This window comes from Anser cygnoides, chromosome 38, assembly GCF_040182565.1.
Source record: "Anser cygnoides isolate HZ-2024a breed goose chromosome 38, Taihu_goose_T2T_genome, whole genome shotgun sequence".
Classification (NCBI taxonomy): Eukaryota; Metazoa; Chordata; class Aves; order Anseriformes; family Anatidae; genus Anser; species Anser cygnoides.
Window position 1 is genome coordinate 363,763 of NC_089910.1, and position 111,783 is coordinate 475,545.

Consider the following 111,783-nt stretch of genomic DNA (forward strand, 5'->3'; position numbering starts at 1 on the left):
CAGTGCCCAGAGCTGGTGGTGATGCTCTGCAGAGTGAGGGGCCCAGTTTAAAACCATTTCCTCTTGTCCTGTCAATTATGGCCTGAGGAAAAAGTTGTTCTCCATCTTTTTTATAAGCCCCCTTTAAGCACTGAAAAGCTTCAGTGAGGTCACCCCAGAGCCTTCTATTCTCCAGGCTGAACAGCCCCAGCTCTCTCAGCCTTTCTTCACAGGAGATGTGTTCCAGCCCTCTGATCAGCTATGCGGCCCTCCTCTGGACCTGCTCTAACAGATCAACATCCTTCTTGTGCTAGAGACCCCACACTCCAAATGAGGCCTCACAAGGGCAGACCAGAGGGGCACAATCACCTCCCTTGACCTGCTGACCACTCCTCTGTTGATGCAGCCCAGGGTGCATTTTGCCTCCTGGGCTGCAAGTGCACACTGCTGGCTCATGTCAAACTTTTTGTCCACCAGAACCTACAAGTCCTTCTCAGCAGGGCTGCTCTCAATGAGTTCTTCTCCCAGTCTGTACTCCTGTCTGGGATTGCCCCAGCCCGGTACACTTAGACTTGTTGAACATCATTAGCTTCACATGGGTGCATTTCTCAAGCTGTCCAGGTCCCTTTGGACAGCATCCCTTCCTTCTGCTCTATCAACTGCACCACTCAGCTTGGTATCATCTGCAAACTTGTTGAGGGTGCACGTAATCCCACTGTCTATGTCAATGATAAAAATATTAAACAGTACTGGTCCCAAGACAGGCCCCCGAGGGAAACCACTCATCACTGACCTCCATCTGGACATAAAGCCATTGAGAGCAATTTCATAGAGCAATGTCCTCCCCCTCAAGATAAAACAATTTCTTCAACCTCTTCCTGACCTCAGATTTGGAAGAAGAACCCAACGTCCAGGCACCAGCAGTGAGGAAATCCCCTTTTATTAATGAGATGTGACAGAGCTGTACCATAACACTAGACTCATACGCAAGCATCTCTGGATACGACAGAGTGGGTTCAGGCCTCTGCAGAAGTGGAGTGAATGCAGGTATTTCTGGACAAACAAGATCATCACAGACAAAAAGCTCAAAGACCAGAAGTTTCCTGAGACCAATTGGAACTCCCTTGTGAAGAGACATGGGAGTCACTGTCCATGGGAGTGTTCAAGGAAACGTTGGACCTGGTGCTTAGGGACAAGGTTTAGTGTGTGTCATTGGTAGTAGGGCAATGGTTGGACCAGATGATCTTGGAGGTCTTTTCCAACCTTAATGCTTCTATGGGCAGCTTATTGCCGCTGAAGGACTACTGCCTGAGTAAGCTTTGTCAGTGCATCTTTGAGCTCCTTGTTCCTCATGCTATAGATGAGGGGGTTCACTGCTGGAGGCACCACTGAGTACAGAACTGTCACCACCAGGTCAAGGGATGGGGAGGAGATGGAAGGGGGTTTCAGGTAGACAAACATGGCAGTGCAGGAAAAGATGGAGATAACAACCAAGTGAGGAAGGCATGTGGAAAAGGCTTTGTGCCGGCCCGGCTCAGAGGGCATCCTCAGCACTGATCTGATGATCTCCACGTAGGAGAAAAGAATGAAAACAAAACACCCTGAGGCTAAAGACAAGCTAATCACAACAAGCCCAGCTTCTCTGAGGTAAGCATCTGAGCAGGAAAGCTTGAGGATCTGGGGAATTTCACAGAAGAACTGGTCCAGGGCATTGCCTTGGCAGAGGGGGAGGGAAAAGGTATTGGAAGTGTGCAGGACAGCATTGAGAAAGCCACTGCCCCAGGCAGCTGCTGCCATGTTGACACAAGTCCTGCTGGTCATTATTGTCCTGTAGTGCAGGGGTTTGCAGATGGCAACATAGCGGTCATAGGCCATGATCGTGAGAAGACAATACTCTCCTCCAATCAAGAAGAAAAAGAAAAGGACCTGGGCGGCACATCCAGAGTAGGAGATGGCTGTGGTGTCCCAGAGGGAATTGGCCATGGCTTTGGGGACAGTGGTGGTAATAGTGCCCAGGTCGAGGAGGGCGAGGTTGAGGAGGAAGAAGTACATGGGGGTGTGGAGGCGGTGGTCGCAGGCTATGGCTGTGAGGATGAGGCCGTTGCCCAGGAGGGCAGCCAGGTAGATGCCCAGGAAGAGCCCGAAGTGCAGGAGCTGCAGCTCGCGCGTGTCTGCGAATGGCAGGAGGAGGAACTCGTTGGGGAAGCTGCTGTTGGACATTTGTTGCCTCAGGGCATGGTTGCCTGTCCAAGGAGGGAAATACAGTCAGGACAGGGTCTCTGAACAAAATCCACTCTGTTTCTCACAGACTCCTTGAACACTCACTTTCATTCTCCCCAGGTCGGATGGCGTACTTCCTGCTCCCAGGCTGGCACTCTGACCTGTGCTAGGTGAGTGCACTCTAAGAAAAACAATTCTCTGCTTGGGGGATCCTTCACAGGATGCTGAGTGCCAACATCTGATCCTCAGTTTACCCCCACCCTGTTGCCCCAAACAGCTGACATACCCAATGGCCCCAGCATAAGAGAAAGAGCAACACAGAGAGGTGGAGGGAAAAGGACAAGTGCTATGACCGAGAGACGGGAGGGACAGATGAGCAAGCAGAAAGGGGTCACCCTGCCCAGCCATGCCTGCTGCCTGCCAGGCAGCACCATGGCAGAGCAGCGGCTCTCAGCCCTTTGCCGGGCAGTGGGACAGGGCACATAACTGGAGAGGCAGACCTTCCTTCCTCTGGGGCTCTGGCTATCCAGGAGGCAGCTCCTGCCCAGGACCCCCCAGCCCAGAGGGCAGAGGCTCTGCTGGGTGGGAGAGGAGAGCTGAGGGGGGTTGCTCAGGGACACCACCTGCACTGCAAGGGATGGCAGGAGGTGCCTGTCTATCCTCTGCAGCAGGGTTTCCCTTTGCAGTTCCCTTTCTTCCTGACCATTTCTGCTGTCTGCAGGAGTCTTTTCCAGGAGCTGCTTCTCTGTCCCCACGTCTGTGCCCTGCCAGTGCTCACACACCGCGTCCCATCTGGTATGCTCAGCTCTGCCCTGCACCCTCTCAGTGTGTGCAGGTGCTGAAGAGCAGGTCACACAAGCCCTGATGAAACTTGGAAGGTGATGCTGCTGCTGCCTTCTGAAGGCTTGTGGTGCTGAAGGCAATTTCTGAGGTTCTTCTTAAAATTTGGGGTGACAGAAACTCAAAATCTTCTCTAGTCTGTACAGCTCTGTTTCCATTCCTATCCTGATGAACCAAAGAAAGCAGAAAGCAGAGCTTCAGGAAAGCCCAGACCGCAGCAAGCAGCTTTAGCCTCGACCTTCCTTCTGAAGAGTCCCATCTGACAAGGTCTGGGGGGGGTTGTGGAGCTGTGAGCAGCCTGACCCAGGCAGCAGCCTCTGGGCACCAGCAGGACCCTGCTCTGCCCTGACTGGGGGGCTCCTTCCACTGACAGTTTCTTGCTGCATTGCCCTGGGCAGCTCCCTGGGCAGGCTGAGTGCTGAGCCTGGCAGGCGGCAGAGGCCCTGCCCCGGCACACAGCCCCTGGGGCACAGCAGGGACCCTGCTCTGCACCACAGCCCTGGGCACCCCTGCCCGCACCCCAGCTGCACAGCCTGTACCCAGCCCCTCCAGGAGGAACCATTGTGTCCTCTCCCTCTGACAGCTGTGGCACATAATCCCTGCTCTGGACCTTGTTCTCCTCTTATCCAAAGAAGCTCTGTGAGTCCTCCTGAAAGATGCCATAGGCTGTGGGATTTGCCAGCAAATCTGGAGATGGCACCAGGAACAACAGCTGTGCTGCCCTGCAGCCAGAGACTTACCCTGTTCAGGGCTGGGAAGATTTCTCCAACACTGAGCTCTCAGCAGCCACCCTCCACACTGCCTTTAACATCTCCCTCCCTTCTCTCAGCCGCCCTTGTCCCCTGCAGGCAGTGCCCCCAGCCCTGCTGCGCTGTGCAGAGGAGCTGCTCCTGGGCAGAGCTGTGTCTCTGCAGCGCTGCCCGCTTGCCAGGAGCTCCCATTGGTCCCAGGAGCCCGGCCCAGCTCAGCAGCACAGGGAGCTCTTGACAAGTCCTTCGGCCTCCAGGGGAACCGACTTTGAATCAGACTGATGCGATCACTGTTCTTCCTTCTGTCAGCTAGAGACAGACGCCTGTTTCCAGTGCTATCTTTTCTCCTATATCACAGTAGGAGTTCCTTATGGGAATCATCTTTTCCTGTCCTTTTATCAGTTAGGACCCCCACAAATTGACACAGGTGTATTCCATTTCTTTCAAGCACTTGTTAATATTCAGGAGAAGGAATTTTTTCACAGCAAATGAAATCCCTCTGTCTACACAGACTACACAACCAATTGTTGGCCAGAAGGCTCATAGAAATATAGAAGTTATGGGGTTGGAAGGGACCTTAAGGTCTAATTCCAGTCACTGTGAAAGGGGCAGAGTCACCTCCCGCTAGACCAGTTCGCTCAAGGTCCCATCCAACCTTACCTTGGACACTACCAGGGATGAGGCAACCACCACTTCTCTGGGCAACCTGTTCCAGGGCCTCACCACCCGCTGCATGAAGAATTTTTTCCTTAGATCTGATCTAAATCTACTCTCTTCTAGCTTAAAAGCACTGCCCCTTGTCCTATCACTACACTCCCTGATACAGTCTCTCCACATCTTTCTCCTATGTCTCTCCTCCTCTTCTGTTAAGAATGGGGAGGGAGAGAGCTTCTGGGTGGTGCTTGGCTACCTCCTGGGGATAAAGCACAACACAGCCAGGGACACAAACCTGATCAACAAGTGATAAAGGAGGCAGTGAGGGAGCCAGACCTGGTCAGTCACACTGCCTGGTGAGAGCATGAGAGAGAGACAAAATGTTTCTTCCAGCAAGGTTATCTGACCAGGAACCTTGTCGGTTGGGAGACCAAGGGAAAGGGGGAATACTGGTAATAGGGGATGTCCTATGAGGAGAGGTTGAGGACACTTTGGGTTGTCTTGTCTGGAGAAAAGAAGGCTGAGGGGCGACCTCATTGCTCTCAGCAACTTCCTCAGGAGGGCAAGTGGAAAGGGAGGTGATGATCTTTTCTCCCTGGTAACTGATCACAGAACATGTGGGAATGGAACATAGCTGCGTCAGGGGATATTCAGAGTGGACAGCAGGACATATTTTCTGTACTGTGAGGGTGGTCAAACACTGGAACAGGCTTCCTTGAGACCCGGTTTTTGTTCCAGGCCTGTCAACGTTCAAGAAGCATTTGGACATTGCCCTCATTAATATGCTGTAACTTTTGTTTAGCCCTGAAGAGGTCAGGCAGTTGGACTAGACAATCGTTGAAGGTCCCTTCTAACTCTTCTGCTCTGTTCTGCTCTGTTCTGCTCTGTTCTGCTCTCTTCTCTTCTCTTCTCTTCTCTTCTCTTCTCTTCTCTTCTCTTCTCTTCTCTTCTCTTCTCTTCTCTTCTCTTCTCTTCTCTTCTCTTCTCTTCTCTTCTCTTCTCTTCTCTTCTCTTCTCTTCTCTTCTCTTCTTTCTCTTCTCTCTCTTTTCTCTTCTCTTCTCTTCCTACACACATGGGCAGTTCCCATTTATGTACTGGAAGGCTACAATAATTTCTCATGGAGTCTTGTCTTCTTGATACCTAGCAATCCCAATTCTCTCAGCCAGTCTTCACAGGAGGTGTATTTGGTGTGCATGGCATGCTTTTGGTAGTGGGGTGGTGGGCCCTGGTTGTTGTTTCAGGCCTGTCAGTGTTCAAGAAGCATTTGGACATTGTCCTCATTAATATGCTGTAACTTTTCTTTAGTCCTGAAGAGATCAGGTAGCTGGAATAGATGATCTTTGAACATCTCTTCCAACTGAGCTATTCTGTTCTAGTCTAGCCTTGTCTAGTCTAGTCACTACACATGTGGGTAGGCCCCATTTACGTATTGGAAGGCCACAATAATGTCTCCTGGAGTCTTCTTTTCTTCAGGCTAATCCCAACTCTCTCAGCCGCTCTTCACAGGACATGTATTTGGTGTGCATGGCATGCTTTTGGTAGTCAGGTGGTAGGCTGCAGGGGGTGCTGGATGGTGAGGAACATCAATTTGAACACTTTGGGTTAGCTCTTCTGGCTGTGTCCCATCACAATGTCCTGCACACCTCCAACATACATGGCGTTGGGGGCAGTATGAGAAACATAAACATTTCATGCTGTGCAGACACACTCCATGACTGTTTATAAACCCTCTCAAAGCCAGTTTCCCCTGCACTAAAACACTTCTGCCCTGGAGAACCCCTGTGCAACAGCTGTCTTGAAGAGAGTTTGTTCTGTTTTCATCTTTCCTTTAACATGTGACCAAGTCTTGGAAGACAGAAGATGCTCCAAAAGACTTTGTCTGGAAGGCAAAGTTGAGGCTGAGCTGAGAAATAAGTAAAAAATATTCATTTATTGAGTTATTTAAACAACACTGAAAAAAATGCATTTTTCTTTTATAGATGGTGTGGGGAATGTTAGGAAATATGGCATTTGCCTTTGCAAGTAATGCTTCTTGGAGCTAGGAGGGACATTCTGCTACTCACCAGGGCTGATCCAAGATGACCAAGAGTGGCCGTGCAAGGACATCAGCCAGCTCCCTCTGCTGTCTTGGGTAAATCCCATCAGGTCCAATAGACCTGTGTATCCCATTTGGTCAAGTGTGCCCTGACCTGACCCACTCCCACCAAGTGTACATCTTCCTTGCCCCAGACTTTACCCCCGTTCTCTGTGACCTGGGATTCCCAAAGGCCAGACTTGCCAGTACTGACTGAGGTGAAGAAGGAAGTCAGCACTTCAGCCTTTTCCCTGTCCTGTGTCAACAGATCTTGGTCCTCATTCAGCAGTGAGTCCATATTCCCGAACCTTCCTTTTGCCACCTATGTACTTCTAGAAGCCCTTCTTACTGCCTTAGACATCCTTGGCCAAATTCCATTAGAGTCGGGCTTTGGCTCTCTGATATTCCTCCTTACATGCTCAGACAAGGCCTCTGTAATCCTCCCAGGTTATCTGTTCTTGTTTCGACCATCTCTATGCTTCTTTTCTGTGTTGGAGTTTGGCCAGAATCTTCCAGTTCATCCATGCAGGTCTCTTGCCATTTTTGCCTGACTTTGTCTTTCTTGGGATGGACTGCTCTTGATGTTGGAGGAGGTGACCCTGGAATATTAACAAGCTTTCTGAGACTGCTCTTCTCTCCAGGGCCTTATCCCACAGTGTTCTTCCAAGCAGATTGTTGAATAGGCCAAAGACTGCTCTCCTGAAGACCAGAGTTGTGAGCTTGCTTTTTCTGAGCCACGCGGTCCTCCCACAGGATCAACTCCACCATCTCCTGGTCACTGCAGGGAACATTGTTGACTCTTCCTGAACTTACCATGAACCACAACCCCCAGATCCCTTTCTGCAGGGTTATGCTCCATCCACATGTCCTCCAGTCTATACGTACATCCAGAAATACACTGTTTCAGGTGCAGAATCTGGCATTAGTTCTTGTTAATTTTTATATGGTAGGCAACTGACCAGCGTTCAAATCTATCAAGATGCCTCTGTAAGGCCCCTATACCGTCAAAAGAATTGATGGAGCTTCCTAATTTAGTAGATGTAGGGCACTCCACTCATGTGCCTATGCTCTCAAACACTTATATTTTTCTCTCCTCCATTCTTTACTTATCCCTTGATGTATCTGTCAAGGAACAGACCAACCATTTTCAGAGTGTGCCTCTCAGCAGTACCTTGAGACTCTTGGAGAGCTGCATAACCTCCACCAATGGCCCTCAGGGGCTGCAGAGATAGACTGAAAGCAAACCTATTTCTTCCCAGGGTGATTTCTTCCCTGGCCTGGCAGATGAGGGCAGAAGAATTTTCTTCCCACTGTCCATCCCAGTTCTGTTTCTCACTGTCATTGCAGAGAGCATTAAGTTTTAGGCATGGTCTGAGGTGTAACATTTCAAAGATGTACCAACGCCCTCAGCCAGGAGTTGGACCAGGACAAGCTGGAGCCTGTGATTTCTGTCATCCATGGAGTCACTGCCAAGGCATGGTGGGACAGGACATGCAGTTATGGGACACTTCAGTGGATGGATACAGACTTCAGGACAGACAGGCTGGAATGATCCAGAGTTGGATTTCCTCACTGAAGCTGCTTGGATATATGGAGCTCCTCTATGTGACCTGTGAAACGTTCCGTGAGCCCTTGTGGGTGCCAATCAGAGAGGGGGTCACTAAGGGTGCAATCATAATGGGAAAAAAAAGACCCTGCAGCCAGGGTGAGGAAGTAGACATAGTCATTGTTAAGCACCCCAAAGAAGTCTCTGGATGTATGAGTCTGGGTCTCCCTGAGGGCTTTTTAACATCCCTGCCATTTTCCAGAAGGGGAACAGAGCTGAGTGCAAACAGTCCAGGTAGTTTCTAGAGCGTCTTGGGACAGCATCTTGGTCCAGCTGTCAGATGGGCCAACAGAGGTAATACAAACCTGGATCTGATACCTGCATGCCAGAAAGAGCTGGTCAGGGATGTGAAGATCCGTGTCAGCCCTGACTGTCATGACCCTGAAATTGTGGGGTCCCAGATCCCAAGGAGTGTGAGGAAGGAAATAAAAGACTTTGAGTGGGGATCCCAGGTGAGCAGCCCACAAGTGCAGAACAGTGGTTGGACACCTCACGAGTTCTGTGCAGGGCTGAGGAGGCAACGAGGCCCTGGGGCTGGTGTCCTCTCGTGGTCTTTGGTGGAAGAGATGGCAGCCCTAGATAGCTGAGAGGACAAGGACCTCAGTTCTGTTGGTGGAGATCTCAGCCACACCAGAGCCCTCAGCTATTCCCACCACAAGCTGTCCAATGCTTTTGCATGTCTGTGCTTGTTTCTCTGCAGGTAACTCCTATGTCACTTCAGAATAAGTGATAATACACCTTTTAGAAAGTACAGTCCCTAAATTACCTCTTCTCCATTAATTTTCTCCCACTTTTGGGGAGGAGAGAGAGATGTTATAGGGGAGGTTTATATGATTTAGCCCACTGCCACCGGACAGCTCCCAGGTTAGTGACAAGGTGCAAAGGAAGGAAACATTTTTAGGCAGTATACACTGACAAAATGCAAATACCTATATAACCAATCTCTAAAGTCCTAATGACTGCTAACTTGGACAACCTCTGTCACTTCAAATGTCAAATGGAATTTGCATTTGAACAACTCACTGCTCTTCTCAATCTCCTGTAATTACCATAATTAACTCAGAATGATATTCATCAATTGAGTCCTTGTGATCTCTTGCCTCAGCTTGGGAAAACGTGATTCCTGCCAGTCACCGTCTGGGTGTCCTGCCTAAAACTGAAAGAGGACAAGGTGATTTTTTGATGCAACTTCTCCTGACAGGAGAAATGACACTGCTGGAAGTAAGTGTAGCTCCCCAGGTGTGGGAAGAAACATAAGGGATTGCTTCAGTGAGTTTCAAAGCCGATTCCCCTGGAGGCCTGGGGACTTGTCAAGAGCTCCTTGTGCTGCTGAGCTGGGCCAGGCTCCTGGGCCCAATGGATAAGCAAGCGGGCAATCCTGGCAAGCGGGCAGCGCTGCAGAGAGACAGCTCTGCCCAGGAGCAGCTCCTCTGCACAGCGCAGCAGGGCTGGGGGCACTGCGTGCAGGGGACAAGGGCGGCTGGGAGAAGGGAGGGAGATGTTAAAGGCAGTGTGGAGGGGGGCTGCTGAGAGCTCGGTGTTGGAGAAATCTTCCCAGCCCTGAACAGGGTAAGTGTCTGTGTAAGGGTAAGGCAGATGCAGTATCCTACAGGTTCTTTTACAGCTGCCACTTCCCATGGCTTGTAGGACATGTCACAGTGTCTGTCCTGGCTTCTCTAGTGTAGAGGATGGGGATGATTCCTGGGTCAATGATTATCTGCCTGATTAACTGTCAGAGGGACAGGACATGAGGGTTTCTTCTCACAGGGCCAGCTGCAGGCTGTGCAGCCGGGGTGCAGGCAGGGGTGCCCAGGGCTGTGGTGCAGAACAGGGTCCCTGCTGTGCCTCAGGGACTCTGTGCAGGGGCAGGGCCTCTGTTGCATGCCAGGATCAGCACTCAGCCTGCACAGGGAGCTGCCCAGGGCATTGCAGGGAGAAGCTGTGGGTGGAAGGAGCCCCCTCAGCAGGGCAGGGCAGGTCTTGCTGGTGCCCAGAGGCTTCTGCCTAGGGCAGGCTGCTCACAGGTCCATGGCACCCCCAGACCATGTCAGAGGGGACTCTTCAAAAGGAAGGTCAAGGCTTTCCTGAAGTTGTGCTTTCACCTTTCTTTGGTTTATCAGGATTGGAATGGAAATAGATCTGTACAGAGTAGAGAAGGTTTTATGTCACCCCGAATTTTATGAGGAACCTCAGAAAGTGCCTTCTGCACCCACAAGCCTTTAGAAGGCAGCAGCATCACCTTCCCAGTTTTGTCATGGCATATGTGACCTGCTCTTAAGCACTTGCACACACTGTAAGGGTGCAGGACAAATCTGAGCACATAGCAGATGGGATGGGTTCTGGGAGCACTGGCAGGGCACAGACGTGGGGACAGAGAAGCAGCTCCTGGCAGGGATGGCTGCATGCAGCAGAGATCAGCATGGAGGGAGGGAACTGCAAAGGGAAAGCCTGCTGCAGAGGATAGACTGGCACCCTGCCTGTCTCCTAGCCTCTGCCCTCTGGGCTGGGGGTTCCTGGGCAGGAGCTGCCTCCTGGGTAGCCAGAGCCCCAGAAGAAGGCAGATCTTCCTTTCCTGTTATGTGCCTTGTCCTACTGCCCAGCAAAGGGCTGACAGCCGCTGCTCTGCCATGGTGCTGCCTGGCAGGCAGCAGGCACGGCTGGGCAGGGTGACCCCTTTCTGCTTGCTCATCTGTCCCTCCCGTCTCTTGGTCATCCTGCTTGTCCTTTTCCCTCCACCTGTTTCAGTCTTTCTCTTATGCTGGGGCTCTTGGGTATGTCAGCTCCTTGGAGTGATGGGGAGGAATTCAGCTGAGGATCAGGCACTGGTGCTCAGCATCCTGCAGAGGAGGTGTCTGCAGGGGAACAAGGTGCCAAAGGGCCTTTCTAACCTGTGGAGCTCCCGGCAGGGCAGTCAGCAGTTTCAGCTGCAGAGTCAGGCACTAACCTTGTGGCTTCTACCCCAGCCATGTGGCCATGGGGCTGTGGTGTCCCAGCACTCCTGGGTGCAGATACTGACAAGCTCTTCAGTGTTCAGAGGGGTTTTACCTGAGAGATCCTGAAAATCGGACCTGGCCCCTGCATCCCCCTCTGCTCCCAGATACCACAGAATTAGAGCATGACCTACTCCTCGGGAGTCTATGGGCAGAGGTCCTGCCCCTCATGGCGTACTCAGACAGCAGAAAGCAGAGCTCCCAGCAGAGAACTGCAGCAAGGTCCTGCTAAATAGGACAGAGGATAGGCGTGTTGTGGGGGAGAGTCTATGAGAAACAGCTTTGGTTTTGCGCAGAGAAATCCGTTCTAACTCTTCACCGTCTTTTTCTCTTGGGACAGTTGTCAGGGCCCAGAGAGAAAATGTCCAACAGCAGCTTCCCCACAGAATTCCTCCTCCAGTCATTCGCAGACACACGCAAGCTGCAGCTCCTGCACTTCGGGCTCTTCCTGGGCATCTACCTGGCTGCCCTCCTGGGCAACGGCCTCATCCTCATAGCCGTAGCCTGCGACCACCGCCTCCACACCCCCATGTACTTCTTCCTCCTCAACCTCGCCCTCCTCGACCTGGGCTCCATCTCCACCATTCTCCCCAAGCCCATGGTCAACTCTCTGTGGGACACCAGGACCATCTCCTACTTGGGATGTGCTGCACAAGTCTTTCTGCTAGTTTTTTTACTTGGAGGCGAGTATTTACTTCTCATTGTCATGGCCTATGACCGCTATGTTGCCATCTGCAAACCCCTGCACTACGGGACCCTCATAGGTGGTAGAAGTTGTGTCAAAATGGCAGCATCTGCCTGGGGCAGTGGCTTTCTCAATGCCGTGGTACACACTGCCAATACCTTTTCCCTCCCCCTCTGCCAAGGCAATGCCCTGGACCAGTTCTTCTGTGAAATTCCCCAGATCCTCAAGCTCTGCTGCTCTGATGCCTATCTCAGGGAATTTGGCCTTGTTGGGTTTTCAGCGTGTTTACTCTTTGCATGTTTTGTTTTCCTTGTGCTGTCCTACGTGCAGATCTTCAGGACTGTGCTGAGGATCCCCTCGGAGCAGGGCCGCCACAAAGCTTTTTCCACATGCCTCCCTCACCTGGCCGTTGTCTCCCTGTTTATCAGCACTATCATGTTTGCCTACTTGAAGCCCCCTTCCACCTCTTCCCCATCCCTGAACGTGGTGGTGACAGTTTTGTACTCGGTGGTGCCTCCAGCTGTGAACCCCCTCATCTACAGCATGAGGAACCAGGAGATCAAAGGGGCACTGAAGGAACTGATCCTACTGGTGGTAATTAAGAAAGAATAAGCTGTCTGTCTTTCTTCACAAGAAATCTCCAATTGATCACAGACAAATGTTGTGCTTTGGAGTATTCTGTCATTGGTAACCATGGTTGTACACAAGTGCTTGCATTCATTCTACTTCTGCAGGGACACGAACACAGTCAGACTCACTCAGAGTCCTTCTGTAACTGTGCCTATTGTCACATGACAGGTGGCCTTCTGTGTTTCTTCTATTCATTTAAAAAGGATTTTTTTTTTCAGTGCAGAGCCCTGGCATCAAAGCAGAGCATTTTCCCTATGCCTCCAGCACCTCATTTTTTCCTCCCTGAAGGTCCTCTCCATCTGGTTCCCATCATCAGATTGGGTGCTGGCAGTTCTGTACTCGGTGGTGTCTCTGACATTGAACTCCCTCATCTGCAGTATGAGGAACTACGAGTTCCGGGAAGCACCAAGAAATTGACCACAAGGAACCTTGTACCATCAACAAGAACTTTCTTCCTCTTCTATGCACAGATCTCAGAGTTTGTCTTTTCCTGTAGATAATCGTACTAACGTGTTATTCTTTAGGTTTACACCACTTCTCTTGAGGCTTCATCCAATCATCTCTGAACCTGTCACAAATGCTTTGAATGCTGTACAAGACCTGACCTCCCTACTAGCATCTCTGGAAAAAAACAGTATCCTGAATGCACTGCCAGTGTCTCCTGGGGCAGTGAAGAAATGAGGCAAGGGAGGCAGGAGACCATTGTCTGAGTCAGGAGGTCATAATCAAACTAAAGCACAGAAAGGAAAAGCAATGGCAGTGGAGGTAGGGACAAACAAATTGGAAAGTTTATAGGGATATGGCCCAGGAGTTTAGGGATGGGATCAGGAAAGCCAAGGCACAGCTGGAGGGAAACTTGGCTAGGGATGCAAAGAATAACAAGAAGGGTTTCTGCAGATACATAAGGCAGCAAAGAAATTGTATCCTCCATAAAAAGCGTCACAGGGGACCTGACTAAAACTGACATGGAAAAGGCTGAGGTACTCAACACCATTTTGGACTTTCTCACCAGCCCATTCCACACCTCCCAAGTCACAAAATGTCAAGGGAGGGACGGGGGAGATGAAGTCCACTCACTGCAGAGAGAGAACAGGTTTGAAACTACCTGAGGAACCTGAGGGTGCAAACTCCATGAGACACAATCAGGTGCATGCCAGGGTTCTGAGGGAACGGGCAGATGAAGTTCCTAAGCCACTATCCATCATTTTGGAAAAGTTGTTAGGGTCAGGTGCTGTCCCCAGAAGTCTGAAAATATAACACCTATTTTTTAAATGGCTAAAAATGACAACCCAGGGACCTACAGACTGGTCAGCCTCACCTCTGTGCCTGGGAAGATGTTGGAGCAGAACCTCCTGGAAAGCATGCTAAGGTTCATGGAAGACAGGGAGGGGATCTGAGATAGCCAAAAGTGCAGTTGATACAGAAAAGGGAAGGGACGCCATGCAGAGGAACCTAGACAGCCTTGAGGAGTGGGCTCATGTGAACCTCCTGCAGTTCAACAAGGCCAAGCACAAGGTCCTGCTCCTGGGTCAGGACATTCCCCAGCATCAATGCAGATTGGGTGATGACTGGTTTGAGAGCAGACCTGCAGAGAAGCACTTGGGGATATTAGTAGACGGAAACCTGGATATGAGCTGGCAATGTTCACTTGCAGCCCAGAAAGCCAATCGTATCCTGGACGGCATCATAATACCATAGGTGGCAGGTCTAGGGAAGTGATTCTCCTCCTCTTCTCCACGTGTGAGACCCCACCTGCATCCTGCTTTAGGGCCCTAGTGTAAGAAAGAAGTAGACTTATGATAGAAGGTCGCAAAAATTATCACAGGACTGGAATAACCTGTCCTATCAAGAAAGCTTATGAGAGCTGGAGTTCTTCAGAGTAGAGAAGAAAGGCCTCTGAGGAGACCTTACTGAGGCCTTCCAATACATAAAGGGAATGGAATGTTGTGGATAGATGCTTTAACAGGATGTATAGTGACAGGACAAGAGGTAACATTTTCAAACTACCAGAGGGTAGATTTTGATCTCCTATAAGGTAGACATTCTTTACTGTGATGGTAGATGGATACAGGACAAGGTTGCCTGCAGAAGTTGAGGATGCCCCCTCCCTTAAAGCATTGAAGCTCAACTTGGATGGGGCTCTGAGCAACTTCCACTACTGGAAGAGAAGGTACCCCTTCCCATGTCAGGGGAAGATGGAATTAGATGCTCATAGAATGATTGAATCATAGAATGGTTTGGCTTGGAAGGCACCTTAAATATCATCCAGTTCCAACTCCCCTGCCATTAAAAGGGACACCTCTTACCAGACCAGATTGCTCAAAACCCCACACAACCTAGCCTTGAACACCTCCTGGAATGGGGCATCCACAGCTTCTCTACACAACATGTTCCAGTGTCCCAGCATCCTCAGAGTAAATAATTTCTTCCTTATACTTAATCTAACCATACTCTCTTTTAGGTTAAAGCCATTACTCCTTGTCCTGTTACTACACTCCCTGACAAAGAGTCTCTCCCCAGCTTTTCTGTAGTCCCCCTTTAGGTACTGAAAGGCTGATAGAAGGTCTCCCCAGAGCCTTCCCTTCTGCAAGCTGAACAACCACAACTCTCTCAGCCTGTCTTCATAGGAGAGGTCCTTGAGCCCTGTGATCATCTTTGTGGCCCTCCTCTGGACTCATTCTAATATTCCCACTTCCTTCTTTTGCTGGGGGCCCCAGAGCTGAACAAAGCACTCTGGGTGGGGTCTCATGAAAACAGAGTAGAGGGGGAGAATCTCCTCCCCTGCCCTGCTGGCCATGCTTCTTTTGATGTAGCCCAGGATATGGTTGGCTTTCTGGACTGCAAGCACACACTGCCGGCTCATGATGAGATTTGCATCCACCAGCACCTCCACCTTCTTCTCCTCAGGCCTGCTTTCAATCCATTCTCTGCCCAGCCTGTATTTGTCCTTGGGATTGCCCCACACCACATGTGGGACCATGAACTTTTCCTGGTTGAACTCCATGAGGTTTGCACAGGCCCATGTCTCAAGCCTGTCAAGGTACTTCTGGATGGCTTCCCTTCTCCCCCCGTCGTGTCAACTGCACCGCACTGCTTGGTGTCATCGGCAAACCTGACGAGGGCGCACTCGATCCCACTGTCCATGTAACCAACAAAGATGGTAAACAGTGCTGGTCCCAATACTTACCCCTGAGGAATACCACTCTTTACTGATCTCCAGTTTGTTGTTGATACAGTGACTGCAACTGTTTGAGTATGATCATCCAGCCAATTCCTTACCCGGTGAGTGGTCCGCCCATCAAATCCATGTCTCTCCAATTTAGAGATGAGAATATCATGGGGGCCATTGTCAAATGCATTGTACAAGTTCAGGTAGATGATGTCAGTTGCTCTTCCCCTATCTACCAATGCTGTAACCTTATTGTAGAAGACCACCAGATTTGTCAGGCATGATATGCCCTTAGTGAAGACATGTTGGCTGTCACCAATCACCTTCTCATTTTCTCTGTGTATGATCTTTCCTGGAGTGCTGCAAAGGATGGCTATAAGCTCTTCAGAAGGGACAGGCAACAACAGAGGGGCAGTGGTGTGGCTCTTCATATTAGAGAGTGTTTCGATGTTGTAGAGCTCAGGGCTGGGCTCAGAGACTTTCTTCTCCGAGACTGCAGAGTCACAGGTTCACTGCGAATACCTGGCTTTAGTTCTTTCCCTGTGGCTGAGCCCACAGTGAGAGGTCACTCACTTTCAGAGGGGCTGCGGTCATTGCCCAAGCCAGGCTCTCCTATCCCTGGAAGTACCCTGGGCTCTGCAGGTAGCTCCAGATTCCCCTCCTGAAGGACATCATCTACGGGTCACATGTGGGAACAGCCCTGGCTATGTAATGCAGTGACCATTCTCTGTCTTTGCAGTCAGCAGACACCCATGGGTGAGTCTTAAATCTAGCCCTTGGTCTCTGACAGGTCACAGTGCAACAATGAGCCATTCCCTTCTGAACCAAAACAGGGACAGACACTTGTGGGGAGCAGTTCTTTGGGCCTATTCTTGGCACTGGCTTGGGTAGGAAATTCCAGCCTTCAGGCAGTGCACACAAGTTGTCCTGTTTATTACAAAAGTGTTGCGAGAGTCTTCACTGACTTACAGCTACTTGTACGTGTATAAAGCATTTGTATGAGACGGAGCAGTTTCACTCATTCAGTGCAGTAGGAGGAATCCAAAGATTTATGTGGGAATGCAAGAAGCAAAAGCAGTCAAAATGACAATAAGGAAAAAACAATTTTATTAATACTGACAAAAACAAAGAAGCAAAAAATGTGTTGGAATCGGATGCACAATTTTCACTTCTGGAGAGTGAAAAAGACTTTACGAGTACTGAAAAACATCCCCCAAAGCAGTTTACTAACAGCATCCTTGAGCTCCTTGTTCCTCATGCTGTAGATGAGGGGGTTCACTGCTGGAGGCACCACTGAGTAGAGAACTGCCAGCAAAAGGTCAAGGGATGAGGAGGACATGGAGAGGGGCTTCAGATAGGCAAACATGATATTGCTGATGAACAGGGAGACAACGGCCAGGTGAGGGAGGCATGTGGAAAAGGCTTTGTTTTGTCCCTGCTGTGAGGGCATCCTCAGCACTGCCCTGAAGATCTGCACATAGGACAGCAACAGAAAAGCAAAACATACAGTACCTGAACAAAAGCAGAAGATGAGGAATGCAACTTCTCTGAGGTAGGCATCAGAGCAGGAGAGCTTGAGGATCTGGGGAATTTCACAGAAGAACTGGTCCAGGGCATTGCCTTGGCAGAGGGGGAAGGAAAAAGTATTGGCAGTGTGCAGCACAGCATAGAGAAAAGTACTGCCCCAGACAGCTGCTGCCATGTTGACACAAGTTCTGCTGTCCATTATTGTCCTGTAGTGCAGGGGTTTGCAGATGGCAACGTAGCGGTCATAGGCCATGATGGTGAGAAGGTAAAACTCTGCTGTGACAAACGTGACAAACATAAAGACCTGAGTAACACAGCCAATGAAGGAAATGGCCCTGGTGTCCCACAGGGAATTGGCCATGGCTTTGGGGACAGTGGTGGAGATGGAACCCAGGTCGAGAAGGGCGAGGTTGAGGAGGAAGAAGTACATGGGGGTGTGGAGGCGGTGGTTGCAGGCTACGGCTGTGAGGATGAGGCCGTTGCCCAGAAGGGCAGCCAGGTAGATGCCCAGGAAGAGCCCGAAGTGCAGGAGCTGCAGTTCACGTGTATCTGTGAATGGCAGGAGGAGGAACTCTTTGGGGAAGGTGCTGTTGCACATTTGCAGCCTCTTCACATATTTGACTCTCCATGGAGGAAAAGACAGATATATGTTAGAGAGATTTCTCTGAGAAAAACCCACTCCTTGTCTCAGAGGAATCACAGGAAATCACCGTTCCCTGAGTTGAATGAGTCAGCTCATTCTCCAGCTCACTCAACTGAATGACAGCGTGCCTGACTCAAAATGGACCTTGGGAATCTTGTTCCCATGAAGACACCCTTGAAGGGATATGGGGATGAAAGCAGTCTCTGTCAGAACAGAAGATTACACCCACCTGCATACCAGACAGAGTAGGAGAACCTCTCTTGTGGAGTCCATTCTGAGATACCCTGGGAGTGCTCTGGAGCTGTGAGCAGCCTGCCCCAGGCAGCAGCCTCTGGGCATCAGCAAGACCCTGCCCTGCCCTGCCCTGATTGGGGGGGGGGGCTCGTTCCACCCACAGCTTCTCCCCGCAGTGCCCTGGGAAGCTCCCCGGGCAGGCTGAGTGCTGAGCCTGGCAGGCAGCAGAGGCCCTGCCCCTGCACAGAGTCCCTGAGGCACAGCAGGGACCCTGTTCTGCACCACAGCCCTGGGCACCCCTGCCTGCACCCCAGCTGCACAGCCTGCAGCTGGCCCTGTGAGAAGAAACCCTCATGTCCTGTCCCTCTGACAGTTAATCAGGCAGATAATCATAATCCCAATTTTTGAATGTCCCAGCACCCATTGCTTTCAGTGTAGTCTTCAACAGTCCATTGTATCGTTCAACTTTTCCAGAGGCTGGTGCATGATAGGGGATGTGATACACCCACTCAATACCATGTTCTTTGGCCCAAGTGTCTATAAGGTTGTTTCGGAAATGAGTCCCGTTGTCCGACTCAATTCTCTCTGGGGTGCCATGTCGCCATAGGACTTGCTTTTCAAGGCCCAGGATAGTGTTCCGGGTGGTGGCATGGGGCACCGGATATGTTTCCAGCCATCCGGTGGTTGCTTCCACCATTGTAAGTACGTGGCGCTTGCCGTTGCGGGTTTGAGGGAGTGTGATGTAATCAATCTGCCAGGCCTCTCCATATTTATATTTCAGCCATCGTCCTCCATACCAAAGAGGTTTTGACCGTTTGGCTTGCTTGATTGCAGCACATGTTTCACAATCATGAATAACCTGTGCTATAGTGTCCATGGTCAGGTCCACCCCTCGATCACGAGCCCATCTGTATGTTGCATCTCTACCTTGATGGCCTGAGGTGTCATGGGCCCATTGGGTTATAAATAATTCACCTTTATGTTGCCAGTCCAGGTCCACCTGAGCCACTTCAGTCTTAGCAGCCTGATCCACCTGCTGGTTGTTTTGATGTTCTTCAGTAGCCTGATTCTTGGGCACATGAGCATCTACATGGCGTACCTTTACAACCAGGTTCTCTACCCGGGCAGCAATATCTTGCCACAATGCCGCAGCCCAGATGGGCTTGCCCCTGTGCTGCCAGTTGTTCTGCTTCCATTGTTGTAACCACCCCCACAGGGCATTTGCTACCATCCATGAATCAGTATAGAGATAGAGAACTGGCCACTTTTCTTGTTCAGCAATATCTAAAGCCAGCTGAATGGCTTTCACTTCTGCAAACTGACTTGATTCACCTTCTCTCTCAGCAGCTTCTGCAACTCGTCGTGTAGGACTCCATACAGCAGCTTTCCATCTCTGATGCTTTCCCACAATACGACAGGACCAATAAGTGAACAGGGCATATTTCTTCTCATTTTCCGGTAGCTTGTTGTACAGTGGGGCTTCTTCAGCACGAACCACCTCCTCCTCTGATGATATCCCAAAGTATTTGCCTTCTGGCCAGTCCATAATCACCTCCAAGATTCCTGGGCGACTGGGGTTTCCTATTCGAGCCCGCTGAGTAATCAGTGCAACCCACTTGCTCCATGTAGCATCAGTTGCATGATGTGTAGAGGGGACCCTTCCTTTGAACATCCAGCCTAGTACCGGCAGTCGGGGTGCCAGGAGGAGCTACGCTTCAGCACCGACCACTTCCGAAGCAGATCGAACTCCTTCATATGCTGCCAATATCTCCTTTTCAGTTGGAGTATAGCGGGCCTCAGATCCTCTGTATCCCCGACTCCAAAACCCCAGGGGTCGACCTCGAGTTTCCCCAGGTTCTTTCTGCCAGAGGCTCCAGGTGGGACCATTCTCCCCGGCTGCGGTGTAGAGCACATTCTTTACATCTGGTCCTGTTCGGACTGGCCCGAGGGCTACTGCATGAACTATTTCCTGCTTAATTTGTTCAAAGGCTTGTCGTTGCTCAGGGCCCCATTCAAAAGCATTCTTCTTACGGGTTACTTGGTAGAGCGGGTTTACAATCAGACTGTAATTTGGAATATGCATTCTCCAAAACCCCACGACACCTAGGAAAGTTTGTGTTTCTTTTTTGCTAGTTGGTGGAGACATAGCTGTTATTTTGTTGATCACATCCATTGGGATTTGACGACGTCCATCTTGCCATTTTATTCCTAAAAACTGGATCTCTCGTGCAGGTCCTTTAACTTTATTCTGTTTTATGGCAAAACCGGCCTTCAGAAGGATTTGGGCTGTTTTCTTCCCTTTCTCGAAAACTTCTTCTGCAGTGTCACCCCACACAATGATGTCATCGATGTACTGCAGGTGTTCAGGAGTTTCCCCTGCTCCAGCACAGACTGGATCAGTCCATGGCAAATGGTAGGGCTGTGTTTCCACCCCTGGGGCAGCCGATTCCAAGTATATTGGACTCCCCTCCAAGTGAAAGCAAACTGTGGCCTGCACTGTGCTGCTAGAGGGATGGAGAAAAATGCATTAGCGATATCAGTTGTGGCATACCACTTGGCTGCCTTTGATTCCAGTTCATACTGGAGTTCTAGCATGTCCGGCACTGCAGCACTCAGTGGTGGCGTGACTTCGTTCAGGCCACGATAGTCCACTGTTAGTCTCCACTCACCATTAGACTTTCGCACTGGCCATATGGGACTATTAAAAGGTGAATGAGTCTTGCTGATCACTCCTTGGCTCTCCAGTTGATGAATTAGCTTATGGATGGGACTCAGGGAGTCTCGGTTGGTGCGATATTGCCGCCGGTGCACAGTTGTGGTAGCGATCGGCACTTGCTGTTCTTCAACCCTCAGCAACCCCACAACAGAAGGGTTCTCTGAGAGACCAGGCAAGGTAGACAACTGTTTAATGTCCTCTGTCTCCAAGGCAGCTATGCCAAAAGCCCAGCAGAACCCTTTTGGGTCCTTGAAATATCCTCTTCTAAGATAGTCTATGCCAAGGATGCACGGAGCATCTGGGCCAGTCACAATACGGTGCTTTTGCCACTCATTACCGGTTAGACTCACTTCAGCCTCCAATACAGTTAACTGCTGGGATCCCCCCGTCACACCATAAATACAGATGGGCTCTGGCCCTTTATAGCTTGATGGCATTAGAGTACATTGTGCACCGGTGTCTACCAAAGCCTTCCTTATACTTCTGTGCGTCTGACGTGCCAGGCCATCGAATCCACACAGTCCAATAAACTCGATTGTCCCTTTCCTCCCCCTGGCTGGAGGCAGGGCCCCTCTAGTCCTGGTCAGAATCTTCGTTTCTGTGTTTAAAGGACTGCCTGCTGGAAGTTGGAGCAGCAAACTTTTCAGAGAACTCCTTTTTCCCAATTGTTTTCCTTTGCAATTCACGTACCCGTGCCTCTAGGGTCGCAGTAGATTTTCCATCCCATTTTCTCATGTCCTCTCGATGGTCACGTAGGTAAAACCACAGGGTGGCACGGTGTGTGTGCCCACCATATTGTCTTCCTTGCATAGATGAACGTTTACCCCTAATAGCTGAGACACTGGTTTGTACAGGTGGGGAGGAAAATAATCTCTCTTCAAGTTGGTGGATCTTTTCAGAAAGTTTCTCCAAAGTATTGTCTTTTAGCTGGTGGCCACTGGTTCGTTCAGGTGGAGGGGAAGATAATCTTTCTTCAAGTTGGTGGATCTTTTCAGAAAGTTTCTCCAAAGCATTCTCTTTTAGCTGGTGGACACTGGTTTGTTCAGGTGGAGGGGAAGATAAATTCTCTTTAAGTTGGTGGACCTCTTCAGAGAGTTTCTCCACAGCCGAGACACAGGCCTGTAGGGAAGAGGAGAGATTTCCTTCGTACTGCCGGAGTATTTTAGTCACTTCATTCACTGGGGGATTCTCCTCCTCTTTCCAGGTTAGTATTGCCAATGAGCTGGCATATGATGATGGTGCACTCTGTACAAACTTCCGCCACATGGGTGTTGTACACCAGACTGCATCTGGATCTGCGGATGTTTGTGCGTCATCTAGGTCCTTATAAATTACTTCCCGTATGGCCAATTCCCTCAGGTACTGAATTCCCTTCTCCATGGTGGTCCATTTGCCTGGTAGACATACAAGTTCTTCCTTGAAGGGATACCTTTCCTGCACAGCTGACAGGAGACGCCTCCAGAGGCTGCGAGATCGTGCTCCATCTCCAATTGCTTTGTCAATGCACGCGTCCCTAGCAAGGGATCCCAGCCGCCTGGCTTCCTTGCCCTCTAATTCCACATAATTGGCGCCGGTGTCCCAGCACCGGAGCAGCCAGGTGACAAGCTGTTCACCTATACAGCGACCAAAATCTTTTCGCACATCTCGTAGCTCACGCTGGTATAGAGTCCGGGTATTTACTGTTGATTTTTCGCCATCCCCATCCTCATCTTCAGTCTCCTGCACCTTTGATGGCCCAGCCTCGTCTTCACTATGCCCAGACTTAGCAGAAGACTGTCTGCGTTCTAAACGACCTGAGCCTCTATACCATTTTTTCACCTTGTCTACAGGGGCAACTTGCACTGCTACAGCTCGTTTCTCTGACCCAGACACAGGGTCTGCCACAGGGGTTGGAATACCCTCTGCGGGGTCAACTTGCACTGCTACAGCTCGTTTCTCTGACCCAGACACAGGAGTGGGAGCAGCTGCAGGAGCTGGAGCTGCTGCAGGGGCTGGAGTGGCTGCGGGAGCTGGAGCGGCTGCAGGAGCTGGAGCGGCTGTAGGAGCTGGAGCTGGAGCAGCTGCAGGGGCTGGAGCAGCTGCAGGAGCTGGAGCTGGAGCGGCTGCAGGAGCTGGAACTGGAGCGGCTGCAGGAGCTGGAACTGGAGCGGCTGCAGGAGCTGGAGCGGCTGCAGGAGCTGGAACTGGAGCAGCTGCAGGAGCTGGAACTGGAACGGCTGCAGGAGCGGGAGCTAGGTTGATAGTAGCATCAATTGCAGCTCGATAGGCACAAGCCAGACCCCAGCACGCTACAGTGATTTGTGTCACTTTGGAACTGCCAGAGTCATGACACCTTTTTTTCAAGCATTCTGCCAGCTTTTTAGGATTTTGCAGTTGTTCAGGGGTGAATGTCCAAAACACTGGAGGTGACCACTGCTCTAGAAACCTGCCCATATCCTCCCACACTCCCTGCCACTCGCAACTATCCCGCCTCAAGACAGATCTCCGGATGAGATTCCTAAGTAGTTGTTTAACCCTCAACAAAACCTGAAGCGCATTCAGGAGACATAACAACAAGAGCAGGCTGGTCTGAGTATCCCAAGGATATTCAACATCTCGGAGAACCACCGTAACTAGCTCGGGGGATAAGAGGGTGGTGAAGGAGAAAGGGAGAGTGAACAGGTAGGGAAACCTGTCTTCCCCTGTCCCCTTCACAGATTGGCTCCCTAACGAAAACAGGCAATAGGTGTAATTGCTAATAGTTTCCGAGATATGGTTTCCAAAGTATAGAGTCGACGTCAGTGCTGAGTACAAATACCAGGTTAGAGTCGTGACCAGATATTTCATCATTTCATAAGCCATTGTTACACCGCACAGTACCATAACAATCTTAAACCAGGGCCCGGAAAGGATAAACAGTGCAACAGGGAGCACATACAGAAAGTAACGCACCATAAAACTCAATTTGGAATACAGGTACAGCAGACTGGAGAGTAAGGCAATCAACATCGTGACTAGCAACTATTAAGCAGGTCCACTACTTATACCAAATTTAGTTTAACACACTCTGGTCAAATTTGTCAATATCTCAACCCTTCGAGCCCCACGTTGGGCGCCAAAAAGGGCTGTTGTGGTTTAACCCGGCTGGCAGCTAAACACCACACAGCCCTTCGCTCACCCTCCCCCCTCCCTCTCTGGGATGGGGGAGAGAAACAGGAAAGTGAAGCCGGTGAGTTGAGATAAAGACAGTTTATTAAGACAGGAATATAATAATAACAATAATAATAATAATAATAATAATGTTAATAGTATTAATAATAATAATGTGTAAGAAAACAAGTGATGCACAATGCAATTGCTCACCACCCGCTGACCGATGCCCAGCCTATCCCCGAGCAGCCGGCCCCCCACCCCGGCCAGCCACCCCTATATATTGTTTAGCATGACGTCAGATGGTATGGAATACCCCTTTGGCCAGTTTGGGTCAGCTGTCCTGGGTCTGTCCCCTCCCAGCTCCTGCTACACCCCCAGCCTGCTCGCTGGCAGGACAGAGCGAGAAGCTGAAAAGTCCTTGGCCTGGTGTAAACACTGCTCTGCAACAATTAAAACATCAGCATGTTATCAGCACTCTTCTCATCCTAATCCAAAACATAGCACCCTACCAGCTACTATGAGGGAAAATTAACTCTGTCCTAACTGGAAACAGGACAGCTGGCAAGAAGAGAAGGCCCCAACAGCCCTGACATTTTTGTCCCCTTGGATAGAGCTTCTGAGGAGATGAGATATAGTCATTGCAAGGGGGCTCATTGCTTTCTTGAGACCCTGTGCAGAGGCAGGGAGGTGTCATACCATTGTTCTCCTGGCATCACACTGCCCACCACATCCCAGAGACCCCCAGGAAAAGCCCTGAGCCAGAAATGGGCATGCAGGATCTCCCCTCCCAGTGGCTGGAGTCAGGACCGGGCCCTTTTACTTCACCACAACAAACCCAGAGTTTTCTCAGCACAGTGCTTTGCCTATCTGTAAGCATGGCCTCCAATTATCTGCCCTAACAAGTCCCTGAGGAGAATCTCTTGGTAACGGCCCTCAGTGGGGCCCATTAATACTCCAAGTCACTTCAACTTTTCCTTCTGACTTTACTTTCTCAAACGATTGCATCATTCTCCTCTCAGTACCTGAGGTTCACAGGCTGAGCACGAAAATTCACCATGGAATTCATGAAAATGCAGAAACACTTAAGGAAACATATGTCTCCCATAGTTTTATTCAGGTCTTCAAGACTTGGACAGCTAATTGGAGAGCTTTCATGGTGTAGTTAAGGAGGAAGATTTCAAAAAGCACCTAATAAAAATCTTTTCTCATTTTAAAGGGTGGATTTCGTTGCATTTCAGTTTTGAGAATCTTTCTTCAATTGATATTAATCCAGGGCTTCTCCTATGGAGATGTCCATAGGGAGGAAAAGCAGACTCTTGAGGTCTGACAGTGCATGGACAACCTTGCTCCTCACCACCCCAACCCTGACATTTCTCTCATTGCCACCTGGCACTTGCATCACTTTGCCTTACACCAGACTTCTGCACTGAAATCTGCAGCTGGATGTTACCGCCCCTTTGCACCAGCTCCCACCTGCTTTCCTCAGAGACCTGGCTGCACACAGACACAGAAGGGTTTTTCCTTATTTTAAAACAAACAACAAGAAAACATGCAGCAATTTTCCAAACAGCAAACAAGGTCCTCATCTTGAATGTCTCCAGTGAGGTTTACCTTCCCAAAAGGATGACTGTAAATTAAGTATTTTATCCTGATTGATAGGAAATTATAAGTATTAAGATAAGTATTATTCCGTATGATCCTAATTCAATGATAAATGATGAGGAGCTTGCTACAGAAACAATTAGGCAGACTGCTAATAGATGGGCAAGCTTGAACTCAATGAAGCTCAAAGCAGCAACTGGGTCAGTGAGAGTGGTCTGAAAGATCAAAGGGTAAGGGGAGGGCAAACCAGGAGAACCATGGGAAGTGCATAGGTCCAGACAGGCAGCTGGAAAGGGGACATTCAACAGGGATTGTTTATTCGAGATGGGTGGAAGTACCTGGAAGATGAGGGAGTACACCATGATGGACAAAGCAATGACAATGCAAGTACAGGTGAACATCAGTATTTCTTCTCCTGTGATGAATATAGATCCTGAAAATTCACCTGAAGAAGGATGTAGGTCACTGGTGAAGGAACTGTCTTTTTGTGCCATCACCAACGCGGATTACAAAAACACTTCCACACATAACGGTAATATGTCCTACCCCATCTTTGTTGTTCTGTGGGGCAGGGGAGAGGGAGCTGACAGCCAAGGGACGCATGTGGGTGTGGAAGGTGGGGCTCATCAGAGACAAGGAGTCAAGTGTGGGGGAGGGCAGGAGAAGCAGCCCAAGGGGTGGTGCTGCTTGTGAGCACATATTTGTGCCAGCAGCCTGAGTGGGCAGCAGCTGTGTGAACGTGAGGGAAGGCCAGGGAGCTCATGCCAAGAGCGCTCCTGCCAGCAGAGACAAGGCCGGGGCTGAGGGCAAGGGGAGAGGCAGGCTCAGGGCAGGGGGCTGCAAGGGCCCTCAGCAGATGTGCTGGCTGGCATGCACTGGGAGGTCCTGGCGTGCATCAGAGAGCAGCAAGGAGGGCGCTGGAGAGTACCAGGGCGAGATGGGTGGCAGAGCCCCATGCAGGAGCTGGCTGGGGGTCCCCTCGTCTGCAGCCACTGCATGGAGTGTGGCAGGAGGAGGGCAGGCAAGACTTGTGGCCACAGTGCAGAGCATTGGGCCTGGACTCTCCGTGATCGCCTTGCAGGTCCTGGCGGCTGCGGTGAGGGGACGAATGCCCTGGGCCCCCTTCATGCTCTGCCCAGGCTAGCAAGGGCCCAGAGCGGCCTCCTCTCCCCTGCCCCTGCAGCTCTGGGCTCCCTTCCCCAGCCCTGGCTCTGCAGCACCAAGCCCTGCTGGGAGCCCTCCCCTGCATGCTCCCACCGCTCCCTGACGCTGCTGTTGCCCTCTGCCGGGCACTGCCCAACCCAGCCCAGCCCCTGCCCACCCCTCCCCACCTCCCTGCCTTCTCCCCAACCCAGCCCAGCCGAGCCCAGCAGCCCAGCAGCCCAGGCTGGGCTGGCCCCAGGGCAGTGCCCACCGCAGGCTGCTGCAGGGCTCTGGGCCCGGCCACCACAGTCCCAGCCCCTTGCAAGACACCGCAGCTGCTGGGACAAAGGCGGCTCTGGGCCTCCCCAGCAGCCCCCAGGCTGGGGCCAGCTACAGCTCAGGAAATAGAGGTACATGAGGCTGCATTCTGCCCCACTGAGTAGTGAGGGGCAGCCCCTGGGGTCTTGGCCCTTAGCCCCTCCTCCGTGCTGGAGTTGCTCCCCCTGCTGCAGAGGAGATGGGAAGAGACAGGCCATGAGACCAGTGAATATCTCATGGCTTCTTTATTGACTTTCTCTGCACAGGAAGATTGGTTCTTAAAGTACCGTAGATGATTGGGTCAAAACAAAAATCAACAGGTAGGAGGATAAGAAGAAACTTCTTTAAATAAAAATAATACTATCACATGTTGGAAAAAGTAATAATAAAGACAATTTCAAAATATTTTTCTAACATTTTGTGAGAAACCTTGTTACTACTGTTAACATGATGGGCATATTACCAATGCTGAAGAAGCACGTATGCAAATAATTTCCTTACTGCATTCTTCAGTTCCTGGTTCCTCATGCTATAGATGAGGGGGTTCACTGCTGGAGGCACCACCGAGTACAGAAATGACACCAGCAGGTCCATGGATGGGGAGGAGATAGAGGGTGGCTTCAGGTAGGCAAAGAAGCCAGTGCTCACAAAGAGGGAGACCACGGCCAGGTGAGGGAGGCACATGGAAAAGGCTTTGTGCCGGCCCTGCTCAGAGGGCATCCTCAGCACGGCCTTGAAGATTTGCACATAGGACACCACAATGAAAACAAAACAACCAAATGTTAAAGAAAGACTAAAGACGAGTAGCCCAACTTCCCTGAGGTAGGCATGTGAACAAGTGAGCTTGAGGATCTGGGGGATTTCACAGAAGAACTGGTCGACTGCATTGCCTTGGCAGAGGGGCAGGGAAAATGTATTGGCCGTGTGCAGGACAGCATTGAGAAAGCCACTGCCCCAGGCAGCTGCTGCCATCTGGGCACAAGCTCTGCTGCCCAGGAGGCTCCCGTAGTGCAGGGGCTTGCAGATGGCTACGTAGCGGTCGTAGGCCATGACAGTGAGGAGGGAATACTCTGCTCCAAGCAAGAAGAATAAAAAGAAGACCTGGGCAGCACATCCTCGACAGGAGATTGCCCTGTTGTCCCAGAGGGAATTGGCCATGGCTTTGGGGACAGTGGTGGAGATGGAGCCCAGGTCGAGGAGGGCGAGGTTGAGGAGGAAGAAGTACATGGGGGTATGGAGGCGGTGGTTGCAGGCTACAGCTGTGAGGATGAGGCCGTTACCCAGGAGGGCAAACAGGTAGATGCCCAGGAAGAGCCCGAAGTGCAGGAGCTGCAGCTCGCGTGTGTCTGCAAATGGCAGGAGGAGGAACTCACTTACTGAGCTGATGTTGGGCATGGGGTCCTTCCCAACGAGGAAGAAACATAAATCAAGTCAACATACCTGGAAAAAAAAAAAAAAACAAAAGCTTTAATAAAGAAGAAGACATACCTGAGAAAAACTAGTTCCATTTCTCATATAACCCTCCTGAAAACAATTTTCCCCTTTCAGGCAGATATTTAGCAGGTTGCTTTCATGAGCTCTGCTTGATGTTGCCTGAGGGTGTCCCTGGGAGCAGGGATTCTGCTGTGGGCAATGCAGGAATCAGTCTTGCCCCACAGCCAGAGGTAAAGTGGAACATGGGGTAATCTCAGATTCAATCACCTGATAATAAAGAACATTTCCATATTGCTACTCATAATTCACCCAACTGCACGGCAGGGCTGTGAGGATTTATTCTTTTGTTTTCTGTCTAGCTGCCCACCCTATCCTGAGGACTTTTTCTAAGACATAAATCCTGGGCATTTCAAGTGAAACCTTGTGGATCCTCAGACACAAGGGGATGGAGCCTTCAATGCAGCATCCCTCAGAGAGAACAGGCAAAGCTGGTCTCATTTGACCTGTGCTGGCAACACTTTGTGGTGCAGGACAATTGCACTCAGAGGTTCATAGAGGCACAGATTCATAGAATATCCTGACATGGAAAGGACCCACAAGGATAACCAAATCCCAGCCCTGAATCGGTACATGAACACCCAAAAACTGGTCCATATGCCTGAGGGGGTTGTCCAAATGTTTGTTGAATTCTGGCAACCTCAGTGCTGTGACCACTTCCCTGTGGTGCCTGTTCCAGTGCCTACAAAACCATGACAATGGTGGGAGTAAAGGAATCCAGGTTCAAAGGGCACATCTCCAGACCCCGCACCCTGTCCCTGTACCCCCCTACCAGCCAAGCACACCGAGGGCTCACTCCATGTGCATCTGAAAGCCCCATCCCCTGCCAGCCTGGAAACAAGAACAGCAGCAGCACGGCCAGGTGGAGAAGCCAGGAGGAATGCCAGCGTGCTGCTGCCACAGGAGGCAAGGCCAAGGTGGGACAGACACTCAGCAGACCCTCCTCTGCTGCAGCTCTGCCTGCAGAGGAGGCAGCTCCTGCTGGGGACACCGGAGGCTTGAGGGCAGAGGCTCTGCTGGTGGGAGAGGAGATCAAGGGGTGTCCCAGGGAAGGCACCTGCCCTGCAGGGGATGGCAGGGAGGTGCCTGAGCCCTCCCTTGCACAGCATTTCTGGCAGTAGCTCCCTCTCACCACCTGCCCATGTCCCTGCTGCGTGCCCATGTCCCTGCTGGGAGCTGGTTCTGTGTCCCCATTTATCCTCTCTGTCCATACTCACAGACCCCATCCCTGCCTCCCCTCCACTGCAGGAATCTGAAAGCTACAGAATGCAGCCATACCCTTCAAGTAGCCCCTGCCTTGGTGTTCCTTTTGAACAAATCAGATCATAAATTCCATTCTCTGCAGCATCTTCCACTCTCTGCTGGAGTAACAGAGAGAACTATCCAGAAGATGATATCAGGCATCAGATATGCCAGCTGTAGGAGACCTCTCTGGGAACCGCATGTGCATTGCCCTCATGCCAGAGACTCATGGTGCCAACAGCCTGTAGATCTGTCCTGCCACAAGCTGCCCTCTGTTGTTGCGCTCCTCACTGCCTCCAAGCCCTCTCTCCTTCTCTCCTCTCCCTGTGCCACCTGTGGTCAGAGCCCCCAGCCCTGCTGCGCTGTGCAGAGGAGCTGCTCCTGGGCAGAGCTGTCTCTCTGCAGTGCTGCCCGCTTGCCAGGAGCTCCCCTTGGTCCCAGGAGCCCGGCCCAGCTCAGCAGCACAGCACCTCACCATAACATCACTCGTTGGGCTCCCTCGAGGTGTCCCCAAGGCCTCAGGGCTGACAGCTCCTGAAGGCAGCAGGGTCTCTCCTGGGGTGTGGTGTTTGAAGCAGACTGAAGTCATCACCGACTGCTCCTCTCTGAACATGGGAGAGACGCATTTTAGAAGTGTGATTTGTGCTGTTAGAGTCTGGTTGTCAAGCATGTTGTGCTTTAACCTGGCAGGCACCTCAGCACCACACAGCTCACCCTCACGCCCCAAAAGCTCACATGTTGAGATAAGGACAGTTTGATAGGACAGAAAAAGAAGAGAGAATAATGATGATGATGATAATAATATGTACAAAGCGAGGATGCACAATGCAATTGCTCACCACCGTGCTGAACGATGCCCAGCCCGTGCCTCTGCAGTGGCCCCCTTGACCATGGCCAGCCTGCATCAGGATCCAGTGTGCCAGTCTCTTATTTTTTTTTCAGTGCAAAATCATATTTCAGAAGGATTTGGTACATGTTCTTCCCTTTCTCAAGAACAGCCTCTGCTTTCTAACCCCACATAATGATGCCATCAACGTACTGCTGCTGTTCAGGAGTTTCCCCCAGTTCCAGGGCGGTCTGAATCAGTCCATGGCAAATGGTAGGGCTGTGTTTCCACCCCGGGGAGTTGATTTCAGGTGGACTGGACTCCCCTCCAAATTAAAGCAAACTGTGGCCTGCATGCTGCTGGCAAAGGAATGGAGAAAAATGCTTTAGGGATATTAACTGTGGCATAGCAGTAGGCTGCCTTTGACTCCAGTTTGTATCGAACGGGGAGGGAGATATCATCAGGGATGCAGGGGATAAGGTACGGGATGACATGCCATCCCACTCATGCCAGCTGAACACCAGAGCCGGCAAAGGATGCCCAGAGCCTAGAGAGGGAACAGAGCTTAACAGGAGAGCTACCGTAGGCCCACATGGAAGAGTTAAAGTTGTCCCATCCAGAAACGCAGACACACTGGGAGCCCAACTCAAATGTCTCTATGTAAATGCACGCAGCATGGGAAATAACCAAGGGGAACTGGAGGTGTGTGTGCGGTTGCAGGGTTATGATCTCATTGCAATGACTGAGACATGGCGGGACATCTCCCATGACCGGAATGTGGCCATGGACAGCTTTGTGATTTTCGTGAGGACAGGCCAGGAAGGCGAGGTGGTGGAGTTGCTCTTTATGTCAGTGAGCAACTGGAATGTATGCAGCTCTGCCTAGGTGGGGACAAAGTGCAAGTCGAGAGCCTATGGGTGAGGATCAAAGGGCAGGCCAACAGGGGTGACAGTGTGGTGGGTGTTTACTACAGGCCACCGGATCAGGAAGAGGAAGTGGATGAGGCCTTCTGTAGGCAGCTGCAAGTTGCCTCACGTTCTCAGGCCCTGCTTCTTATGGGGAACTTTAACCACCCAGATATTTGCTGGGGAGACAACACAGCTCAGAACAAACGGTCCAGGTGGTTGTTGAAGACCATGGCAGATAACTTCTTGATGCAGGAAGAAAGCAAGCCAACAAGGAGAAGGGCACTGCTGGACCTGGCACTAACAAACAGAGATGGTCTAGTTGGAAACATGAAGGTTGAGGGCAGTCTCAGCTGCAGTGATCGTGGGATGTTGGAGTCCAAGATCCTGCGAGGAGGAATCAGGGCAAAAGGAGGACTGCAACCCTGGATTTCAGGAGAGTTAACTTTGACCTCTTCAGGGACCTAATTGGAAGAATCCCCTGGGCCAGGGCCCGAGAGGGGAAGGTAGTCCAGGAGAGCTGGCTAATATATACAAGCACCACTTCCTCCAACCTCAGGGTTGGTACATCCTTACAATAAAGAAGTCGAGCAAGGGATCAGGAGAACTGCATGGATGGACAAGGAGCTCTTGGGAAAACTTAAACAGAAGAAGAAAATGTACATGATGTGGAAGAAGGAACAGACGACTTGGGTGGAATTTAGGAACATTGTCAGAGAATGCAGGGATGCAATGAGGAAGGCCAAAGCCCAGTGAGAATTACACTTAGTGAGAGACATCAAGGATAACAGGAAGGGCTTCTTCAAATACATCAGCAGCAAAAGGAAGACTGAGGAAAATGTGAGTGCTCAGCTAAAGGAGGTGGGTACCTTGGTGATGGCGGATACAGAGAAGGCGGAGTTACTGAATGCCTTCATTGCTTTGGTCTTCACTGCTAAGGCTAGAACCCAAGCACTACTGAGCCTGGAAACAAGAGGGAAAACCTGGAGGGAAGAAGACTTTCCTCATGTTGAAGGGGATTGGCTTATAGGTTATTTAGGCAAGGTAGACACCCAGAAATCTGTGGGTCCCCATGGGATGCACCTGAGGGTGCTGAGGGAACTGGCAGGCGTTATTGCTAAGCCACTCTCTATCATTTTCAAAATGTCTTGGAGAACAGGAGAGGTGCCTGAGGACTGGAAGAAAGCCAACATTACTCCAGTCTTCAAGGAGGGCAAGAAGGAAGACCCAGGCAACTACAGGCCGGTCATCCTCACCTCCACCCCTGGAAAAGTGATGGAGCAGCTCATCCCTGAGGCCATCTCTAAGCACATGGAGGAAAAGAAGGCAATCAGAAGCAGTCACCATGGATTCATCAAGGGGAAGTTGTGTTTAACCCACCTGGTAGCCTTCTACAATGAGATGACTGGATGGATGGATGAGGGGAGAGCAGTGGATGTTGTCTACCTTGACTTCAGCAGGGCTTTTGACACTGTCTCCCATAACATCCTCCTGGGCAAGCTCCAGAACTGTGGGATCCATGAGTGCACAGTGGGGTGGATCAAGAACTGGCTGGATGGCAGAGCTCTGTGTTGTGCTCAACAGTGTCAAGTCTAGTTGGAGGTCTGTGGCTCGTGGTGTCTCCCAGGGGTCAGTACTGGGTCCAGTGCCATTCAACTTATTCATCAATGATCTAGATGAAGGGACGGAGTGCACCCTAAGCAAGTTTGTGGATAATACAAAGCTTGTCAAGGTGGCTGACACATCAGAAGCCTGTGCGGCCACTCACAAGGACCTGGACAGGCTGGAGAGTTGGGCAGAGAGGAACCTCACAAGGTTCAACCAGGGCAAGTGCAGGGTCCTGCACCTGGGGAGGAACATCCCCGGGCACCAGTACAGGTTGGGGGCTGACCTGCTCGAGGGCAGCTCTGCAGAGGGGGACCTGGGTGTCATGGTGAAGTTAACCATGAGCCAGCAATGTGCCCTTGTGGCCAAGAAGGCCAATGGGATCCTAGCCTGCATCAGGAGGAGATGGACAGCAGTTCGAAAGAGGTGATCCTCCCCTTCTGCTCAGCCCTGGTGAGGCCACACTTGGAGTACTGTGTCCAGTTCTGGGCTCCCCAGTACAAGAGGGACATAGAACTTCTAGAGAGGGTCCAGTGTAGAGCCACAAAGATGATTAAGGTATTGGAGCATCTGTCCTGTGAGGAAAAACTAAGCAAGCTGGGTCTGTTTAGCCAAGAGAAGAGGAGACTGAGAGGGGATCTTATCAGCCTTTATAAATACTTGAGGGGACAGTGTAAAGTGGATGGAGCCAAACTCTTCTCAGTGGTGGTGAGTGATAGGACAAGGGGTAATGGGTATAAATTGAATGACAGGAGATTTCATTGTCATATGAGGAAGAAATTCTTTACAGTTTGGGTGACAGAGCACTGGAATAGACTACCCAGAGAGGCTGTGGAGTCTCCTTCTTTGGAGATATTCAAAATCCACCTGGATGCAATCCTGTGTAACATGCTCTAGGTGAGCCTGCTTGAGTAGGGGGGTTGGACTAGATGATCTCTGGAGGGCCCTTCCAACCACAACCATTCTGTGATTCTGCAAAATAAGTAAAAAGATGTTGTGTTGTTGTTCTTCTCGGGTTGTAAGAAGTCTTCATTTTCAGAATTTTGTAGCTTGTCTAGAAGATTTATGATTGTTTTCATAGGTCTGGGACATGTCCCAGCAAGATGAGGATGTTCCTTCTATGCAAATAGAAATTTATATAGATATTTCCAAAAATGCATGTCCTTCCAATAACATAAATTGAGGTACTATATCCCCCAAACATATTTATCTTGGCATATTTCAGATCTACGTTTCATATTTAAATGGATTTGAGAGCAATAAAGTCTTTAGAGGTTGAACAGATCCTGCCTTTACTTCTTTGCCATTGGGCTACAGCTGCTAGCAGTTTCCTCATATCGTCTCTGTTTATGACCCAGAGAAATCTGACACCACAAATGTCACTCAAATGTCACTCTGGCACCTCCAATGTCACCAGGGGTCTGCATCTGAACATCTCCCTCCTGCCTTCCACCTCCATTAAATGTGCTGGGAGCTGAGACACGCAGCAGACATGCAGATGTCTGGTTTGTGCCCACCTGAACAAACGCAAGAGGAATCCCAACTCCTGTGGGCTTGTGTGAGGCATGGGAGAGGCAGCTAATACCCCTTCTAGCCTGTGGACTGCAAACAAAGAATGAGATGCCTTGGTTGACTCAGATGAAAAACTTCCCTCGTCAGGGGGAAGGCAGATCCCTCCCTGTCCTTGCCTGGGTGTTCTGCCTAAAACCAGGACATGGAAAGGTGATTCTTGGACCTCACACTTTTTCTGATATGAGGAACGACAGTGCTGGAAATGAGTTTTCTTCCCTAGTGGAGGGAAGGAACATCAGTGATTACTTCAGTCTGTTTCAAAGTCGATTCCCCTGGAGGCCCAGGGACTTGTCAAGAGCTCCCTGTGCTGCTGAGCTGGGCCGGGATCCTGGGACCAAGGGGAGCTCCTGGCAAGCGGGCAGCGCTGCAGAGAGACAGCTCTGCCCACGAGCAGCTCCTCTGCACAGCGCAGCAGGGCTGGGGGCACTGCCTGCAGGGGACAAGGGCGGCTGAGAGAAGGGAGGGAGATGTTAAAGGCAGTGTGGGGGGAGGCTGCTGAGAGCTCAGTGTTGGAGAAATCTTCCCAGCCCTGAACAGGGTAAGTGTCTGGCTGCAGGGCAATACAGCTGTTGATCCTGGTGCCATCTCCAGATTTGCTGGCAAATCCCACAGCCTATGGGATCTTTCAGGAGGACTCAGGAGGAGTTTTTTTGGATAACAGAAGAATGACAAGCTCTAGATTACCTGGGGGTAATCTAATCTAATCTAATCGAATTTGGGCAGGGATTACCTGCCCAAACTGTCAGAGGGACAGGACATGAGGGTTCCTTCTCACAGGGCCAGCTCCAGGCTGTGCAGCCGGGGTGCAGGCAGGGGTGCCCAGGGCTGTGGTGCAGAGCAGGGTCCCTGCTGTGCCCCAGGGGCTGTGTGCAGGGGCAGGGCCTCTGCCGCCTGCCAGGCTCAGCACCCAACCTGCCCGGGGAGCTGCCCAGGGAGATGCAGGAAGAAGCTGTGGGTGGAAGGAACCCTCCTGGCAGGGCAGGGCAGGGAAGGGCAGTGCAGATTCCTGCTGGTGCCCAGCGGCTGGTACCTGTTGCAGCCTGCTCACAGCTTCACAGCACCCCTGTGACATGTCAGAAGGGAATCTTCAAGAGGAAGGTCACAGAAAGGGATTCTTGAAGTGAGTTGTTCTGTGCTTTGAGTTTTCTCATGCAAATGCTCCTGAAAAGTACCCTGGGACCAGAGGTCTTCAGGGCAGAGCTGAGCGTATAATGTGTCGGACTGGGTCTGTGAGCACTGGCAGAGAGGAGATGCTCCCAGGCAGCAGAGACCTGGCAGGGATGGAAAGGGAACTGCTGCCCGAAACACCAAGGGAGGGGGGAATTAAGTCACCCCCTGCCCTGCCTGCAGTGCAGGCACCTTCTCTGCAGCAACCCCCTGCTCTCCTCTGCCACCCAGAAAAGCTTCTGCCCTGAAGGCCGGTGGGTTCTCAGAACTGGTGGCAGACCAACTGCAGGGAGGAGAAATGCCCCAGTGCCATCTGTCTGTCCCTGTCCTGCCTCCCTTGGCAGGAGCACTGGGACAGTTCACCATATTTCCCCATCTGTCCTTGCCGTCTTTGTCCTCATTAAACCCCTGTGGGGTCTGGGCCCTGCAGTGTGTGGGGCTGGCAATGAGCTGGCCCACCCTGCAGGACACCCCATCTTCAGGACATCTCTCTCTTTCCCCGGGTGGTCCTGCTGGGCTGCAGGCTGCCGTCCACAAGGGCACAGCTCCCCCAAGGCAGCTTTGCTATCTAGGAGCCCGATGCAGAAGACAGCTCACTGCTAAGGTGATGGAAATGCTGCTGGATGGTGTCTGTGGGCATCTGCAATGAGCCCTCTGTGTCTTTGGCTGGGAGGGGAGAGCTGAGGTCCTCCTCAGGTACACCGACATGGGGCGGGGAGTTGTTGATTCGCACTTTCAGACTGGATTCCTCTGCTCTCAGCAGTGTCCAGGTTCTCCTCAGGGGAACATCTGGGTGTAATCATCCTCCCATCCTCAAAGAGCTGCCAGCACAGGGCACCTGAGCCTGGGACTGATGGACAGACTGGCTGTCCACCCTCGGCACTAAGAGACAGTCCCTTTGCCTCTCAGGACCCACAAGATTCCACTTTGATCACAGCAGATAGATTTATTTATTTATTTATTTATTTATTTATTTATTTATTTTTCCATAAAAGGACTCCTCATGTGTGGTGGGGCCACTAGAATAAGTCCAACAAAACAAAATTCTCACAGCTCTGCTCTGCAGCCAGGTTAACCTGGAGCAACAATGTTGAAACAATCTTCATTATAACAAGTGGATTAATTGAGGATCCCCCTGTGTTGCTCTTTACCAGTTGCTGTAGGGCAGGACTTGCTCTTCTGGAATCAAGAGCAGAGTCCTTGCTGTACTGTCAGTCTCAGCTTTATACAAACCAGAGCTCAAGGAAAAGGGAGCTGCACAAAGGTTTTCCTGAAAGGACACAGGTGTTGTGGTGGGTTTCTGTGAGAAATGGAGTAGGTTTGCTCAGAGAAATCTACCCTGTATTTCTCCACTTTGGACAGGCCTTTGTTCCCAGAAGAAGCAAATGTCCAACAGCAGCTTCCCCACAGAGTTCCTCCTCCTGCCATTCGCAGCCACCCGCGAGCTGCAGCTCCTGCACTTCGGGCTCTTTCTGGGCATCTACCTGGCTGCCCTCCTGGGCAACGGCCTCATCCTCACAGCCGTAGCCTGCGACCACCGCCTCCACACCCCCATGTACTTCTTCCTCCTCAACCTCGCCCTCCTCGACCTGGGCTCCATCTCAACCATTGTCCCCAAAGCCATGGCCATTGCTTTGTGGGACACAAGGACCATCTCCTACTCAGGATGTGCTGCCCAGGTCTTTTTTCTCTTCTTCTTGCTTGGAGCAGACTATTCCCTTCTCACCATCATGGCCTATGACCGCTATGTTGCCATCTGCAAACCCCTGCACTATGGGACAATAATGGACGGCAGAACTTGTGTCAACCTGGCAGCAGCTACCTGGGGCAGTACTTTTCTCTATGCTGTGCTGCACACTGCCAATACCTTTTCCCTCCCCCTCTGCCAAGGCAATGCCCTGGACCAGTTCTTCTGTGAAATCCCCCAGATCCTCAGGCTCTCCTGCTCAGATGCCTACCTCAGAGAATTTGGGGTAATTGCGGTTAGTCTTTCTTTAGCTTTTGGGTGTTTTGTTTTCATTGTGCTGTCCTATGTGCAGACCTTTAGGGCTGTGCTGAAGATGACCTCTGAGCAGGGCCGGCGCAAAGCCTTTTCCATGTGCCTCCCTCACCTGGCCGTGGTCTCCCTGTTCATCACCACTGGCACAGTTGCCTACCTGAGGCCCCCCTCCATCTCCTCCTCATCCCTGGATCTGGTGGTGGCAGTTCTGTATTCAGTGGTGCCTCCAACACTGAACACCCTCATCTACAGCATGAGGAACCAGGAGCTGAAGGATTCCCTGAAGAAACTGATTCTGTTGGCAGTACTTCAGCAGGACTAAGCCACCCATATTTATTCACTTTGTTGTTGTTGTTGTTGGTTGGTTGGTTGTTTTCTCAGGCAACTCTTGTGCTTTGGACATTTTTCTCTGACTACCCTGTTTGAACATGAATGTCTGGATTTGTCTCTCTCCTCCAGAAGTACAAACCCAGTCCCTCTGTCCCAGAAGCCATCTTTAAATGTACTTATGTCAGAGCTGTACTCCTTTTTCACCTCTCTGGAATAAAAGGGGATGTCTTCAGTGCTGTGTCTGAACTTTGAGATCTTTTTCCTTCTTCTGGAGTCATGAATACTCTCAAGAAATTGCACCCTAAAAGGGCCTGCTGTTAAGCTTGTGTTCTCCATGTGCGGATGAGATCATTGGGTGATTTGCTAGAGAATGTGGGCTGGACTCAGCCCTCACTTGTGGGTGCCCAGAGCCACTGGAGATGGGAATGGTCAGGACATATCTGCTTGGGACTGCCCAGCATGTGACAGGGCTCGTGTCAGATGCTGATGTCCCACTGCCTCCTGCCCAGGAGAGCACAGAAGAGCACAGGGATTAGGGCCTAGGATCTGATCCAATATGGGGAGAACACGGCCCATGGTGTGCTCACACTCCATGTTGCATCCTGCCCCCAGCATGTTTGCACTCCCCAGTGTGAACACCCTCAGTGTGCACACTCACCCCATGAGGTGCACACACCGTAGCTATGAGTCCAGGCTCAACAAGAGGCTCTGCTCCATGGGCTCCAGGACTCAAACTAGCATGGTGTCCCACAGAAAAATTCTCAGTAAAGCTGTTGGTCATTACAGAATCACCCAATAGTGAGGACTGGAAGAGTCGAGTCCAAGCTCTTCCCCTTCGAGCATCATTTGCTGGAGCAGGATTTCCAGGACTGCATCTACACATCTTCTGAGTATCTCCAAGGAAGGAGACTCCAAAACCTCTGTGAGTGGCCAGTTTCAGTGATCTGTACTGCTGCTTGGGGTTATTCCTCTCTAGGTGCAGGACCCTGCACTTGCCCTTGTTGACCTTCATGAGGTTCCTCTCAGCCCAACCCCTTGAGGTCCCTCTGAATGGCAGCACAGGCCTCTGGGGTATCACCTGCTCCTCCCAGCTTGATGTCGTCAGCAGACTTGCTGAGGGTGCCCTCCGTTCCATTGTCCACATCTCTGATAAAATTATATAAAATCAATAAATTGAACAACACTGGACCCAGTACTGACCCCTGGGGAACAGTACAGGCCACCAGCTACGTTCTGCACCACTGCGCATAACACTCTGTCCTGGTTTTAGTTGGGATAATTTTCCTCCTAGTAGCTGTTAGGGTGCTGTGTTTTGGATTAGGATGAGAAGAGCGCTGATAACATGCTGATGTTTTAATTGTTGCAGAGCAGTGTTTACACCAGGCCAAGGACTTTTCGGCTTCTCGCTCTGTCCTGCCAGCGAGCAGGCTGGGGGTGCAGCAGGAGCTGGGAGGGGACAGACCCAGGACAGCTGACCCAAACTGGCCAAAGGGGTATTCCATACCATCTGACGTCATGCTAAACAATATATAGGGGTGGCTGGCCGGGGTGGGGGGCCGGCTGCTCGGGGATAGGCTGGGCATCGGTCAGCGGGTGGTGAGCAATTGCATTGTGCATCACTTGTTTGTACACATTATTATTATTATTATTGTTGTTGTTGTTGTTGTTATTATTATTATTATTTTCCTTTCTTTCCTGTCCTAATAAACTGCCTTTAGCTCAACCCACAGGTTTTCATTTCTTTCTAATTCTCTCTCCCCATCCCAGAGAGGGAGGGAGGGCTGTGAGCGAATGGCTGTGTGGTGCTTAGCTGCTGGCCGGGTTAAACCATAACAGCTACATAAAATACAGCGAGATGACACATCAACAGCATTCCAGGAAGTTTGGCCTTGCCTCACATCATGGACACCAAATCAGAGAATTTGGACTCAAAGGTCAATATGTAAGTTGCTACTCTACTTTTGCCCTCATTTCAAAACCTCTTAGGTAGCAGCAGAAGAACAGTTTTGACCAGATAAGTAAGGAGAATCACAGAAGAACGTTGGGATAACTCCTGGATATCAACACTTGGAGAAGCTCGGCCTACTCCAGGAAGGTGTCACCCAAGAATTTGAATAGAAAAATCACAGAGAGAGACTCCGGACTCAGAAAACTAGATTGGTTAAAAGGGCCGGTATGGATTGGAACTATGTCAGGGTGGAGTTATCATAAAAAATCATTAAAAAAAAAAAAATCCTAAAAATACAGAACCAAATGTAATGGGGGTACCTCCCGGGAGGCACCCACCTCGATCTGTACATCGTATGAATTGCTAATAAATAAGAACGAAGGAGAGTCAATCTGATCTACTGAAAAGGCAATTCCAGGGTCGAACCAAAAAATATTGGAGGTGGCAGAAGCATAATTCCTTCAACACAAGCTGGCAGCAATGTGGTTCCTTCAACACGAGGTGGCAGCAGCACAATTCCTTCAATACAGGTGGCAGTAGCGTGATTCCTTCAGCTGCTGCCCTTGTCTCACTCCCAGAAGGTCATCGAGGTGCTGGAACATGTCCAAAGAAAGGCAACGAAGCTGGTGAAGGGTCTGGAGATCAAGTCTGATGAGGAGGCTGAGAGAGCTGGGGTTGTTTAGCTTGGAGAAAAGAATCATAGAGTCATAGAGTCATAGAATCATAGAATCATAGAATATCCCGAGTTGGAAGGGACCCATAAGGATCATCAAGTCCAACTCCTGGCACCACACAGGTCTGCCCAAAAGTTTAGACCATGTGACTAAGTGCACAGTCCAATCGCTTCTTAAATTCAGACAGGCTTGGTGCAGTGACTACTTCCCTGGGGAGCCTGTTCCAGTGTGCGACCGCCCTCTCGGTGAAGAACCTCTTCCTGATGTCCAGCCTAAACTTCCCCAGCCTCAGCTTCACACCATTCCCATGGGTCCTGTCACTGGTGATAACAGAGAATAGGTCACCTGCCTCTCCGCTCCCCCTCGCGAGGAAGTTGTAGACTGCGATGAGGTCCCCCCTCAGCCTCCTCTTCTCCAGGCTGAACAGGCCAAGTGACCTCAGCCGCTCCTCATATGTCTTCCCCTCTAGGCCCTTCACCATCTTCGTCGCCCTCCTCTGGACACTCTCCAGCAGTTTAATGTCCTTTTTGTACTGTGGTGCCCAGAACTGCACACAGTACTCGAGGTGAGGCCGCACCAGCGCAGAGTAGAGCGGGACAATCACTTCCCTCGACCGACTAGCAATGCTGTGCTTGATGCACCCCAGGATACGGTTGGCCCTCCTGGCTGCCAGGGCACACTGCTGGCTCATATTCAACTCGCTGTCAACCACAACCCCCAGATCCCTCTCTGCAGGGCTGCTCTCCAGCGTCTCATCACCCAGTGTGTACGCATAGCCAGGGTTGTCCCCTCCCAGGTGCAGGACCAGGCACTTGCTTTTGTTAAACTTCATGTGGTTGGTGATCTGGGCCCAGCTCTCCAATCTGTCCAGATGTCTCTTCAAGGCCTTTCCACCCTCATCCAAGTCCACAACTCCTCCAAGTTTAGTGTCGCCGGCAAATTTGCTCAGAACACCTTCTAGTCCTACATCCAAATCATTTCTAAAAACATTGAAGAGGACTGGCCCTAAAATGGAGCCTTGAGGGACCCCACTAGTGACCATCCGCCAGCCAGATGTGGCCCCATTTACCACAACCCTTTGAGCCCTGCCCGTCAGCCAATCGCTCACCCATTGTGTGATGTTTGTGCTTAGCCGTATGCTGGGCATTTTGCCCAGTAGGATCCTAAAAATTTCTACAGTGTTTCTGCCCGGTTTCGAACTGGGGACCTTTCGCATGTGGGGCGAACGTGATAACCACTACACTACAGAAACTGTCCTGTCAATCTTTCTTTCCCTGTCTGCTCAAGACCATCTTGTACTTTACAACTGCCTTAAAGGAGGTTTCAGTGAGCTGGGGATTGGGTTCTTCTCCCAAGCACCAAGTGATAAGACAAGAGGAAATGGCCTCAACTTGCACCGGGGAGGTTTAGATTGGTTATTAGGAGAAATTGCTTCACTGAAAGGGTGGTGCAGCGTTGGAATGGGCTGCCCGGGGAATAGTTGAGTCACCATCCCTGGAGGTGTTTAAGAAACGTGTAGATGTAGAGCTTAGTGACAAGGTTTAGTGCTAGGTTAAGGGTTGGACCACATGATCTTAGAGGTCTTTTCCAACCTCAGTCATTCAATGATTCTGTGGTTCAGCTGCACAGAGTTGTGCTGGAGAGCTGATCATGATGCAATATGGTATGGAAAATCCCTTTGGACAGTGGGGGTCAGCTGTCCTGCTTCTGTCCCCAGATCCGAAGCACAGCATCACACCAGCTACTGGGAAGGAAAATAACTCTATCCCAGCCAAAACTAGAAAAATATCTACCCCTTATTCCATAATATCTATGTCACTCTCAGGTCTCACTCTTCCCAATACAGTTACTCATTCTCTTCCTCATAAGTTACTCATCCGTTGATATGCACACACAGATATCATTGCCCTAATCTATGGGTTGACCCATGGATGATTCTGGACAGTAGATGTCCCATAGATGATTCTGGATCATTTCATGCTGAAACCAGCTCTGGTTCCATCACCGCTGCACATGTCCATTTCTGTCCAACATTATTCTCTAATTAACCTGGGTGACTCTTACCGTCATGCCACTGATGTGACATAGAGCAATCATAGGAGTGATGACATTCGGTATTATACAGTAATTAACATCAGCCCATTAACTCATGGGCTATCCCCGCCCAACATTAAATCCCCTTGAGGTACGCATCGGACCGCCCCATTCCTCTGCATCACCCACCCAAATGGGTTTGCCTTTGCCTGAGGCAGCAACATCCCAGACTCTTCCCCAGCATGTTTTTTACGTGCACGACAGGGACTTTATCCCCTTCTACAGCACGTAATGGGTTTGATTGGGCAGGTCCAGCTCGGTTGGCAGATCCCCTAGTGTTGACAAACCAGGTGGCCTTTGCCAGATGTGTATCCCAATTTTTGAACGTCCCAGCACCTTCAAGGTAGTCTTTAACAATCCAATGCATCCCTCGATTTTCCCTGGGGTTACGATATACCCACTCAATACCATGCTCTTTGACCCCAGTGTCTATAAGGTTGTTTGGGAAATGAGCCCCATCATCTGACTCAATTCTTTCTGGGGTGCCATGGCACCTTAAGACTTGCTTTATGAGGCCCAGGATAGAATTCCCGGGGGTGAAATGGGGCACAGGACATGCTTCCAGCCACCCGGTGGTTGCTTCCACCACTGTAGGCACGTGGTGGGTTTGTGGGAAGGGGATAAAACCAACCCTCCAGGCCTCCCCTGTTATTGTTAATATCTCCCTGGGGATATTAATGGGGTCTGAGTGGGGAAATTGGGGTTCTGGGTGGGAACTGGGGGCTCTGGGGATACTTGGGGGGGGGGAGATGGGTGTCCTGGAAAAGTAACAGGGAGCTTTGGGGTTCCCTGGGGATACTGGGGGTTTCTGGGGTAATGGGAGGAGTTTAGGGAATGGATCTTGGGGTGGTCCCAGGGGGTTCTGGGGATATCGGGCGGGGTCTGAGAGGGGAAGTGGGCATTCTGGTGTGGAAAAGTGGGAGTTCTGGGGGGAAAATGGAGGGCTTGGAGGATAGTGGGGGTAGATTTGGAGGGAAATGGAGGGTCCCAGGGATACTGGGGTGGGAAATGAGGTCCTGATGAGGTCCAGGGAGATGCTTGGGGTGGGGGGAGGGGGTCTGGGGATATGGGGAAGGGAGAGGTCTGAGGAGGGGAAATGGGGGATCGGGAGAAATGGAAGGCTCTGGGAGGCCCTGAGGGACTCCTGGGGGTGCTCTAGGGGATATTGAGGGAGTCTGAAGGGAATATGGGATCTGGGGGGTAAATGAGGGCACTGAAGGGGATTATAGAAGATTCTTGGGGGGACTGAGGATAATGAGATGTTTCCAGAGGGTAAATGGGTCATTCTGAGGGGTCCTGGAAATATTAGGAGGGTCTGGAGGAGCCTGAGGTTTCCTGGGTGCTCCCTCTTCATCCCATCCTTTGCTCAAAATCTTTGATTTTCCCCCCATTTTGCAGCCAGGCTCTGCCATGGTGGCGAGGAGCCCTTGGGGATATTGGGGACCCCCCCACGTGCTTCCTGAATGTGCCTTACCCCCCCCCCAAATGTCCTCCCCAAAATTCACACACACACATGTGGCCATACCAAGGGACAAGCAGAGCAGGGGGATCTTTGCTTTATTGCCCCCCCCCCCCCCTTACAATAGAGGCTTCAGCGCCCCAGGGCAGTGGCACCTTGGGGGAACTGCCCCCCAAGCCCTGCTTTAGGGGAGAAAAAAAGCACTTTTTGGGTCCTTTGAGATGAGAACACATGCTTTGGGTTGAGAAAAGCCAGTTTGGGGTTTTTGCAGCAGTTTGTGGTGAGAAAAGCAGGTTTCGGGTCACTCTGGAGGGGAACAGACAGTTTGGGGTGAGAAAAGCTGTTCTTGGGTCTGCTCGGAGAGGAAGCTCTCACTTTGTGGGGGGAAATGCCCTTCTTGGGATCCCTAACCCTAAAACCTAATGATAAACCCTAACCCTAACCCTAATCCTAACTCTAACTCTAAACCTAGACCTAACCTTAACCATAGCCCTAACCCTAACCCTAATCCTAACCCTAACCCTAACCCTAACCCTAACCCTAACCCTAACCCTAACCCTAACCCTAACCCTAACCCTAACCCTAACCCTAACCCTAACCCTAAGCCTAACCAAAGCCCTAACCCTAACCCTAACACGAACCCTAACACGAACCCTAACCCTAAAACCTAACCATAATCCTAACCCTAACCCTAACCCTAACCCTAGCCCTAGCCCCTAACCCTAACCCCTAACCCTAACCCTAACCCTAACCCCCTAACCCTCTAACCCTAACGCCCTAACCCTAACCCTAACCCTAACCCTAACCCCCTAACCCTAACCCTAACCCTAACCCTAACCCTAACCCTAACCCTAACCCTAACCCTAATCCAATATGGCCTCCCGGAAATCCAGTGCCCAAGAACTACATTTCCCAGCACTCCATGGAAAATGGAGCCTCGCAGCGTGCCGTAGGGCGCCATTGTTTGCTCTGTTACATTCCCGGTTCTGTTTTGTGTTTATGGAGGTTTTCCCCCCGTTTTGGGGGTTTCCCCTCAATTTCGGGTTTCCACCTCTCCATTTCAGGGTTCTTCCCCACAATTTTGGGGTTCCTTCCCCTAATTTGGTGCTTCGCCCCCCCAGTTTTGGGGTTCCCCCTCCATTTTGGGGATTCCCCCCCCCCCAATTCCAAGCCCCCCACAATTTTGGGGTCCCCCACCATCTATTTTTGGCCTGCCACCCTAATATTAAGGTTCTTTTCCCTAATGTTGGGGTTCTCACCACATTTTTGAGGTTCTTTCCCTTAACTCGGGGCTTCGCCCCCCGAGATCTGGGGCTTTAACCCCAATTTTGGAGTCCCCCACCCTCCTTTTTTGGGTTTCCCCCTAATATTAAGAGTTCTTCCGCCCAATTTTGGGGGATCCCACAATTTTGAGGTTCCTTCCCCTAACTTGGGGCTTCAACCCTTCTATTTTGGGGGGGCTCCCACCCTCTTATTTTGGCCTTCCGCCCTAATAGTAGGCCTAACCCCTAAGAACCCTGACCCCTAACCCTACGGCACCCACGGATCTAACCCTAACCCCTACCCCTAAAAACCCTACCCCTAAAAACCCTTACAGCCCTAACCCGATAAAATTTGCCACACTAAACCCCTGAAGACCTACGCCTAAAACCCCTAACCCTAAAAATTAAGACCCTCTAAACCCTAACCCAAAAAATTAAGACTCTCAAGGCCCTAACCCTGGAGACCCTAACCTTAAAAAAAAAAAAAAATTAAGACCTTAAAACCCTAACCCTAAATACCTGACCATAAATAAAACCCTAAGACCCTAACCCTAAAAACCCTATCAACACTAAAACCCCAAGAAACTCTAAAACCCTAACACACTAACCCCCAAACCCTAACCCTTATAACTCCAACCCTAACGACCTTAAAATCCTAACCCTAAACCCTGGAAACCCTAACCCTGAAACCCAACCCTAGTGCCTTAGCCCTGAAACCTTAAAACCCTAACACCTTGTTAGAAGCACTCTGTAACCAATAACATAGGCTCAGGCAAGGATCTCAGCGAGGTAGCATTTTTATTCACGATTGCAATGGCAGGCGTCCCACAAGCCACCTACTAGTTCCATAACACAGCTTATATAATTTTTTTTTCACTCTCGGTGACCAGGACCCTCCCCAGTTTCCCCATTGACTGGGTAATCCAGGTTCACAATCTATCCGGTGCTTCACAGAAAATACACAGCTGCTGGCCTGTTACAAGTCAATTTTCTTTTTTTCTTGACTGTTTTCCTCTTTGAGGTGGTAATGTTTCTTACACCGCGATTTCCACCCAATTGCTCTAAGGATTCTGGTTGTCTGCATTTTACAAGATTGTCTGGTAAGCTTTCTTATCACTGCAAGCATATCTCAATACCACCTTCCTTCCCTCTAAACGATGTAACTCTGTGCAAAAACATTTTTATTCCCACAACCTTGATCCCCTTACCCTAAAATCCTTATTCCCTTTAACCCTAACAACTCTAACCACAACCCTAACCTTCATATCAACCCCCCAACGCTAGTGACACTGACTAATGATCCAAACCCCAAACTGCCCCTGACCCCAAACAACCAACAAAGAAAGAGACACAAAGCTGAAAACTACAAAAAAGGCAAAACCCTGGATAGAGACCCAAAATCACAAACACGCGACCAAAATGCTACAGAAAGGGCAGAAGAGACACCGTCCACAAGGGCACAGCTCCCCCAAGGCAGCTTTGCTGTCTAGGAGCCCGATGCAGAAGACAGCTCACTGCTAAGGTGATGGAAATGCTGCTGGATGGTGTCTGTGGGCATCTGCAATGAGCCCTCTGTGTCTTTGGCTGGGAGGGGAGAGCTGAGGTCCTCCTCAGGTACACTGACATGGGGCGGGGAGTTCTGATTCGCACTTTCAGACTGGATTCGTCTGCTCTCAGCAGTGTCCAGGTTCTCCTCAGGGGAACATCTGGGTGTAATCATCCTCCCATCCTCAAAGAGCTGCCAGCACAGGGCACCTGAGCCTGGGACTGATGGACAGACTGGCTGTCCACCCTCGGCACTAAGAGACAGTCCCTTTGCCTCTCAGGACCCACAAGATTTCACTTTGATCACAGCAGATAGATTTATTTATTTTTTTATTTATTTATTATTTATCTATTTATTTATTTATTTATTTTTCCATAAAAGGACTCCTCATGTGTGGTGGGGGCCACTAGAATAAGTCCAACAAAACAAAATTCTCACAGCTGTGCTCTGCAGCCAGGTTAACCAGGAGACACAATGTTGAAACAATCTTCATTATAACAAGTGGATTAATTGAGGATCCCCCTGTGTTGCTCTTTACCAGTTGCTGTAGGGCAGGACTTGCTCTTCTGGAATCCAGAGCAGAGTCCTTGCTGTACTGTCAGTCTCAGCTTTATACAAACCAGAGCTCAAGGAAAAGGGAGCAGCACAAAGGTTTTCCTGAAAGGACACAGGTGTTGTGGTGGGTTTCTGTGAGAAATGGAGTAGGTTTGCTCAGAGAAATCTACCCTGTGTTTCTCCACCTCGAACAGGCCTTTGTTCCCAGAAGAAGCAAATGTCCAACAGCAGCTTCCCCACCAAGTTCCTCCTCCTGCCATTCGCAGACACGCGCGAGCTGCAGCTCCTGCACTTCGGGCTCTTCCTGGGCATCTACCTGGCTGCCCTCCTGGGCAACGGCCTCATCCTCACAGCCGTAGCCTGCGACCACCGCCTCCACACCCCCATGTACTTCTTCCTCCTCAACCTCGCCCTCCTCGACCTGGGCTCCATCTCAACCATTGTCCCCAAAGCCATGGCCATTGCTTTGTGGGACACAAGGACCATCTCCTACTCAGGATGTGCTGCCCAGGTCTTTTTTCTCTTCTTCTTGCTTGGAGCAGAATATTCCCTTCTCACTGTCATGGCTTATGACCGCTATGTTGCTATCTGCAAGCCCCTGCACTACGGGACCTTTCTGAGCAGTAGAGCTTGTATGAAAATAGCAGCAGCTGCCTGGGGCGGTAGTTTTTTCTATTCCATGCTACACACTGCCAATACCTTTTCCATACCACTGTGCCAAGGCAATGCCCTGGACCAGTTCTTCTGTGAAATCCCCCAGATTCTCAGGCTCTCCTGCTCAGATGCCTACCTCAGGGAACTTTGGGTAATTGTGGTTAGTCTTTGTTTAGCTTTTGGGTGTTTTGTTTTCATTGTGCTGTCCTATGTGCAGACCTTTAGGGCTGTGCTGAAGATGACTTCTGAGCAGGGCCGGCACAAAGCCTTTTCCATGTGCCTCCCTCACCTGGTCGTGGTCTCCCTGTTCATCAACACTGGCACAGTTGCCTACCTGAGGCCCCCCTCCATCTCCTCGTCATCCCTGGATCTGGTGGTGGCAGTTCTGTATTCGGTGGTGCCTCCAGAAGTGAACCCCCTCATCTACAGCATGAGGAACCAGGAGCTGAAGGATTCCCTGAAGAAACTGATTCTGTTGGCAGTACTTCAGCAGGACTAAGCCACCCATATTTATTCACTTTGTTGTTGTTGTTGTTGGTTGGTTGGTTGTTTTCTCAGGCAACTCTTGTGCTTTGGACATTTTTCGCTGACTACCCTGTTTGAACATGAATGTCTGGATTTGTCTCTCTCCTCCAGAGGTACAAACCCAGTCCCTCTGTCCCAGAAGCCATCTTTAAATGTACTTATGTCAGAGCTGTACTCCTTTTTCACCTCTCTGGAATAAAAGGGGATGTCTTCAGTGCTGTGTCTGAAGTTTGAGATCTTTTGCCTTCTTCTGGAGTCATGAATACTCTCAAGAAATTGCACCCTAAAAGGGCCTGCTGTTAAGCTTGTGTTCTCCATGTGTGGATGAGATCATCGGCTGATTTGCTAGAGAATGTGGGCTGGACTCAGCCCTCACTTGTGGGTGCCCAGAGCCACTGGAGATGGGAATGGTCAGGACATATCTGCTTGGGACTGTCCAGCATGTGACAGGGCTCGTGTCAGATGATGATGTCCCACTGCCCCCTGCCCAGGAGGGCACAGGGATTATTCACAGACAGCCTGTTTCTAGCGGTGGGCAGCAAATGCAGCTTCAGAATGCCACGTGGAGTCACCCAAAGGGCTAAGTGGAAAACTACCTGGGCTAGTTAGGGTTCTGTAGTCCCATGAGAGGCAGCAGAGACACAGAGACTGCAGGGAAGGGAACCTGAGGAATGACTCATGTCCCCTTCAATGAAGAACCATAGCCGGGATCTAAGGACACACCTGAACACGGCCTGAGCCACTTGAAATTCCCTGTGATTGCCCTGAACTCCTACAACAGCCACAGGTCCCTGTGGAGGGGGGTACATATGTACAATGACCCTCATCTGTCTGGGTTTGCTTCCCACCCCGACCCCCAGGCACCACAACCCACTCACTCCACACAACACCACCAGCAGCAGGGCCCTGTGGGGAGTTCAGGGAGGGGGCCACGAACAGCCAGCCAGGCCAGCACAGATTCACTCACACGGGGAACAGCTCTCTGGGGAGCACGGATGCCCCTGGAGAAGGGCAGGGCACTCTGGGTGTGGTGCAGGAATGGATGAGAAAGAAAGGCCTGCTTCTGGCTGCACCAGCTCAGGGCAGGCTGCTCTGTGTGAGAAGCCCAGGGCCCAGACCCTTGTGTTGTCCTGCAGAGTTCCTGGCACAAAGAGGCTGCAGGCGGTCAGGAACTGGGATATGCTGTACAGGAGAACAGGGGCACGGGAGGAATTCTCAACTTGCATGGAGGATGACATGAGCAAGAGAAACCTCTTCTTAAGAAGAAAGCAAGTCTGCCCTCACAACCTCCTTCACACAACCGTGCTGTCCCTCTGAGTGCTGGGTGGTGGTAAGTTTTCCAGTGGGATCAGAGAAGAGAAAACAAAGTGACAGCAAACAGGTTCAGGGCTCATGTCAGATGCTGATGTCCCACTGCCTCCTGCCCAGGAGAGCACAGGAGAGCACAGGGATTAGGGCCTAGGATCTGATCCAACATGGGGAGAACACGGCCCATGGTGTGCTCACACTCCATGTTGCACCCTGCCCCCAGCGTGTTTACACTCCCCAGTGTGAACACCCTCAGTGTGCACACTCACCCCATGAGGTGCACACACCGTAGCTATGAGTCCAGGCTCAACAAGAGGCTCTGCTCCATGGGCTCCAGGACTCAAACTAGCATGGTGTCCCACAGAAAAATTCTCAGTAAAGCTGTTGGTCATTACAGAATCACCCAATAGTGAGGACTGGAAGTGTCCAGTCCAAGCCCTTCCCCTTCAAGCATCATTAGCTGGAGCAGGATTTCCAGGACTGCATCTACACATCTTCTGAGTATCTCCAAGGACGGAGACTCCGAAACCTCTGTGAGTGGCCAGTTTCAGTGATCTGTACTGGTGCTTTGGGTTATTCCTCTCTAGGTGCAGGACCCTGCACTTGCCCTTGTTGACCTTCATGAGGTTCCTCTCAGCCCAACCCTCCTGCCTCTTGAGGTCCCTCTGAATGGCAGCACAGACCTCTGGGGTATCACCTGCTCCTCCCAGCTTGATGTCGTCAGCAGACTTGCTGAGGGCGCCCTCCGTTCCATTGTCCACATCTCTGATAAAATTATATACAATCAATAAATTGAACAACACTGGACCCAGTACTGACCCCTGGGGAACACTACAGGCCACCAGCTAGATTCTGCACCACTGAGCATAACACTCTGTCCTGGTTTCGGTTGGGATAATTTTCCTCCTAGTAGCTGTTAGGGTGCTGTGTTTTGGATTAGGATGAGAAGAGCGCTGATAACATGCTGATGTTTTAATTGTTGCAGAGCAGTGCTTACACTAAGCCAAAGACTTTTCAGCTTCTCGCTCTGTCCTGCCAGCGAGCAGGATAGGGGTGCAGCAGGAGCTGGGAGGGGACAGACCCAGGACAGCTGACCCAAACTGGCCAAAGGGGTATTCTATAACATCTGACGTCATGGTAAACAATATATAGGGGTGGCTGGCCGGGGTGGGGGGCCGGCTGCTCGGGGATAGGCTGGGCATCGGTCAGCGGGTGGTGAGCAATTGCATTGTGCATCACTTGTTTGTACACATTATTATTATTGTTGTTGTTGTTGTTGTTATTATTATTATTATTTTCCTTTCTTTCCTGTCCTAATAAACTGCCTTTAGCTCAACCCACAGGTTTTCATTTCTTTCTAATTCTCTCTCCCTATCCCAGAGAGGGAGGGAGGGCTGTGAGCGAATGGCTGTGTGGTGCTTAGCTGCTGGCCGGGTTAAACCATAACAGCTACATAAAATACAGCGAGATGACACATCAACAGCATTCCAGGAAGTTTGGCCCTGCCTCACATCATGGACACCAAATCAGAGAATTTGGACTCAAAGGTCAATATGTAAGTTGCTACTCTACTTTTGCCCTCATTTCAAAACCTCTTAGGTAGCAGCAGAAGAACAGTTTTGACCAGATAAGTAAGGAGAATCATAGAAGAACGATGGGATAACTCCTGGATATCAACACCTGGAGAAGTTCGGCCTACTCCAGGAAGGTGTCACCCAAGAATTTGAATGGAAAAATCACAGAGAGAGACTCCAGACTCAGAAAACTAGATTGGTTAAAAGGGCCTGTATGGATTGGAAATATGTCAGGGTGGAGTTATGATAAAAAATCATTAAAAAAAAAAAATCATAAAAATACAGAGCCAAATGTAACGGGGGTACCTCCCGGAAGGCACCCACCTCGAGCTGTACATCGTATGAATTGCTAATAAATAAGAACGAAGGAGAGTCAATCTGATCTACTGAAAAGGCAATTCCAGGGTCGAACCAAAAAATATTGGAGGTGGCAGAAGCATAATTCCTTCAACACAAGGTGGCAGCAGCGTAATTCCTTCAACACAAGGTGGCAGCAATGTGGTTCCTTCAACACGAGGTGGCAGCAGCACAATTCCTTCAATACAGGTGGCAGCAGCGTGATTCCTTCAGCTGCTGCCCTTGTCTCACTCCCAGAAGGTCATCGAGGTGCTGGAACATGTCCAAAGAAAGGCAACGAAGCTGGTGAAGGGTCTGGAGATCAAGTCTGATGAGGAGGCTGAGAGAGCTGGGGTTGTTTAGCTTGGAGAAAAGAATCATAGAGTCATAGAGTCATAGAATCATAGAATCATAGAATATCCCGAGCTGGAAGGGACCCATAAGGATCATCAAGTCCAACTCCTGGCACCACACAGGTCTGCCCAAAAGTTTAGACCATGTGACTAAGTGCACAGTCCAATCGCTTCTTAAATTCAGACAGGCTTGGTGCAGTGACCACTTCCCTGGGGAGCCTATTCCAGTGTGCGACCGCCCTCTCGGTGAAGAACCTCTTCCTGATGTCCAGCCTAAACTTCCCCAGCCTCAGCTTCACACCATTCCCATGGGTCCTGTCACTGGTGATAACAGAGAATAGGTCACCTGCCTCTCCACTCCCCCTCGCGAGGAAGTTGTAGACTGCGATGAGGTCCCCCCTCAGCCTCCTCTTCTCCACGCTGAACAGGCCCAGTGACCTCAGCCGCTCCTCATATGTCTTCCCCTCTAGGCCCTTCACCATCTTCGTCGCCCTCCTCTGGACACTCTCCAGCAGTTTAATGTCCTTTTTGTACTGTGGTGCCCAGAACTGCACACAGTACTCGAGGTGAGGCCGCACCAGCGCAGAGTAGAGCGGGACAATCACTTCCCTCGACCGACTAGCAATGCTGTGCTTGATGCACCCCAGGATACGGTTGGCCCTCCTGGCTGCCAGGGCACACTGCTGGCTCATATTCAACTCGCTGTCAACCACAACCCCCAGATCCCTCTCTGCAGGGCTGCTCTCCAGCGTCTCATCACCCAGTGTGTACGCATAGCCAGGGTTGTCACCTCCCAGGTGCAGGACCCAGCACTTGCTTTTGTTAAACTTCATGTGGTTGGTGATCTGGGCCCAGCTCTCCAATCTGTCCAGATGTCTCTTCAAGGCCTTTCCACCCTCATCCAAGTCCACAACTCCTCCAAGTTTAGTGTCGTCGGCAGATTTGCTCAGAACACCTTCTAGTCCTACGTCCAAATCATTTATAGACATTGAAGAGGACTGGCCCTAAAATGGAGCCTTGAGGGACCCCACTAGTGACCATCCGCCAGCCAGATGTGGCCCCATTTACCACAACCCTTTGAGCCCCGCCCGTCAGCCAATCGCTCACCCATTGTGTGATGTTTGTGCTTAGCCGTATGCTGGGCATTTTGCCCAGTAGGATCCTAAGAATTTCTACAGTGTTTCTGCCCGGTTTCGAACCGGGGACCTTTCGCGTGTGAGGCGAACGTGATAACCACTACACTACAGAAACTGTCCTGTCAATCTTTCTTTCCCTGTCTGCTCAAGACCATCTTGTACTTTACAACTGCCTTAAAGGAGGTTTCAGTGAGCTGGGGATTGGGTTCTTCTCCCAAGCACCAAGTGATAAGACAAGAGGAAATGGCCTCAACTTGCACCGGGGAGGTTTAGATTGGTTATTAGGAGAAATTGCTTCACTGAAAGGGTGGTGCAGCGTTGGAATGGGCTGCCCGGGGAATAGTTGAGTCACCATCCCTGGAGGTGTTTAAGAAACGTGTAGATGTAGAGCTTAGTGACAAGGTTTAGTGCTAGGTTAAGGGTTGGACCACATGATCTTAGAGGTCTTTTCCAACCTCAGTCATTCAATGATTCTGTGGTTCAGCTGCACAGAGTTGTGCTGGAGAGCTGATCATGATGCAATATGGTATGGAAAATCCCTTTGGACAGTGGGGGTCAGCTGTCCTGCTTCTGTCCCCAGATCCGAAGCACAGCATCACACCAGCTACTGGGAAGGAAAATAACTCTATCCCAGCCAAAACTAGAAAAATATCTACCCCTTATTCCATAATATCTATGTCACTCTCAGGTCTCACTCTTCCCAATACAGTTACTCATTCTCTTCCTCATAAGTTACTCATCCGTTGATATGCACACACAGATATCATTGCCCTAATCTATGGGTTGACCCATGGATGATTCTGGACAGTAGATGTCCCATAGATGATTCTGGATCATTTCATGCTGAAACCAGCTCTGGTTCCATCACCGCTGCACATGTCCATTTCTGTCCAACATTATTCTCTAATTAACCTGGGTGACTCTTACCGTCATGCCACTGATGTGACATAGAGCAATCATAGGAGTGATGACATTCGGTATTATACAGTAATTAACATCAGCCCATTAACTCATGGGCTATCCCCGCCCAACATTAAATCCCCTTGAGGTACGCATCGGACCGCCCCATTCCTCTGCATCACCCACCCAAATGGGTTTGCCTTTGCCTGAGGCAGCAACATCCCAGACTCTCTTCCCCAGCATGTTTTTTACGTGCACTACAGGGACTTTATCCCCTTCTACAGCACGTAATGGGTTTGATTGGGCAGGTCCAGCTCGGTTGGCAGATCCCCTAGTGTTGACAAACCAGGTGGCATTTGCCAGATGTGTATCCCAATTTTTGAACGTCCCAGCACCTTCAAGGTAGTCTTTAACAATCCAATGCATCCCTCGATTTTCCCTGGGGTTACGATATACCCACTCAATACCATGCTCTTTGACCCCAGTGTCTATAAGGTTGTTTGGGAAATGAGCCCCATCATCTGACTCAATTCTTTCTGGGGTGCCATGGCACCTTAAGACTTGCTTTATGAGGCCCAGGATAGAATTCCCGGGGGTGAAATGGGGCACAGGACATGCTTCCAGCCACCCGGTGGTTGCTTCCACCACTGTAGGCACGTGGTGGGTTTGTGGGAAGGGGATAAAACCAACCCTCCAGGCCTCCCCTGTTATTGTTAATATCTCCCTGGGGATATTAATGGGGTCTGAGTGGGGAAATTGGGGTTCTGGGTGGGAACTGGGGGCTCTGGGGATACTTGGGGGGGGAGAGATGGGTGTTCTGGAAAAGTAACAGGGAGCTTTGGGGTTCCCTGGGGATACTGGGGGGTTCTGGGGTAATGGGAGGAAATTGGGGGATGGATCTTGGGGTGGTCCCAGGGGGTTCTGGGGATATTGGGAGGGGTCTGAGAGGGGAAGTGGGCATTCTGGTGTGGAAAAGTGGGAGTTCTGGGGGGAAAATGGAGGGCTTGGAGGATAGTGGGGGTAGATCTTGGGGGAAATGGAGGGTCTCAGGGATACTGGGGTGGGAAATGAGGTCCTGATGAGGTACAGGGAGAAGCTTGGGGTGCGGGGAGGGGGTCTGGGGATATGGGCGGGGAGGTCTGAGGAGGGGAAATGGGGGATTGGGGGAAATGAAAGGCTCTGGGAGGCCCTGAGGGACTCCTGGGTGTGCTCTGGGGGATATTGAGGGAGTCTGAAGGGAATATGGGATCTGGGAGGTAAATGAGGGTACTGAAGGGGATTATAGAAGATTCTTGGGGGGACTGAGGATAATGAGTTGTTTCCAGAGGGTAAATGGGTCATCCTGAGGGGTCCTGGAAATATTAGGAGGGTCTGGAGGAGCCTGAGGTTTCCTGGGTGCTCCCTCTTCATCCCATCCTTTGCTCAAAATCTTTGATTTTCCCCCCATTTTGCAGCCAGGCTCTGCCATAGTGGCGAGGAGCCCTTGGGGACATTGGGGACCCCCCCACGTGCTTCCTGAATGTGCCTTACCCCCCCCCAAATGTCCTCCCCAAAATTCACACACACACATGTGGCCATACCAAGGGACAAGGAGAGCAGGGGGATCTTTGCTTTATTGTCCCCCCCCCCCCCCCCCACAATAGAGGCTTCAGCGCCCCAGGGCAGTGGCACCTTGGGGGAACTGCCCCCCAAGCCCTGCTTTAGGGGAGAAAAAAAGCACTTTTTGTGTCCTTCGAGATGAGAACACATGCTTTGGGTTGAGAAAAGCCAGCTTGGGGTCTTTTCAGCGGGAAACCTGGCAGTTTGTGGTGAGAAAAGCAGGTTTGGAGACATTCTGGAGGGGAACAGACATTTTGGGGTGAGGAAAGTTGTTCTTGGGTCTGTTCGGAGAGGAACCTGTCAGTTTGTGGGGAGAAATGCGATTTTTGGGATCCCTAACCCTAAAATCTAACCCTAAACAATAACTCTAACCCTAATACTAACTCTAACTCTAAACCTAGACCTAACCCTAAATATAGCCCTAACCCTAACCCTATCCCTAACCCTAACATTCTAACCCAAACCCTAAAACCTAATCCTAACCCTAACCCTAACCCAACCCTAATCCTAACCCTAACCCTAAACCTAACCCTAACCCTAACCCAACCCTAATCCTAACCCAAACCCTAACCCTAACACTAACCCTAACCCTAACCTTAACCCTAACCCTAACCCTAACCAAAGCCCGAGCCCTAGCCCTAGCCCTAGCCCTAGCCATAACCGTGACCCTGGCCCTGACCCTAACCCTAACCCCTAAACCCTAACCCTAACCCTAACCCTAACCCTAACCCTAACCCTAACCCCCTAACCCTCTAACCCTAACGCCCTAACTCTAACCCTAACCCTCTAACCCTAACCCCCTAACCCTAACCCTAACCCTAACCCTAACCCTAACCCTAACCCTAACCCTAATCCAATATGGCCTCCCGGAAATCCAGTGCCCGAGAACTACATCTCCCGGCATGCTCTGGGAAGGCAACATGGCCTCCCGGAAACCCAGTGCCCAAGAACTACATTTCCCAGCACTCCACGGAAAATTGAGCCTCGCACCTTGTTGTAGGACGCCATGTTTTGCTCTGTTACATTCCCCGTTCTGTTTTGTGTTTATGGAGGTTTTCCTGCCGTTTTGGGGGTTTCCCCTCAATTTCGGGTTTTCACCTCTCCATTTCAGGGTTCTTCCCCACAATTTTGGGGTTCCTTCCCCTAATTTGGTGCTTCGTCACCCCAGTTTTGGGGTTCCCCCACCATTTTGGGGATTCCCCCCCCAATTCCAAGCCCCCCACAATTTTGGGTTCCCCCACCATCTTTTTTTTGGCCTGCCACCCTAATATTAAGGTTCTTTTCCCCAATGTTGGGGTTCTCACCACATTTTTGAGGTTCCTTCCCTTAATTCGGGGCTTCGCCCCCCGAAATCTGGGGCTTTAACCCCAATTTTGGAGTCCCCCACCCTCCATTTTTGGGTTTCCCCCTAATATTAAGAGTTCTTCCGTCCAATTTTGGGAGACCCCACAATTTTGAGGTTCCTTCCCCTAACTTGGGGCTTCAACCCTTCTATTTTGGGGGGGCTCCCACCCTCTTATTTTGGTCTTCCGCCCTAATATTAGGCCTAACCCCTAAGAACCCTGACCCCTAACCCTACGGCACCCACGGATCTAACCCTAACCCCTACCCCTAAAAACCCTACCCCTAAAAACCCTTACAGCCCTAACCCAATAAAATTTACCACACTAAACCCCTGAAGACCTACGCCTAAAACTCCTAACCCTAAAAATTAAGACCCTCTAAACCCTAACCCAAAAAATTAAGACTCTCAAGGCCCTAACCCTGGAGACCCTAACCTTAAAAAAAAAAAAAATTAAGACCTTAAAACCCTAACCCTAAATACCTGACCATAAATAAAACCCTAAGACCCTAACCCTAAAAACCCTATCAACACTAAAACCCCAAGAAACTCTAAAACCCTAACACACTAACCCCCAAACCCTAACCCTTATAACTCCAACCCTAAGGACCTTAAAATCCTAACCCTAAACCCTGGAAACCCTAACCCTGAAACCCAACCCTAGTGCCTTAGCCCTGAAACCTTAAAACCCTAACACCTTGTTAGAAGCACTCTGTAACCAATAACATAGGCTCAGGCAAGGATCTCAGTGAGGTAGCATTTTTATTCACGATTGCAATGGCAGGCGTCCCACAAGCCACCTACTAGTTCCATAACACAGTTTATATAAATTTTTTTTTCCCTCTCGGTGACCAGGACCCTCCCCAGTTTCCCCATTGACTGGGTAATCCAGGTTCACAATCTATCCGGTGCTTCACAGAAAATACACAGCTGCTGGCCTGTTACAAGTCAATTTTCTTTTTTTCTTGACTGTTTCCCTCTTTGAGGTGGTAATGTTTCTTACACCGCGATTTCCACCCAATTGCTCTAAGGATTCTGGTTGTCTGCATTTTACAAGGTTGTCTGGTAAGCTTTCTTATCACTGCAAGCATATCTCAATACCACCTTCCTTCCCTCTAAACGATGTAACTCTGTGCAAAAACATTTTTATTCCCACAACCTTGATCCCCTTACACTAAAATCCTTATTCCCTTTAACCCTAACAACTCTGACCACAACCCTAACCGTTCATATCAACCCCCCAACGCTAATGACACTGACTAATGATCCAAACCCCAAACTGCCCCTGACCCCAGACAACCAACAAAGAACCAGACACAAAGCTGAAAACTACAAAAAAGGCAAAACCCTGGATAGAGACCCCAAATCACAAACACGCGACCAAAATGCTACAGAAAAGCCCCAGATGCAGGCCCCAAGCACTACAGCTAGGCCCCAGAAGCTCAAGACACATCCCAAAGCCAAAATGCAAGCCCCAAACGCTACAGAAAAGCCCCCAAACACCAGACGCAGGCTGCAGAAGTCTACAAGCAGGCCCCAACCCCCCCCCCATGAACTGGACCCCACCCCCCCACCCAGATGCATGCCCCAGGCCCCAGCCCCAGCCCCCACACCCCAGACTCAGGCCCCAAAGGTGTACAACCAGCTCCCAACTGCCCCCCTCAAAGGGAGGTCCCAAAGCCTTCCAGAGGACCCTAGAGTGTACAAGCAGCTCCCAACCCCCCCGGCACAGGCCCCAACCCCCCCCCGGACGCAGGCCCCAAAGGTGTACAAGCAGAGTGGCATCCCAACTGCAGGGAGGAGAAATGCCCCAGTGCCATCTGTCTGTCCCTGTCCTGCCTCCCTTGGCAGGAGCACTGGGACATTTCACCATATTTCCCCATCTGTCCTTGCCGTCTTTGTCCCAGCTAAACCCTGTGGGGTCTGGGCCCTGCAGTGTGTGGGGCTGGCAATGAGCTGGCCCTCCCTGCAGGACACCCCATCTTCAGGACATCTCTCTCTTTCCCCGGGTCATCCTGCTGGGCTGCAGGCTGCCGTCCGCAAGGGCACAGCTCCCCCAAGGCAGCTTTGCTATCTAGGAGCCCGATGCAGAAGACAGCTCACTGCTAAGGTGATGGAAATGCTGCTGGATGGTGTCTGTGGGCATCTGCAATGAGCCCTCTGTGTCTTTGGCTGGGAGGGGAGGGCTGAGGTCCTCCTCAGGTACACCGACATGGGGCGGGGAGTTGTTGATTTACACTTTCAGACTGGATTCGTCTGCTCTCAGCAGTGTCCAGGTTCTCCTCAGGGGAACATCTGGGTGTAATCATCCTCCCATCCTCAAAGAGCTGCCAGCACAGGGCACCTGAGCCTGGGACTGATGGACAGACTGGCTGTCCACCCTCGGCACTAAGAGACAGTCCCTTTGCCTCTCAGGACCCACAAGATTCCACTTTGATCACAGCAGATAGATTTATTTATTTATTTATTTATTTATTTATTTATTTATTTATTTATTTTTCCATAAAAGGACTCCTCATGTGTGGTGGGGCCACTAGAATAAGTTCAACAAAACAAAATTCTCACAGCTCTGCTCTGCAGCCAGGTTAACCAGGAGCAGCAATGTTGAAACAATCTTCATTATAACAAGTGGATTAATCGAGGATCCCCGTGTGTTGCTGTATACCAGTTGCTGTAGGGCAGGATTTGCTCTTCTGGAATCCAGAGCAGAGTCCTTGCTGTACTGTCAGTCCCAGCTTTATACAAACCAAAGCTCAAGGAAAAGGGAGCGGCACAAAGGTTTTCCTGAAAGGACACAGGTATTGTGGTGGGTTTCTGTGAGAAATGGAGTAGATTTGCTCAGAGAAATCTACCCTGTATTTCTCCACTTTGGACAGGCCTTTGTTCCCAGAAGAAGCAAATGTCCAACAGCAGCTTCCCCACAGAGTTCCTCCTCCTGCCATTCGCAGACACCCGCGAGCTGCAGCTCCTGCACTTCGGGCTCTTCCTGGGCATCTACCTGGCTGCCCTCCTGGGCAACGGCCTCATCCTCACCGTCGTAGCCCGCAACCACTGCCTCCACACCCCCATGTACTTCTTCCTCCTCAACCTCACCCTCCTCGACCTGGGCTCCATCTCAACCATTGTCCCCAAAGCCATGGCCATTGCTTTGTGGGACACAAGGACCATCTCCTACTCAGGATGTGCTGCCCAGGTCTGTTTTCTCTTCTTCTTGCTTGGAGCAGAATATTCCCTTCTCACTGTCATGGCTTATGACCGCTATGTTGCTATCTGCAAGCCCCTGCACTACAGGACCTTTCTGAGCAGTAGAGCTTGTAAGAAAATAGCACCAGCTGACTGGGGCAGTAGTTTTTTCTATTCCGTGCTACACACTGCCAATACCTTTTCCATACCACTGTGCCAAGGCAATGCCCTGGACCAGTTCTTCTGTGAAATCCCCCAGATCCTCAGGCTCTCCTGCTCAGATGCCTACCTCAGAGAATTTGGGGTAATTGCGGTTAGTCTTTCTTTAGCTTTTGGGTGTTTTGTTTTCATTGTGCTGTCCTATGTGCAGACCTTTAGGGCTGTGCTGAAGATGCCCTCTTCTCAGGGCCGGCACAAAGCCTTTTCCATGTGCCTCCCTCACCTGGCCGTGGTCTCCCTGTTCATCATCACTGGCACAGTTGCCTACCTGAGGCCCCCCTCCATCTCCTCCTCATCCCTGGATCTGGTGGTGGCAGTTCTGTATTCAGTGGTGCCTCCGACACTGAACCCCCTCATCTACAGCATGAGGAACCAGGAGCTGAAGGATTCCCTGAAGAAACTGATTCTGTTGGCAGTACTTCAGCAGGACTAAGCCACCTATATTTATTCACTTTGTTGTTGTTGTTGTTGGTTGGTTGGTTGTTTTCTCAGGCAACTCTTGTGCTTTGGACATTTTTCTCTGACTACCCTGTTTGAACATGAATGTCTGGATTTGTCTCTCTCCTCCAGAGGTACAAACCCAGTCCCTCTGTCCCAGAAGCCATCTTTAAATGTACTTATGTCAGAGCTGTACTCCTTTTTCACCTCTCTGGAATAAAAGGGGATGACTTCAGTGCTGTGCCTGAAGTTTGAGACCTTTTTCCTTCTTCTGGAGTCATGAATACTCTCAAGAAATTGCACCCTAAAAGGGCCTGCTGTTAAGCTTGCGTTCTCCATGTGCGGATGAGATCATCGGGTGATTTGCTAGGGAATGTGGGCTGGACTCAGCCCTCACTTGTGGGTGCCCAGAGCCACTGGAGACGGGAATGGTCAGGACATATCTGCTTGGGACTGCCCAGCATGTGACAGGGCTCGTGTCAGATGATGATGTCCCACTGCCCCCTGCCCAGGAGGGCACAGGGATTATTCACAGACAGCCCGTTTCTAGGGGTGGGCAGCAAATGCAGCTTCAGAATGCCACGTGGAGTCACCCAAAGGGCTAAGTGGAAAACTACCTGGGCTAATTAGGGTTCTGTAGTCCCATGAGAGGCAGCAGAGACACAGAGGTTGCAGGGAAGGGAGCCTGAGGAATGACTCATGTCCCCTTCAATGAAGAACCATAGCCGGGATCTAAGGACACACCTGAACATGGCCTGAGCCACTTGAAATTCCCTGTGATTGCCCTGAACTCCTACAACAGCCACAGGTCCCTGTGGAGGGGGATACATATGTACAATGACCCCCCATCTGTCTGGGTTTGCTTCCCACCCCGACCCCCAGCCACCACAACCCACTCACTCCGCACAACACCACCAGCAGCAGGGCCCTGTGGGGAGTTCAGGGAGGGGGCCACGAACAGCCAGCCAGGCCAGCACAGATTCACTCACATGGAGAACAGCTCTCTGGGGAGCACGGATGCCCCTGGAGAAGGGCAGGGCACTCTGGGTGTGGTGCAGGAATGGATGAGAAAGAAAGGCCTGCTTCTGGCTGCACCAGCTCAGGGCAGGCTGTTCTGTGTGAGGAGCCCAGGACCCGGACCCTTGTGTTGTCCTGCAGAGTTCCTGGCACAAAGAGGCTGCAGGCGGTCAGGAATTGGGATATGCTGGACAGGAGAACAGGGGCACGGGAGGAATTCTCAACTTGCATGAAGGATGACATGAGCAAGAGAAACCTCTTCTTAGGAAGAAAGCAAGTGTGCCCTCACAACCTCCTTCACACAACCGTGCTGTTCCTCTGAGTGCTGGGTGGTGGTAAGTTTTCCAATGGGATCAAAGAAGATGAAACAAAGTGACAGCAAACAGGTTCAGCAGGTCCTCAACACCCCAGCACAGATCCACAGTCCCATAACCTCCAGCAGCTGGCAGAGGGAAACAAAACCCGTCTGAACTTTCCTTGCTTCTTAGACAATTTCCAGCAGCTCCAGCAAGAAGTCAGTGCTGATGAGAGGTCTGCGACCCTGACAGCTGCCCTCCCTCCCCACCATGGGGTGGGCATGGAGGTCACCTGGGAGCAGCCTCAGGGCCTAGGATCTGATCCAACATGGGGAAAACACAGCCCATGGTGTGCTCACACTCCATGTTTCACCCTGCCCCCAGCGTGTTTGCACTCCCCAGTGTGAACACCCTCAGTGTGCACACTCACCCCATGAGGTGCACACACCGTAGCTATGAGTCCAGGCTCAACAAGAGGCTCTGCTCCATGGGCTCCAGGACTCAAACTAGCATGGTGTCCCACAGAAAAATTCTCAGTAAAGCTGTTGGTCATTACAGAATCACCCAATAGTGAGGACTGGAAGAGTCCAGTCCAAGCCCTTCCCCTTCAAGCATCATTAGGTGGAGCAGGATTTCCAGGACTGCATCTACACCTTTTGAGTCTCCAAGGAAAGAGACTCCGAAACCGCTGTGGGCGGCCAGTTTCAGTGGTCATCCACCCATAGTATCACAGAATCACAGAATGGCTGAGGTTGGAAGGGACCTCTGGAGATTATCTAGTCCACCCCCCTGCTGGGCAGGATCACATAGAGCACATTGTGCAGGATGGCATCCAGGTGGGTTTTGAATATTTCCAGAGAAGGAGACTCCACAACCTCTCTGGGCAACCTGTCCCAGGGCTCTGTCACCCTCACAGTAAAGTGCCCCCCTCACAGTGAGTCAGAACCTCCTGTGCTTCAGTTTGTGCCCATCGCCTCTCATCCTCTCACTGGGCAAAACTGAAAAGAGACCAGATCCATCCTCTCAACACCCTCCCCTTAGATATTTATATACATTAATGAGGTCTCCCCTCAGTCTTCTCTTTTCCAGGATAAACAGGCCCAGTTCTCTTAGCCTGTCCTCATACAAAAGGTGCTCCAGGCCCCTCATCATCTTTGTAGCTCTCCTCTGACCTTGCTCCAGTAGTTCCATGTCCCTCTTCTACTGGGGAGCCCAGAACTGGACACAATACACCACGTGTGGCCTCACCAGGGCCACACCTCCCTCGACCTGCTTGCAACACTCTTCCGAGTGCAGGCCAAGATACCGTTGGCCTTCTTGGCCACAAGAGCACACTGCTGACTCATGGTCAGCCTGCTGTCCGCCAGGGCTCCCAGGTCCCTCTACAGAACTGCACTCCAGCAGGTCAGCCCCCAGCCTGTACTGGTGCTTGGGGTTATTCCTCCCTAGGTGCAGGACCCTGCACTTGCCTGTATTGAACTTCATGAGGTTCCTCAGCCCAACCCTCCAGCCTGTCCAGGTCCCTCTGAATGGCAGCACAGCCCTGTGGGGTATCAGCCACTCCTCCGAGCTTTGTGTCATCAACAAACTTGCTGAACAGAAAGGAAAGAAGGAGAGAAGGTGAATCAAATGCCTTATTTTGAATAGCCAAGTGTGCACTAATCCCAGCTTATATGGGGTACAGCAATGTCTTCAGGAAGACTCTGCAACACCCAGACACACTCATTTTCCTTTTCCTCCACAGTATATTATTTGTGACTTCCTGATGCCAGCAGGGATGACCATGATCTCCTCTAACAACCCACACCTTTCATTCAATTGTTCAGACTTCCCTTTCTAGTCAAAGGAGCGAAACCCATTGTCTCAACTGAGATCCTTGGCCTAATCTGCTTCTGCACCACCTCCTGCTCCAGAAAGGTACCGTAGGTGTCAGGTCAGATTCCCCAGCCGCACTGGAGGGCTTCAGCTGTCCCAGGAGTGCAGTGCCTCTCTCTGGGTGCACAACTGAATCAACTCATGCATGAAGATGCTAGGCAAATCTTTAAATGAATGGAAAAACACATTCCTGTGACTGGTGTGTAAGAAGTCTTCATTTTCAGAATTTTGAAGGTTGTCTACAAACTCTCAGGATTTCTTTTCATAGGTCTTGGAAACATGCCAGCAATGTGATGAACCTTACCTTCTATGTAAATATAAATTTATACACACATTTCCAAAAAAGGATGTCCTGATGGCACTTTCAGTGCAGGGACGTCCTCAGGGACGAGTGAGAGAAATGGTGCAAGGTTGGGAGGTGTGGAACAAGTTTGTCTGCACAGTGTCAAACTTCTCCTATCTGTCCAGACCTCCTTAAGGGACTCTTAGGACTCTCTGTGTCTTAATAAGCCCAAGGTGTAGTTGCTGACAAGTTTCTCAACTTCATCTCCTGAGAGGAGACTGATGAAATCTCTCAGAAAACCCAAGTCAGAAGCCAAAGTCCAAAGTTCTACAAAGCACTGATTGGTCCCTCTGAGGGCTATTACTGACAAAGCCCCATGGACTCCTTAGAGCAGGTAATTGGAGGTCATGTTTACAGGTAGGCCAAGGCCCTGTGCAGGTGGCTTTGAGGCTGAGAAAATGCTGGCTTTGTTTAATCAAGCAGAAAGGCCATATCCTGCTGCCATCTGTGGGCAGAGATGTCCTGCCCCTCATGTGAGGCTCCAGACTCTTCCTCGGTCAGTGGGATGTGGGTTATGCAGTGTCAAGTGAAAGACAACGGTGTGACACCTCCTGGCCTCTGTCAGGGGGAGCAAAGTGGAGACAAGCCCCATTGCTAAGAGGACAACGTGTTTCCTCCCAGGCCTTGGTGGCAGGGAGATGTGCCAAGGGTACAAGACCTTGGCTTTCTTGGCTAAGTCTCACGTTGCCAGAGCCCTTGTTCATTGCCACCACTGGCTGTCCTATATTGTCCCACACCTGTCCCTGTTTCCCTTCAGGATGCAAACATCCATCTTGCTTTCCCACCTTGCTCGCCCCTTCACATTTCTATGACTTCATTGATGTCTCTACCCTCTCCAGCTGTGCCCTGAAACACAAACCCATGGACTGATAACAGATTCCCTCCAGGTAACTTCTGATACTATAGAACATCCCTTCCACTCACTTATCTTCTCTCTCATGTCTTATCTCCAGCACCCAAGCTTCCCTTTGAGGCAGGTTTTCTCTCACATGCTGTTTCCCATGATCAAGGAAAGTTCCAACATCTCAGAAACCATCCTTCACACAGGCATCCACACCCATCAGCCTTCCTGGGGCCTGTCAGCTGACCAGACAGAAGGATCCTCACCATGATCTTCCAGGCCATGTGGCCTTCCTGCTGGCCTTTCAACTCCTCAGATAGACACAACCAAGCCACATGTCTGCTGTTCCAGAGTCATGTACTCAGGCACAAGAGACTTGACAACCCACAGTCAAGGCAGCTTCTGCATGGGCCTTTCAGGTACTTGGGCAAAAGACATCACACAAGCACCATGCCACCCAGGTGCCTTCTGCTGGCCTGTGAGAGATGCTGGGAGGTGTGAGCCTACAAGCCCACCTGCCAGCCGGGAGGCAAGGGTTGGCCTGGCAGCTACCTCAGAAAGATGGGACCTCCCAGTCCCTTGCCCAGCCATGCTCCTGCTGCTGGCCTATCAGCTCCAGAGGCAGAAGTGACCCCACAGTCCCCACCAAAGCCAATTGCTTCCTACTGGATTCAGAGTTTCTAAGGCAAAATCAACACCCTATAGGAACATCCAAACCTGGCATCCTCCTTGGAGCCCAGCACCTAACAAGACAAAGGAAAAGTCCTTGTCATCCTCCAAGGCCATACATCTCCTGATGGCCTTTCAGTTTCTCAGTGGATTGGACAGACCTATGTGCAAGCTCTGTTAGGTACTGGGGCAGGAGTGACATTGAAATAAAGATTTACACTAGCTGCATGTGAGTGGCTCCTCAGTTCCTTATGACAGCTAAAATGTCACCCTCATAGACCACCCATGTTCCTGAAGGGGGCCTATCAGGTCCTCAGGCAGAAGTGCCCTGACACCCACCTGCACAGCCATGGGCCTCCTTCTGCCTCCTGAGATCCTGAGGCACAGCTGACCTCAGCAGAGCATCCCCACCCATCTCCTCCTTGAGTCCTGTGACCTGTCCAGATCCATGTCGCCTCCCCTGCCTCCTCCAAGACCAAGTGGATGCTCCAGGTCCTTTCAAGGCCTGCCCAGCCTCATGGGGCCAAACTGCTTCAGTTTTGTGATAACAGAGCAGGAATGAGGGATTTGAGGATTAAGTGGTTAGGGTTTAGGGATTAGATCTTCCTTCCAAGTTTAGGGATTGGGCAGAGATTCAGAGGGAGGACTTGGTGTTCTGCTTTGATTATCCAGCCATTCTTTAGGGTACCGACTATTTATGATTAGGGTTTTATAATCTGCTTTCCTAAAGGAGAAGGTGTTAAGGCTGGCAATTTAATGCTAAGGGTTAAGGACTGTGGATTTTCAAGAGCCAAGTGAAATGAATACTTTCCCAGTGAGTGTTGCAGCAGCAGCAGCCTTACCTGAACCCCTCTTACTGCTTCCAAATCTTTCCTTTCTCTTAGCCAAGCCCCTATTCTCCAGATCTACCACCCTTATACCCCAGCTTTCCCCTGGCCTCCCCATATGTGTCACCCTGTTGGGAGCAGCTTTCTGATGGCCTTTATGACCTCAGAGGCTCTGCCTCCCTGCTGTTGGCCAGCCAGGGGCTGGGACAGAAGTGACCTCACAGCCAGCATCCACAGGGCTACAAGGAGCTGTTGTGCTCAGGAGGCCTCTTCCCAGCCCACCCAGGAGTAGTGGGTGCAGGGGATGCCCTGCACCATCCCTCAGGTACTCTGCCTGCCAACCAGCTCATGCTTCAGAAGGCCTCCCGCACATCCAGCCTCGTTTCCTCATGCAGCCTTTAGTTCCTCCAGGGCATCCTGAAGGAAATGGCCACCTCTGTGTGGAAAATTAAATCAAGAACTGAATATATATTTTAGAAAAACGTTGGGAAATTTGCAGAGAAGGAATTAGTGTGAAAGTCACTATGACTAGCATTGCTTTATTCAGCTGGTTTCCCAGCAGACCATACCTCCAAAAAGAAGTGATCTTTAGACTCTGTATGTCCCGCTGCACATAATGGCACCCTGCAGAAACAGCTTATGGCACTTGGGCTCATTCAGGTTCATCTCACCACACCCACACTGTGGGCAGTCTCAGATGGACATGGCAAACATGGACTTCAGATGTAGCCATTTAGTGTCCATAGCTGGAGGAACAATAAACTGTGTGAGCTGGGAGGACAGCCCAGTGCTGGGAGCAGTGGTTGTGAGGGGCTGCTCTGGGACCATTGCAGTGGAGCAGCATCTGCCTGGTTGTACAGAGAAGAAGGACCCAGCCCAGCCCCTGCTCTGCTGGTCCTCCCTGTCTCTGCCAGGAGGCCAGCCCAGCTCAGCCCCTCCCCAGTTCTCCACACCTCCCTCTCCTCTGTCCAGACCAGCCCAGCCTGGGCTGGCCCCAAAGCAGCAAATGGAGAAGTGCAGGTCAGTGTCCCTGCTCCTGCCATCTTCAGGAGATGCCCTGCCACTTCCGCCCCCCACCCCACCCCCAACCCCGCCCAGGCCCTGAGGGTCCTCAGGCAGCACCACTGCACACACACACAGTGCCCTCCTCTGCTCCCGGGACACCCCAGGTCCCACACAGCTTTGCCCCAGCCCACCACGTCTGGGCTGGCCTGAGCAGCCATTCCTGCAGCCCCTGCCCATGCTGCCCACAGCCCCCGAGCTGGCAGTGCTGCTCTGCAGAGCGAGGGGGCTGTGGTGCTCGGGGCCGTGGGGGCACTCTGCAGGGCCGTGCTGGTCAGGCTGGCAAGGCAGAACCAGCTCGTGGAGGGCATTGCCACTGGCTGCCTCCCACACAAGTGGTTCTTTGGCCATGGAGGGTGTGCACAGATAGCTGGCCTTCTTCAGAGTCAGAGACTCATGGAAGAGAAACAAGGAAATCAAGGAGCTTCCTTCGAGTCTACTCCTTTGCAGTATCCATGAGAGCAGCTTTGGAAGAAGAGCTGAGCCTTCAGACACTGCCCTCAGCAGATCCCCTTTTATGCTGGAGATGCTGGTGTGGAGCCAGCTGTGTTAGAGAAGTGCCCCTGGCCTGTCCCTGCCTGTGGACACAGGACTGCCCCACAGCAGCACGATGAGCAAGTGACAAGAGCAATCTGTCCTCACAGCAACACAAGGGCTCTGAAGGAGAGTGTGGGAGGTGAAATGGAGAGCAGCTTGGGACAGACCAAGCCCTGGGGTTCCCTGGCAGTGCTGCTGTGCCAGGACTCTTCTCCCCTCCACCTCTGCACACAGCCAAGTGCGCCTGCAGCTCCACCACAGGTCTCTGAGGAAGGATCTCAGGCAAGCATGTCACTGCAGGGTTCTTTCTTGTATTTAAATACAAAGAGAGACTGGTTCCTTGTTTACACCAAGCCTTTGAGTCACACAAGACAAGTAGATACTTGAATAGAAAGGGGTAGAAGAATAAACTTTCTTTCCAGAAAACACTATTGGAAGAAAAAGAAAATAAAGAAGAAATACATACACACAAAATAAATAAATAAAATAAATAAATAAACAGCATCTGCACCTCTAATCAGTTACATTATGAGTAATATAAACAATATAACAAGCAGTTTATTCATTCTGAAATACGTCCAGTCACCAGTTTCCCCAGTGAATCCTTGAGCTCCTGGTTCCTCATGCTGTAGATGAGGGGGTTCAGTGTTGGAGGAACCACCGAGTACAAAACTGCCAGTAAAAGATTCAGGGATGAGGAGGACGTGGAGGGAGGCTTCAAGTAGGAAAATGTGCCAGTGCTGATGAACAGGGAGACCACAGCCAGGTGAGGGAGGCATGTGGAAAAGGCTTTGTGCCGTCCCTGCTGGGAGGGGATCCTCAGCACTGCCCTGAAGATCTGCACATAGGACAGCACAATGAAAACAAAACACCCAAATGCTAAAATGGCACTAACCACAAGAAGCCCAACCTCTCTGAGGTAGACATCTGAGCAGGAGAGCTTGAGGATCTGGGGAATTTCACAGAAGAACTGGTCCAGGGCATTGCCTTGGCAGAGGGGGAGGGAAAAGGTATTGGCAGTGTGCAGCACAGCATAGAGAAAAGTACTGCCCCAGACAGCTGCTGCCATGTTGACACAAGTTCTGCTGGCCATTATTGTCCCATAGTGCAGGGGCTTGCAGATGGCAATGTAGCGGTCATAGGCCATGATGGTGAGAAGAGAAAATTCTGCTGAAAGAAAAAAGACTAACAGAAAGGCTTGGGTAGCACAACCTGCATAAGTAATGGCCCAGTATTCCCAGAGGGAGTTGGCCATGGTTTTGGGGACAGTGGTGGAGATGGAGCCCAGGTCGAGGAGGGCGAGGTTGAGGAGGAAGAAGTACATGGGGGTGTGGAGGTGGTGGTCACAGGCTACGGCTGTGAGGATGAGGCCATTGCCCAGGAGGGCAGCCAGGTAGATGCCCAGGAAGAGCCCGAAGTGCAGGAGCTGCAGCTTGCGTGTGTCTGCGAATGCCAGGAGGAGGAACTCAGTGGGGAAGGTGCTGTTGGGCATTTGCTGTCTCTGGTACCTGTCCATTGAGAAAAAAACAGAGACAACTTACCAAAACTTCTCTGAGTAAAACCCCCTGCTTCTCTACAGAAATCACCATTCCCTGAGCTTGCATTTCAGCTATGGACGTGACACTGCAGGGAAGGCACTCTTAGTCTCCTCGTTGTGTATCATCTTGCAGGACACAGGTACCTCTCCTCTTCTGGAGGTCCAGATGAGGAGGAGGTGGCTCATGCCCCAAAGCCCCTGAAGGCAGAGGCCGTGCTGGGTGGCAGAGGAGAGCAGGGGGCTGCTGCAGAGAAGGTGCCTGCACTGCAGGCCTGGCAGGAAGTGCCTGAATCCCCCCTCCCTTGGTGTTTCAGGCAGCAGCTCTCTCTCCCTCCCTGCCCAGGTCTCTGCTGCCTGGAGCTGTCCCTGCTGGGAGCTGCTTCCCTGTCCCCACATCTCCTCCCTGCCATTGCTCACAGACCCCGTCCCACCTGGTGTGTGCTCTGCTCTTCCCTGCAGACACCACCTATTTCAGGGCACTTTACAGGGACATCTTCCTTTGTTCGGTGGCTAGGGAGCAGCTCTGACCTGTCCTGAAAGCCCTTCAGGGCAGGAAAGTGAAAGAAGAGACTCTCAAGAGTGCCTTCCCTTCATGTAGTGCAGGACTTGGTCTTCCGTTTAAAGAATCAAGCCCAGAGATGTCCTGTTGATGTTCTGGAGCTGGGAGCAGCCTGTCCCAGGAACAAGCTTCTGGGCACCAGCAGGAACCTGCCCTGCTCTGCCCTACCCTGCTGGGGGGGCTCCTTCCACCCACAGCTTCTCCCCGCAGCGCCCTGGCCAGCTCCCCAGGCAGGCTGAATGTTGAGCCTGGCAGGCGGCAGAGGCGACAGCCCCTGGGGCACAGCAGGGACCCTGCTCTGCACCACAGCCCTGGCCACCCGTGCCTGCACCCCTGCATCTGGCCCCACAAGAAGGAACCTTCATGTCCTGTCCCTCTGATAGTATGGACAAGTAATCCCTGCTCTGGAACTTGTCATTCTCCTCTACTCCAAAGAACCTCCGAGAGTCCTCCTGAAAGCTCTCAGAGGCTGTGGGATTTGCCAGCAAATCTGGAGATGGCACCAGGAAGAACAGCTGCCCTGCCCTGCAGCCAGAGACTTACCCTGTTCAGGGCTGGGAAGATTTCTCCCGCAGTGAGCTCTCAGCAGCCCCCCTCCACACTGCCTTTAACATCTCCCTCCCTTCTCCCAGCCGCCCTTGTCCCCTGCAGGCAGTGCCCCCAGCCCTGCTGCGCTGTGCAGAGGAGCTGCTCGTGGCAGAGCTGTCTCTCTGCAGTGCTGCCCGCTTGCCAGGAGCTCCCCTTGGGCCCAGGAGCCCGGCCCAGCTCAGCAGCACAGGGAGCTCTTGACAAGTCCCTGGGCTTCCAGGGGAGCTACAAGGCCTACCGGAGAGCTACAAGGTGAAAGGCAGGCTGCATCCCATCTCTTCCAAGCACATATTATTATTCAGACGGAGGAAACATTTTCACAGAAACTGAAATCACTCTGTCTACATAAGCTACGCACCCAATTGCCGGCCTGCAGGATCACCATATAATAGAATGCTCTGAGTCTGAAGGGACCTTAAAGACCATTTTGTTCCAGCCCCCTTGCCATGGGCAAGGACACTTGTCCCTAGACCTGGCTGCTCAAGGTCTCATCCACCCTGACCTTGAACACTACCGGGGGGGATGAGGCATCCACCACTTCTCTGAGCAACCTGTTCCAGTGACTCACCACCGTTTGTGTGAAGAATTTCTTCTTTAGATCTGATCTAAATCTACTCTTTTTTTTCTTTTTTTTTTTTTTAACTGTTGCCCCTTGTCCTACTGCTACTCTCCCTGACAAATAGTCTCTCCCCATCTCCTGTTTATCTCCCCCTGTTTCTTATGAAGGGGGAACGAGAGAGTGGCTGTGTGTGTGTGGTGCTTTACTGCTTCCTGAGGATAAACCACAACGTATCCAGGGACACAAACCTGACTGACAAATGATAAAGGAAGCAGTGAAGGGAGCCAGACATGGTCAGTCACACTGACTGGTGAGAGCATGGGAGACAGAGAAAATGTTTATTCCAGGGAGGTTATCTGATTAGGGACCTTTTTAGATGGGAAACCAAGGGAAAAGGGGGAATGCTGGTAAAAGGCACGTCCTATGAAGACAGCCTGTGGACTGCTGGGTAGTCTGCAGAAAAGAAGGCTGAAGGGCGACCTCATTGTTCTCAATAACTTCCTTAGGAGGGGAAGTGGAGAGGGTCGTGCCGGTCTCTTCTCCGTGGTAACCAATGGCAGGACATGTGGGAAAGGCACAAAGCTGCATCAGGGTCTCTTCAGACTGGGCATTAGGAAAATTTTCTCTATTGTGAGGATGGTCAAAAACTGGAATTGTCTTTCCAGTGACCTGGTTGATGTCCCGTGACTGTCAGTGTTCAAGAGGCATTTGGATCATAGAAATATAGGATCAACGAACGGCTTGGTGAGGAAGAGACCTTAAAGATCATCCAGTTCCAAGCCCCCTGCCATGGGCAGGGATGCCACCCACTAGATCAGGTTACCTGCTGCCTCAGCCAGCCTGGTCTTGAACACTTCCAGGAACAAGGCATCCACAACCTCTCTGGGCATCCTCTTCCAGTGCCTCACCACCCTCTGAGTGAAGAATTTACTCCTAACCTCTAATCTAAATCTCCCCCCTTTTAGTTTGAAACCATTCCCCCTTGTCCTCTCATTATCTGATTGAGCAAGGAGTCTCTCTCCATTTTTTTATAAGCCCCTTTAAATACTGAAAAGCCACAATGAGGTCCCCCCAGAGCCTTCTCTTCCGTAGGCAGAACAGCCCCAGCTCTCTCAGCCTTTCTTTGTAGAAGAGATGCTGCAGCCCTCTGACCGACTTCATGACTCTCCTCTAGATCCGCTAACAGGTCAACATCTTTCTTGTGCTGGGGGCCCCAGACCTGGACACAGTATTCCAAGTGGGACCTCACAAGAGCAGAGTAGAGGGGGACAATCACCTCCCTCGACCTGATGGCCAGTCCTCTTTTGATGCAGCATAGGATGCTCTTGGACTTCCAGACTGCAAGCTCGCACTGCTGGCTCATGTCAAGCTTTTTGTCCACCAGAAGCCCCGAGTCCTTCTGCGCAGGGCTGCTCTCAATCAGTTCTTCTCTCAGTCTGTACTCATGTCTGGGATTGCCCTGGCCTATGTGCAGCACCTTGCACTTGGACTTGTTAAACTTCTTTAGGTTCACATTGGCCCAAATCTCAACCTTGTCCAAGTCCTTTGGATGCCATCCCTTTCTTCTATTGTATCAACTGCAACACTCAGCTTGGTGTCATCTGCAAACTTGCTGAGGGTGTATTCGATCCCACTGTCTATGTCACCGGCCTCCAGTCTGCTCAAGAAAGGGGATATGGTGGGTACACACCACATGACACCCAATGGTTTTACCTGCATGACCATGGAGAGGACATGAAAAAATGGGATGGGAAATCTACCTTGACCCTAGAGGCATGGGTATGTGAGTTGCAAGGAAAAACAATGGCCAAAGGGGGGTCTTCTGAGAAAATTGCTACTCCTGTTTCCATCACAGTCCCTGAGACACACGGAAAACTACTATGAATAGGGCTATAGGGGTCCTGCTTCCAGCCAGATGGAGGGAAGAGACAATCATGTTTATTGGACTGTGTGGATTTAATGGCCTGGAATCATAGAAGCATAGAATCATAGAATAGTCCAAGTTGGAAGGGAAACAGAAGGATCATTGGGTCCAACTCCTGGTACCACACAGGTCTACCCAAAAATTCAGACCATGTGACTAAGTGCACAGTCCAAATGCTTCTTAAACTCTGACAGGCTTGGTGCAGTGACTACTTCCCTGGGGAGCCTGTTCCAGTGCGCGATAACCCTCTCAGTGAAGAACCTCTTCCTGATGCTTAGCCTAAACCTCCCCTGCCTCAGCTTGACACCATTCCCATGGGTCCTATCACTGGTCACCAAAGAGAATAGAACGGCACCTGCCCCTCCACTCCCTCTCGTGAGGAAGCTGTCGACTGCGATAAGGTCTCCACTCAGCCTCCTCTTCTCCAGGCTGAACAGACCAAGTGACCTCAGCCACTCCTCATACATCTTCCCCTCTAGGCCCTTCACCATCTTCATAGCCCTAGCAATGACGTGCTTGATGCACCTCAGGATACAGTTGGCTCTCCTGGCTGCCAGGGAACACTGCTGGCTCATATTCAGCTTGCTGTCAACCACAACCCCCAGATCCCTATCTGCGGGGCTGCTCTCCAGTGTCTCATCCCCCAGTCTGTACGTATAGCCAGGGTTGCCCCGTCCCAAGTGCAGGACCCGGCACTTGCTCTTGTTAAACTTCATGCAGTTGGTGACTGCCCAGCTCTCCAATCTGTCCAGATATCTCCGCAAGGCCTTTCCACCCTTGACAGAGTCAACAACACCTCCCATTTCAGTGTCATCAGCAAATTTCCTCAAAACATCTTCTAGTCCTGCATCTAAATCACTTATAAAAACATGGAAGAGTACTGGCCCTAAAACGGAGCCATGGGGTCCCCACTAGTGACTGTCCACCAGCCTGATGTGGCCCCATATACCACAACATTTTGAGCCCTACCCATCAGCCAATTGCTATCCCATTGTATGATGTTTTTATTTAGCTGTATGCTGGACATTTTGTCCAGTAGGATCCTATGGGAAACTGTGTCAAAAGCTTTACTGAAATCCAAAAATGTCAGACGCACAAGAATATAAGGCTCAAGTGGACACTGGTGCAAACTGTACTGTTATGCCATCAAGCTGTAAAGGGGCAGAACCCATTTGTATTTCTGGAGTGACAGCGGAATCCCAACTGGTACCAGTATTGGAGGCTGAAGTGAGTCTAACTGGGAAGGAGTGGCAAAAGCACCCCATTGGGACTGGCCTGGAGGCTCTATACATTCTTGGCATAGACTACTTCAGGAGAGAGTACTTCTGGATCCAAAAGGGTTCCGGTGGGCTTTTGGCATATCTGCCTTGGAGACGGAGGACATTAAACAGCTGTCTGCCTTGACCTGGTCTCTCATGGGACCCTTCTGTTGTGGGGTTTCTGAGGGTTGAAGAACAGCAGGTGCTGATGGCTACCCCAGTGGTGCACCTGAGGCAGTATCACACTAACTGAGACTCCCTGATTCCCATCCACGAGCTGGTTCATCAAGTGGAGAGCCAAGGGGTGAACAGCAAGACTCGCTCATCCTTTAATAGTCCCATATGGCCAGTGGACTATCGTGGCCTGAATGAAGTCATGCCACTGCTGAGTGCTGCAGTACCGGACGTGGTAGAACTTCAGTATGAACTAGAGTCAAAGGCAGCGAAGCGGTATGCCACAACTGATATCACTGATGTTTTTCTCCATCCCTTTGGTAGCAGTATGCAGACCACAGCTTGCTTTCCCTTGAAGGGCTGTCCAGTCCACCTGGAATCAACTGTCCCAGGGGTGGAAACACAGCCCTACAATTTGCCATGGACTGATGTGGACTGCACTGAAAAGGAGGAAGCTCCTGAATACCTGCAGTATATTGATGACAACATAGTGTGGGGTGACAAAGCAGAAGTATTTGAGAAAACAAAGAGGATAATCCACATCCTTCTGAAAACCAGTTTTGCCTTAAAAGCAAATGTAATCAAAGGACCTGTATAGGAGAACCCATTTATTATGCCTTTAGAGTACTTTTCCAAAAGTTACACAGGAGAGATGGGATCACTTTTCCTAAGAGCTCTAAAAGTTATAGTCAAGTGTTACTTAAGTCTGAACTGTCTCTTTTCCTTCAGTTTTCCATCTTAATTTGAGATTTTGACCACCTCATTGAATATCTCCAGCTTTTAGAAGAGCTTTGAAGCTTGAAGACAAGGTGACTTCATAGTTTTTAATCTCCTTGTCTTTTTCGTAACTATGATTTCAGGGCTCCTATCTGTTTCTCAGCATCCTGGGCTTGACCAGTGCAGCATGACAGCTGGTGTTAGTAACCTTTGTTTTCATGGCTCAGATCTCTTCCAATTCAATATTCAGGTTCTCTCTTTTTTCAGTACTTTCTTCTCTTAATTCGTTTACTTCTTGGCAGTAGAAGATCTCACCTGTGTTGGCAATAACGTGCACTTCAGTCAGTTTTCTCTTGCCCTTTTGTCTTTCCACTCCTTTCAACCTTGCTGCACCTATGTCATATACAGAAATGGTTTTGTGCCCAGCAGGCACACATCTCCATGAGAGAGAGAGCCCACTCTGGCAGCCTGAGAGAGCTGAGGCTGCTGCATCTCCATGTCCCTCAGTTCAACCTGAGCAAGGCAGAGTGTGTACTCCTGGGAGGCACACACACAAGCCTCTCTGGCTGAGCAGGACGGAGAGACGTTAGTGGGAAATGTGAAGTGGTTGTGTGTGCACTTGAATGCTTGTGTGTGTGTGCAAGGCGGATCCCTCCAGCAACTGGGCTCAGACACTCAGCCTCCCCTGGACATGTGCCTGGCTCCCATTCTCTCCACTTGAGGGGACCAGAACAGGCCCTCTGACACCCTGGTTCTACTCCAGTTGCTGCACTCACTCCCCATGTACACACACCATGTGTCCCTACAGCCCTTGGCAGCAACCACCTTAGTATATTGTGATGCAGAGAGCTGCTGCCAGTGGCTCATCTTCATGGGTTTCCTTCCTGGACATCGGGGTGGTGGTCCACCCAAGGCAATCCTGGAAGGAGCTGGGACAAGATCTTGGTTCCACAGGAGCCTGTGACTTGGGTTCCCACCTGCCATTGTGCTTTGTGCTCTTTTGGGATCATGGAGAATGGCCCTTGATGAGCTGGGGGCTCATCATGTGATGGGCCTGGAAGCAGCCAGGGCAAGGCATGAACATCCTGCCACCACTTCCCTGGCCCTTCCTTTTGCGTGCAGATGCACTTCTTATCAAACACCCTAACACAGTCCAGCAGGAACATAAACCTCTGGAGACATCTACTTGTGGAGGTCACATACATATGGAGGTGGTATTACATAAGATATGACCGCAGAGAACTCAAATTGCTCTTCAGAAATGCATCACTATTAGGGGAAAAGCTGTGCTGTTGCACGGGCCATGGCTTCCTTCAGGGCCAGCATCACGGCCTTGTTTCTAAGACTGTAGATGAATGGGTTTAAGAATGGGTACAGGACAGTGTTCAGCAAAGCTACAATTCTGTTGGTCTCCAAAGAAACATGTCCTGAGGGACATGAGTAGAGAGCAATGCAGCTTCCATAGACAATGGCCAAGGTGGTGAGGTGGGAAAAACATGTAGCAAAAGCTTTTTTCCTCCCAGAGGCTGCTGGCATTTGTAGAATACAGAAAAAGATGCTTGTGTAAGATGCCAGAGTTAAACACAAGGAAGGCAGCACGATAAACAATATGAAAACTGATTCTGTTTTCCAAAGCAGGCTGGTGTCAGAGCAGGAAAGTTGGAATAATGGGGTGTTGTCACAGAAAAAATGCTCAATCTTGTTCAAACCACAGAAAGTGAGCTTGGAGAGCAGCACCAAGTGGTAACTCAAGAATGCAAAGCCCATGACCCAAACAGCAGCAACCAGGTGGATGCAGAGCCGATGCTTCATGATGGCAGCATAGCGCAAAGGCTGGCAGATGGCAACGTAACGGTCAAAGGACATGACAACAAGGAGAGCGAACTCTGCAACACCCAGGGCAAAATAGAAAGAGGACTGGGCAAAGCAGCCACCTACTGAGATTGTTCTCCTGTCAGAGCTCAGAATCACCAACATTTTGGTGCTTGTGGAGGACGTAAACCAGATTTCCAGCAATGCCAGATTGCCAATGAAAAAGTACATGGGGGTTTACAGGCGGTTATCCACACACACCAGGAAAATGATGGCTGCGTTCCCCGTCACCGTTGTCAGGTACATAAGTAGAAGGACCAGATGGAGAAATAGCTGTAGCCTTTGATCAAGCCCTGAGAAGCCTGAGAGGATGAATTCAGTAACGACAGTTCCATTGCCTACTCCCATGTCCAATTTCCATTCATCCTGCTGAGGTAGGAACATGGCAAAACCAAGTACAATAATTTCATGGTCTGGACAGAAGGCTATCTCCTTCCTTCTCTCTTTTCTTGCTTGCAGGCTTCCCATACAACAGAGAGAGAAAAAGATTCCTTTGGAACTTCCTCACACCCTGACTTTTCTATTTCACATATCAAGCAGAGTCCTCAGGGAATTTCTTGTCTTCTTTCCAACTTTGTCCATCAGCCACAAGCGATTCTTTCTCAAGAACACAGGGCTAAGAAAGGGTTGTTAGTGATTGCACCCCGTTCCTGGGAAAGTCCACATTCACTCAGAACAATTGCAAACATCCATCATAACAATGTTTCAAAAGGAATTCTCATGTCCTGCACAAATATTTCCTACTATGTAGATGCTAAACCATGAATTCAAATATGTATATTTAAAGTTCTTCTCTCTCCTCTTCAGTACTTGCCTTTTTGGACTAGCAGCAGCAGAGGATCCCTTGGTTGATTTCAAGACAAACAAATTTCATGTATCTCTTTTGTAATGCCCTGATTTATTCTGCATCATCTTCCCCTGTTTCTTTAGGAAAGAGGGAAAATGGGGACCAAGTGTAATTTGCCTTTTTCAGTAATCTAAATTAAGGACAAAATTCATTATTGTCCCACCAGGTCAGTGGAAATGTATCCATCACACAATCTCATCTGACCTCATTCTGCGTGGAAATGCAGTTTTTTCCAAACAGTTGCTCTTCTCTCTTACTATCAGATGGTGTCACCTAAATGCCTTACTGCTCCAAGAGGTGGAAAAATCTTGTCATCTTCAAAAGCTTAAGGATGGTCCTTGTTGTACAAAGAGGAAGCGCCTTAAAAAAGTGCCAAGTACTATTGTGTAGGCTTATATTTCACTTGTCTAAAAGTCATATCCTGGAGGCTGAGCAATTTAACTTACTCCCATCCTGTCAATGCTGAGAGAAAGAAGAGCATCTGAAAGAGATCCCTCACCTTTATTTTGCATGGCAGTTCTAGTCTGGGACGACCCAGCCACGAGCACTTTCTCTTGTCTCCATTGACTGTTGGGGAAGCCTCGGGAGAACAAGTTCTCACAGGCACCAGGAGTGAAGTAGGTGAAACTCATTACTGAAGTCTCAAGTCTCTGATGATTTAGGTAAGTTGCTCTCATCTGTAAATCAAACTACTCCTCTAACAGGAAAAAAAAAAAAAAAAAAAAACAGAGAGAGAGATGAAACTCATTACTCAAGTCTCTGACGATTGTAGTAAATTACTCTCTTACATAAATCACACTACTCAGGTAGCAGGAAAATAAAGAAAACTAAAACAAAAAGCACAAGAGATACTTGTTCAGTAAAGACAGACATTTTCTCCTTCACCTTTCCCTATGTGTTTAGACATAGAAAGGATCAGAGCAGATGACTGCAAAAAGAAACCACCTCAAAATGCAAGGGTGGAGGAGGAGATGATGGGTTTGAAGCAGTGAAAGGCTTCTCTGTGGGATGTGTTGTCCCCTCAGGACCTGTCCCAGGGCAGAATGGGTGCACTTAGGCAGTAAAATGGGAAGCTCAGAAGTGGGTAGTACAACCATGTTTGCACGGACATTTCAGCCTGGGGCTTGGGCTGGTCTTAGACCCCAAGTGCCCCACCTTGCTCTTTGCCTCTAGACTGGCAAAGGGAAATCTCTGCACTGGCTTCATCTGGAAAACTTGTTGAGATTAACCCATTAGCTGTAATTGTTTTAGCAAAAGCTCAAGCCCAGTCACCAACAGCAATATGTTGCGGTTTAGCCCTGACAATCAACTAAAAGCACTGAGGGGATCTGGTCAAAGACCTTTTCCCATGCAATGAGAAAAAATAAGAATGGGAGGCAGTGACAGGAAACAAGTCTGGTCAGTCACATTAATCATAAGATCACAAAAACATATAAAGATTTGGTTTCAAAGGCACCTTAAAGATCATCTATTTCCAACTGCCCTGCCATAGGGAGGGGCACGTTCCACTAGACCAGGTTGCTCAAAGCCCCATTAAGCCTGGCCTTGAACACTTCCAGGGATGGGGCACCCACAGTTCCTCTGGTCAACCTGTTCCAGTGCCTCACCACCCTCAGAGAAAATAATTTCTTTTGAATATCCAATCTAAAACTACCCTCTTTTAGTTTAAAAGCTACCTCTGTTCTGACTGGAAATGCAGGACGGGGAGACCCAGTGGGCACAGTTGTCTGTGCTGCTGCTAAGGACAAGAGATATGGATCCCGATCTGTCTCAGGAGCCTCACACTGAAATGTAGGTGCATGGGGTTCACATCCAAGCCTGATACATGAACTCCTCTTTCTGGTGGAGATGATCAAGGAAGAGGAGCACTTGTTTGCAAGCACCCAGCAAAGAAGTGCACAGCAGCCGTCCCAGTCCATGTCTTTTCTACCTCCTGCAACAACTGCCAATGGGGGGTAGTCACTCTAAATGCCTATGTCATGCTTTTCTGATCCATGAAGAGTTTTCAGATACCCAAAGGCATCAGAAATGGCCCCAGAAACCTATGTCCAAGTTATTCCGTCTCTTTTTATTCACAGACTCCCACCTGCATGTTTTCTCTCCTCCAGCTGGACCCCTCTCTTCACATCTAATTCCTCTTCCAAGGATCCCCCAGTGGGCTGCATCAGCTCAGTACTTTGGAAACTTGGTTGTACATGTTGCACCTGGGCTATTGCCTGTGGTTGGGGGTTAAGAGAAGCTCCTTTCCTCTTCTTGTCTCACACCTGGCTTTCTCATCTGGAAGAAATCTCAGCTGATGAGCTATAGGCCTCAGAAAAATTAGTGTTCAGGCTGGCAATATAATGCTAGGGATTAAGGGATATGGATTATCAAGAGCAATGGATTAAAAATAATGGAAAGAGCTGATGTGGTGTGGGCTGGACTTCAGAGTAGGATTTGAGGTTGGGGATGAGAGCAGTGGATTCCTTTGAGTGTAAGGGATAGTATTTAGGGTAGCACCAGGTTTTCAGGTTCCTGGTTAGAAACATTGCCAGGACATAACACGAACATTTTTCCCAGTGAGTGTTTTAGCATCATCAGCCTTACCTGAACCCCTCTTAACTCTTCAAAATCTTTCTTTTCTCTTAGCCAAACCCCTCTTCTCTCCCCCAGATCTCCCAGATATGTTCTCTCAGCTCTCCCCTGGCCATCCCAAATGTGTCACCCTGTTGGGGGCAGCTTTCCAATGGCCTTTATGACCTCAGAGGCTCTGCCTCCCTGCTGTTGGCCAGCCAGGTGCTGGGACAGAAGTGACCTCACAGCCAGCATCCACAGGGCCACAAGGAGCTGCTGTGCTCAGGAGGCCTCTTCCCAGCCCCCCCAGCAGCAGTGGGTGCAGGGGATGCCCTGCACAATCCCTCAGCTACTCTGCCTGCCAACCAGCTCATGCTTCAGAAGGCCTCCCACACATCCGGAGTCATGTTCCCCATGCAGCCTTTAGTTCCTCCAGGGCATCCTGAAGGAAATGGCCACTGCTGTGTGGAAAATTAAATCAAGAACTGATATATGTTGTAGGAGAGTGTTGAGAGCTCTGCAGAGAAGGAATTAGTGTGAAAGTCATGTTGATTAGCATTGGTCATATCCATATCCAGTGAACAAGGGCCCAGCCCAGACTGCTCTGTGGTTCCCCCCAGCCTCTCTCAGGAGGCCAGCCCAGTCCAGACCCTCCCCAGCTCTCCACACCTCCTTCTCCTCTGTCCAGACCAGCCCAGCCCAGCCCAGCAGAGGAGCTGAGGCTGGGCTGGCACTAAAGCTGCAAATGGAGGAGTGGAGGTCAGTGGCAGTGTCTCCGCTCCTGCCATTTGCAGGAGATTCCCAACCCCTGGGCATCCTGCAGCTCCCCAGGACAGCCCTGCTCCCCAGCACAGAACACCAAAACACTGCTGGCCCTGGGGCTCCTCAGGCAGCACCACTGCACACACACACAGTGCCCTGCTCTGCTCCCGGGACACCCCAGGTCCCACACAGCCTTGCCCCAGCCCACCATGTCTGGGCTGGCCTGAGCAGCCATTCCTGCAGCCCCTGCCCATGCTGCCCACAGCCCCCGAGCTGGCGGTGCTGCTCTGCAGAGCGTGGGGGCTGTGGTGCGTGGGGCCATGGGGGCACTCTGCAGGGCTGTGCTGGTCAGGCTGGCAAGGCAGAACCAGCTGGTGGAGGGCATTGCCACTGACTGCCTCCCACACAAGTGGTTCTTTGGCCATGGAGGGTGCGCACGGATAGCCGGCCTTCTTCAGAGTCAGAGACTCATGGAAGAGAAACAAGGAAATCAAGGAGCCTCCTTTGAGTCTACTCCTTTGCAGTATCCATGAGAGCAGCTTTGGAAGAAGAGCTGAGCCTTCAGGCACTGCCCTCAGCAGATCTCCTTTTATGCTGGAGATGCTGGTGTGGAGCCAGCTGTGTTAGAGAAGTGCCCCTGGCCTGTCCCTGCCTATGGACACAGGACTGCCCCACAGCAGCACGATGAGCAAGTGACAAGAGCAATCAGTCCTCACAGCAACACAAGGGCTCTGAAGGAGAGTGTGGGAGGTGAAATGGAGAGCAGCTTGGGACAGACCAAGCCCTGGGGTTCCCTGGCAGTGCTGCTGTGCCAGGACTCTTCTCCCCTCCACCTCTGCACACAGCCAAGTGCGCCTGCAGCTCCACCACAGGTCTCTGAGGGAGAATCTCAGGCAAGCAAGTCATTGCCATGTCTTTTCTATTATTTAAATACAAAGAGAGCCTGGCTCCTTCACACCAAGTTTCTATGTCACAAGAGACAGGTAGATACTGAAATGGAAGAGGATGAACAAATACATTTCCTATTCTATCATGAATAAAGGAAAGGAAATTTAAAACATAAAACTAAATAGCACCAAATATATTGGGTCTGAAGCTGTAATAAGTTACCTTATGAGCGGTATGTAAAACATGGGCGGTTTATTGCTTCAGAAAAATGTCCAGTCATCACTTTCCACACTGCATCCTTCAGCTCCTTGTTCCTCATGCTGTAGATGAGGGGGTTCACTGCTGGAGGCACCACTGAGTACAGAACTGCCAGCAAAAGATTCAGGGAGGAGGAGGACATGGATGGAGGTTTTAGCTAGGCAAATAAGCCAGTGCTGATGAACAGGGAGACCACAGCCAGGTGAGGGAGGCAAGTGGAAAAGGCTTTCTGTCAGCCCTGCTTTGAGGGGATCCTCAGCACAGCCCTGAAGATCCGCACATAGGAGAAAAGAATGAAAACAAAGCACCCAGATACAAAACAGACGCTAACCACAAGAAACCCAGCTTCTCTGAGGTAGGCATCTGAGCAGGAGAGCTTGAGGATCTGGGGAATTTCACAGAAGAACTGGTCCAGGGCATTGCCTTAGCAGAGGGGGAGGGAAAATGTGAGGGCAGAGGATATGTTGGGTGGCAGAGGAGAGCAGGGGGTTGCTGCAGGGAAGGTGCCTGCACTGCAGGCTTAACAGGAAGTGCCTGAATCCCCCCTCCCTTTGTGTTTCAGGCAGCAGCTCCCTCTCCCACCCTGCCCACGTCTCTGCTACCTGGAGCTGTCCCTGCTGGGAACTGCTTCCCTACCTCCACATCTCCTCCCTGCCATTGCTCACAGACCCCATCCCACCTGGTGTGTGGTGAAAGCTGCCTGCAGACACCTACTGTCCCAGGAAAATTTTCAGGGACAACTCCCTGTGTTTAGTGGCTAAAGAGTATCTCTGACCTAACAGGAGGTAAGAAAAACTGGGGTCTCATTGCCTTCATAATAATGTAGAAATAAATTCCCGTCTCCCACTGCCACCCAGCAAAGCAAGAGGAGAAATCTCAAAGCACAGAACGGTTTTCTTCAAGAATTCCTTGCACTTATCTTTCTCTTGTGGAGTCTACTCTGAAGTGCCCTGGGGGTGCTGTGGTGCTGGGAGCAGCCTGTCCCAGGCAGCAGCCTCTGGTCACCAGCAGGAACCTGCCCCAATGGGCGGGGGGGGCTCCTTCCATCTGCAGCTTATCCCTGCATCTCCCTGGGCAGATCGCTGGGCAGGTTGAGTGCTGCACCTGGAAGGTGGCAGAGGCCTTGCCCCGGCACACAGCCCCTGGGGCACAGCAGGGACCTTGCTCTACACCACAGCCCTGGCACCACTGCCTGCACCCCAGCTACACAGCCTGCAGCCAGCCTCGTGAGAAGAAACCTTCATGTCCTGTCCTTCTGCCAGTTTGGGCAGGTGATCTCTGCTTTGGACCTCGTTGTTCCCCTCTTATACAAAGAAATTCTGAGAGTCCTTCTGAAAGCTCCCAGAGGCTGTGGGATTTGCCTGCAAATCTGGAGATGGCACCAGGAAGAACAGCTGCCCTGCCCTGCAGCCAGAGACTTACCCTGTTCAGGGCTGGGAAGATTTCTCCTGCAGTGAGATCTCAGCAGCCCCCCTCCACACTGCCTTTAACATCTCCCTCCCTTCTCTCAGCCACCCTTGTCCCCTGCAGGCAGTGCCCCCAGCCCTGCTGCGCTGTGCAGAGGAGCTGCTCCTGGTCAGAGCTGTCTCTCTGCAGCGCTGCCCGCTTGCCAGGAGCTCCCCTTGGGCCCAGGAGCCCGGCCCAGCTCAGCAGCACAGGGAGCTCTTGATAAGTCCCTGGGTCTCCAGAAAATCAACTTTGAAACAGACTGAAGTAAACTTTTATGTTCCTTCCTTCCACTGGAGAGGGAACACTGTCCTTCTTCATTTCAGAAGAGGTATGATGTCCAAGAATCACCTTTCCATGTCCTGGTTTTAGGCAGAACACCCATGCACAGACAGGGAGGGATCTGCCTTCCCCCTGCTGAGGGAAGGGTTTCAGCTGAGTCAACCAAGGCATCTTAGTTTTGTTTGCAGTCCAGAGGCTAGAAGGGGGCTTAGCTGCCTCTCCCATGCCTCGCACAAGCCCACAGGAGTTGGGATTCCTCTTGTCTTGGTTCAGGTGGGCACAAACCAGGCAGCTGAATGTCAACTGCTTGTCTTAGCTCCCAGCACATTGAATGGAGACAGGCCAGGAGGGAGCTGTTCAGATGCAGACCCCTGGTGACATTGGAGATGCCAGAGTGACATTTGAGTGACATTTGTGGTGTTAGATTTCTCTGGGTCATAAACAGAGATTTTATTGATGCATATCCAATATAATATAACTGTAGCCAGTGTTCAATAGCAAAAAAATAAATGCAAGCTATGACCTGGTTGCCATCACTGAAATATGGTGGGACCTATCCCATGACTGGAGTGCTTCAATGAATAGGCTCTTATAGGCTTGTTATAGGCTCTTCAGAAGGGACAGGCAGCACAGAAGGGGCAGTGATGTGGCTCTCTATAGCAGAGAGTGTTTTGATGTTGTAGAACTCGAGTCTGGGAATGATAATGTTGAGTCCCTATGGGTTAGGGTCAGAGAGAATGCCAACAAGGCAGGCATCCTGGTGGGGATATCTTATAGATCGCCAAGCCAGGATGAGGAGACAGATGAGGCATTCTACAAGCAGCTGGCAGAAGTCACGCAATCACCAGCACTTGTTCTTGTGGGGGACTTCAACTTTGCAGACATATCCTGGAAATACAATACAGCTCAGAGGAAGCAGTCTAGGAGGTTTCTGGAGAGTGTGGAAGATAGCTTCCTGACACAGCTGGTTAGTGAGCCTACCTGGGTACGTGCCCCACTAGACCTGCTGTTCACAAACAGAGGAGGACTGGTGGGAGATGTGGTGGTCAGGAGCTGTCTTGGGCAGAGTGACCAAGAAAAGGTAAAGTTCTCTATTCTTGGTGAAGTCAGGAGAGAGATCAGTAAAACTGCTGACTTGGACTTCTGAAGGGCAGACTTTGAGCTGTTCAGGACACTGGTTGGCAGAGTCCCTTGGGAGGCAGTTCTGAAGGGCAGAGGAGTCCAGGAAGGCTGGGCACTCTTCAAGAAGGAAATCTAAAAGGCTCAGGAGCAGACCGTCCCCACATGCCCAAAGATGAGCCGGCGTGGAAGAAGGCCGGTCTGGCTGAACACGGAACTGTGGCTAGAGCTTAGGAAAAAAAATAGGGCTTAGGACCTTTGGAAAAGAGGGCGGGCCACTCAGGAGAACTACAAAGATGTCATGAGGCTGTGCAGGGACAAAATTAGAAAGGCCAAAGCTCATCTGGAGCTCAGTCTGACTACTGCTGTTAAAGATAACAAAAAATATGTTTATAAATGCATAAACACAAAAAGGAGGATTAAGGAGTATCTCCATTCTTTACTGGATGCGGGGGGAAACAGTGACAAGAGATGAGGAAAAGGCTGAGGTGCTTAATGCCTTCTTTGCCTCAGCGCTTAGTGGCAAAACCAGTTTTTCTCTGGATACCCAGTACCCTGAGCTGGTGGAAGGGGATGGGGAGCAGGATGTGGCCCTCACTATCCACGAGGAAATGGCTGGCAACCTGCTACAGCACTTGGATGTATGCAAGTCGATGGGGCCGGATGGGATCCACTCGAGGGTACTGAGAGAAGTGGCAGAAGAGCTGACCAAGCCACTTTCCATCATTTATCAGCAGTCCTGCCTATCAGGGAAGGTCCCAGTCGACTGGCAGCTAGCAAATAAGACGCCCATCTACAAGAAGGGCTGGAGGGTAGACCCGGGAAACCATAGGCCTCTTAGTTTGACTTGAGTGCAAGGGAAGCACATGGAGCAGATTATCTTGAGTGTCATCACACAGGACTTGCAGGGCAACCAGGCGATCAGGCCCAGTCAGCATGGGTTTATGAAAGGCAGGTCCTGCTTGACGAACCTGATTTCCTTCTATGATAAAGTGACATGCTTAGTGGATGAGGGAAAGGTTGTGGATGTGGTCTACCTTGACTTCAGTAAGGCTTTTGGCACCATTTCCCACAGCATTCTCCTCAAGAAACTGGCTGCTCATGGCTTGGACTGACATACACTTCACTGGGTTAAAAACTGGATAGCTGGGCCCGAAGAGTTGTGGTGAATGGAGTTAAATCCAGTTGGAGGCCAGTCACTAGTGGAGCCTGAGTGGGCTGAGGCCAACTCTATGAAGTTCTACAAGGCCAAGTGCCGGGTCCTGCACTTGGGGCGTAACAACCCCAAGCAGCGCTACAGGCTGGGAGATGACTGGCTGGAAAGCTGCCTGGCAGAGAAGGACCTGGGAGTATTGGTGGATAGTCGGCTGAATATGAGCCAGCAGTGTTCTCAGGTGGCCAAGAAGGCCAACAGCATCCTGGCTTGCATAAGAAACAGTGTGGCCAGCAGGACTAGGGAAGGGATTGTCCCCCTGTACGCGGCTCTGGTGAGGCCTCACCTCGAGTACTGTGTTCAGTTTTGGGCCCCTCACTACAAGAATGACATCGAGGTGCTCGAGACAGTCCAGGGAAGGGCAACAAAGCTGGTGAGGGGTCAGGAGAACAAGAGGAGTGGCTGAGGGAGCTGGGGTTGCTTAGCCTGGAGAAGAGGAGGCTCAGGGGCGACCTCATCGCTCTCTATAGGTACCTTAAAGGAGGCTGTAGAGAGGTGGGGGTTGGTCTATTCTCCCATGTGCCTGGTGACAGGACGAGGGGGAATAGGCTAAATTTGAACCAGGGGAGGTTTAGGTTGGATATTAGGAAAAAATTCTTTATGGAAAGGGCTGTTAGGCATTGGAATGGGCTGCCCAGGGAAGTGGTTGAGTCACCATCCCTGGAGGTCTTTAGAAGATGTTTAGATGTAGAGCTTAGTGATATGGTTTAGTGGAGGAATTGTTAGTGTTAGTCATAGGTTGGAGCAGGTGATCTTGGAGGTCTCTTCCAACCTAGATGATTCTGTGTTTCTGTGGTTCTGTGAAGGAGCCTCATTCAAGTCTATTATTTTGCAATATCCGTGAGAGCAACATTGGGAGCAGAGCTGAGTCTTCAGGCACTGCCCTCAGCAGATCCCATTTTATGCTGGTGATGCTGGTACGGAGCCAGCTGTGTTAGAGAAGTGCCCCTGGCCTGTCCCTGCCTGTGGACACAGGACTGCCCCACAGCAGCACGGTGAGCAAGCGACAAGAGCAATCAGTCCTCACAGCAACACAAGGACTCAGGAGCAGTGAGTGGGATGTGAAAGGGAGAAAACCTCAGGAAAGACCAAGCCCTGGGGCTCCCTGGCAGTGCTACTGTGCCAGGACTTTTCCCCTCCACCTTTGCACAGAGCCAAGTACCCCTGGAGCTCTACCACAGGTCTCCAAAGAAGGATCTCAGGCAAGCAAGTCACAACAGGGTCTTTCCTATTATTTAAATATATCTCAAATATACTTTAAATACACCTTGTTTCCACCAAGTCTCTTAGTGACAAAACACAGTTAGGATAAAACAGGAAGAGGATAAAACAGGACATTCCTTTGTTGACAATACTATCACAAGAAACGCACAGCAAAAAGATAAAAAAAAAGAACAACAAAATTTATATCTGGTCCTGCAATGAGCTCTATTATGAGTGAAATGCACAAGAAGAAGCCAGGCAGTTTACTGCTTCTGAAAACAATCCAGTCATCACATTCCACACTGCATCCTTCAGCTCCTTGTTCCTCATGCTGTAGATGAGGGGGTTCACTGCTGGAGTCACCACCGAGTACAGAACTGCCAGAAAAAGATTCAGGGATGAGGAGGACATGGAAGGGGGCTTCAGATAGGCAAAAAAGGCAGTGCTGAGAAACAGGGAGACCACGGCCAGGTGAGGAAGGCACATGGAAAAGGCTTTGTGCCGTCCCTGCTTTGAGGGGATCCTCAGCACAGCCCTGAAGATCTGCACATAGGAGAAAAGGATGAAAACAAAACACCCGAACAACAAACAAGAACAAACCACAATGAGCCCAACCTCTCTGAGGTAGGCATTTGAGCAGGAGAGCTTGAGGATCTGGGGAATTTCACAAAAGAACTGGTCCACAGCATTGCCTTGGCAGAGGGGGAGGGAAAAGGTATTGGCAGTGTGTAGCACAGCATAGAGAAAAGTACTGCCCCAGGTAGCTTCTGCTATTTTGGCGCAAGTTCTGCTGCCCATTATTGTCCTGTAGTGCAGGGGTTTGCAGATGGCAACATAGCGGTCATAAGCCATGATGGTGAGAAGGAAAAACTCTGCTGTGACAAAGACAGCAAACATAAAGACCTGGGCAGCGCAACCCAAGTGGGAAATGGACCTGGTGTCCCAGAGGGAGTTGGCCATGGCTTTGGGAACAGTGGTGGTAATAGTGCCCAGGTCAAGGAGGGCAAGGTTGAGGAGGAAGAAGTACATGGGGGTGTGGAGGTGGTGGTCGCAGGCTACGGCTGTGAGGATGAGGCCGTTGCCCAGGAGGGCAGCCAGGTAGATGCCCAGGAAGAGCCCGAAGTGCAGGAGCTGCAGCTCGCGTGTGTCTGCGAATGGCAGGAGGAGGAACTCTGTGGGGAAGCTGCTGTTGGACATTTGCTGTCTCTGGGCATGGTTGACTGTCCATGGAGGAATAGATACAAACAAGTTTGATACTAATCTGAGCAAAACGTCTACCATGTTTCACAGACACCTTCTCAGCAAGACACACTGTATTACCTGTGAGCTCTGGTTTTTTTTTCTATCTAAGATTGCCTCAGAGATCTGGCAGATCATCTGTGGGCTTAGCAGGAGTCAGTAATGCCCTAGAGTTCTAGTAAAGGGCACCGGTGGTGGACCTTAGATGCCCGCTGGCCAGAGGCATCTCTTTATTTGCAGGTGCTGAGAAGGAGTTCCTACAATCCCACAAGAAACAGTGAAGGTGGTGTTGGTGCTGTCTGTAGGCTAAAAGGTGTGGAGTGAAATTGTGAGGTTCCTCAAAGACCTACAGGTCTCTTTCAGTGTAATGTTGTATGAGTTTCAGTCTCTCTACAATCCTGACAACACCATTATCATCCCCCTGACAGCCCTCCAAAGCAGTTGAAAGCAGAGACCTCAGAGGGTGTCTTCCCTTCAGGTACAGCAGGTGTTGTTCTTCCCTTTAAAGAATCTCCCCCAGAGATGTTCTGGGGGTGCTGTGGAGCTCTGAGCAGCCTGCCCCAGGCAGCAGCCTCTGGGTAGCAGGAGGACCTTTCCCCGCCCTGCCCTGCTGGGGGGCTCCTTCCACCTGCAGCTTTTCCCTGCAGCTCCCTTGGCATCTCCCCTGGCAGGCTGAGTGCTGAGCCTGGCAGGCAGCAGAAGCCCTGCCCCGGCACACAGCCCCTGGGGCACAGCAGGGACCCTGCTCTGCACCACAGCCCTGGGCACCCCTGCCTGCACCCCAGCTACACAGCCTACAGCCAGTCCCGTGAAAAGGAACCCTCACGTCCTATCCATCTGATGGCTTTTACAGGTAATCCCTGCTCTGCACTTTGTCTTTCTCCTCTTATCTAAAGAAATGCTAAGTTTGCCCTGAAAGATCCCACAGTCTGCGGGATTTGCCAGCAACTCTGCAGATGGCACCAGGAACAAGAGCTGCCCTGCCCTGCAGCCAGACTTACCCTGTTCAGGGCTGTGAAGATTTCTCCCGCAGTGAGCTCTCAGCAGCCCCCCTCCACACTGCCTTTAACATCTCCCTCCCTTCTCTCAGCCGCCCTTGTCCCCTGCAGGCAGTGCCCCCAGCCCTGCTGCGCTGTGCAGAGGAGCTGCTCCTGGGCAGAGCTGTCTCCCTGCAGCACTGCCCACTTGCCAGGGGCTCCCCTTGGGCCCAGGAGCCCGGCCCAGCTCAGCAGCACAGGGAGCTCTTGATAAGTCCCTGGGCCTCCAGGGAAATCAACTTTGAATCAGGCTGAAGAAATCACTTTATTTTCTTCTCTCAGCTTGAGATAAACTCTTATTTCCAGTGTTGTGTTTTCCCCTGATTCAAAAGAAGAGTTTGGCTTGAGAATACTCATTTCTTGTCCCATTCTGAGACCGGACACCCACAAAGTGACAGGCAGGCTGCATCCCATCTCTTCCAAATGTTTGTTGATATTAAGCGGGAGAAACTTTTTGACAGAAACTGAAATCACTCTGTCTACATAAGCTACACAACCAATTGTTGGCCTGCAGGATCATTGTATCATAGAATCCTTCGGGTCTGAAGGGACCTTAAAGACCATCTAGTCCCAACCCCCCTGGCATGGCAGGGGGAAGCTTTCACTAGACCAGGTCGCTCAAGGTTCCATCCACCCTGATATTTGACCAATTTGGTTAGGCTTTGGAATGGGTTGCTCAGGGAGGTGGTGGAGTCACCATCCATGGGGATGTTTAAGGAAAGCTTGGTGCTTAGAAACATTGTTTAGAGGGTAGTATTGGTGGCTGGGGCACAGTTGGACCAGATGATTTGGAAGTCTTTTCCAACTTTAATGATTCTATGAATTGTAGGCTTCCAGGATCTTAGAACCATTGAATGCTTTGGGTGGGAAAGGACATTAAAGACTATGTAGTTCCAGCCCCCCTTTTATGGGCAGGGGCTAATCCCACTAGATCGGATTTTTCAAGCTCTCATCCACCCTTAAAGTTGAACACTACCAGGAAGGGGGCATCTACAACTTCTCTGTGGAATCTGTTCCAGTGTCTCACCACCCTTTGTGTGAAGAATTTCTTCTTTAGATCTTATCTAAATCTACTCTCTTTTAATTTAAAACTTGTTGTCCTAGCATGACACTCCCTGATAAAAAGTCTCTCCATCTCTCTCCTATTTTTCTCCATCTGTTCCGTTAAGGAGGGGGAGGGAGAGAGTGGCTGTGGGGAGCTTGGCTATTTCCTGGGCATAAACCACAACACATCCAGGGACACAACGGTGACCAACAAGTGATAAAGGAGACAGCAAAGGGAACCGAACATGGTCAGTCTCACTGACTGGTGCAAGCATGGGAGAGAGAGTAAATACTTCTTGTGGTGAGGTTGTCTGATTAGAGATCTTGTCATTTGGGAAATCAAGGGAAAAGGGGGAATTCTGGTAAAAGGACATGTCCTGTGAGGACAGCCTGAGGACCCTTTGGTCATCTAGTCTGGAGAAGAGAAGGCTGAGGAGCAACCTGATTGCTCTCAACAACTTCCTGAGCAGGGGAAGTGTTGAAGGAGGTGATGATCCTTTCTGTCTTGTAACTGATCACAGAACATATGGGAGTGGTACAAAGCCGCACGGGGGGAGGTTCAGACTGGACTTTAGTAAATTTATCTCTACTGTGGGGGTGTTCAAACACTGGAACAGGCTTCCTAGTGACCTGGTTGATGCCCCATATCTGTCAGTGCTCAAGAGGCATTTGGACAATACCCTCATGCATAGTCTCTAACTTTCATTTAACACTTAAGAGGTCAGGAAGTTGGACTAGATGACCTTTGAAGGTCTCTTCCAATTGAACTATTCTCTTCTAATCACTACACACGTGGCTAGGCCTGATTTATGTATTGGAAGGCCACAATAATGTCTACTGGAGTCTTCTCTTCTCGAGGCTAGGCAATTCCAGCTCTCTCAGGCTGTCTTCACAGAAGGTTCCTCTTGGTGTGTGTGGCATATTTCTGTTAGCAGTGTGGTGGACTGCAGGGTTCAGTGCTTGAGTTAGTTGTCCTTGTTGTATCAAAGATTCATAAAATCATAAAATGGCTTGGGTTGAAAGGAACGTAAAAGATCATCTTGTTCCAACCCCGCGTGCCTTAAGCAGGCATGCCACCAACTAGATCAAGTTGTCCAGGGCCTTCTCCAGTCTGGCCTTGAACACCTCCAGGGATGGGGGATCCACAACTTCTCTCTGCAACCTCTTCCAGTGACTCACTATCCATGCAGTCAAGAATTTCCTCCTAATGTCTAGTCTAAATCTATCCTCAATTAGTTTAAGACCATTCCCCCTTGTCCTATCATTATCAACTCGAGTAAAGAGTCTGTCTCCATCCTTTTTATAAGACCCCTTTAAGTCCCAAACAGCCGCAACAAGGTCTCCTCAGAGCCTTCTCTTCTCTAGGCTGAACATTCCCAGCTCTCTCAGCCTTTTTTCATAGGAGAGGAATTCCAGCCCTCTGATCATCTTTGTTGCCCTCCCCTGAACTTGCTCTAACAGGTCCACATCTTTCTTGTGCTGGGGTCCCCAAACCTGCATGCAGTACTCCAGGTGGGACCTCATGAAGGTAAAGTAGAGGGGGACAAACACCTCCCTCGATCTGCTGGCCACTCCTCTTTTGATGCAGCCCAGGATGCAAACTTCACAATGTCTTGCACACCCCCAGCCTACATGTCATGGGGGGGCAGCATGAGATACAGAAACCCTTGATGCTGTGCAGACATGGTTCAGCAGTAAGTGAATATCTAATATCTGATCTAAATCTACCCTTTTTTACTTGAAAGCCATTACCCCTTGTTCTATCATTACATTCCCTGGTAATGAGTCCCTCCACAGCTTTCTTGTAGGCCCCCTTGTGGTTCAACCCGTCCGGCAGCTAAGCACCACACAGCCGTTTGCTCACCCTCCCCCCTCCCTCTCTGGGATGGGGGAAAGAAACGGGAAAACGAAGCCTGTGAGTTGAGATAAAGACAGTTTATTAAGACAGGAAAGTAATAATAATAATAATAATAACAATAATAATAATAATAATAATAATAATAGTACTACCACTAATAATGAGTACAAAACAAGTGATGCACAATGCAATTGCTCACCACCCACTGGCCGATGCCCCACCTATCCCCGAGCAGCCGGACCCCCCACCCCGGCTAGCCACCCCTATATATTGTTTAGCATGACTTCAGACGGTATGAAATACCCCTTTGGCCAATTTGGGTCAGCTGTCCTGGGTCTGTCCCCCCCCAGCTCCTGCTGAACCCCTAGTCTGCTCGCTGGCAGGACAGAGCGAGAAGCTGAAAAGTCCTTGGCTTGGTGTAAGCACTGCTCTGCAACAATTAAAACATCAGCATGTTATCAACACTCTTCTCATCTTAATCCAAAACATAGCACCCTACCAGCTACTATGAGGGAAATTAATTCTATCCTAGCTGAAACCAGGACACCCCTTTAATTACTGGAAATTTGCTGTAAGTTTTCCCCAGAGCCTTCTCTTCTCCAGGCTGAAAAACCCCAATTCTCCCAGCCTCTCCTTGTAGCAGATGTGCTCCAGCTCTCCGATCATTTTTGTGGCCTTCCCCTGGACCTGCTCTACTAAGAACATGTGTCTATTGAGCTGAGCTGAGACATAAATGAAAAGATAGGCATTTGTTTAGCTATTTAAGCAACACTTACAAAATGTGTATTTTTCTTTTATTGGTGGTATGAGGAATGTTAGGAAGTATGCAATCTGCTTTCGCAATGACTGGTTACACGTGGTGAAGCGCTGCTTCCCTACAAATGGCTAAACATCTGCCTGTCAATGGTAAGTAGTGAATAATGAGTTCTGTTTTTTGTTGGTTGGTTGGTTGGTTTGTTGTTGTTGCTTCTGTGCGCATCTAGCTGTTAAACTGTCTTTATCCCAGCCCACAATTTTTTTTTTCACTTTGAGCCTTCTGTTCTTTTCAAACCACCCCGCTAGGTAGGAGAAACGAGCTAGTAGCCATATAGTGCTTAGCTGCTTACCAGGTTTAATCCACCACAAAACCCTACTGAAGTCAAAGTAGATTGATATCCACTGCTCTGTCCTCATCTGCCAGGCTAGTCATTTCGTCAGAGGCATTTTATGCCCAAACTGGTCAAGCGTGACTTCCTCTACATGAAGAAGTCCCAACTGCTCCAGATGATTTTCTTGTCCTTCCTGTGCCTGGAAATGGGTTCCAGGATAAGCTGCTCCATTGCCTTCCCAGGGATGGAATGGAGCCTAAACAGCCTGCACTTCCCTGGGCTCTCGTCCTTGCCATTCTTGCAGCAAGGATGGACATTTACTTTCCTCCAGTCTTGGGGCACTTCTGCTAGTCACCAGGACTGATCCAAGATGACCAAGAGTGGCCTCGCAAGGACATCAGCCAGCTCTCTCCATTCTCATGGGTGAATCCCATCAGGTGCCATAGTATCATAGAATCTCAGAATGGTTTGGGTTGAAAGGGACCTTAAAGATCATCCACTTATAATCCCCCTGCCATGGGTAGGGATACCTCCCACTAGATCAGGTTACTCAGAGTCCCCATCTACCCTGGCCTTGAACACTTCCAGGGATGAGGAGTAAACATCTTCTCTGGGCAACCTGTTCCAGAGTGTTGTGGTTTAACCCAGCCAGCAGCTAAGCACCACACAGCACTTCACTCACCCTCTCCCCTCCCTCTCTGGGATGGGGGGAGAGAATCAAAAAAAAATGAAGCCTGAGAGTTGAGATAAAGGCAGTTTATTAAGACAGAAAAGAAAGAAAAATATTAATAATAATGATAATAGCACTACTAATAATAATGTGCACAAAACAAGTGGTGCAGAAGCAATTACTCACCACCTGCTGACTGATGTCCAGCCTACCCCAAGCAGACAGTCCGCCCCACCTCCCCCCCCGGCCAGCCACCCCTATATATTGTTTACCATGACGTCAGATGGTATGGAATACCCCTTTGGCCAGTTTGGGTCAGCTGTCCTGGGTCTGTCCCCTCCCAGCTCCCAATGCACACCCAGCCTGCCCACTGGCAGGACAGAGTGAGAAGCTGAAAAGTCCTTGGCTTGGTGTAAGCACTGCTCTGCAACAATTAAAACATCAGTGTGCTATCAACATTATACTCATCTTAAATCCCAAACACAGCACCATACCATCTACTAGGAGGAAAATTATTCTAGCCGAAACCAGGACACAGTGCCTCACCATTGCCAGAGTAAAACATTTCCTCCTTCTATCTGACCGAATCCTACCCTTTTTTAGATTAAAGGCATTACTCCTTGTCTTATCACTATACTCCCGGACAAAGTGTCCATCCCCAGCTTTTCTGTAGACCTCCTTTAGGTAGAGGAGGGCCACTGTATCATCTCCCTGGAGTCTTCTCTTCTCCAGGCTGAAAAACCCCAACTCCCTCCCAACTCTCCTCTTCAATAGGAGAGGTGCTCGAGCCCCTTAATTATCTTTGTTGCCCTCCTCTGTACTCATTCTAATACTTCCATGTCCTTCTCGTGCTGATGCTGCACTCATCAGAGATGAGTGCAGGACTCCAGGTGAGGTTTAACGAGAGCAGAGCAGAGGGGGAGAATCATCTTCCTTGACCTGCTGGCCACGCTTTTTTTGATGCAGCCCAGGATATGGTTGGCTATCTGTGCTGCAAGCACACATTGCTGACTCATGTCGAGCTTCTCATTCTCATAGATTCCTCCCAGTGCTATGAATCAATGAACCTGTTAGCTCCCATATGAAAGCTGTATAAATGTGCATTTAACACTGTGATGGAGTCAGTGAAGAGTCTCTCATAGCATCTCTGTAATAAAATGGAAACACCCCAATGCTATGCTCGAAGCCTGGGTTGTCCTTCCCAAACCAGTGCCAAGAAAAGGCCCAAAAAATTACTCCCCAGAAGGGTCTCTTATTTCTTTGGTTCAGGAAGGCATGGCTTGTTGTCACATTGTGACCTGTCAGAGACCAAGGGCTAGATTTAACATTCACCCATGGGTGTCTGCTGACAGCAGAGGCAGCGAATGGTCACTGCATTACATAGCCAGGGTTGTTCCCACATGTGACCCGTAGGTGATGTCCTTCAGGAGAGGAATCACTGCAGCCACTGCAACCCCTCTGAAAGTGAGAGATCTCCCACTGTGGGCTCAGCCACAGGGAAAGAACTAAAGCCAGGTATTCACAGGGAACCTGCAACTCTGCAATCTCGGAGAAGAGAGTGGCAGCCAGCAGGCAGAGGGAAGGGAAGCTGGGGAGTGATTCATTTCCCCCTTCGTGAAGTACTTCTGTCTGGTCCAGCCCAGTGATCTGGACCTGTCTGAATCTGCTTCCCACCCTGACCAGCACAGCCATGCAGATTCACCCCACAGTACTGCAGCCCATTTGCTCTGCAAAGCAGCAGCACCGGCTTGGGGACCACATGTGCGGAACACGGGGATTGCCATTCCTCACTGCCCAAGGGGAGCTGATCTTTGAAATTTGACCAGCTCCATCCTTCTGCTGGCATCGTGTCTATAATGGGGGAACAGCCACCAAGACAGTGGATCAGCACTGGGTCATGGGCCCAGAGAGCACTGACTAACCTGATCTACTTGTAAAGCTATCACTGCTCAGAGAAGATGATCACTGAATCATAGAATCATAGAATATCCCAAGTTGGAAGGGACCCATAAGGATCATCGAGCCCAACTCCTGGCTCCATACAGGTCTACCCAAAAATTCAGACCATGTGACTAAGTGCACAGTCCAAACGCTTCTTAAACTCTGACAGGCTTGATGCTATGACCACATCCCTGGGGAGCCTGTTCCAGTGCGTGATAACCCTCTTGGTGAAGAACCTCTACCTAATATACAACCTTAAACTCCCCTATCGCAGCTTGACTCCATTCCCTCGGGTCCTATCACTGGTCACCAGAGAGAATAGATCGGCACCTGACCCTCCACTCCCTCTCGTGAGGAAGAAGTAGATCGCAATGAGGTCTCCTCTCAGCCTCCTCTTCTCCAGGCTGAACAGGCCAAGTGACCTCAGCCACTCCTCATACATCTTCCCCTCTACACCCTTCACCATCTTTGTCGCCCTCTGGACACTCTCCAAGAGTTTCACATCTTTTTTGTACTGTGGTGCCCAGAACTGCACACAGTACTCGAGGTGAGGCCGCACCATCACAGAGTAGAGAGGGACAATCACTTCCCTCGACCAAATAGCAATGACGTGCTTGATGTACCCCAGGATACGGTTGGCCCTCTTGGCTGCCAGGGCACACTGCTGGCTCATGTTCAGCTTGCTATCAACGAAAACCCTCAGATCCCTCTCTGCAGGGCTGCTCTTCAGTGTCTCATCGCCCAGTCTGTACGTATAGCCAGGGTTACCCCATCCCAGGTGCAGGACCTGGCACTTGCTCTTGTTAAACTTCATGCGGTTGGTGATCGCCCAGCTCTCCAATCTGTCCAGATCTCTCTGCAAGGCCTTTCCACCTTCAATGGAGTCAACAACTCCTCCAAGTCTAGTATCATCAGCAAATTTGCTCAAAACACCTTCTAGTCCTACATTCAGATCATTTATAAAAAACACTGAAGAGAGCTGGCCCTAAAATGGAGCCTTGGGGGACCCCAGTAGTGACCGGCCACAGGCTAGTGACCGGTCTCCTGATGCAGACCCATTTACCATAATGCTTTGAGCCCTACCCGTCAGCCAATTATTCACCTATTGTGTGATGTTTTTGTTTAGTTGTATGCTGGACATTTTTTCCAGTAGGATCCTATGGGAAACTGTGTCAAATCTTTACTGAAATCCAAGAAGATCACATAGGCTGGTTTAGGCTGATCGACTAGATAGATGGTCTTATCATAAAAGGAAATCAAGTTAGTCAAACAGGACCTACCCCTCATGAATCCATGTTGGCTAGGACCAATGACTGCATTGTCCCACAGGTGCGCTTCAATAACTTCAAGGACAATCTTCTCCATAATTTTACCAGGCACTGATGTGAGATTGACAGGCCTGGAGTTGCCAGGGTCTTGTTTCTTGCCCTCCTTGAAAATTGGTAAAACATTTGTGTGCTAGGTCTGTCTGGGACAGTTAACTTTCCCTGCAGCAGCCCATGCAGTACTGTGCTCTGCACTCATAGCTAGAACAGCACTGGTATCACTCCAGTGTTGTGTCTATTGCTACACAATACTGACACCACATCAGGACTCCCTCCAAGCCCCCCAGGAAGCAGCAGGCTGGTGGGGGGGAAGTGATTGGGAGGGGACATCACCAGGGCAGCTGACCTAAACCAGCCTAAAGGGATATTCCATACCACATGATGTCACACTCAGCAATAAAAGGGGGGGCTCTCATGGTGGAAGGGCATGTCCTCCTGAACAACCGTTACGCATATTGAGGCCCTGCTTCCCAGGATGTGGCCAAACATCGCTCGTTGATGGGAAGTAGAGAGTAACTTTTTTTTCCTCTCTCTCTGTGCCTCCGCATGGCTTTTTTTTTTTTTTTAAATCTCCCTTTTCCCTTTGAGTAAGTCATTCTTATCTCAAACCTTAAGCTCTTTGTGTCATATTTTTTACCCCTTCCTCTTCGAGGAGGGGGAGTGAGAGAGTGGCCATGGTGGAACTTGGCTGCCCACACGAGTAAAACCACCACAGCTGTCTTCTATTTTCTTTCCTCATGCCCCTTGGGATCTGTGACCCAAAAATTTCAGGAGCATGACAGCCACATTAGTAGTAGGGTGATGGCTGGACCAGTTGATCTTGAAGGTCTTTTGCAACCTTATTTTTTCTGTGATTCTATGATCCCTGAGCAGCTCTTTCTGGCATGCAGATATCAAATCCAGGTTTGTATTACCTCTGTTGGACCATCTGGCAGCTGGACCAAGAAGCTATCCCAAGACACTCTAGAAACTACCTGGACTGTTTGAACACAGCTCTGTTCCCCTTCTGGAAAATGGCAGGGACATTAAAAAGCCCTCAGGGAGACCCAGACTCATACGTCCAGAGACTTCTTTGGGGTGCTTAACAATGACTATGTCCACTTCCTCACCCTGGCTGCAGATTCTTTTTCTCCCATCATAATAGCATCGTTAGTGACCCCTCCTCTGATTGGCACCCACAAGGGCTCATGGACAGTTTCACAGGTCACATAGAGGAGCTCCTTATATCCAAGAAGCTTCAGTGAGGAAATCCAACTCTGGATCATTCCAGCCTGTCTGTCCTGAGGTCTATACCCACCCATTGAAGCATCCCAAGCTGCATGTTTTGTCCCACTATGCCTTGGCAGTGACTCCATGGATGTCAGAAATCTCAGGCTGCAGCTTGTTCTGGTCTGTGCTCCTGGCTGCAGGCGTTGGTACATCTTTAGGCTGTCACACCTCAGCTGTGGGACCATGCCAAACTCTGCCTGCTGTCTGCAATGACAATGAGAAACAGAATTGGGATGGGCATCCCTTGCAAGAAATAGGTTTGATTTCAGTCTATCTCTGCAGCCCCTGAGGGCCATTGGTTGTGGTGAAGCTGCTTTCCAAGAATCACAAGGTACTGCTGAGAGTCACACTCTGAAAATGGTTGGTCTGTTCCTTGATGGATATACCAAGGGATAAGTAAAGAATGGTGGAGAGAAAAAACAGGCATTTGAGAGCTTAGGCACATGAATAGACTGCCCTACATCTACTAAATTAACAGGCTCCGTCAACTCCCTTGACAGTAGAGGGGCCTTACGGAGACATCTTGACAGATTTGAACACTGGTCAGTCAACTACCATATAAAATTAAACAAGAACTATTGCCAGATTCTGTACCTGGAACAGTGCATTTCTGGACGTACATATAGGCTGGAGGATATGTGGATGGATCATAACCCTGCAGAAAGTGATCTGGGGTTTGTAGTTCATGGTAAGCTCAGGATGAATCAACACTGTTCCCTGCAGTGACCATGGTGGAGTTGATTCTGTGGGAGAACAGCATAATTCACAAATAGCAAGCTCAGAACCTTGATCTTCAAGAGAGTGGTATTTGGCTTCTTCAACGATCTCTTTAGAAGACTCCTGTGAGCTAAAGTCCAGAAGTAATTGAACTTTGCTGAGGATGCCAAAGACAGTAAGAAGGGAATACTGTAGAGTCCTTCTTTTTATTTAATTACATCTTAAATACACTTTAAGTACACCTTGTTTACACCAAGTCTCGGAGTCACACAAGGCAGGTAGATACCGATATGGAAGGGGATGAACAACAATATTTCTTTACGGGAAACATTACCACAAAAAAAAAAAATCTGGGCGTTTAATGAGTTATTATGTCTGATATGCTGAAGAAGAAGGCATTCTTCTGGAAATCACCCAGTCATCACTTTCCACACTGCATCCTTCAGCTCCTGGTTCCTCATGCTGTAGATGAGGGGGTTCACTGCTGGAGGCACTGCTGAGTACAGAACTGCCAGCAAAAGATTCAGGAAGGAAGAGGACATGGATGGAGGTTTCAGATAGGCAAATAAGCCAGTGCTGATGAACAGGGAGACAATGGCCAACTGAGGGAGACACGTGGAAAAGGCTTTGTACCAGCCCTGCTCTGAGGGGATCCTCAGCACAGCCCTGAAGATCTGCACATAGGAGTAAAAAATGAAAAGGAAACACCCAAAACGTGAACATGCAGTAAACACAAGAAGCCCAATCTCTCTGAGGTAGGCATCTGAGCAGGAGAGCTTGAGGATCTGGGGAATTTCACAGAAGAACTGGTCCAGGGCATTACCTTGGCAGAGGGGGAGGGAAAAGGTATTGGCAGTGTGCAGCACAGCATAGAGAAAGCCACTGCACCAGGCAGCTGCTGCCATGTAGACACAAGTTCTGCTGGCCGTTATTGTCCCATAGTGCAGGGGCTGGCAGATGGAACATAAGCGGTCATAAGCCATGATGGTGAGAAGGAAAAACTCTGCTGTAAGAAAGACAGCAAACGTAAAGACCTGGGTAGCACAGCCTGCATAGGAAATGGACCTGGTGTCCCAGAGGGAGTTGGCCATGGCGTTGGGAACAGTGGTGGTAATAGTGCAAATGTCAAGGAGGGCGAGGTTGAGGAGGAAGAAGTACATGGGGGTGTGGAGGCGGCGGTCACAGGCTATGGCTGTGAGGATGAGGCCGTTGCCCAGGAGGGCAGCCAGGTAGATGCCCAGGAAGAGCCCGAAGTGCAGGAGCTGCAGCTCGCGGGTGTCTGCGAATGGCAGGAGGAGGAACTCGTTGGGGAAGCTGCTGTTGGACATTTGCTGCCTCAGGGCATGGTTGGCTGTCCATGCAGGAAAAGATACATGAGTTAGAGAGACTTCTGTGAGCAAAAGCTCTACCATATTTCACAGAACGCTCCTGAACAAGACACACTGCCACTTCCTGTGCTCCTGCCTGGATCTCAGTGTTTTTCTTCCTAAGAGTGCTACAGGGACGAGGCAGATCCCCTTTGGGCTATGGAGGTGTCACTACTGCCCTACAGTATTTGGTAAAGAGCCTCCACGATGGATGTCAGCTGCCCACTGTCCAGCAACATCTCTCTTTTCATAGGTGCTGAGCAGGACATCCAAAAATCCCAAGACAAACAAGAAGGTGTTGGTGCTGTCTCTAGGCTAGGGGCTGTAAAGGGAAATTAGGAGGTTCCTAAAAGACCTACAAATCTATTTCAGTGTAATGCTGTCTGAGCTTCACTCACTGAAACAAACCTGACAAATCTATTTTCATTCCCCTGCCTCTCCTCGCTACAGGAAAATGAAAGCAGAGAATCTCAAGAGCACCTTCCCTGCAGTTAGTACAGGCATTGGTCTTCCCTTTCACTTTCCCTCAGGGATGCTGTGGAGCTGGGAGCAGCCTGCCCCAGACAGCAGCATCTGAGCAGCAGCAGGATTCTACCTTCCCCTGCCCTGCTCTGTTGGGGGGGCTCCTTCCACCCACAGCTTCTTCCCGCAGTGCCCTGGGCATCTCCCTGGGCAGGCTGAGTGCTGAGCCTGGCAGGTGGCAGAGGCCCTGCCCCAGCACACAGCCCCTGGGGCACAGCAGGGACCCTGCTCTGCACCACAGCCCTGGGCACCCCTGCCTGCAACCCATCTGCACAGCCTGCAGCCAGCCCAGTGATTAGAAACTCTCATGTCCTGTTCTTCTGACAGTTTTGGCAAGTACTCATTGATCCAGCAAACATCCTCATCCTCCACACTAGAGAAGCCAGCACAGCCCCTGTGACATGTCCTACCAGCCATGGGAAGTCCAGCTGTAGGAGAACCCTCTAGGATACCGCATCTGCCTTGCCCTCACACAGACACTTACCCTGTTCAGGGCTGTGAAGATTTCTCCCGTAGTGAGCTCTCAGCATCCCCCCCTCCACACTGCTGTTAACATCTCCCTTCTCTCAGCCGCCCTTGTCCCCTGCAGGCAGTGCCCCCAGCCCTGCTGCGCTGTGCAGAGGAGCTGCTCGTGGGCAGAGCTGTCTCTCTGCAGCGCTGCCCACTTGCCAGGAGCTCCCATGGAGCCCAGGAGCCTGGCCCAGCTCAGCAGCACAGCTCCAGCCCAAGGCCTCGCTGTCTCTCCCCTGTCTTGTGTCCCTTGAGATGTCCCTGGGTCTCCAGGGGAACTAGCTTTGAAACAGACTAAAGCAATCACTAATGTTCCCTCCTATGGCTGGGGAAATAAACTCATTTCCAGGGTGGTATTTTCCTCACATCAAAAAAATTATGAGGTCCAGGAATCACCTTCCAATGTCCTGATTTCAGGCAGAACACCCACACAAGGACAGGGAAGGATCTCCCTCCCTCTGCTGAGGGAAGGATTTCCTCAGTCTGCCAAGGGATCTCCTTTTTTTTGTAATCCAGATGCAAAAATGGGCTCATCTCCCTCCCATGCCTCTCTGGGCTGCCTTCATCCCTGTCCCCCAGGCCCACCATTTCTCTCTTCACCCACCCAGCTCTTTCAGCTGTCAGGTAGAACTCTGAGCTTTCTCCACTGAAGTCTGTAGCTGCACGGTTCAGCCCCGTTTACTCGAATTCATATGTGCTTTACTTGGAGAACAAGTAGGCTGTTTCTTAATTGCCAGCTCACTCTGGTGTCCTGATTTGGGGTGACATAGAGTTAATTTCCTTTATAGAGTCTCATATGAGTCTTCATTTTGGATTTTTGATGAAAATAACACAAGAGTCTTTTGGTTATTGATCAGCAGTGCTTATACTAAGTCAAGGACATTTCAGTTTCTCCTGCTGCCCTGTCAGCAATTAGGCTGGTGGGTGTGGGGGGTGTTATTTAAAAAGCTTTATTTAGTCAGCCCTCGAATTTTCATTTCAGTTATTTGTTTATATTAAGGTACTCATTCATGGTGCAAATTTATTCCTTAAATGTGAGAACGTTGTTTGGTATGTTACACCAAGGATATATGATAGTTTTCAATATACTAGAAATATATAGAAATATGTTATACATATTCTTTGGAGGTCTTGACATGGTAGCACAAAATATATATATAATTACAAACATATGTTTTTATACACGTAAAGGAATTCCTTTGTTATGTTCTATTCTTTGATATTCCTCATCACACAAGGGAAGAGCTACTAATGTCAACTACCTGGAATTCTGTAAAGCCTTTGACATGGTCTCCTGAAACGTTCCTACCACTACAGTGGAGGAATATGGGTTTGATATATTGACTGTTAGTTGGTCAAAAGATGGAAACATCCAAAGAGTTGTAGTCAATGGCTTATGGTCCAAGTGGAAATCAGTAAGGAGTGGGATCCCTCAGGGGTCTATGCTGGGACCTATGCTATTAATATCTGCATTAATAAAATGGAGAGTAAGTTTAAGTAAACCCTAAGGTAGTTTGCTGATTACACTAAGCTGAGTGGTGCAGTTGGTATGCCAGTGGGAGGGGATGTCATTCAGAAGAACGTGGAGAGACTTGAGAGGTGGGCCCATGTCAACCTCCTGAAGTTCAACAAGAAGTGCAAGGTGCTGCACCTAGGTCGGGGAAATTCCAATTATCAGTATAGATTGGGGGATGAGTGGATGAATGGATTCCTGCAGAGAAGGATTTGGATGTGTTATTGTTAGAAGACTTGAATATGATCTGTCGGTCTGTGGTAGCAGCCCAGAAAACTGGTCATATCCTCGGCTGCATGAAAAGAAGAAAGTCCAGCAGGCTGAGGCAGGTGGTTCCCCCTCTCTTCTGCCCTTGTGAGACCCCACCTGCAGTACTGCATCCAGTTCTGGGGCCCCCAGCGCAAGAAAGACATAGACCTGTTAGAGTGGCTACAGTTGGAGGGCAATGATCAGAGCGAAGAAATAGCTCTCCTACAAAGAAAGGCTGAGAGTGTTGCGGTGGTTCAGCCTGGAGATTAGAAGGCTTCAGAGAGACTTTATTGATTCCTTAAAGTATTTCAAGGGAGCTTACGAGAAAGGCTTTTTTTTTTTTTTTTTTCCTTTTTATCAGGGCCTGTACTGACGAGTGGTCATGATTTTGAACTGAAGGGGTATAGATTTATATTTGATATAAGGAAGAAAGATCTTAGGACGAGAGTATTGAGGCACTGGAAGAGGTTTCCCAGAGAAGTTGTGGATGCCCCATCACTGGAAGTGTTGAAATTTGGGGTGTAAGGGCCTTTCAGCAACCTGATGTAGTGAGAGATGTCCCTGGTCATTCATGGCAGGGGCATTGGACTAGATGATCCTAGAGTCCTGTTCCAGCCTAAACCGTTCCTAGATTGTATCATTCTTTGATTCTAAGATTCTATGACTCTATCATGCTGTGATCTAGCTGCTGCTTCAAGCCTCAGGGAATTCATAGCTTTTACCTCCTTCATGTATTCTAATGCTGTCTTTAGGCAACTCCTGAGCTGTTTTTACAGAATCTTTCATGTCTACTGACTGAAAGATATGTTGATAAGACCATCCCTTGTGGAAGGTGAACCTCATTAGAAACAACCTAAAGCTAGCATACAAATGAGCAGTGCATTTCATTGATTATTAAGCTTTCTCATACTTTATTCTAGTTTGCTTGCAATTAAGAATCATCCTTCTCTACCTGTGTGCAGCCTGTTCTCTAAGAAAAGCAGGAGGGAGTTGGGACAAAGGAACTACAAGGTGCAACTGCAGACTTGAGTGGAGAAGTCTGATGTCAGGAGAAGTGATGCAAGTCCTACGGGACCAATGAGAGAAATGGTGCGGTTGGGAGGTGAGGAGCAATGTTGTCTGTACAGCGTTAAACTTCTCCTACCTGTCCAGACCCCCTTAAGAGACACTCAGAGCTTTCTGTGTTCTAACAAGTCCTGAGGGGTAGTTGGTGCCAGGTCCATAAACTTCAACTCCTGAGAGGAGACTGATGAGATCTCTCAGAAAGGCAAAGTCAGAAGCCAAACCCCAAAGTCTGTCAAAGCACTGATTGGTCCCACTGAGGGTCATTACTGACAAAGCCCCATGGACTCCTTACAGCAGGTAATTGGAGGCCATCATTACAGGTAGGCCAAGGCTCTGTGCAGGTGGCTCTGAGGCTGGGAAATGCTGGCTTTGTTTCATCAAGCAGAAAGGCCAAGCCCTGCTGCCAGCTCTGTGAAGAGATGCTCTGTCCCTCATGTGGGGCTCATCCTCCGTCAGCGGGATGTGGGGTATGCAGTGCTGAGTTAAAGACAATAAAGTGACACCTCCTGGCCTCCATCAGGAGGTGCAAAGAGGAGTTAAGGCCTCATTGCTAAGAGAACGTGTTTCCTCCTATGCCTTGGTGGCAGAGAGACCTGCCATAACCAAAGGGACAAGACCTTGGCTTTCTTGGCTAAGTCTCGCCTTGCCAGTGCCCTTGTCCATCTCCACCGCTGGCTGTCCTATGCTGTCCCACACCTGTCCCTGTTTCCCTTCAGGATGCAAGCATCTATCTGTCTTTCTCACTTTGCTCTCCCCTTGACATTTCTGTACCTTCATTGATGTTTGTATCCTCTCCAACTGTGATCTGAAACACAAACCAATGGACGGCCAATAGATTCCCTCCAGGTGACATCTGACACTATAGCACATCCCTTCCACCGACATATCTTCCCTCTCATGCCTTATCTCCACCACCTAAGCCTCTGTTTGAAGCAGGTTTTCTCTCACATGCAGTGTCTCATGACCAAGAATATTTCCAGCATCTCAGAAAACATCCTTCACACAGGCATCCACACTCATCAGCTTTCCCATGGCCTGTCAGCTGACCAGACAAAAGGAATGATCTTCCAGGCCATGTGGTCTTCCTGCTGGCCTTTCAGCTCCTCAGATAGACACAACCAAGCCACATGCCTGCTGCTCTCTCTCGTACTGAGGCACAAGAGACTTGACAATCCACAGCCAAGGCTGCTTCTGCATGGGCCTTCCGGGGACTTGGGCAGAGGGCATCACACAAGCACCATGCCACACAGGTGCCTTCTGCTGGCCTCTGAGAGATGCTGGGAGATGTGAGCCTAAAAGCCCACCTGCCAGCCAGGAGGCAAGGGCTGGCCTGGCAGCTACTTCACAAAGATGGGACCTCCCAGTCCCTTGCCCAGCCATGCTGCTGATGCTGGCCTATCAGCTCCAGAGGCAGAAGTGACCTCGCAGTCCCCATCCAAGCCAATTGCTTCCTGCTGGATTCAGAGTTTTTAAGGCACATTCAACACCCTATAAGAACATCCAAAACTGGCACCCTCCTTGTGGCCCAGCACCTAACAAATAAAAGCAAGGTCATTGTCATCCTCCAAGGCCATGGATCTCCAGATGACCTTTCAGCTTCTCTGATGGACAGGAGAGAGCTATCTGAAACCTCTGTTAGGTACTAGAGCAGGACTGACCTTGAAATAAAGATTTACACTAGCTGCGTGTCAGTGGCTCCTCAGTTCCTTATGACAGCTAAAATGACACCCTCATACAACAGCCATGTGCCTGAAGGTGGCCTGTCAGGTCCTCACACACAAGTGCCCTGACACCCACCTGCACAGCCATGGGCCTCTTGCTGCCCCCTGAGATCCTGAGGCACAGCTGACCTCAGCAGAGCATCCCCACCCATCTCCTCCTTAAGCCTTATGAGCTGACCAGATCCATGTCACCTCAACTGCCTCTTCCAAGACCTAGTGACTGCTCCAGGTCCTCTCAGGCCCTTCCCAGCCTCATGGGGCAAAACACTTCAGTTACACGATAAGAGTGCAGGAATGAGGGATTTGAGGATTAAGTGCTTAGGGTTTAGGTATCAGATCTTGCCTTCCAGCTTTAGTGGTTGGGCAGTCTTAGAGGGAGGCTTCAGTGCTCTGTTTTGAGTACCCATCCATTATTTAGGGTACAGGCGATATTCTTGGTTGGGGTTTTATAATCTGCTTTCTTAAAGAATGAGGACTGATGTTAAGGCTGGCAATTTAATGCCAGGGATTAAGGACTAGGGATTAGCAAGAGCTAAGAGAAATACTGGCAGGGCCTAAAATGAATACTTTCCCAGTGAGTGTTGCAGCAGCAACAGCATTACCTGAACCCCTCTCACCTCTTCAAAATCTTTCCTTTCTGTTAGCCAGGCCACTCTTCTCTGCCCCAGATATACCAGCCTTATTCTTCCGGCTTTCACCTGACCTCTCCAAATGTGTCACCCTGTTGGAGGCAGCTTTCTGATGGCCTTTATGACCTCAGAGGCTCTGCCTCTCTGCTGTTGGCCAGCCAGGTGCTGGGACAGAAGTGACCTCACAGCCAGTATCCACAGGGCTACAAGGAGCTGTTGTGCTCAGGAGGCCTCTTCCCAGCCCCCCCAGGAGCAGTGGGTGCAGGGGATGCCCTGCACAATCCCTCAGATACTCTGCCTGCCAACCAGCTCATGCTTCAGAAGGCCTCCTACATATCTGGACTCACATTTCCTCATGCAGCCTTTACAGAACAACAGCCCAGTCCAGCCCCTGCTCTGCCAGTCCTCCCTGCTTCTCCCAGGAGGCCAGCCCAGTCCAGACCCTCCCCAGCTCTACACACCTCCCTCTCCTCCACCCAGCCCAGCCCAGCCCAGCCCAGCCCAGTCCAGCCCAGCCCAGCCCAGCCCAGCCCAGCCCAGCCCAGCAGAGCAGCCCAGTCTGGGCTGGCCCCAAGGCAGCAAATGGAGAAGTGGAAGTCAGTGGCAGTGTCTCCGCTGCTGCCATCTGCAGGAGAACCCATACCCTTCCAAGGTGCAACCTTTTTAAAATAAAATAGAGAAAATTAACATGAAATCTAAAGAAGGAAATCTTCGCTATGAGGTTGGTGAGGCATGGGGAAAGGTTCTTCGGAGAAGTAGTACCCCGCTCCCTAGTAGTGTTCAAGGCCAGGATGTATGAGACCTTGAGCAACCTGATTTGTGGAAGGTGCCTCTGACCATGGCAGTGGGGCTGGAACAAAATGGTCTTTAAGATCCCCTCCAACTCATGCCATTCTATAGTTCTATGATACTGCAGGCCCTAAATTGGTTGTGTAGCTTGTGTAGACAGAGGAATTTCAATTTCTGTGAAAATGTTTCCTCCCCCTGCATATCAGCAAGTGCTTGGAAGAGATGGGATGCAGCCTGCCTGTCACTTTGTGGGTATCCAGTCTCACAATAGGACAAGAGAAGATAATTATCACACCAAACTCTTCTTTTGAATTAGGCAAAAAGAGAGCACTGCAAGCAAGTGTCCATCCCCAGCTGAGAGAAGAAGAAACAGTGATTGCTTCAGTCTGTTTCAAAGCTGGTTCCCCTGAAAGCCCAGGGAATTGTCAAGAGTTCCCTGTGCTGCTGAGCTGGGCCGGGCTCCTGGACCCAAGGGGAGCTCCTGGCAAGCAGGCAGTGCTGCAGAGAGACAGCTCTGCCCAGGAGCAGCTCCTCTGCACAGCGCAGCAGGGCTGGGGGCATTGCCTGCAGGGGACAAGGGCGGCTGGGAGAAGGGAGGGAGATGTTAAAGGCAGCGTGGAGGGGGGCTGCTGAGAGCTCAGTGCGGGAGAAATCTTCCCAGCCCTGAACAGGGTAAGTCTTTGGCTGCAGGGCAACACAGCTCTTTTTCCTGGTGCCATCTCCAGATTTGCTGGCAAATGCCACAGCCTATGGGATCTTTCAGGAGCACTCTCTACTTTCTTTACTGTATGAATGACAAGCTCCAGAGCAGGGATTACCTGTCAAAGCTCTCAGAGGGACAGGACATGAGGGTTCCTTCTCACAAGGCCAGCTGCAGGCTGTGTAGCTGGAGTTCAGGCCGGGGTGCCCAGGGCTGTGGTGCAGAGCAGGGTCCGTGCTGTGCCCCAGGGGCTGTGTGCCGGGGCAGGGCCTCTGCCGCCTGCCAGGCTCAGCACTCAGCCTACTCGGGGAGCTGCCCAGGGAGATGCAGGGAGAAGTTGCGGGTGGAAGGAGCCCCCCCAGAAGGGCAGTGTTCTGCTGGTGCCCTGAGGCTTTTGCCTGGGGCAGGCTTCTCACAGCTCCACAACACAGCCCCAGTATCTCTGGAGAGGACTGTTCATGTATATGATCAAGTCAGATGTTTCCAGCTCAAGTCTGTATTTTTCTGGAGCTTTCTTTTCTGATTTTTTGTTTGGTCATGCTGATAGGAATGATAATACAGATTTCAGGTTTAGAAGAAGGGCTCAGATTCCCAAAGCATCACACTGAAGTTTTGGAGGAACCTCAGCACCCATCAGCTTGCAGGTAAGACCAACTTTACCTTCCTTGTTTCGTCATTGTATGAATGAGATGACTGCAAGCATAATGTTCTGGTCTTAGCTAGGATAAAGTTAATTTCCTTCCTAGGATCTGTTATGGTGCTGTGCTTTGGATTTAGGATGAGAAGAATGCTGATAACACACTGTGCTGAGCAGTGTTTACACAAAGACAAGGACTTTTCAACTTCTGCTGCTGCCCTGCCAGTGAGCAGGCCAGGGGTGCCCAAGTAGCGGTGAGTGGACAGAAGCAGGACAGCTGACGCAAACTGGACAAAGGGATATTCCATACCGTATCACATCATGATCAGCACTAGAAACAGGTTTTTTTTTGTTTGTTTTTTGTTTGTTTGTTTGTTTTTCTGTGATTCTTTCCCCCATCCGACTGTAGGGAAGTGCAGGAATGGCTGCATGGTGCTGAGCTGCCTGCAGGGCTAAACCACAACAGGTGGCAATGCCCCTGCGCTGTTCCCTGCCCCTGGAGGTGTCTGCAGGGCAGAGGTGAGCACACAGCACAGGGCACGGGGTCTGTGAGCCATGGCAGGGCACAGACTTGGGGACAGAGAAGCAGCTCCCTGCAGGGACAGCTACAAGCAGCGGAGACAGGGGCAGGCACTAAGAGGAAATATTTAACCAGAAACCCGTGTCAGGGCAATATGGGCACCTCCTGCCACGTCGTGCAGTGCAGATCCCTTCCTCTGAGCAACCCCCCTCACCTCGCCTCCCCAATCCAGCTAGGAAAGGGGAAGCCTTGGCCGAGTGCCCAGCTATCATCTCTTTACCTCTCTCCCCTACATCATCATTTTATTTCTTCTTATTTCTCCACCTGCCTGTGCTGCTCTTGGCATTGTTGTCTGACCCTCTGGGGATGGCAGTTTCAGCTGCAGAGTCAGGCACTAACCCTGTGGCTCCCACCCCACGGATGTGTCCTTGGGGCTGTGGTAGCCCAGCATTCCTCCAACCTGTAGGACTTTGGCAATGCAGTTAGTGGGGGTGGGAAAAGATCTGACTCTCCCTTCATCAGATATACCCTCATTAGGACACTTGACTGAGTCCTTGATATGTCCTTCCAAGTTGTGAGCTGCCCTCCAGACTGCAATCCCTCCCATAGCAGCTCTGCTTTATCTGATGGAGAAGTGTCAAAATGCTATGGACAGGGAAAGGCTGTTGGGGTGGTGAAAGGAACTCTTTGGCTAGCAGAGGGGTGCTGAGACCTTGCTCAGGTACCTGGAGGCAGGGTGAGACACTCAGTCATCTGCAGTGGATGCCTGTGGATGTCAGAGGTGTTTGGTTTCTTCTTAGGGAGACACAGGTCTGTAATCCCCCTCCTTCTGCATCCAACTGTCTTAGAATTGGGGGTGCAAATGCTGACAAACACTTCTGTGTTCACAGGGATTTCACCTGGGAGATTCTGAATATCAGATCTGGCCTCTGCATCCCCCCTGCTCCCAGGTACTGCAGAATTGGAGCATGACCAACACCTGGAGAGTCTAT

General features: G+C 50.4%; 11 protein-coding genes, 1 long non-coding RNA gene and 2 other non-coding genes across 14 annotated transcripts; 4 read left to right on the forward strand and 10 right to left on the reverse strand.

Moving 5' to 3' along the window:
* Window positions 1–1,263: 1,263 nt before the first annotated feature.
* Window positions 1,264–2,297, reverse strand: LOC136788510 (olfactory receptor 14C36-like). The gene has a single exon (XM_066987063.1). It carries the CDS (start codon window positions 2,197–2,199, stop codon window positions 1,264–1,266), a length of 936 nt encoding a protein of 311 aa, XP_066843164.1. The 5' UTR covers window positions 2,200–2,297.
* Window positions 2,298–10,928: 8,631 nt separating this feature from the next.
* Window positions 10,929–12,845, forward strand: LOC136788511 (olfactory receptor 14A16-like). Its single transcript, XM_066987064.1, has 2 exons — window positions 10,929–12,392; window positions 12,717–12,845. The coding sequence occupies exons 1-2, from the start codon at window positions 11,475–11,477 to the stop codon at window positions 12,843–12,845; spliced, it is 1,047 nt and encodes a 348-aa protein (XP_066843165.1). The 5' UTR covers window positions 10,929–11,474.
* Window positions 12,846–16,762: 3,917 nt separating this feature from the next.
* LOC136788512 (olfactory receptor 14A16-like) lies at window positions 16,763–17,722 on the reverse strand. The gene has a single exon (XM_066987065.1). It carries the CDS (start codon window positions 17,720–17,722, stop codon window positions 16,763–16,765), a length of 960 nt encoding a protein of 319 aa, XP_066843166.1.
* A 9,649-nt stretch (window positions 17,723–27,371) lies between these two features.
* Window positions 27,372–28,307, reverse strand: LOC136788513 (olfactory receptor 14J1-like). Its single transcript, XM_066987066.1, has one exon. The coding sequence runs from the start codon at window positions 28,305–28,307 to the stop codon at window positions 27,372–27,374; it is 936 nt and encodes a 311-aa protein (XP_066843167.1).
* Window positions 28,308–37,273: 8,966 nt separating this feature from the next.
* On the forward strand, window positions 37,274–38,429 carry LOC136788514 (olfactory receptor 14A16-like). Its single transcript, XM_066987067.1, has one exon. The coding sequence runs from the start codon at window positions 37,274–37,276 to the stop codon at window positions 38,039–38,041; it is 768 nt and encodes a 255-aa protein (XP_066843168.1). The 3' UTR covers window positions 38,042–38,429.
* A 3,421-nt stretch (window positions 38,430–41,850) lies between these two features.
* On the reverse strand, window positions 41,851–41,923 carry TRNAV-CAC (transfer RNA valine (anticodon CAC)). Its single transcript has one exon. It is a non-coding gene; the product is annotated as a tRNA-Val (tRNA).
* A 5,682-nt stretch (window positions 41,924–47,605) lies between these two features.
* On the forward strand, window positions 47,606–48,740 carry LOC136788515 (olfactory receptor 14C36-like). The gene has a single exon (XM_066987068.1). The coding sequence runs from the start codon at window positions 47,805–47,807 to the stop codon at window positions 48,738–48,740; it is 936 nt and encodes a 311-aa protein (XP_066843169.1). The 5' UTR covers window positions 47,606–47,804.
* A 4,775-nt stretch (window positions 48,741–53,515) lies between these two features.
* On the reverse strand, window positions 53,516–53,588 carry TRNAV-CAC (transfer RNA valine (anticodon CAC)). Its single transcript has one exon. It is a non-coding gene; the product is annotated as a tRNA-Val (tRNA).
* A 6,625-nt stretch (window positions 53,589–60,213) lies between these two features.
* Window positions 60,214–61,149, forward strand: LOC136788516 (olfactory receptor 14A16-like). The gene has a single exon (XM_066987069.1). The coding sequence runs from the start codon at window positions 60,214–60,216 to the stop codon at window positions 61,147–61,149; it is 936 nt and encodes a 311-aa protein (XP_066843170.1).
* An 8,034-nt stretch (window positions 61,150–69,183) lies between these two features.
* LOC106049142 (olfactory receptor 14A16-like) lies at window positions 69,184–70,113 on the reverse strand. Its single transcript, XM_048054969.2, has one exon. It carries the CDS (start codon window positions 70,111–70,113, stop codon window positions 69,184–69,186), a length of 930 nt encoding a protein of 309 aa, XP_047910926.2.
* Window positions 70,114–75,903: 5,790 nt separating this feature from the next.
* Window positions 75,904–81,950, reverse strand: LOC106049143 (uncharacterized). Its single transcript, XR_007160162.2, has 4 exons — window positions 81,244–81,950; window positions 80,744–80,934; window positions 79,157–79,354; window positions 75,904–76,253 (listed from the first exon to the last, which is right to left on the reverse strand). It is a non-coding gene; the product is annotated as an uncharacterized lncRNA (long non-coding RNA).
* LOC136786264 (olfactory receptor 6E1-like) lies at window positions 77,149–78,596 on the reverse strand. Its single transcript, XM_066987046.1, has one exon. The coding sequence runs from the start codon at window positions 77,979–77,981 to the stop codon at window positions 77,211–77,213; it is 771 nt and encodes a 256-aa protein (XP_066843147.1). The 5' UTR covers window positions 77,982–78,596; the 3' UTR covers window positions 77,149–77,210.
* Window positions 81,951–88,609: 6,659 nt separating the features above from the next.
* Window positions 88,610–89,707, reverse strand: LOC136788517 (olfactory receptor 14A16-like). Its single transcript, XM_066987070.1, has one exon. It carries the CDS (start codon window positions 89,660–89,662, stop codon window positions 88,610–88,612), a length of 1,053 nt encoding a protein of 350 aa, XP_066843171.1. The 5' UTR covers window positions 89,663–89,707.
* Window positions 89,708–100,979: 11,272 nt separating this feature from the next.
* Window positions 100,980–101,897, reverse strand: LOC136788518 (olfactory receptor 14I1-like). Its single transcript, XM_066987071.1, has 2 exons — window positions 101,436–101,897; window positions 100,980–101,243 (listed from the first exon to the last, which is right to left on the reverse strand). Exons 1-2 carry the CDS (start codon window positions 101,895–101,897, stop codon window positions 100,980–100,982), a joined length of 726 nt encoding a protein of 241 aa, XP_066843172.1.
* Between the last annotated feature and the right edge of the window lie 9,886 nt (window positions 101,898–111,783).

Bases quoted from the DNA above. Each gene is read 5' to 3' on its own strand.
- LOC136788510 (XM_066987063.1), bottom strand. From the start codon at position 2,199: ATGTCCAACAGCAGCTTCCCCAACGAGTTCCTCCTCCTGCCATTCGCA.
- LOC136788511 (XM_066987064.1), top strand. From the start codon at position 11,475: ATGTCCAACAGCAGCTTCCCCACAGAATTCCTCCTCCAGTCATTCGCA. The intron at 12,393-12,716 runs GTAATTAAGAAA...TCCTCCCTGAAG, and splicing joins AGGAACTGATCCTACTGGTG to GTCCTCTCCATCTGGTTCCC.
- LOC136788512 (XM_066987065.1), bottom strand. From the start codon at position 17,722: ATGTGCAACAGCACCTTCCCCAAAGAGTTCCTCCTCCTGCCATTCACA.
- LOC136788513 (XM_066987066.1), bottom strand. From the start codon at position 28,307: ATGCCCAACATCAGCTCAGTAAGTGAGTTCCTCCTCCTGCCATTTGCA.
- LOC136788514 (XM_066987067.1), top strand. From the start codon at position 37,274: ATGTACTTCTTCCTCCTCAACCTCGCCCTCCTCGACCTGGGCTCCATC.
- LOC136788515 (XM_066987068.1), top strand. From the start codon at position 47,805: ATGTCCAACAGCAGCTTCCCCACCAAGTTCCTCCTCCTGCCATTCGCA.
- LOC136788516 (XM_066987069.1), top strand. From the start codon at position 60,214: ATGTCCAACAGCAGCTTCCCCACAGAGTTCCTCCTCCTGCCATTCGCA.
- LOC106049142 (XM_048054969.2), bottom strand. From the start codon at position 70,113: ATGCCCAACAGCACCTTCCCCACTGAGTTCCTCCTCCTGGCATTCGCA.
- LOC136786264 (XM_066987046.1), bottom strand. From the start codon at position 77,981: ATGTACTTTTTCATTGGCAATCTGGCATTGCTGGAAATCTGGTTTACG.
- LOC136788517 (XM_066987070.1), bottom strand. From the start codon at position 89,662: ATGGTAGACGTTTTGCTCAGATTAGTATCAAACTTGTTTGTATCTATT.
- LOC136788518 (XM_066987071.1), bottom strand. From the start codon at position 101,897: ATGTCCAACAGCAGCTTCCCCAACGAGTTCCTCCTCCTGCCATTCGCA. The intron at 101,244-101,435 runs GTGCTGCACACT...TCCTATGTGCAG, and splicing joins GCAGTGGCTTTCTCTATGCT to ATCTTCAGGGCTGTGCTGAG.